General features: G+C 44.6%; 5 protein-coding genes and 1 long non-coding RNA gene across 12 annotated transcripts; 5 read left to right on the top strand and 1 right to left on the bottom strand.

The window, feature by feature from the left end:
• Positions 1-12,741: 12,741 nt before the first annotated feature.
• Positions 12,742-45,310, top strand: LOC115208684 (keratin, type I cytoskeletal 13). 6 transcript variants are annotated; one of them, XM_029776941.1, is made up of 8 exons: positions 12,742-12,900; positions 30,829-31,300; positions 31,828-31,910; positions 32,236-32,392; positions 32,630-32,791; positions 32,931-33,056; positions 33,381-33,601; positions 33,794-34,454. In XM_029776941.1, the coding sequence occupies exons 1-8, from the start codon at positions 12,827-12,829 to the stop codon at positions 33,996-33,998; spliced, it is 1,500 nt and encodes a 499-aa protein (XP_029632801.1). In that variant the 5' UTR covers positions 12,742-12,826; the 3' UTR covers positions 33,999-34,454. The 6 variants fall into 6 exon arrangements, with proteins under 6 accessions (XP_029632801.1, XP_029632799.1, XP_029632803.1 ...); XM_029776939.1 differs by having other exon boundaries at positions 12,743-12,968; positions 30,897-31,300; XM_029776943.1 differs by lacking the exon at positions 33,794-34,454 and adding an exon at positions 45,044-45,310 and having other exon boundaries at positions 12,749-12,968; positions 30,897-31,300.
• Positions 45,311-53,009: 7,699 nt separating this feature from the next.
• Positions 53,010-67,509, top strand: LOC115208681 (keratin, type I cytoskeletal 13-like). 2 transcript variants are annotated; one of them, XM_029776935.1, is made up of 7 exons: positions 53,010-53,702; positions 54,264-54,346; positions 54,670-54,826; positions 54,986-55,147; positions 55,287-55,412; positions 56,468-56,688; positions 56,883-57,521. In XM_029776935.1, exons 1-7 carry the CDS (start codon positions 53,091-53,093, stop codon positions 57,235-57,237), a joined length of 1,716 nt encoding a protein of 571 aa, XP_029632795.1. In that variant the 5' UTR covers positions 53,010-53,090; the 3' UTR covers positions 57,238-57,521. The 2 variants fall into 2 exon arrangements, with proteins under 2 accessions (XP_029632795.1, XP_029632796.1); XM_029776936.1 differs by lacking the exon at positions 56,883-57,521 and adding an exon at positions 67,243-67,509 and having other exon boundaries at positions 53,016-53,702.
• A 7,760-nt stretch (positions 67,510-75,269) lies between these two features.
• Positions 75,270-79,768, top strand: LOC115208682 (keratin, type I cytoskeletal 13-like). The gene is made up of 7 exons (XM_029776937.1): positions 75,270-75,961; positions 76,523-76,605; positions 76,929-77,085; positions 77,245-77,406; positions 77,546-77,671; positions 78,727-78,947; positions 79,142-79,768. The coding sequence occupies exons 1-7, from the start codon at positions 75,350-75,352 to the stop codon at positions 79,482-79,484; spliced, it is 1,704 nt and encodes a 567-aa protein (XP_029632797.1). The 5' UTR covers positions 75,270-75,349; the 3' UTR covers positions 79,485-79,768.
• A 19,395-nt stretch (positions 79,769-99,163) lies between these two features.
• Positions 99,164-102,828, top strand: LOC115208683 (keratin, type I cytoskeletal 13). The gene is made up of 7 exons (XM_029776938.1): positions 99,164-99,772; positions 100,211-100,293; positions 100,615-100,771; positions 101,009-101,170; positions 101,310-101,435; positions 101,754-101,974; positions 102,161-102,828. The coding sequence occupies exons 1-7, from the start codon at positions 99,233-99,235 to the stop codon at positions 102,375-102,377; spliced, it is 1,506 nt and encodes a 501-aa protein (XP_029632798.1). The 5' UTR covers positions 99,164-99,232; the 3' UTR covers positions 102,378-102,828.
• Positions 102,829-103,510: 682 nt separating this feature from the next.
• On the bottom strand, positions 103,511-106,098 carry LOC115147849 (keratin, type I cytoskeletal 17-like). The gene is made up of 5 exons (XM_029690120.1): positions 106,001-106,098; positions 105,312-105,536; positions 104,685-104,724; positions 104,124-104,355; positions 103,511-103,851 (listed from the first exon to the last, which is right to left on the bottom strand). The coding sequence occupies exons 1-5, from the start codon at positions 106,096-106,098 to the stop codon at positions 103,703-103,705; spliced, it is 744 nt and encodes a 247-aa protein (XP_029545980.1). The 3' UTR covers positions 103,511-103,702.
• Positions 106,099-120,833: 14,735 nt separating this feature from the next.
• LOC115208687 (uncharacterized) lies at positions 120,834-122,846 on the top strand. The gene is made up of 2 exons (XR_003881218.1): positions 120,834-121,325; positions 122,492-122,846. It is a non-coding gene; the product is annotated as an uncharacterized LOC115208687 (long non-coding RNA).
• The last annotated feature ends 1,413 nt before the right edge of the window (positions 122,847-124,259 follow it).

Genomic DNA, 124,259 nt, shown 5'->3' with positions numbered 1-124,259 from the left:
TGAGCCACTCACTGGACCTCTATGACCACTCGGCAACGCATGCCTCTCCCTAATGTCAATATGCCTTGTCCATTGCTGTTTTGGTTAGTAATTATTGCCTTATTTCACTGTAGAACCTCTAGCCCTGCTCAATACGCCTTAGTTAATCCTTTAGATCCACCTCCCTCACATGCGGTGACCTCACCTGGTTTAAATGATGTTTCTAGAGACAATATCTCGCTCATCGTCACTCAATGCAAAGGTTTACCTCAACTGTATTCACATCCTACCATACCTTTGTCTGTACGTTATGCCTTGAATCTATTCTACCGTGCCCAGAAACCTGCTCCTTTTACTCTCTGTTCTGAACATACTAGATGACCAGTTCTTATAGCCTTTAGCCGTACACTTATCCTACTCCTCCTCTGTTCCTCTGGTGATGTAGAGGTTAATCTAGGCCCTGCAGTGCCTAGCTCCACTCCCACTCCCCTGGCACTCTCATTTGTTAACTTCTGTAACTGCAATAGCCTTGGTTTCATGAATGTTAACATTAGAAGCCTCCTCCCTAAGTTTGTTTTATTCACTGCCTTAGCACACTCTGCCAACCCGGTTGTCCTAGCCGTGTCTGAATCCTGGCTTAGGAAGACCACCAAAAACCCTGAAATTTCCATCCCTAACTATAACATTTTCCAACAAGATAGAACTGTCAAAGGGGGCAAAGTTACAATCTACTGCAGAGATAGCCTGCAGAGCAATGTCTTACTATCCAGGTCTGTGTCCAAAAAATTTGAGCTTCTACTTTAAAAAATTCCCCTTTCCAGAAACAAGTCTCTCACCGTTGCCACTTGCTACAGACCACCTTCTGCCCCCAGCTAGTCCCTGGACATCAGATGTGAATTGATTGCCCCCCCATCTATCTTCAGATCTTGTGCTGTTAGGTGACCTAAACTGGGATATGCTTAACATCCCAGCCATTCTACAATCTAAGCTTGATGCCCTCAATCTCACACAAATTGCCTCAATGAACCTACCAGGTACAACCCCAAATCCGTAAATACGGGCACCCTCATAGATATCATCCTAACCAACCTGCCCTCCAAATACACCTCTGCTGTCTTCAACCAGGATCTCAGCGATCACTGCCTCATTGCCTGCGTCCGTAATGGGTTTACGGTCAAACGACCACCCCTCATCACTGTCAAACGCTCCCTAAAACACTTCAGCAAGCAGGCCTTTCTAATCGACCTGGCCTGGGTATCCTAGAAGGACATTGACCTCATTCCGTCAGTAGAGGATGCCTGGTTATTCTTTAAAAGTGCTTTCCTCACCATCTTAAATAAGCACACCCCATTGAAAAAATGTAGAACCTGGAACAGATATAGTCCTTGGTTCACTCCAGACCTGACTGCCCTTGACCAGCACAAAAACATTCTGTGGCGTACTGCATTAGCATTGAATAGCCCCCGCGATATGCAACTTTGAGGGAAGTTAGGAAAGCAAAGGCTAGCTTTTTCAAACAGAAATTTGCATCCTGTAGCACAAACTCCAAAAAGTTCTGGAACACTGTAAAGTTCATGGAGAATAAGAGCACCTCCTCCCAGCTGCCCACTGTACTGAGGCTAGGAAACACTGTGCACTGAGGCTAGGAAACACTGTCACCACCGATAAATCCGTGATAATTGAGAATTTCAAGAAGCATTGTTCTACGGCTGGCCATGCTTTCCACCTGGCTACCCCTACCACGGTCAACAGCCCTGCGCCCCCCACAGCAACTCGCCCAAGCCTACCCCATTTCTCCTTCACCCAAATTCAGATAGCTGATGTTCTGAAAGAACTGCAAAATCTGGCCCCTACATATCAGTCGGGCTAGACAATCTGGACCCTCTCTAAAATTATCCGGCGCAATTGTTGCAACCCCTATTACTAGCCTGTTCAACCTCTCTTTCCTATCATCTGAGATCCCCATAGATTGGACAGCTGCCACGGTCATCCCCCTCTTCAAAGGGGGAGACACCCTAGACCCAAACTGCTACAGACCTCTATCTATCCTACCCTGCCTTTCTAAAGTCTTCGAAAGCCAAGTTAACAAACAGATCACCGACCATTTCGAATCCCACCGTACCTTCTCTGCTATGCAATCTGGTTTCCGAGCTGGTCATGGGGGCACCTCAGCCACGCTCAAGGTTCTAAACGATATCATAACCGCCATCGATAAGAGACAATACTGTGCAGCTGTATTCATTGACCTGGCCAAGGCTTTCGACTCTGTCAATCACCACATTCTTATCGGCAGACTCAACAGCCTTGGTTTCTCAAATGACTGCCTCGCCTGATTCACCAACTACTTCTCAGACAGAGTTCAGTGTGTCAAATCGAAGGGACTGTTGTCCGGACCTCTGGGAGTCTCTATGGGGATGCCACAAGGTTCAATCTTTGGGCTGACTCTCTTCTCTGTATACATCAATGATGTCGCTCTTGCTGCTGGTGTTTCTCTGATCCACCTCTACGCAGACGACAACATTCTGCATACTTCTGGCCCTTCTTTGGACATTGTGTTAACTCACCTCCAGATGAGCTTCAATGCCAAACAACTCTCCTTCCGTGGCCTCCAACTACTCTTAAATGCAAGTAAAACTAAATGCAGGCTCTTCAACCGATCGCTGCACACACCTGCCCGCCCATCCAGCATCACTACACTGGACGGTTCTGACTTCGAATATGTGGACAACTACAAATACCTAGGTGTCTGGTTAGACTGTAAACTCTTCTTCCAGACTCACATTAAGCATCTCCAGTCCAGAAGTAAATCTAGAATCGGATTCCTATTTCGCAACAAAGCATCCTTCACTCAGGATGCAAAACATACCCTTGTAAAACGGACTATTCTTCTGATCCTTGACTTCAACGATGTCATTTACAAAATAGCCTCCAACACTCTACTCAGCAAATTGGATACAGTCTAACACAGTGCCATCCGTTTTGTAAACAAAGCCCCATATTCTACCCACCACTGCGACCTGTATGCTCCCGTTGGCTGGCCCTCGCTTCATATTCGTCGCCAAACCCACTGGCTCCAGGTCATCTATGTCTTTGCTAGGTAAAGCCCCGCCTTATCTCAGCTCACTGGTCACCATAGCAGCACCCAGCCGTAGCACGCACTCCAGCAGGTATATTTCACTGGTCACCCCCAAATCCAATTCCTCCTTCGGCCGCCTTTCCTTTCAGTTCTCTTCTGCCAATGACTGGAACGAACTGCAAAAATCACTGAAGCTGGAGACTCATATCTCACTCACTAGCTTTAAGCACCAGCTGTCATAGCAGCTCACAGATCACTGCACCTGTACATAGCTCATCTGTAAATAGCCCATCCAACTACCTCATCCCCATACTGTTATTTATTTGATTTATTTTCCTCCTTCGCACCCCAGTATCTCTACTTGCACACTCATCTTCTGCACATCTATCACTCCAGTGTTTAATTGCTATATTGTAATTATTTCGCCACTATGGCCTATTTATTGCCTTTACCTCCCTTGTCCTACCTCATTTGCACACATTGTATATAGACTTTTTTCTATTGTATTATTAACTGTATGTTTGCTTATTCCATGTGTAACTCTGTGTTGTTGTTTGTATCGCTTTGCTTTATCTTGGCCAGGTCGCAGTTGTAAATGAGAACTTCTTCTCAACTAGCCTACCTGTTTAAATAAAGGTGAAATAAAAAAATAAATAAAATGTAGCTTTCATCAACTGCATGTGTGTCACGATTCCCACCGACGGTGGCGCCCCCTCCTGCTCGGGTGGCGCTCGGCGGTCGTCGTCACCGGCCTATTAGCTGCCACTGATTCCCCTTTTTGGTTTTCCCTTTTTTTGGTTTTGTGCACCTGTGTTGAGTGTGGTTAATTAGCGGGGCTATTTATGTGAGCTGGTCCGCTTCCGTGTTGTGCGGGATTATTTCAATGTTAACGGTTCATGTTCGTGTCGGCGCTATTCTACGCCGTGTGTACTTTCTCCCCTGTGTTTGGGAATATTTTGTTTCAGTAGTGAGTCTACATTAAATACGCCACTACCCTGTGCTCGCTGCTTCCTGTGCCTCATTCCTTCACCACGACTGCCAATCCGTTACAATGTGTGTGATACCATGTACAAAATGATGAGGTACTGTAAGCAACACCATGATTGAAATACTAATAACTGTCAATAGTACCATTGTGTGTAATCAACCGCCCATGTATTACTTCAGAATGTGACTCAAATGTGACTCATCGCTATATAAGCTATAACATAACCCTGAATACAGTGATTAGTAGTAATGCCTTTGACAGTATTTGAATGAATTGAAATTGAACCTACAAACAGTACATAGATTAGGAACTATTACAGCTGAACTATAACTTAGACTCAGAGCAAACATTGTTACTCTTTCAAAACATGTATTCTATTTTACCTACATACAGTTGCAGAACAAAGGTGCCTCGTTAGGCTTATAGTCGGGTCCTTTCTGGGTCAGGTAGGGTGTGGCCAGGCAAGCCAATAGCTGTGGGGCATAAGCAGAAACAGCAGAAACCAGTCCTGACCATGTACACATAATACAATGGAACAGAGCCATGGCTGTGGAACCGATGCTGGCAGTGAGTCATAGGATCTTTGAACTCTATAGTGCCAGAGGGGGTAGAGTGTGAGAGTTACAGAATGTGGGAGAGAAACAGGGTTTAACTATACAATACAGCCCTGATGTCCCTCTGACCGACTGAATAAAAGGTGTGGTCCTACTAGGGCTATTCAACAGGGAGGACCAGGTTAATTTTGTTTAGTTAGACAATACACAACATCAGTAGGCGTTGGAGTTAGAGGATGGTACAGTTCGTTTTGCCAGATATGACTGTGGGAGAATTGAGAAACTCATACAAGACTTGAAAAGTAGAGTGCTCTACTCACAGTGGTGCACAGCCATAAATCAAGAGGCAGACCACATAGGGTGCCCTCGATAATTATTGGAACAGTGAAGCATTTTTTCTTCTTTTGGCTATTTACTCCAAAAGTTTGGATTTGAAATCAAACAATGACTATGAAGTTAAAGTACAGACTGTCAGCTTTAATTTGACAGTATTTTCATCCATATCGGACGAACCATTTAGAGCTTGTGACTCTAAAAATGTGTTGGATGCATTTACGTTTTGTTTTTATGGTTCAGATTATTTTGTGTCCAAGAGAAATGAATGGTGAATAATGTATTGTGTCATTTTGGAGTCACTTTTATTGTAAATAAGAGTATAATATGTTTCTACATTAATGTGGATGCTACCATGATTATGGATGTCAATGAATCGTGTAATGTTGAGTGAGAAGGTTAGACACACAAATATCATATCCCCCCACCAAAAAAGAAGTGCTAATCTTTCCTGTTTTTGTAATGGTGAGAGGTTAGAATGTCTTGGTGTCACGTCCTGACCAGGTAAAGAGGTCATTTGCCATAGTAAAATGGTCAGGGTGTGGCAGGGGGTTGTTTTGTGTGGGTTTTGGGTTTTTCTGTTTCTATGTGGGAGTGTTCTAGTTTTCTATTTCTATGTGTTGTTTTTCCATGTTTGGCCGGGTATGGTTTCCAATCAGAGGCAGGTATCTTTCGTTGTCTCTGATTGGAAGCCATATGTAGGCAGCCTGTTTTCCTTTGGGGTTTGTGGGTAGTTGTTTTCCATTTAGTCTAGAGTACCTGACAGGACTGTTGTTGGTCGTTTTGTTATTTTGTTGTTTAAGTGTATCCATTAAAGAATTAAGAATGAGTACTATCCACGCTGCGTCTTGGTCTCCATTCCACGACCCCTGTGACACTTGGGGATATGATATTTGTTTGTCTGTAACTCTCTCACTCATCAATCAAGCAAGTAAATGTATTCATATAGCCTTTTTTACATCAGCAGATGTCACAAAGTGCTTATACAGAAACCCAGCCTAAAACCCAAAACAGCAAGTAATGGAGCTGTAGAGGCAAGGTGGCTAGGAAATTTGTAGGCCGTCATAGTAACTAAAAATGTGTTCTTAACTGACTTGCCTAGTTAAATAAAATTTAAAAAAGGAAAAACTCCCTAGAAAGGCTGGAACCTAGGAAGGAACCTAGAGAGGATCCAGGCTCTGAGGGGTGACCAGTCCTCTTCTGGCTGTGCTGGGTGCAGATTATAAAGAGTACATGGCCATTAAGGCCAGATCGTTCTTAAAGATGTTCAAATGTTCATAGATGACGTTCATAGGGTCAAATAACAATCACAGGGGTTGTAGAGGGTTCGACAGGTCAGCACCTCAGGAGTAAATGTCAGTTGGCTTTTCATAACTAAGCATAGGTCGAGACAGCAGGTGCAGTATAGAGGGAGGGAGGGAGAGAGAGAGCAAGGGAGGAGAGTCGAAGGCAGCAGGTCTGGGACAAGGTAGTACATCCGGTGAACAGGTCAGTGTTCCAACTGTTCTGCCACAGGCAGAAGCAGCAGCACGACCAGCTGGACTGGGGACAGCCAGGAGTCATCAGGCCAGGTAGTCCTGAGGCATGGTCCTAGGGCTCAGGTCCTCCAGGAGGGGAGGGAGAGAGGGAGATAGAGAATTAGAGGGAACATATTTAAGTTCACAAAGGACAATAGATAAGACAGGAGAATTTCACCAGATAGGACAGACTGACCGTAGCCCCCCCGGTACTTAGACTATTGCAGCATAGATACTAGAGGCTGAAAAGGGGGGGGGGGTCAGAGGACACTGTGGCCCCATCCGACGATACCCCCGGTTAGGGCCAACCAGGCAAGATATAACCCCACCCACTTTGCCGAAGCACAGGCCCAACATCACTAAAGGGATATCAACAGACCACCAACTTACTAGCCTGAGACAAGTCTGAGTATAGCCCTCGAAGAGCTCCTCCACCGCACAAGCCCGAGGGAGTGCAAGACTGGACAGGAAGATCAAGTCAGTGACTCAACCCACTCAAGTTGAGTATACTGTAGCGCAAAGAAGCCTGTCACGACATGACACACACCTCCTAGTGACGGCACGGAAGAGCACTTGTAAGCCAGTGACTCAGCCCCCGTAATAGGGTCAGAGGCAGAGAATCCGAGTGGAGACAGGGGAGCCGGCCAGGCAGAAACAGCAAGGGTGGTTCGTCATTCCAGTGCCTTGCCGTTCACCTTCGCACCCTTGGGCCAGACTACACTGAATCATAGGACCTACTGAAGAGATGAGTCTTCAGTAAAGACAAATGTCAAGACATGGTCTGCATCTCTCACATGGATAGGCAGACCATTCCATCAAAATTGAGCTCTATAGAAGAATGCCCTGCCTCCAGTTGTTTGGTTAGAAATTCTAGAGACAATAAGGAGGCCTGCGTATTGTGACCGTAGCGTACGTATAGGTATGTACGGCAGGACCAAATCGGAGAGATAGGTAGGCGCAAGTCTATGTAATGTTTTGTAGGTTAGCAGTAAAACCTTGAAATCAGCCATAACCTTAATAAGAAGACAGTGTAAAGATGCTAACACTGGAGTAATATGATCCCATTCTTTGGTTCTAGTCAAGATTCCAGCAGCTATATTTAGCACTAACTGAAGTTTATTTAGTGCTTTATCCAGGTAGCCGGAGAGTAGATCATTGCAGCAGTTGAATCTAGAAGTGACAAAAGCATGGATTAGCTTTTCTGCATAATTTTGGGACAAAACCTTTCCGATTTTAGCAATGTTATGAAGACGGAACAATGTTGCCTTTGAAATATACACCGTCCACCGAGACAAAGTGATATCTTTCCGACAGATAAGATCTAAACCAGGCAAGAACTTGTCCGTGTAGACCAATTAGGGTTTCCAATGTATTTAAAAGAATGTGGTGATCGGTGTCAAAAGCGGCACTAAGGTCAAGGAGCACGAGGACAGATGCAGAGCCTTGGTCTGACACCATCAAAATATAATTTACCACCTTCATGAGTGCAGCCTCGGTACTATGATGGGGTCTAAAACCAGACTGGAGCGTTTTGTATAAATTATTTGTCTTCAGTAAGGCAGCAGCTTTTCAGATTTCTTTTTAGAGGAATGGGCAATTCGGCCGATAGTCTTTTACATTTTCTGTGTCATGGTTTGGCTTTTTCAGGAGAGGCTTTTTTACTGCCACTTTCAGTGAGTTTGGTACACATCCAGAGGATAGGGAGCCATTTATTATGTTCAAAATAGGACCAAGCACAGGAAGTAGCTCTTTCAGGAGTTTTGTTGGAATAGGGTCCAGTAGGCAGCTGGAAGTTGCCATGACTATTTTCGTGAACGTGTTGAGAGATACAGGATTAAAACACTTGAGTGTCTCCATTAATCCTAGGTCCTGGCAGTTTTGTGCAGACTCAGGACAACTGAGTTTTGGAGAAATATGCAGATTGTAATTTGCCTTCTAATGATCATGAAATCATGAACTACTTTTACGAAAATATCATCACTGCTGAACTGAAGGCCATCCTCTGTTGGGGAATGCTGCTTTTTAGTTAGCTTTGCGACAGCATCAAAATACATTTTGTATTGTTTTTAATTTTTAGCAGTTAGGTTGGAAAAGTAGGCTCATCGAGCAGCAGTGAGGGTTCTTTGATATTGTATGGTACTGTCTTTCCAAGCTAGTCGGAAGACTTCCAGTTTGGGGGAGCACCGTTTCCATTCCAATTTTCTGGAAGCTTGCTTCAGGGCTTGTTTCTCTTTGTTAATTTGAGCTGTTCTTGCCATAATATGGACTTGGTCTTCCATAGTACACTAGATTGTGTGGTCTGTCATCTTTTTGGAGGGGAGAAGACAGACAGAGGTCACTTTACATAGTTCACGCTTCATACGTTTTCTCCTTGGGGTTACTGCATGTTCATTCCTGTCAAACGTGCACATTCTTTGATAATTGCAGAGGAGGGACAGACAAATGAAATTGATAAATGCTGAAAATCATACATTGCAGTCATTGTCAGGGCATGAGAAAGACACTCCTGTGGTTTTATCTGGGTGTGGATCTCTCCTTTGAAGCGGAAAGCTGCAGGGCACACAAGAACATAAAGTCTCTCAATCTCTCTCACTCTCTCACACACTCTCTCTCACTCTCTCTCTCACTCTCTCTCACACTCTCTCTCACACTCTAAGTAACATGTGTGTACAAAAGAAAGTGTGGACTAGAGGGATGAGAGTGGGACATGGCTATGCCATTTACCCGCCCCCTTTCTCATTGGTCAGTAGCAGAATTAGGCTCAATGAGTTTCTATGTCTAAACCCTGAGTTGCGGTACAGACACACTGGTAATCCGTAGAGTACGTTGAGAAAAGGCTGAAGTTTTGTGAAGATGAGAGGAAATCAGTCATATGAGTGAGCGTGTGAGCAGGAGTACCAGGCAGATGACCTCAGCTAATTATTTTCTTACTCATTCGTTCACTTATAACTTACATATCAGAAACTTGGACTGATACATCTCACCGCAACTGCCACGTAACTAGTACCAGCCTATATGACACACAGAGCCCAGGGAAAGTCTACACACCCCATGCACAATCTGCACATTTTGCTGTCTTAAAATTACATCTAAAAGTGATTAAATTGGATTTCATTCCTACCGATCTACATACTGTAACCTACTCCACAAGTGAAAGAAAATGTATAGAACGTTTTGCGTCTTCACACCCCAGAGTTAATCCTGGTTGGAAGCACCTTTGGCAGCCATTACAGCTGTGAAAAATACAATTCTAAAAACTTTAGACAGCTGTAAGGGCTGTCGTCGTAATAAGACCAAGGTGCAGTGGAGGATGTGTATTCATTTTAAATATTTATTAAAAATGAACCACTACAAACAAAACACTCGATAGCAACGACAGCAAACAGTCCTGTCTGGTCCCAAATGAACAAAACAGAAAACACCAGACAGAAACAATCACCCACCAACCCCAAAGGAAAAAAACAGGCTACTTATGTGTGACTCCCAATCAGCAACAACAAACTACAGCTGTACCTGATTGGAAGTCACACGGCCAAAATCAACGAAACAAACCAACCTAGAAAAAAGAACATAGAACGCCCACCCAATGTAACACCCTGGCCTAACCAAAATAAAGAACAAAAACCCCTCTCTATGGCCAGGGCGTTAAAACAGCTCTTAGGGCAACATTTATCCATTGTTTTTGGACTGAGACTGGAGAACTCAGGAACACTCAACACCTATTGGAATGCCATTCTTAAGGATCTTTGGCTGAAAAATACACCTTTTTACCTGTGCTTTGCACCTTTCATATTAAATTTGATATTGACAAACCACACAGTCCCTGCCGGTAACAGGCACATCCATAAGGTGATTTTGCCATCACAAAGCTTGAAAATACATAGGGTTTCAACCTGCGTTGTGATGTCAGGATCAAAATAAATGTGAAAGGAGCAAAGCCCAGCTAAATAAAAACTCGCCTCAGTCTTCTGAAAACCTAACTCCAGGATAGTTTTATTTTCCAGCTGGACAATTGCAATTTTTCCTTCACTTTAAAATGACGATTAGGTTGTGTATATCCATATAAAAATATAGAATTTAATACATATTTAGAGTACATTTTAAAGCAGCAAAATGTGAAGACTGTGCAAGGGGTGTGAAGACTTTCACTAGGTACTGTAACTACAGTGGTTAAATGTCACTTTTTGATTTTGACATCTTCTAATAAGACCATGTTGACTGACAGCTAGCTAGCTATAGTGCTTTCCAACATCTTCACCAATGTCACACTATTGCATTCTACTGCAAATCATTAACATAACTTGCATTGGCTTGAACAAATGTAAATCAACTTTTCCATGTACAGCATGTGAGACTCAAATTGTAACCTGGAAGAAATTCTCTGGTTATATGGAAATATGCAAACAAGCAATAAATCAAATCAAATCAAATTTATTTATATAGCCCTTCGTACATCAGCTGATATCTCAAAGTGCTGTACAGAAACCCAGCCTAAAACCCCAAACAGCAAGCAATGCATGTGAAAGAGGCTAGGAAAAACTCCCTAGGAAAAATTCCCTAGAAAGGCCAAAAACCTAGGAAGAAACCTAGAGAGGAACCAGGCTATTAGGGGTGGCCAGTCCTCTTCTGGCTGTGCCAGGTGGATATTATAACAGAACATGGTCAAGATGTTAAAATGTTCATAAATGACCAGCATGGTCAAATAATAATAATCTTAGTAGTTGTCGAGGGTGCAACAAGCACGTCCGGTGAACAGGTCAGGGTTCCATAGCCGCAGGCAGAACAGTTGAAACTGAAATAGCTTGTTCTTGCACGCTGCAGATGTCAAGTACCCTGCCAAGGTGTTAAGGGAAAAGAACAGGGCCCACATTCACAAAACCTTCTTACTAAGAAATGTCTTCTTAACTGACATTTTTTCCTTAACTAGACTTAAGAAGAAAGTTAAGCAAAGTTCCTATTCCTCAAATGTTATTGGAAATGTTTCCAATTTCTCATGTTTCTCCTATTTCTTATGTTTCTCCTTAAGCAAGAAGTTAAGAAGAAATTAGATTCTTGAACATAAAGTTATTGGAAATGTTGTTAATTCCAAGATAGCCAAACTCTTGTCTTAAACTCAGGGCAGTGAGAGAAAAAGCTCATGAACGCAATTGAACATGTTTAATTCACTCACAAACTTCATCTGAAAGTTTCAGTATTGATTATTTAAATCCAAGAACATGTTTTAGAACAGTAATCTCAGTAAGAAATATGCTAACATGATTGCCATTGCCATTGCTAGCTAGATAGCTAGCTAGCTAAAATTGTCAACTAGAAACAAAAGTTTGTAAGAAAACAATTAAATCTTAAGATATTGTTGAGGAATTGCACTTACGAACTATCTTATAAACTTTTTGTTTTCTTAAGAAGCTTCTAGTGTTTTGTGAATCTGGGCCCAGTACTTTAATCCCATCTGGGGTGAGTTTTCCAGGGGTACAATGCCCGGAGTAATGACTCATCCCATGGGGGCTATAAAATGGTACTTTTGTCAGTCCTGCAGACTCCTACAGTAGATGGAACATGCATAAAGTTGAGTGAAACTTAATACAATGGTACCTGAGTATGTGCATAAAATCACAAACACTATGAAGGAACAATGGACTGTTGCGTTGAAGGAAAAGAAAAGGAGATTTTCTTGCGAGATATCAGTGTGTGAGTAAAAGACAGGTCTGTTTGGGGAGAATGTTGTCTGGGTGTCACGCGAAAGATCAAATTGTACCGTAAAGTTTCAATTAACTGCATGCATCTCTGCAACTTGTTTCTTGGTAAGATAACATGTACAGGTAAAGAGCCATTCAGTGTATGCTCAAGAAACATGGCAAAGCTCACCTGTCACAGCATGTCAAAGTTATACTGTGTGTGTTGACCTACCTGGGGCTAATAGAAGCAGGCGTGTCCATGCCTTCAAACAGACACTTTTACGGGAGAGGATTTCCAACTCTTTATGGGTGTGTGCACATTTATATGTCTGTGTGAGTTCCTGCAAGCACCCTGCAGGCAGAAGCCATATATAAAGTGAGATGGGGAGAGTGGAGTCACGCAACAATAGTATATTTTCAATATTTGCGTATCCACACATACAGTACATATCTATCCTCTTCCATCTCCTTCTGCATCCTAGCGTGTCAAAGTATGGGGGAGGATCCCCTGCCCTACATGTGGTAAATCCTCCCTGTATTCCTCCCTTCTCTACTCCTCCCTTCTACATCTCCCACCCATGTCCTCCTCCCACCCTCCCTCCCTCCTTCTGCCCTGTGCAGCATAAAAAGGGAACAGTGGCTGGGCAGTGCACCACATTCTCTCTCCTCTTCATCCCAGGCAGGCAGACTCCCTCTCAGCAGCCATGTCCTTCTCCAGATCTAGCATGTCCTACAGCAGCAGCGGCGGTGGAGGCGGAGGTGGCACCATGTCCATGAGGTCTGGAGGTGGAATGGGTATGGGCTCCTCCCGCTTCTCCTCGATGGGTGGTGGTGGCGGTGGAGGAGGCCGTGTCACTGCCATGAGGGCCGGCAGTGTGTATGGAGGTGCAGGAGGCTCTGGGGTGCGCATCTCTAGCTCCTCGTTCGGTTCCGGTGGCGGAGGTGGTGGTGGCGGTTATGGTTTCGGAATGGGAGGGGGTGGCGGCGGTGGCGGTTTTAGTTTCGGCATGGGAGGGGGTGGTGGTGGCGGTGGAGCCGACATTAATGTGTCGGTCAATGAGAAGGCCACAATGCAGAACCTGAACGACCGCCTGTCCACCTACTTGGAGAAGGTGCGCATGCTAGAGGCGGCCAACGCCGAGCTGGAGCTGAAGATCCGTCAGTTCATGGAGAGCAAGACGTCCCCCAGTGCTCGCGACTACTCTGGCTTCTACGCTACTATCGCCGACCTGCAGGACAAGGTACGTGACGTGTTTCCTAGATGGCAAGAGCACTCAATAACGACATCACAGCATGTCAAAACATGATAATGTCTGCAAAGTGACAATGTTATCCTTTGCTAGAGAGTAAAGGCGACATCGGCTTGTTTTTCCAACAAGTTAGTGAGAGTGATATATGAACATTGAAAAATGTGTTATAACTGATTCAAACAAGGCACCAAAGATAGATGCAAAGACAGTATCCATACTTGCAGCTGAAGCATTGAAAATTAAGCCGATCATTGAAGCTATTCCTTCCTCTCTTTTAAGAGCCCCTAGGCGATTGCAGAAGGAGGAAATTGTTTCTTTGATCCATGCTTTACAATGATCATAAAGACGGCAGGTTCCCTGTAATGCAATTATGAGCTAATATTTACAGTGCAACTGAAACTCAGAATTCAATGATTACAATGTGGGATCAAAGTTTGTGTGTACTGCATTAGTGTGAAATTACACGCATGCACCATCCAGAAATGTTTTGCCATCCTCCACCTCTCAGATCCAGGCTGCCACCCGCGTAAACGGAGGTATCTATCTCAGCATCGACAACGCAAAGCTCGCTGCAGATGACTTCAGAACGAAGTAAGTAGCCCCACACCATCCACAGATACAGTACACTGCTGGTGCATTACATTAACCACATGGAATAACCCCAAATCTGTAAAAACCCTCAAACAGTTTTTTTTATTACATTATGTGTTGAATCTATTAAAAAGGAAACCAAATTACGTTACCCTTCACTTCCACCATAACCACACCCACCCAACAGACATATCAGAAGCCTGGTGTAACTTTCTGTTATTTTCCCAAAACTTAATGAAATACTAGAATCTATAACCCCCCTGCTATTCTCACAGAGGAACACATTCCGGCAGTTCTTTGACCTAAGCTCTCTCCATCTCTCAGGTATGAGAACGAGCTGGCCATGCGTCAGTCGGTGGAGGCGGACATCGCCGGGCTGAAGAGGATGCTGGACGAGATGACCATGGCCAGATCTGACCTGGAGATGCAGATCGAGGGGCTGAAGGAGGAGCTCATCTATCTCAAGAAGAACCATGAGGAGGTGGGTGTGGGCTGATGGAACATATCCATACAGTCCCTTAATGTATTACATCTATTGACCATGTCAACCTGCTAAGGGTCTTCATTAGAACACCATTGCTTGATACAGATATGCTTGAAAGCCAGCAATGGTGTTCTAATGTATAATGAACAAAGAGGGCAGGTCAAGTTGTTACCATCAGGCAGTGGTCAGTCATGTCTTAATCCTTTAAACTCACCACTATGTTTTTCTCCAAAGGAGCTTCTGGCCATGAGGACGCAGATGACTGGACAAATCAACGTGGAGGTGGACGCAGCACCACAGGAGGACCTGTCCAGAATCATGGCTGAGATTCGTGAGCAGTACGAGGCCGTTAGTGCCAAGAACCAGCGCGACCTGGAGGCCTGGTTCCAGACCAAGGTAGAACTCCTAGAAGCCCTAAACTATGTCCATGGTGTAGATGTTTCTTTACTTCTAGTTGGTAACGTTGTGACATTCTATCATGAGCTGAAATGTTGGCTTGTTTCTGTGATGATTGACCACTTATTGTGTTTTACAGACAGAGACGTTGAACCAGGAGGTGGCGTCCAGCACAGAGGTTCTCCAGACCTCCAAGTCAGAGATCTCAGAGATCCGTCGCACACTGCAGGGCCTGGAAATTGAACTACAGTCACAGCTCAGCATGGTGAGGCATAATTACAAACATCTGACCAAGGACCACAGTTTAGGGCACATTATGTACCCAACTTTCTACAACTTTTAACAATAATCAACGTTTGACTCTTTCATCATTCTCAACCATCCCTCAAGTATCTCACTTTCACCTGGACTCTAACACTATCCCTCAAGTTGTTGTAGCCAGGCACCACTCCATTACTATAGCTAACCTCTACCTGCCTTCACATTCAATTACTAGTGCTAACTTTTTCAGTATGACAGTAAACATTCCAAATTCCAAACCTACTCCCACAGTTTTTGACCCATCATCTCTGTCTCTCTCGGCCAATAGAAAGGCTCCCTAGAGAACACGCTGGCGGAGACGGAGGGCCGTTACTCCATGCAGCTGGGACGCCTCCAGAACCAAGTGACCAGTCTGGAGGAGCAGCTAGTGTCCCTCCGCAGCGACATGGAACGCCAGGGCCAGGAGTACAAGATGCTGCTGGACATCAAGACACGCCTGGAGATGGAGATCGCTGAGTACAGGAGGCTGCTGGACGGAGAGGCTAGCGGGTAAGGCAGGAAGCGATTGGACAGAGGGGGGCCAATGAGACAGACAGGGATGTGGGAGGAGAGTGTTACATCTTTGTGGGATGGGAAGAGGGGTGACACTGGACCTTGAAACACTTGAAAATGAATTTATGTCTCCTTTAAAATTTGATTTTAAAAACAATGTTCATTTGAAGTTGACCTTACTGTGAGCCATGGTTACTTTTGACATGAATCTACTGCTATGTGACCTTTTATTAGATCCTTATTATGATCATAGATGCTAACTATGCTAACCATGAGTTTCCCTTCCTCACAGCCTCAGCTCCTCGAAATCCGGCCACGGCTCCTCCAGCTCGCACGTCAGCTCCTCTAGCTCCGGCCTCAGCTCTGCTGTCAGTTCCTCCAGCTCCGTCCCCAGCTCCTCCACCTCCACCACACGCAAGGTGGTGATCGTCACAGAGGAATTAGTGGATGGCAAGGTTGTCTCCACAAGTGAAACCAAACATACCTCTTAAGGTCCTAGACACACAGCGAGCACTGCAGCAAGCAATGGGTTAACCCCATAGAAATATAATCACTAGAATGGGTATAGGAAATGAAAGGCCAGCACATGGAATATTACTGCTCCACAGTGCTTTGTTCATGCAACCTAAAATACAACGTTACCACTTAAACAAAGTCTTCGTCAGATGAAAAATCCCTATTTTCGTTATCTGTCTTATTTTTTAAGGTCAGCATTGGTTAACTCTAGTTTAAGATGTGAATTCCATCCTCCTATTCTTTCTAGAATGGCTAAAGCCCCTCAGATACCCTTCATGGAACATTGACTAGAATGGGGATTTATTTTCTGGTAATTCTATTTCTATGGTTAACACCTCCAGAACAACATATTCTACTACATCTGGATGGGACACCAACAACAGACCCCATTGTGAATACAATAAAGATGCTCTGACTTGCTAACACCATCATTCTGTTTTCTGTGTCTTTCAACTTGATGTATCTGATCTGGCATGCTCCTATACATCTGACTATCATATAAGTTGTCATCTTTTGCACATGAGGCCAATTCTATGGTCTTGGGAAAGTATATGTTTCAGTATGATCTTGAATATATTTATGACATTCACTTGTACTGAGTTTAATACTAGGCAAAAACATTTAAATATTGATAGTAGAAACGTTGAAAGTTGTCAGCAAAATTATATAATTCTATCTCTATTAAGAAACATTCAGAGGTTTAGATTCAGAGTTTTATTCTGTATAGAGAGTGTTTGTGGAGTCAACTGTAGAGCTGGAAACCATGTTTTGGTGGAAAGATTTAGATTTGAAAACAATTCATTTGAAATTAGATGACAGAATGTATATGCTATGACATCCATTCTCCAAGATTCATATTTTCAGTCTATGATAAAGAATGAATATCTCTATAACAAGTGAAACCACACAGTCCATTCTCATTTAACCACATAATCTTTATTGATGGTTCTGTTGACAAAATATTACTTGATCTCATCCACATCCACATCGAGGTTCTGGGTGGTCTCCATCAGAACTACCATGTAGGTCTATGGAAGTAGGTCAGGTGCACAAGCCTCCTATTTTTTATATTGAAGTCAATGTAGCCAGAGGAGGATGGAAAATTGCTGTCCACTGGATACACGAGGGTGCTACCATAGAGAGTCCTGTTGAAACTTCTGTAGACCTTCATTGTGAAAGTGTTTTAGGCAATCAGGTATTTGCTGATGATTAGAATTTTTATTTTTTTATTTTTCTGAAAATCACTGAGTAGGCTGGTCCTCCTATTCCTCTGAGGAGCCTCCACAGTTCCACAACATCAGTAGTCATTGGAGTTAGATGATGGTACCGTTCGCTTTGACTGATATGACTGTGGGAGACTTAGGAGAATTGGGAAAATCTTGAAAAGTTGAGTGCTCTACTCAAAGTTGTGCACAGCCATAAACCAAAATGCAGACCACATAAACACTACATGGCCAAAAGTATGCGGACACCTGCTCGTCGAACACATCATTTCAAAGTCATGGGTATTAATATGGAGCTGGTCCACCTATGCTACTATAATAGCCTACACTATTCTGGGAAGGCTTGCCACTAGATGTTGGAACATTTGTTCCATTCAGCCACAAGAGCATTAGTGAGGTTGGGCACGTATATTGGGTGATTAGGCCCGCAGCTGGCGTTCCAATTCGTCCAAAAGATGTTCAATTGAATGTCATTGTATGCTGTGGCGTTAAGATATCCCTTCACTGGAACTAAGGGGCCTATCCCAAACCATGAAAACCAGCCCCAGACCACCAATATGCCGGTAGTGTTTTCCTGGCATCTTCCAAACCCAGATTAGTCTGTCGGACTGCCTGTTGGTGAAGCGTGATTCTTCACTCCAGAGAACACTTTTCCACTGCTCTGTAGTCCAATGGCGATGAGCTTTACACCACTCTATCAGATGCTTGACATTGCACATGGTGGCATTAGGCCTTTGCGCTGCTGCTCGGCCGTGGAAATCTATTTCATAATGCTCCCGACTAACTGTTTTTGTGCTGACATTGCTTCCAGAGGTAGTTTGGAACTCGGTAGTAAGTGTTGCAATAGAGGACAGACAATTTTTACATGCTTCAGCACTCGGCGGTGGCGTTCTGTGAACTTGTGGCCTACCACTTCGCGGCTGAGCCGTTGTTGCTCCTAGGGCTTTCGACTTCACAATAACAGCACTTACAGTTGACTGGGGCAGCAATAGCAGGGCAGACATTTGACAAACTGACCTGTTGGAAAGGTGGCATCATATGACGGTGCCACGTTGAAAGTCACTGAGCTCTTCATTAAAGCCATTCTACTGCCAATGTTAATTTATGGAGATTGCATAGCTGTGTGCTCGGTTTTATACACTTGTCAGCAATGGGTGTAGCTGAAATAGCCACATACTTTTGCCATGTAGTGTATGAAAGATGATATAGTGATTTATTCATTCAGATGAATTTATTTAATCTAAATTGTGTCAAAGCTCACTAGAGTGATGGGGTGAAGTCAGGCGCAGGAGACCAAAGATGCGTTAAGTCCAACAATACCATAACCAGGCTATGAACAAGGAAAAACGAACCAGACAAAAAATAATGTCCACCTCAACAGGGTCGGAACACAGTCCAGAAACAAAATAACGTTCTTCCACGAAAATATATCAGGAAAACAAAACAACCCCAAAACCCCACGACAGGTAACAACGAACCATCCCGCACAAAACCTAAACGTAGAAAGTAAGACTAAATACCCCACTAATTACCTAAACTCAAAACAGGTGTGACACAAAACAGACAAAACCAAACGAAAAGGAAAAGGGGATCGGTGGTAGCTAGTAGGCCGGCGACGACGACCGCCGAGAGGAGCCACCTTCGGTAGACTTCGTGACATTACCCCCCCCCCACCGGCAACCGCCGAGAGGAGCCACCTTCGGTAGACTTCGTGACATTACCCCCCCCCCCCCCCACCGGCCTCGAGGACGACCCGGAGGGCGAGGCGCAGGGCGATCTGGATGGAGGCTGTGGAACTCACGCCTACAGTGATGGATCCAGGATGTCCTCCACCGGTACCCAGCACCTCTCCTCCGGACCGTACCCCTCCCAATCCACGAGGTACTGCAGGCCCCCCACCCGACGCCTGGAGTCCAAGATGGAACGGACTGTGTACGCCGGGCCCCCCCCCCCCCCCCCCCGATGTCTGAGGGGGGCGGAGGGACCTCCTGCACCTCAACGTCCTGTAGTGGACCAGCTACCACCGGCCTGAGGAGAGACACATGAAACGAGGGGTTAATACGGTAGTAAGAGGGAAGCTGTAACCTATAACACACCTCGTTTATTCTCCTCAGGACTTTAAATGGCCCCACAAACCGTGGACCCAACTTCCGGCAGGGCAAGCGGAGGGGCAGGTTCCGGGTCGAGAGCCAGACCCGGTCCCCTGGTGTGAACACGGGGGCCTCACTGCGGTGGCGGTCAGCGCTCTCCTTCTGCCGTCCACCAGCCCGTTTAAGGGATTCCTGGACAGCTCTCCAGATCTCCTTTGAGACCTGGAGAGTCTCCACAGTCTTCCACTGCAGAAGCCTCAGTCTGGCTCTGATGCCAGGGTACCAGGACCGGCTAGTAATCCAACAAGCGCTGAAATGGCGACAGGTTGGTAGAAGAGTGGCGGAGAGAATTCTGAGCCATCTCGGCTCATGGCACGAACCTTGCCCACTCTCCCGGCTGGTCCTGGCAATAGGACCGCAGAAACCTGCCCACATCCTGATTTATTCTTTCCACCTGCCCATTACTCTTGGGGTGAAAACCTGAGGTCAAACTAACCGAGACCCCCAGACGCTCCATAAACGCCCTCCATACCCGGGACGTAAACTGGGGACCCCGATCAGATACTATGTCCTCAGGCACCACGTCGTGCCGGAAGATGTGAGTAAACAGGGCCTCCGCGGTCTGTAGGGCTGTAGGAAGACCGGGCAAAGGAAGGAGACGGTAGGACTTAGAGAACTGATCCACAACAACCAGGATCGTGGTGTTCCCCTGAGACGGAGGGAGATCGGTGAGGAAATCCACCGACAGGTGGGACCAAGGCCGCTCCGGAACGGGGAGGGGCTGTAATTTCCCTCTAGGCAGGTGTCTAGGAGCCTTACACTGAGCGCACACCAAACAGGAGGAGACATAGAACCTCACGTCCCTCGCCAATGTGGGCCACCAGTACTTCCCTCTAAGACCCCGCACCGTCCGCTCAATCCCCGGATGACCCGAGGAGGGTAGCGTGTGTGCCCACCTGATCAATCGATCACGATCACCAAGCGGAACTTACTTCCGACCCGCAGGACACTGTGGTGGAGTGGGTTCTGACCGTGACGCCCGCTCGATGTCCGTATCCACCTCCCAGACCACCGGTGCCACCAGACAAGAGGCCGGAAGTATGGGAGTGGGATCGATGGACCGTTCCTCGGTATCGTAGAGACGAGACAGTGCGTCAGCCTTAGCGTTACGGGAACCTGGTATATCCTCTCTAGGGTATGTGGGACGAAATCGTCCCACCTACTCAACAGCCAGTGGAATCCCGTGGCGCGTTATTCAAATACCTTAGAAATGCTATTACTTCAATTTCTCAAACACATGACTATTTTACACCATTTTAAAGACAAGACTCTCGTTAATCTAACCACACTGTCCGATTTCAAAAAGGCTTTACAACAAAAGCAAAACATTAGATTATGTCAGCAGAGTACCCAGCCAGAAATAATCAGACACCCATTTTTCAAGCTAGCATATAATGTCGCATAAACCCAAACCACAGCTAAATGCGGCACTAACCTTTGACGATCTTCATCAGATGACACTCCTAGGACATTATGTTATACAATACATGCATGTTTTGTTCAATCAAGTTCATATTTATATCAAAACCCAGCTTTTTACATTAGCATGTGACGTTCAGAACTAGCATATCCACCGCAAACTTCCGGTGAATTTACTAAATTACTCACGATAAACGTTCACAAAAAACATAACAATTATTTTAAGAATTATAGATACAGAACTCCTTTATGCAATCGCTATGTCCGATTTTAAAATAGCTTTTCGGCAAAAGCACATTTTGCAATATTCTGAGTAGATAGCTCGCCATCACGGGCTAGCTATTTTGAACCCCACCAAGTTTGGCCCTCACCAAACTCAGATTTACTATAATAAAAATTGGATTACCTTTGCTGTTCTTCGTCAGAATGCACTCCCAGGACTTCTCCTTCAATAACAAATGTTGGTTTGGTTCAAAATAATCCATAGTTATGTTCAAATATCCTCTGTTTTGTTCGTGCGTTCAAGACACTATCCGAAGGGTAACGAAGGGTGACGCGCCCGATGTGTTTCGTGACAAAAAAATTCTAAATATTCCATTACCGTACTTCGAAGCATGTCAACCGCTGTTTAAAATCAATTTTTATGCGATTTTTCTCGTAAAAAAGCGATAATATTCCGACCGGGAAACCCAGTTTTCGTTCAAAGACGAAAAAATAAAAACATGGTGTCGCCTCGTGCACTCGCCCCAGTCTCATTGTTCTCTGATCGACCACTATCCAAATGCGCTACTGTTTTTCAGCCAGGGCCTGCACAGGCATCATTCACCGTTTTGCCGCCTTCTGAGAGCCTATGGGAGCCGTAGGAAGTGTCACGTTACAGCAGAGATCCTCAGTTTTCAATAAAGAGAGTGTAGAAGCCCAAGAAATGGTCAGAGAGGGCACTTCCTGTAAGGAATCTTCTCAGGTTTTTGCCTGCCATATGAGTTCTGTTATACTCACAGACACCATTCAAACAGTTTTAGAAACTTTAGGGTGTTTTCTATCCAAAGCCAATAATGATATGCATATTCTAGTTTCTGGGCAGTAGTAATAACCAGATTAAATCGGGTACGTTTTTTTATCCGGCCATGCAAATACTGCCCCCTACCCTAGAGAGGATATACAAGATAGTAAAACGGAATCTGGTGAAAAACATCTCCCACCTAGCTTGACGAGGATTCAGTCTCCTCGCCGCCCGGATGTACTCCAGATTACGGTGGTCAGTCCAGATGAGAAAAGGGTGTTGCGCCCCCTCAAGCCAATGTCTACACACCTTCAGGGCCCTTACTACAGCCAGCAACTCCCTGTCCCCCACATCATAGTTACGCTCCGCCGGACTGAGCTTCCTTGAAAAGAAAGGACAGGGGCGAAGTTTCAGAGCGCTGCGACAGCACGGCTCCAACATCAGCCTCGGACGCGTCCACCTCCACTATGAATGGCAAAGAGGGCTCCGGATGCGCCAGCACCGGAGCATTAGTAAACAGAGTCTTCAGACGATCAAAAGCTCTGTCCGCCTTCGCCGACCACCGCAAATGCACCGGCCCCCCCTTCAACACTGAGGTAATGGGAGCCGCCACTTGCCCAAAGCCCCGGATAAACCTCCGGTAGTAATGGGCAAACCCTAAAAACCGCTGCACCTCCTTCACTGTGGTCGGAGTCGGCCAATTACGCATGGCCGAAATGCGGTCACACTCCATCACCACCCCAGATGTGGAAATGCGATACCCCAGAAAAGAGACGGCTTGTTTGGAGAACACACATTTCTCTGCCTTGACGTACAGGTCATGCTCCAACAGTCGCCCAAGCACTTTACGCACTGGAGACACTTGCGCGGAGTAGATCAGAATGTCATCGATGTATACCACCACACCACACCCTGCCCGTGCAGGTCCCGGAGAATCTCGTCTACAAAGGATTGGAAAACGGCTGGAGCATTCTTCAACCCAAACGGCATGACGAGGTTCTCATAATGGCCAGATGTGGTACTAAACGCGGTCTTCCACTCGTCTCCATCTCGGATACGGACCAAATTATACGCGCTCCTGAGATCCAGTTTTGTGAAGAAGCGTGCCCCATGAAATGACTTCACCGCCGTGGCGATGAGAGAAAGCGGGTAACTGAAACCCACTGTGATGGAATTTAGACCTCTAAAGTCAATGCACGGACGCAAACCTCCATCCTTCTTCTTCACAAAAAAGAAGCTTGAGGAGACGGGTGACATGGAGGGCCGAATGTATCCCTGCCTCAGCGATTCATTGACATATGTCTCCATAGCCACCGTTTCCTCCTGTGACAGGGGATACACGTGACTCTTGGGAAGTGCAGCGTTAACCTGGAGGTCTATCGCACAATCTCCTCGTTGATGAGGTGGTAATTGAGTCGCCTTCATTTTACTGAAGGCGATAGCCAAATCGGCATATTCTGAGGGAATGCGCACAGTAGAGACTTGGTCCGGACTCTCCACCGTAGTCGCACCGATGGAAACTCCCACACATCTACCCGAGCACTCCTCTGACCACCCCTGAAGAGCCCCCTCTCTCCATGAAATATTAGGATTGTGATCAGCTAACCAGGGAATCCCCAGCACCACCGGAAACGCAGGGGAATCAATGAGGAAGAGGCTAATCCGCTCCTCATGACCCCCCCGCGTTACCATGACCAGTGGAACTATGGCTTCCCTGACCAGCCCTGACCCAAGTGGTCGACTATCTAAGGCGTGCACCGGGAAGGGTGGTCCAGCTGAACCAAAGGAATCCCTAACTTACTCGCGACCCCACGGTCCATAAAACTCCCAGCTGCGCCTGAATCGACTAGCGCCTTATGCTGGGAATGAGGGGGAAACTCAGGGAAAGAAACCAATACATGCATATGGCCAACAGGGGGCTCTGGGTGAGCCTGGTGCTGACTCACCTGAGGTGTCTGAGTAGTGCTCTGCCTGACATCTCGACTCCCGGACGAGCTCCTCCAGTACCGGTCAGCAATGTGCCCTCTCCGACCACAGTTGGTGCAGGAGAAGACTCCCCCTCCTGTCTTCCTAGCTGCAACACCACCTATCTCCATAGGCGTTGGAGCAGGAGTGCTGGGAGGTGGAACGAAGAGGGCCTGATCGGGACGCCCGCGGGCAGCCTGCAAGTTGTCCAATCTTATGCACATGTCAATGAGTTGGTCCAGAGTCAGAGTGGAGTACCTACATGCCAGCTCCCTGCAGAGGTCCTCTCTAAGGCTACACCTATAATGGTCCATCAGGGCCCTCTCATTCCACCCGGCCAGGGTCCGGAACTCCAGCGCGAAGTTCTGAACACTTCTCGTCTCCTGTCTTAAATAGAACAGCTGCTCACCCACTGCTCTGCCCTCCGGTGGATGATCAACACAGCCCGGAAGCGATGGGTGAATTCTGGGTAATGGTCCCTAGCAGAATCCGGACCCTCCCAGACTGCGTTGGCCCATTCCAGGGCTTTAACAGTAAGACAGGAGACGAGAACGCTGACGCTCTCCTCTCCCGAGGGAGTCGGGTGAATGGTCGCCAGGTAAAGTTCCAACTGGAGCAGGAACCCCTTACACCCGGCAGCCGTCCCATCGTATTCCCTCTGGAGAGCGAGTTTAATCCCGCTGGGGCTGGACGCCGTCGGTGATGGTGGTGGCGCAGGTTGGAGAGCAGCTGAAGGTGGTGTAGGGAGAGCGCTTCTCTCCCAACTCTCCATTCTTGCTAATACTTGGTCCATGGCCGATCCCAGACGATGTAGGATGGTGGTGTTTTGCGCGACACGCTCCTCCATAGATGAGTGGGGCGCGTCCACTCCTGCTGACTCCATTATATTTGGTGCAGGATTCTGTCAAAGCTCACTAGAGTGATGGGGTGAAGTCAGGCGCAGGAGACCAAAGATGCGTTAAGTCCAACAATACCATAACCAGGCTATGAACAAGGAAAAAAGGAACCAGACAAAAAATAATGTCCACCTCAACAGGGTCGGAACACAGTCCAGAAATAAAATAACGTTCTTCCACAAAAATATATCAGGAAAACAAAACAACCCCAAAACCCCACGACAGGTAACAACGAACAATCCCGCACAAAACCTAAACGTAGAAAGCAAGACTAAATACCCCACTAATTACCTAAACTCAAAACAGGTGTGACACAAAACAGACAAAACCAAACGAAAAGAAAAGGGGATCGGTGACAGCTAGTAGGCCGGCGACGACGACCACCGAGCGCCGCCCGAACAGGGAGAGGAGATTTCGTGACAAATTGATTGCATTCGCCTGGCACCTTGTTTGTGTGAACATGCCAATATAAACTGACTGACTGACTGCACCCTTCTGACTTAGCATTGCTCAGAAAATACCATAATTTCACAATTGTAATAAGACACAGATGATACACTTTGGATTTGAATCCATTTCAACTAGATTGTGGTCTAGAAATTACTGCTTCAGGATGTCTTCTTTTAGACATACAGTTGAAGTCGGAAAATTGCATACACCTTAGCCAAATACATTTAAACTCAGTTTTTCACAATTCCTGACGTTTAATCCTAGTAAAAATTCCCTGTCTTAGGTCAGTTAGGATCACAACTTTATTTTAAGAATTTGATATGTCAGAATAATAGTAGGGAGAATGATTTATTTCAGCCTTTATTTCTTTCATCACATTCCCAGTGGGTCAGAAGTTTACATACACTCACTTAGTATTTGGTAGAATTGCCTTTAAATTGTTTAACTTGGGTCAAACGTTTCGGGTAGCCTTCCACAAGCTTCCAAAAATAAGTTGGGTGAATTATGGCCCATTCCTCCTGACAGAACTGGTGTAACTGATTCAGGTTTGTAGACCTACTTGCTCGCACACGCTTTTTCAGTTCTGCTGTCACGTCCTGACCAGCAGATGGAGCTGTTGTTTTAGTTTTGGTGTCAGGACGTGGCAGTTTTGTGTATGGGAATGTTTGTATTGTTGATTGGGACTTGCAATTGAAGGCAGGTGTGTTGAGTTGCCTTTGATTGGAAGTCCTATATAGGTGTGTGTGTTTTTCTTTGGGGTTGTGGGTGGTTGTTTTTGCACTGCGTTGGTGAGCCTGCAAAACTGTTTCGTGTCGTGTTTATCATTTATTGTTTTGTCAAGTGGATGCTTTACTCCTTTTTTGGTAATTAAAATATGAGTATCCACAATCCCGCTGCGCCTTGGTCCATTTCTGAAGACAGCTGTTACAGAACCACCAAAGGACCAAGCAGCAGAAGAGGAGGAAGCCACGGGAGAAAAAAATTGAGGAATGGACCTGGCAGGACGAAAGACAATTCTGGGAGGACAAGTTAAGGGAGCTAAGGGAACCCGAGAGGCAGCCCCAAGATTTTTTTTTGGGGGGGCACACAGGTAGTTTGGCCAGGCCAGGGAAGAGCCGTAAGCCAGCTACCCGTGACTACAGGGAGGTGCGTATGAGGTGGAGGGCGCCATGTTACGCTGAGGTACGCACCATCTCGCCTATACGGACGCACAGCCCAGTCCGCCCGGTACCAGCGCCCCGCAGGTGCCAGGGCAAGGTGAGCATCGTGCCGGAAGTGGTGAAGCCAACCCTGCACTCAAGACCGCCAGTGCGCCCTTTCGGTCCGGTGTTTCCCGCTAGACGCACTAGCATGGAGGTGCGTGTCTCCAGGATTGCACGTCCAGTACCAGCTCCACGCATCAGGAGTCTAGTGCGTCAGCCCAGCCTCGCCAGGCGTAAGTCGCCAGAGCTGCCCGCCAGTCAACAGTCACCAGAGCTGCCCGCCAGTCAACAGTCACCAGAGCTGCCCGCCAGTCAACAGTCGCCAGAGCTGCCCGCCAGTCAACAGTCACCAGAGCTGCCCGCCAGTCAACAGTCACCAGAGCAGCCCGCCAGTCGTAAGTCGCCAGAGCTGCCCGCCAGTCGTACGTCGCCAGAGCTGCCCGCCAGTCAGGAGTCGCCAGAGCCGCCCGCCAGTCAGGAGTCGCCAGAGCCGCCCGCTAGTCAGGAGCCGCCAGAGCCGCCCGCTAGTCAGAAGCCACCAGAGTGGCCCGACTGCCCAGAACCGCCAGAGTGGCCCGACTTCCCGGAACTGCCAGAGTGGCCCGACTGCCCAGTTCTGCCAGAGTGGCCCGACTGCCCGGTTCTGCCAGGGTGGCCCGACTGCCCGGTTCTGCCAGGGTGGCCCGACGGCCCGGTTCTTCCAGGGTGGGCCGACTGCCCGGTTCTGCCAGGGTGGCCAGACTGCCTGGTTCTGCCAGAGTGGCCAGACTGCCCGGTTCTGCCAGAGTGGCAGACTGCCCGGTTCTGCCAGAGTGGCCAGACTGCCCGGTTCTGCCAGAGTGGCCAGACTGCCCGGTTCTGCCAGAGTGGCCCGACTGCCCGGTTCTGCCAGAGTGGCCAGACTGCCCGGTTCTGCCAGAGTGGCCAGACTGCCCGGTTCTGCCAGAGTGGCCCGACTGCCCGGTTCTGCCAGAGGTGCCCGCCTGCCCGGATCTGCCAGAGGTGCCCTGCCTGCCCTCCGGCCCAGCCCGAGTGGCCCTCCTGCCCTCCGGCCCAGCCCGAGTGGCCCTCCTGCCCTCCGGCCCAGCCCGAGTGGCCCTCCTGCCCTCCGGCCCAGCCCGAGTGGCCCTCCTGCCCTCCGGCCCAGCCCGAGTGGCCCTCCTGCCCTCCGGTCCAGCCCGAGTGGCCCTCCTGCCCTCCGGTCCAGCCCGAGTGGCCCTCCTGCCCTCCGGTCCAGCCCGAGTGGCCCTCCTGCCCTCCGGTCCAGCCCGAGTGGCCCTCCTGCCCTCCGGTCCAGCCCGAGTGGCCCTCCTGCCCTCCGGCCCAGCCCGAGTGGCCCTCCTGTCCTCCGGCCCAGCCCGAGTGGCCCGCATGTCTTCCGACCCAGCCCGAGTGGTCCATCTGCCAGGGTCAGCCCGAGTGGCCCGTCTGCCCGGCGCAGCTATCGGCACCACCAAAGTGGGCGATGCCGAAGGTGGAGCGAGGTCCACGTCCTGCACCTGAGCCACCTCCAGGATAGGTGGGTTGGGGAGGGAGGGTGTAGCACAGTGCCGTCGGTGACGGCAGCCACCCTCCCTTCCCTCCCTTATTGTTTAGGGGTTATTGTTTATTAGTTTTTTGTTGGTGTTTTCTGTTGGTAGGTGCATTCCGGGGTCTGCACCTTGAGGGGGGGTACTGTCACGTCCTGACCAGCAGATGGAGCTATTGTTTTAGTTTTGGGGTCAGGACGTGGCAGTTTTGTGTATGGGAATGTTTGTATTGTTGATTGGGACTTCCAATTGAAGGCAGGTGTGTTGAGTTGCCTTTGATTGGAAGTCCTATATAGGTGTGTGTGTGCTTTTCTTTGGGGTTGTGGGTGGTTGTTTTTGCACTGCGTTGGTGAGCCTGCAAAACTGTTTCGTGTCGTGTGTATCATTTATTGTTTAGTCAAGTGGATGCTTTACTCCTTTTTTGGTAATTAAAATATGAGTATCCACAATCCCGCTGCGCCTTGGTCCTCTTCTCTACATGACAACTTCTGTGACATCTGCCCACAAATGTTCTGTAGGATTGAGGTCAGGGCTTTGTGATGGCCACTCCAATACATTGATTTTGTTGTCCTTAAGCCATTTTGTCACAACTTTGGAAGTATGCTTGGGGTCATTGTCTATTTGGAAGACCCATTTGCGACCAAGCTTTTACTTCCTGACTGATGTCTTGAGATGTTGCTTCAATATATCCACATACTTTTCCTCCCTCATGATGCCATCTATTTTGTGAAGTGCACCAGTCCCTCCTGCAGCAAAGCACCCCCACAACATGATGCTGCCACCCCCGTGCTTCACGGTTGGGATGGTGTTCTTCGGCTTGCAAGCCTCTCCTTTTCTCCTCCAAACATAACGATGGTCATTATGGCCAAACAGTTACATTTTTGTTTAATCAGACCAGAGGACATTTCTCCAAAAAGTATGATCTTTGTCCCCATGTGCAGTTGCAAACCGTAGTCAGGCTTTTTTATGGTGGTTTTGGAGCAGTGGCTTCTTCCTTGCTGAGCGGCCTTTCAGGTTATGTCGATATAGGACTCGTTTTACTGTGGATATAGATACTTTTGTACCTGTTTCCTCCAGCATCTTCACAAGGTCATTTTTTTGGGATTGATTTGCACTTTTTGCACCAAAGTACGTTCATCTCTAGGAGACAGAACGCGTCTCCTTCCTGAGCAGTATGATGGCTGCGTAGTCCTATGGTGTTTATACTTGCATACTATTGTTTGTACAGATGAACATGGTACCTTCAGGCATTTGGAAATTGCTCGCAAGGATGAACCAGACTTGTGGAGGTCTACAATTTTTTTTCTGAGGTCTTGGCTGATTTCTTTTGATTTTCCCATGATGTCAAGCAAAGAGGCACTGAGTTTTAAGGTAGGCCTTGAAATACATCCACAGGTACGCCTCCAAGTGAATCAAATGATGTCAATTAGCCTGTCAGAAGCTTCTAAAGCCATGACATCATTTTCTGGACTTTTCCAAGCTGTTTAAAGGCACAGTCAACTTAGTGTATGTAAACTTCTGACCCACTGGAATTGTGATACAGTGAATTATAAATGAAATAATCTGTCTGTAAACAATTGTTGGAAAAATTACTTGTGTCATGCACAAAGTAGATGTCCTAACTGACTTGCCAAAACTATAGTTTCTTAACAACAAATTTGTGGTATTAGTTGAAAAACAAGTTTTAATGACTCCAACCTAAGTGTATGTAAACTTCCGACTTCAACTGTATTTGTTCATGCGAAGGAGGTCTGTTTGTTCCTACGTTGGGGACATTGTGTGTGCGGAAGAACCAGCTACAGAATTCCAATGGACAGAGGTTGAATTCTGGGTGAATCTAGTGACTGTCAGTGGCTCTATGTGCTCTTGCGCTCGGCTCCGCTCTCTGTGACTTGGTTGTATGCAGCCACATACAACCAGGAAATTAGTTATGAGTAATTAAAAGGCAAAGTAAGGTAAGGAGGTATATTTTAGTTTTTACAAACTTTAAACAAGTCTTTGGGCAACATTTATCCATTGTTTTTGAACTGAGGCTAGACCACTCAGGAAAACTCAACACCTCTTGGAAAGCCTTTCTGGCATGTCTTTGGCATTAAAATATGTGTAATTCTCCCTTTGCTCCTTTCATATTTATTTTGATCCTGACAAATTCCCCAGTCCCTCTCTTGGTACATAACAGGTAGAGTTAAATAGCCATTCAGTGTTTAAAAAATATGCTCAGGAAACATGGCAAAGCTCACCTGTCACAGCATGTAAAAGTTATACTGTGTGTGTTGACCGATTGATTGACCTACCTGGGGCTAGTAGAAGCAGGTTTGTTTATGTTTTCAACCAGATGCTATTACGGGAGAGGAATTCCAACTATTTATAGGTGTGTGCACTTTTATATGTTTGTGCAGGCAGACGCCATATATAGAGTGAGATGGGGAGAGTGGAGTTGCACAACAATAGTATATTTTCAATATTTGCGTATCCACACATACAGTACATATCTATCCTCTTCCATCTCCTTCTGCATCCTAGCGTGTCAAAGTATGGGGGAGGATCCCCTGCCCTACATGTGGTAAATCCTCCCTGTATTCCTCCCTTCTCTACTCCTCCCTTCTGCCTCTCCCACCCATGTCCTTCTCCCACCCACCCTCCCTCATTCCGCCCTGTGCAGCATAAAAAGGGAACAGTGGCTGGGCAGTGCACCACATTCTCTCTCCTCTTCATCCCAGGCAGGCAGACTCCCTCTCAGCAGCCATGTCCTTCTCCAGATCTAGCATGTCCTACAGCAGCAGCGGCGGTGGAGGCGGAGGTGGCACCATGTCCATGAGGTCTGGAGGTGGAGGTGGAATGGGTATGGGCTCCTCCCGCTTCTCCTCGATGGGTGGTGGTGGAGGAGGCCGTGTCACTGCCATGAGGGCCGGCAGTGTGTATGGAGGTGCAGGAGGCTCTGGGGTGCGCATCTCTAGCTCCTCGTTCGGTTCCGGTGGCGGAGGTGGTGGTGGCGGTTATGGTTTCGGAATGGGAGGGGGTGGCGGCGGTGGCGGTTTTAGTTTTGGCATGGGAGGGGGTGGTGGTGGTGGTGGCGGTGGTGGAGCCGACCTCCATGTGTCGGTCAATGAGAAGGCCACAATGCAGAACCTGAACGACCGCCTGTCCACCTACTTGGAGAAGGTGCGCATGCTAGAGGCGGCCAACGCCGAGCTGGAGCTGAAGATCCGTCAGTTCATGGAGAGCAAGACGTCCCCCAGCGCTCGCGACTACTCTGGCTTCTATGCTACTATCGCCGACCTGCAGGACAAGGTACGTGACATGTTTCCTAGATGGCAAGAGCACTCAATAACGACATCACAGCATGCCAAAACATGATAATGTCTGCAAAGTGACAATGTTATGCTTTATTAGAGAGTATAGGTACATGGTGAACACATGTCAGTTACTGAGAGTGATATATGACTATAAGAAAATGCAAAATGATATACATTTGTTATAATTGAATAAACCAAGATATTGCACCAAAGATAAATGACAAGACAGTATGCATATTTGCAGCTGAAGCATTGAAAATAAAGCAGACAATTGAAGCCAATCCTTCCTCTCTTTTATGAGCCCCTAGGCGATTGCAAAAGGTGCAATTAGTTTCTTTGTGTAATGCTTTACAATGTTCACCAAAATAACAGGTTCCCTGTAATGCTTCTATTAGCTATAGTGCAGCTGAACCTCAGAACTCAGTGATAACAGTGTGATTTAACAGTTTGTGTGTACTGTATTACTGTGAAATTCCATGCATGCCCCATTCTGACATGTTTTTGCCATCCTCCACCTCTCAGATCCAGGCTGCCACCTGCTTGAACGGAAGCATCTATCTGAACATCGACAACGCAAAGCTCGCTGCAGACGACTTCAGAAACAAGTAAGTACACCCAACACCATCCACAGATACAGTACACTGCTGGTGCATTACATTAACCACATGGAATAACCCCAAATCTGTAAAAACCCTCAAACAGTTTTTTTTATTACATTATGTGTTGAATCTATTAAAAAGGAAACCAAATGACATTACCCTTCACTTCCACCATAACCACACCCACCCAACAGACATATCAGAAGCCTGGTGTAACTTTCTGTTATTTTCCCAAAACTTAATGGAATACTAGAATCTATAACCCCCCTGCTATTCTCACAGAGGAACACATTCCGGCAGTTCTTTGACCTAAGCTCTCTCCATCTCTCAGGTATGAGAACGAGCTGGCCATGCGTCAGTCGGTGGAGGCGGACATCGCCGGGCTGAAGAGGATGCTGGACGAGATGACCATGGCCAGATCTGACCTGGAGATGCAGATCGAGGGGCTGAAGGAGGAGCTCATCTATCTCAAGAAGAACCATGAGGAGGTGGGTGTGGGCTGATGGAACATATCCATACAGTCCCTTAATGTATTACATCTATTGACCATGTCAACCTGCTATGGGTCTTCACTAGAACACCATTGCTGGCTTTCAAGCACATCTGTATCAATCAATGCTGTTCAAATGTATAATGAAGATAGAGGGCAGGTCAAGTTGTTACCATCAGGCAGAGGTTAGTCACTTCTTAATCCTTTAAACTCACCACTATGTGTTTCTACACAGGAGCTTCTGGCCATGAGGACGCAGATGACTGGACAGATCAACGTGGAAGTGGACGCAGCACCACAGGAGGACCTGTCCAGAGTCATGGCTGAGATTCGTGAGCAGTATGAGGCCGGTAGTGCCAAAAACCAGCGTGACCTGGAGGCCTGGTTCCAGACCAAGGTAGAAACTCTAGAACCCCTAAACTATGTTTATGGTGTAGATGTTTCTTTACTTCTAGTTGGTAACGTTGTCACATTCTATCATGAGCTGAAATGTTGGTTTGTTTCTGTGATGATTGACCACTTATTGTGTTTAACAGACAGAGACGTTGAACCAGGAGGTGGCGTCCAGCACAGAGGTTCTCCAGACCTCCAAGTCAGAGATCTCAGAGATCCGTCGCACACTGCAGGGCCTGGAGATTGAACTGCAGTCACAGCTCAGCATGGTGAGATGTAATTACAAACATCTGACCAAAGACCACAGTTTAGGGCACATCATGTACACAACTTTCTGCAACTTTTATCAATAATCAACATTTGACTCTTTCATCATTCTCTACCATTCCTCAAGTATCTCACTTTCACCTAGACTCTAACACTATCCCTCAAGTTGTTGGGACCAGGCCCCACTCCATTACTATAGCTAACCTCTACCTGCCTTCACATTCAATTACTCAAGCTAACTTTTTCAGTATGGCAGTAAATATTCCAAATTCCAAACCTACTCCCACAGTTTTTGACCCATCATCTCTGTCTCTCTCGGCCAATAGAAAGGCTCCCTGGAGAACACGCTGGCGGAGACGGAGGGCCGTTACTCCATGCAGCTGGGACGCCTCCAGAACCAAGTGACCAGTCTGGAGGAGCAGCTAGTATCCCTCCGCAGCGACATGGAACGCCAGGGCCAGGAGTACAAGATGCTGCTGGACATCAAGACACGCCTGGAGATGGAGATCGCTGAGTACAGGAGGCTGCTGGACGGAGAGGCTAGCGGGTAAGGCAGAATTCGATGGGATGTCTCTTTCAACATTTGATTTTAAAAACAATGTTAGTTTGAAGTTGACCTTACTATGAGCCATGGTTACTTTTGACATTAATCTACAGCTACGTGACCTTTAATAGATATTTATTATGATCATAGATCATAGATGCTAACTGTGCTAACTATTGGTTTCCTTCCTAACAGCCTTGTTCACAGCTCCTCGAAATCTGGCCACAGCTCCTCCAGCTCCCACATCAGCTCCTCCAGCTCCGGCCTCAGCTCTGGCCCCACCTCCTCCAGCTCCGGCCCCAGCTCCTCCACCTCCACCACACGCAAGGTGGTGATTGTCACAGAGGAAATGGTGGATGGCAAGGTTGTCTCCTCAAGTGAAACCAAACACACCTCTTAAGGTCCTAGACACACAGCGAGCACTGCAGCAAGCAATGGGTTAACCACATAGAAATATAATTACTAGAATGGTTATAGTAAATGAGAGGCCAGAAAGTGGAATATTACGGTTCCCCAGTCCTTTATTCATGTAACCTAAAATACAACGTTCCAACTTATAAAAAGTATTTGTCAGATAAACAATCCCTTTTTTCGTTATCAGTGTTATCTGTTTAGGCCAGCTCTGGTTTACTCTAGTTTAAGATGTGCATAACGTCCTCCTATACTTTCTAGAATGGCTAAAGCCCCTCAGACACCCATCATGGAACATTGACTTGAATGGGGATTTATGTTCTGGTAATTCTATTTCTATGGTTAACACCTCCAGAAAAACATATTCTACCACATCTGGATGGAACACCAACAACAGACCCCATTGTGAATACAATAAAGATGCTCTGACTTGCTGACACCATCATTCTGTTGTCTGTGTCTTTCAACTTGATGTATCTGATCTGGCATGCTCATATACATCTGACTATCATATAAGTTGTCATCTTTTGCACATGAGGCCAATTCTATTGTCTTGAGAAAGTATATGTGTCAGTATGATCTTGAATATATTTAGGACATTCACTTGTACTGAGTTTAATACTTGCCAATATTTTTAGAAATGCTGATAGTAGAAACTTGAATGCAAGTTGTCAGCAAAATTATATAATTCTATCTCTATTAATCAAACTCAGTTTTTCAAGCATTAGATTCAGAGTTATATACTGTATGGAGAGTGTGTGTGGAGTCAACTCTAGTGCTGGACACAATGTTTTGGTGGAAAGATGTAAAATTGAAATCAAGTCATATGAAATGAGAGCACAAAATGTATCTGCTTTGACATCCATACTCACAGATTCATATAGTCAGTCTATGATAAAGCATTAATATCTCTGAAACAAGTGAGACCACACAGTGGAGTTAGAGGGTTAGTGTTGACACATGACTGTGAGAGATTTGAGAAACTCATACAAGGCTTGAAAAGTAGAGTGCTCTACTCACAGTGGTGCACAGCCATAAATCAAGATGCAGACCACATGTAAGGGAAAGGGAAAGGGGGATACCTAGTCAGTTGCACAATTGAATGCATTCAACTGAAATGTGTCTTCTGCCTTCATCCAATATAATAATTCATGCATTCAGATGAATTGCTTTTATCTAAACTGATTGCATTGCCCTGGCTCCTTCTTTGTGTGAACATGTCAATGCGGACTGACAAACTGACTGCAAATTTCTGATTTAGCATTGCGTGTAAAAGCCATAATATCACTAGATTGTGTTCTAGAGAATATTGCTATAGAATGTCTTCTTCATGACATATTTGTTCAAGAAAAGGGCGTCTGTTTGTTTCTACATTGGATGTCTGGAAGAACCAGTTACGTAATGCCAATGGACAGGGGTTGAGTTACAGGTGAATCTGGTGAGTGACAGTGGCGACAAAGTTGCACTGTGTCGTGGACGAATCAGAATTAGTTGGGTAACATAGATAATTAAGATGTTTTATTAGTATAATATGCTTATTTGAGGTACTTGTCATTAGAAAGTGTCCATTGGACTCTGGTGTCTTTTCCGTTGCACGTCTACCTTAGCTGGGGCTCAGACACTTGGGGCCCAGAGAGGGGAGAGGTCAGATTTGTCGTCATGGGAATGTGTCTTTACTTATTCTTAAACCATGTGAAGGGATGGCGTGATTAATGGGGAACTAATGACTTGTCTCCACAATGTCTGTGAGCAAGTCACTCCCTCCTTTTCTTTATTGTGGGGAGGATTATGGCAGTAAATGGACCCTTGTACGTCCTCTCTTAGATCTCACACTTATCCTGTGATAATATATGGCCTAGAGGCTCACTCTCAGTGTTTTACCGAGGATGGGCCACTATGAGATAGCACTGACAAAGGAGATTTATGATGTATTTTGATAAGAACGCCTAAAAAGCATTCCAGAGGACATGAGCTAATGGTTCTGTTCAATATCGTACTAGGGAGGGACAGTTCTAAGGGGACCAGATACTGGTCTATATAATGAACCCTGTTGACATAGCAGTTACTGTCTGCTGTGTTTTATGGATATCTGTCATATAAAACTTAACCTTTGTGAACTGTTACTAAGATCTGTGGTTTGTCAATGTACGTTGAAGGGGGTGTATCTTTGCTATAAAAGATCTCTGCAGCCATTGTGTAATTACCTCATTCAATGGTTCATTCGAGAGTACATTATTGGGGGTCAAGTACTTTTGCAAAAGTATCTTAAGTATTAAAGATGTAGTTTATCTCGGACTGGTGTGTTTGTAACTCTTCTCATTTGGTAATGCAGAAATTGGCCACCACAACTGCTGTACTCTGCTCCGTGTGACAGCCACAAACAAACAGATAATAAGTTATGAATTATAAAAGGTTGAGGCTAAATGAAGCGGTATACCTTAGTTTACACACAAACAAGCTATTGTATGCTCTACTTATATAAAGAATCAAACAAAAATCAAAGTAAAACATAACATAACACTTCATGCCACTAGCTGAATGTCAGTGTAAAGTACATTCTAGTAGGGGGAATAATAATAAAAGTATTCCTAAACTAAAGGGAGGGAAGGGAGGGTGGCTGCCGTCACCGACGGCTCCCGTGCTACACCCCCCCTCCCCAAACCTCCTACAGTAGAGGTGGCTCAGGCTCAGGCCTAAGTCCCCCACCTGACCAGTCCACCCCTACTGAATACCTCGGCCTGAAGCATGTCACTGTAGACCCTGGACTGTACTCTGGGAGCTCCAGACTGTAGGGCGATTCTGGGAGCTCCAGACTGTAGGGCGACTCTGGGAGCTCCGGACTGTAGGGCGACTCTGGGAGCTCCGGACTGTAGGGCGACTCTGGGAGCTCCGGACTGTCGGCCGTCTCACTCGGTTCCGGACTGTAGGCCGACTCACTCGGTTCCGGACTGTAGGCTGACTCACTCGGTTCCGGACTGTAGGCCGACTCACTCGGTTCCGGACAGTGGGCCGACTCACTCGGTTCCGGACTGTAGGCCGTCTCACCCGGTTCCGGACAGTGGGCCGTCTCACCCGGTTCCGGACAGTGGGCCGTCTCACCCGGTTCCGGACAGTGGGCCGTCTCACTCGGTTCCGGACAGTGGGCCGTCTCTCTCGGTTCCGGACAGTGGGCCGTCTCTCTTGGTTCCGGACAGTGGGCCGTCTCTCTTGGTTCCGGACAGTGGGCCGTCTCTCTTGGTTCCGGACAGTGGGCCGTCTTTCTTGGTTCCGGACAGTGGGCCATCTCTCTTGGTTCCGGACAGTGGGCCATCTCTCTACGGGGCACTGTCGCCGGAAGCTCTGGACGAGGCACTGTTGCCAGACACTCTGGACGAGGCACTGTTGCCGGAAATTCTGGACGAGGCACTGTTGCCGGAAGTTCTGGACGAAGCACTGTTGCCGGACACTCTGGACGAGGTAATGTTGTCGGAAGCTCGGGACTGGGCTGACGCACTGGAAGCCTGATGCGTGGGGCTGGTACTGGAGGTATCAGACTGGAGACACGTACCTCAAGGCTAGTGTGAGGAGCGGGAACAGGACGTACTGGACTGGGCTGACACACTGGAAGCCTGGTGCGTGGGGCTGGTACTGGAGGTATCAGACTGGAGACACGCACCCCAAGGCTAGTGCAAGGAGTGGGAACAGGACGTACTGGACTGGGCTGATGCACTGGAAGCCTGGTGCATGGTGCTGGTACTGGAGGTACCAGATTGGAGACACGCACCTCAGGGCTAGTGCGAGGAGCGGGAACAGGATACACTGGTCCGTGAAGCATTACTGCCGGTCTGGAGCATACAACCCCTAAGGCCTGAGTACTCGCTCGAGCATGGCACTTGAGAGGGGCTGAAATCATTTTCACCGGACTGTTCGTGCACATAGGCGAGATCGTGCGCACTTCCGCATAGTACGGTGCTCCTCTGATCCTCAGTTCCCCATAATAATCACGGATAGTTGGCTCAGGTCTACTGCCTGCCCTTGTCAAACTACCCGTGTGCCTACCCGCTGCCTCTCCTTCTTCCATATCTGTGCATATATAGCCTCATACCGGCACCGCTCTGCCTTGGCTGCCTCTATCTCCTCCGGTGGGCGACGGTATTCCCCAGCCTGGTGCCATGGTCCAGCCCCGTCCAGAATTTCCTCCCATGTCCAAAACTCCCGATAGTCCACCTGCTGCTCCTTTCTCCGCTGCTTGGTCCGTTGGAGGTGGGAGGTTCTGTCACGGTCGTCGTAGTGATTGGACCAAGGCGCAGCGGGTCGAGTGCTCATCTTAACTTTATTAGTGAACACTTAAATAAACAAAACAAGCAACGAACGAACTAACAGTCTTCCAGGCTAAATACAGCAGTGCTAAGAACAACCTCCCACAATACCCATAACAAACATACTCCTAAATATAGGACCTTCAATCAGAGGCAACGGTAACCAGCTGCCTCCAATTGAAGGCCCCAATCCCAATTACCTAAACATAGATCTAAATACCCTAGAACAGACAGAACTAAACCAAAAACCCCGGAATACATAAATGAAATGCCCCTCTACATAAACAGACACTCAAAACCATATAAAACAAATACCCCCTGCCACGTCCTGACCAAACTATAATAACAAATAACCCCTTTACTGGTCAGGACGTGACATTAAGATTAAGATTAAGAACTTTATTGGTCAGTTGCACACAAGGTCCAAACCGAAATGACTTCCTCTTTTTACCCGACCCACACAGACATACAGATTTTTTGGAGAGGTGTGGGGTGCTGCCACACTGGATGCCTGGGGAGCTTTTGTTGTGGGGGGTTAAGTGCCTTGCTCTAGGGCACAACAGCAGGCAATGATGTCTAAGATTTGATACCAGTAACCCTCCGGTTGCCAGCTCACTTCCCGACTGATTTTTCCCGTCGGACCCGGGATTCAATCTTGCAACCCGGTTGCTGGCTCCCCTCTCTAACTGCTACTCTACCTGCCACCCTTTATGGGTGATTGCACAGTAGGCACAAGCTGCAATCCAAACTTAGAGGTGGGTGTACACCATTGCTTTATTTAACCTTTATTCTACCAGGTGAATTGACTGAGAAGAGAACTCATTCTTATTTATAGCAACAACCTGGGAATAGCTGCAGGGGAGAGGTGAGGGGGTGAAAAAGTCCATTAGAAAGCTTGGGATGATTAGATGGTCATCACGGTTGGAGGGCCAGATTTGGGAATTTAGCTAGGACATATTCATGGCCCACTAGATTGTGCGGTCTGTCATCTTTTTGGAGGGGAGAGGACAGGCAGAGGTCACTTTACATAGTTCATGCTTCATACATTTTCTCCTGGGGGGGTTCTGCATGTTCATTCCTGTCAAACATGTACATTCTTTGCTTGTGTCTGATCAACAGAGTAGCAGCAGCGTATATGATGATTGTGTGTGTGAGTGTGTGTGCATGTGTGTAGAGTCAGCATGAATGTGTGTGTTCTGTGTGTGTGAGAAAATGAAGTGTGTGTGTGTGTGTGTGTTTGTGTGTGTCAAATCAAATCAAATTTTATTTGTCACACACACATGGTTAGCAGATGTGTGTGTGTGTGTGTGTGTGTGTGTGTGTGTGTGTGTGTGTGTGTGTGTGTGTGTGTTTGTTGGAGTATCAATGTGAGTGTGTAGAGTCCTGCGAGTGTGCATAAAGTAAGTGCAAAAATAAAGAAATCCATAAAAAGGGTCAGTACAGATAGACCGTTTAGTGATTTGGTTAGCTATTTAGTAATATCTCGTGGACAGATTTTTGTGGACAGATGAAACGGCGAGAATCTGTCAAGGCTCACGTAGAATAATGTGATTACCAGCGGCAGTGGTTCCTGGTTTTCCGTTTTCATCATTGATTATTTGGATGAATCAGAATTGGGGCGAAGGCGGTGCGTAAACTGGTACAGTGATTTTTAAGCCTGTGTGCGGATGATAAGCGGTTTCCACTAGATTCCACAGCCACAAAGTCAAGATAAATACTGGTGAAATTAATTAAAGGGAGGACTTTAGCCGAGAGTTTCCATGTGGCGAAGGAGGAAACTTCGCTTCCTTCCTTTGCACAAAGGTAATCATAATTGTTAAAGGCATTCCCTCCAAAAGTAAAACAGGAAATGGCAAAGTTTTATGAGAAGCTTCTGGGTAACTGAGATGAGCTATTTAGCCATTTTATGGCTGAGGACAGAAGCTGTTCAGGAATCCGTTGGTGTCACGTACTGGTACCACTTGCCGTGAGAACAGTTTATGGCTTGGGTGGCTGGAGTCTTTTCTGGGCCTTCCTTTCACACCACCTGATATAGAAGTCATGGATGGTAGGGAGCTTGGCCCCAGGGATGTACTGGGCTGTCCACCCCACCCTCTATGGCACCATGAAATCGAGGGTGGTGCAGTTGCCATACAAATCAGTGATGCAGCCAGTCATGATGCTCTCAATGGTGCAGCTATATAACCTTTTGAGGACTTGAGGGCCCATGCCAAATCTTTTCAACCTCCTGAGGAGGAAGACGCGCTGTCATGCCTTCTTCACGACTGTATGTGTGGGCTATTTTAAGTCCTTAGTGATTTGGACCCAATCCACTACATCCCCATCGATGTGGATGGGGGAGTCCTCACCCTCCTCTTTAATGTTGTCCACGATCAGCTCCTTGGCCTTACTGATGTTGAGGGAGAGGTTGTTGTCCTGGCACCACACTGTCAGATCACTGACCTTCCTGTAAGCGGCCTCATAGTCACCGGTGATCAGGCCTACCACCGTCGTGTCGTCAGCAAACTTGATGGTGTCAGAGTCGTGCGTGGCCAAGCAGTCGTGGGTGAACAGGGAGAACAACAAGGGACTAAGCACACACCCTTTGTGGCCGCCATGTTGATGGTCAGTGTGGCGGAGGTTATGTTGCCTACCCTCACCACCTTGGGTCAGCCTATCGGGATATTCAGGATCCAGTTGCAGAGGGAGGTGTCATTGAACAGCATTCTCACATAGGTATTCCTCTTCTCTTGGTGGGTGAGAGCAGTGTGGAGTGCAATTGAGTATGCGTCGATCTGTTGGGGCGGTATGCAAATTGGAGTGGGTCTAGGGTGTCTGGAATAATGGAGTTGATGTGTGCCATAACCAGCCTTTCAAAACACTTCATGATTACAGATGTGAGTCCTACAGGGCGGTAGTCATTGTGGCAGGTAGTCTTAGAGTTCTTGGTAACAGGAATGATGGGGGTCAGCTTGAGACGTGGGGATTAGAGACTGAGACAAGGAGAGGTTGTTAATGGCTGTTCTGCACACGCACTGAGAACGTGCCCTGGAATACTGACTGTTAACCTGATTAGCGAGATCCCCCAGGGCTCTGAATCGGTGGGTGCGCTCATGCACGGCTCGGTATTGTTTTTGTTGAAGCGTGCATTAAATGCATTGAGTTCTTCTAGTAGAGAGACATCATTGGGAAGATCATGGCTGGGCCTTCCTTTGTAATCCGTAATGGACTATAGCCCTTGCCACATGCGGCGGGTGTCAGAGTCTGTGTAATAGGATTCCAGCGTGTTCCTATATTGTCCTTTTGCTTGTTTGATGGCTGTCTGGAGATCGTAGCAGGACTTCTTGTACTTGTTTGTGTCCTTAGCCATAGCCTTGGAGTTGGCTGCGATATTCCTGTGTGCGCTAAACCTGTCCTTTAGCTTAGCACCAAACTCTGTGTTAAATCAGGGCTTTTGATTGGGGATGTATTTCCTAATAAAGCCGTTGATGGAGGTGGTTAGCTTGTCGATGATATCGGCTGAGTAACGTAAAATATTCCAGTCAGCGCTAGCACAGCAGTCTTGTAGCTTAGTCTCCGATTCGGGGGACCATTCCTCTATGGAGCGGGTATTTCCTGTTTGAACTTGTAGACAGGAAGTAGGAGAATAGAGTCATGATCTGATTTGCCGAAGTGGGGACGAGGAAGGGCCTTGTATGCTTGCTTGTGGATAGAGTAACAGTGGTCTAGGACTTTATCGCCCCTACTGGAGAAGGAGACGTGTTGATGGGAAAAAAAATCCCATATACAGGTTTCTGTGATTATATTAATTATCAATACCAATCATTAAAAACAACATATAGACAGAACATTTTATTTTTGAGGTTGCAAAGGCTAATGGTGAAGACATGGAAGTGTATAAAAGAAAAGGGCTATTATGGACCACATGAACCCCTTCCACCTCCCACAATACTCGATCCCACGCCAGTACCAAGATGCAGAGTGCAGGTATGGTCATGAGAGTACATTGCACACTGCCATGTCATAGCACATGTTATTCTATACAGTTGAGAGATGCATATATGCATGACACAAACCAGGAGAGTTTAGGAGATGTTATAGAGATAGAAATGTTTGACTAATGCAAATTTTTACTTTTGTGACCAGAGGCAAATACACTATTTGAATTTACTCCTCTTGGTTTGAGAGAAATGTGGGTACGAAAGAAAGTGGGGAATGGAGGGATAAGAGTGGGATATGGCTGTGCAATTTACTCTAGACTACATTTTATCATAATTATTATCATGAAATAGCATACCCAACAATAGATGTCATGCTAAACGAAGTAGTATTGCAGGAACTTAGCTTTAAAACAGAAATGCCAGGGCCACATTTCTGGTTCTAGTCCGCCCTTGCTTGCACCATGTACTTTTAACGCAAACTGCAATTCAGCTCAATTGGTTGTGCTATTAGATGAAGCACAGTGATAGCACATTGAGTTGTACAAACACACAACAATTCTGTCATTGTTTTGCCATTTGAACGTTGTGCTAAACGGTTGAAAGTGCAGATATAACACATTTAGGTGACAACTAAACGAAAAATCAGACAACGTTGTTCCATTGTTTTTGGATGGTTTAAAGCATAGTGATAACACATTGGGAATTCAACAAACTTTTGTCTGTCTTTTTGAATGGGTGAATATAGGTTATAATCTCATTGATCAACATCTCAACCAAATATCACCCAATTGTCCATGTTGAAATTGTAACGTCTGCTTCCAACTCACACTCTCAAACACATAGATCCCCTGCACGCAGCTCACTCTCCAGATCCCAATCACCCTAATTCTGATAACCTATTCACACACCTGTATGTCATTATCACACACTGTTTAGTTCAGTTCTTTGCACCTAATTGTTGTGAAGTATTGTTTGTTTTTGGACACACTTCTATTCGGAGCGCTGGTTTTCGCGTGATTTAATCCTCCTATGTATGATAGTTTTTGCCTGCCTCACTAACGACGCCTTTTGCCTGTACTTTAGCCTATCGGATTTCCTGTTATCTACCTATTTCCTGATCTCCCGGACTACGTTACTAGCCTTTTCCCTGCCTGTACTGTTGCCTTTTTGGACCTCTGTGTATGACCTGCTGCCTGCCCCTGGACCCAGCTACCTGCCTCCTCCTATGGTCCTTTACATTAAACACCTGCTGTGCCCTGCGCTTGAAACCAGCTCTCTGTCTCCCTCGTGTTCATTACAGAAATGACATGGTGAGCCCAGTGAGATGTCACTGCAACTTACGTGTTAATAATATGTCAGCTATGGTGACAATTTACCTACAAAGGTTAAATGTAACTTTTCTGTTACATATTCTAGTTAGACCGTGTTGACTTAAAGGCAATAGCTGTATATAGTGCAACATCTCCACCAATGTCACAATAATCCATTCTACTGCAAATCATTAACATGAGAACATAACTTCTGCAATGCTCATTGGCTTTAACCAAATGCAAATCAACTTTCACACATACAGAACATAGAACTCAAATGGCAACATCTGGAGCATGCTCTGGTTATATGGAAATATGCAAACAAGCAATAGCTTGTTCTTGCAAGCTGCAGATGCCAAATTCCTTGCCAAGGTGTTAAGGCAAAAGAACAGTACGTTCTATCATTAATCCCATCTGTGGTTATTTTCATGGGGTACGATGCCTGGAGTAATGGCTCATCCCATGGTGCTATAAAGTTGGAAAGGGAAGGAAAACTACTTTTGTTGGACCTGCAGACAACTACAGTGGATGGAAAATGCATAAAGTTGAGTGAAACTTTATATAATGGTACGTGAGTCTATGCATAAAATCACAAACACTATGAAGCAACAATGGACTGTTAAGTTTAAGGAAAAGGACAGGCGGTCATGACTGGTTGCATCACCGCCTGGTATGGCAACTGCTCAGCATCTGACCTTAAGGCGCTACAGAGGGTAGTGCGTACAGCCCAGTACATCACTGGGGCCAAGCTTCCTGACATCCAGGACCTACAGTATATACCAGGCGGTGTCAGAGGAAGGCCCCAAAATTGTCAAAGACTCCAGAAACTGAAGTCATAGACTGTTCTCTCGGCAAGCGACACCAGAGCGCCAAGTCTTGGACCAAAACATTTACATTTATGTCATTTAGCAGACGCCCTTATCCAGAGCAACTTACAGTAGTGAATGCATACATTTCATACATTATTTTTCTGTGCTGGCCCCCTGTGGGAATCGAACCCACAACCCTGGTGTTGCAAACACCATGCTCTACCAACTGAGCTACAGGGAAGGCTCCTTAACAGCTTCTACCCCATGCCATAAGACTGCTGAACAATTAATCACATGGCAACCCGGACTATTTACATTGACCCCCATCCCCCACTGCCTCCTACACCTTTGTTTTTATACTGCTGCTACTTGCTGTTTATTATATTTACATTTACATTTACGTCATTTAGCAGACGCTCTTATCCAGAGCGACTTACAAATTGGTGCATTCACCTTTACAAATTACCTTGACTAACCTGTGGTGGTGCGGTTAAGGTTTCGGCATGGGAAGGGGTGGCAGCGGTGGTGGCGGTTACGGTTTCGTCATGGGAGGGGGTGGTGGTGGCTTTCAAGCACATCTGTGTTAAGCAATGGTGTTCAAATTCATAATGAAGACAGAGGGCAGGTCAAGTTGTTACCATACTTATTATGATCATAGATACTAACTATGCTAACCATGAGTTTCCCTTCGTCACAGCCTCAGCTCCTCGAAATCCGGCCACGGCTCCTCCAGCTCGCACGTCAGCTCCTCTAGCTCCGGCCTCAGCTCTGCTGTCAGTTCCTCCAGCTCCGTCCCCAGCTCCTCCACCTCCACCACACGCAAGGTGGTGATCGTCACAGAGGAATTAGTGGATGGCAAGGTTGTCTCCACAAGTGAAACCAAACATACCTCTTAAGGTCCTAGACACACAGCGAGCACTGCAGCAAGCAATGGGTTAACCCCATAGAAATATAATCACTAGAATGGGTATAGGAAATGAAAGGCCAGCACATGGAATATTACTGCTCCACAGTGCTTTGTTCATGCAAACTAAAATACAACGTTACCACTTAAACAAAGTCTTCTTCAGATGAATAATCCCTATTTTCGCTATCTGTCTTATTTGTTAAGGGCAGCTCTGGTTAACTCTAGTTTAAGATGTGAATTCCATCCTCCTATTCTTTCTAGAATGGCTAAAGCCCCTCAGATACCCTTCATGGAACATTGACTTGAATGGGGATTTATTTTCTGGTAATTCTATTTCTATGGTTAACACCTCCAGAACAACATATTCTACTACATCTGGATGGGACACCAACAACAGACCCCATAGTGAATACAATAAAGATGCTCTGACTTGCTGACACCATCATTCTGTTTTCTGTGTCTTTCAACTTGATGTATCTGATCTGGCATGCTCCTATACATCTGACTATCATATAAGTTGTCATTATTTGCACATGAGGCCAAGTTGTCAGCAAAATTATATAATTCTATCTCTATTAAGAAACATTCAGAGGTTTAGATTCAGAGTTTTATTCTGTATAGAGAGTGTTTGTGGAGTCAACTGTAGAGCTGGAAACCATGTTTTGGTGGAAAGATTTAGATTTGAAAACAATTCATTTGAAATTAGATGACAGAATGTATATGCTATGACATCCATTCTCAAGATTCATATTGTTAGTCTATGATAAAGAATGAATATCTCTATAACAAGTAAAACCACACAGTCCATTCTCATTCAACCACATAATCTTTATTGATGGTTCTGTTGACAAATTATTACTTGATCTCATCCACATCCACATTGAGTTTCTGGGTGGTCTCCATCAGAACTACCATGTAGGTCTATGGAAGTAGGTCAGGAGCAAGAGTGTCCTAGGTTTTGCATTGAAAATCGATGTAGCCAGAGGAGGACGGAAAATTGCTGTCCTCTGGATACACGAGGGTGCTACCATAGAGGGTCCTGTTGAGACTTCTGTAGACCTTCATTGTGAAAGTGTGTTTTAGGAAATCAGGTATTTGGTGACGTGAGTATATTTAGTAGAGTTTTATCAAAAAAGCATCACTTTTTAATTTGTAAATATTTAGTATTTTTCAGAAATCACTGAGTAGGGTGGTCCTCATATTCCTCCTCTGAAGAGCCTCCACTGTTACACAACATCAGTAGGCATTGGAGGATGGTGCAGTCAGTTTTGCCAGATATGACTGTGGGAGAATTGGGAAACTTGTAAAAAGCTTGAAAAGTAGAGTGCTCTACTCACAGTGGTGCACAGCCATAAATCAAGATGCAGACCACTTAAACACTATATTTTTTTATTTTGAAATGTAACCTTTATTTAAGTAGGCAAGTCAGTTAAGAACAAATTCTTATTCTTATTGACGGCCTTCCGGGGAACAGTGGGTTAACTGCCTTGTTCAGGGGAAGAACGACAGATTTTACCTTATCAGCTCAGGGATTCAATTCAGCATCCTTTACGGTTACTGGCCCAATGCTCTAACCACTAGGCTACCTGCCACCCCACAACACATGGCCAAAAGTATGTAGACACCTGCTCGTCGAAAGCTAATTCCAAAATCATGGTTATTAATATGGAGTTGGTCCTCCCTTTGCTACTATAACAGCATCCACTCTTCTTAGAAGGCTTCCCACTAGATGTTGGAACATTGCTGCGGGTACTTGATTCCATTCAGCCACAAGAGCATTAGTGTGGTCGGGCACTGATGTTGGGCGATTAGGCTTGGTTCGCAGTCAGCTTTCCAATTCATCCCAAAGGTGTTCGATGGGATCCCAAAGGTCTTCGATAGAATGTCATTGTATGCTGTAGCGTTAAGATTTCCCTTCACTGGAACTAAGGGGCCTATCCTGAACCATGAAAACCAGCCCCAGACCATTATTCCTCCTCCACCAAACATTACAATTGGCACTATGCATTGGGGCCAGTAGCGTTTCTCCTGTCATCTTCCAAACCCAGATTGATCCGTCGGAATGCCAGATGGTGAAGCGTGATTCATCACTGCAGAGAACACGTTTCCACTGTTCCAGAGTCCAATGGAGGTGAGCTTTACACCACTCCAGCCGAAGCTTGGCATTGCACATGGTGATATTATTTTATTACGTTTGCAATCGCAACAAATAATCTGCTCAGACCCCAACCAAGGAGCATCAAAAGTCGTGCTATAAATTCTCAGACAACCCAAAGATTCCTTGATGCTCTTCCAGACTCCCTCTGCCTACCCAAGGACGTCAGAGGACAAAAATCAGTTAACCACCTAACTGAGGAACTCAATTTAACCTTGCGCAATACCCTAGATGCAGTTGCACCCCTAAAAACTAAAACATTTGTCATAAGAAACTAGCTCCCTGGTGTACAGAACATACCCGAGCTCTGAAGCAAGCTTCCAGAAAATTGGAACGGAAATGGCGCCACACCAAACTGGAAGTCTTCCGACTAGCTTGGAAAGACAGTACCGTGCAATATCGAAGAGCCCTCACTGCTGCTCGATCATTATATTTTTCCAACCTAATTGAAGAAAATAAGAACAATCCAAAATTCCTTTTTGATACTGACGCAAAGCTAACTAAAAAGCAGCATTCCCCAAGAAAGGATGGCTTTCACTTCAGCAGTAATAAATTTATGAACTTCTTTGAGGAAAAGATCATGATCATTAGAAAGCAAATTATGGACTCCTCTTTAAATCTGGGTATTCCTCCAAATCTCAGTTGTCCTGAGTCTGCACAACTCTGCCAGGACCTAGGATCAAGTGAGACACTAAAGTGTTTTAGTACTATATCTCTTGCCACAATGATGAAAATAATCATGGCCTCTAAACCTTCAACCTGCAAACTGGACCCTATTCCAATTAAACTACTGAAAGAGCTGCTTCCTGTGCTTGGCCCTCCGATGTTGAACATAACAAACGGCTCTCTATCCACCGGATGTGTACCAAACTCACTAAAAGTGGCAGTAATAATGCCTCTCTTGAAAAAGCCAAACCTTGACCCAGAAAATATAAAAGACTATCGGCCTATATCGAATCTCCCATTCCTCTCAAAATGTTTTGAAAAAGCTGTTGCGCGGCAACTCACTACCTTCCTGAAGACAAACAATGTATACGAAATGCTTCAGTCTGGTTTTAGACCCAATCATAGCACTGAGACTACACCTGTGAAGGTGGTAAATTACCTTTTAATAGCGTCAGACCGAGGCTCTGCATCTGTCCTCGTGCTCCTAGACCTTATTGCTGCTTTTTATACCATCGATCAACACATTCTGTTGGAGAGATTGGAAACCCAAATTGGTCTACATGGACAAGTTCAGGCCAGGTTTAGATCTTATCAATCGGAAAGATATCAGTTTGTCTCTGTGAATGGTTTGTCCTCTGACAAATCAACTGTAAAATTCGGTGTTCCTCAAGGTTCCGTTTTAGGACCACTATTGTTTTCACTTTATATTTTACCTCTTGGGGATGTCATTCAGAAACATAATGTTACCTTTCACTGCTATGCGGATGACACACAGCTGTACATTTCAATGAAACATGGTGAAGCCCCAAAATTGCCCTCGCTGGAAGCCTGTGTTTCAGACATAAGGAAGTGGATGGCTGCAAACTTTCTACTTTTAAACTCGGACAAAACAGAGATGCTTGTTCTAAGTCCCAAGAAACAAAGAGATCTTCTGTTGAATCTGACAATTAATCTTGATGGTTGTACAGTCGTCTCAAATAAAACTGTGAAGGACCTCGGCGTTACTCTGGACCCTGATCTCTGTTTTGACGAACATATCAAGACTGTTTCAAGGACAGCTTTTTTCCATCTACGTAACATTGCAAAAATCAGAAACTTTCTGTCTAAAATTGATGCAGAAAAATGTATTCATACTTCTGTTACTTCTAGGTTAGACTACTGCAATGCTCTACTTTCCGGCTACCTGGATAAAGCACAAAATAAACTTCAGTTAGTGCTAAATACGGCTGCTAGAATCCTGACTAGAACCCAAAAATGTGATCCTATTACTCCAGTGCTAGCCTCCCTACACTGGCTTCCTGTTAACCTCTTGAAGTTCGCCTAGGATAGGGGGCACTACAGCGATTTTTGAAAAAAATACATGCCCATTTTAAACGGCGTCCTACTCAAACTCAGAAGCTAGGATATGCATATAATTAATAGATGTGGATAGAAAACACACTAAAGGTTCTAAAACTGTTTGAATGGTGTCTGTGAGTATAACAGAACTCATATGGCAGTCAAAACCCCGAGACAGTTTCTAACTGGATGTGGAAATCTGATTTATGGACTCAACTTCAGCACTTTGCCTATAAATCACACCGTGAGTTATGGTTCATTGAGCACTTCCTATGGCTTCCACTAGATGTCCCCAGTCTTTACAAAGTAGTTTGAGTCTTTTACTGTGAAAACTGACCGAATGAGAGGCTGTTGATCTTGGTCACATGGGGAGGGCCATCACCATTATGACCCGGGCGCCCCTGGCTACCCTCCCCTTTCGAACGTTTTGAAAGACAATGCAACCGTCCCCATGGAATATTATTGAAGCTCTGGTTGAAAAAGGCCCTAAAGATTTATGTTAGACAACGTCCCGCGCACGACGGAACATTTTGAGGTGCCTTCGGAACGCACTAACAAGAAGAAACTATTGGGACATAAATTATGAACTTATTCGAACAAAACTACATTTGTTGGGGACCTGGGATTCCTGGAAGTTCCTTCTGATGAAGATAATCAAAGGTAAGGGAATATTTACAATAATATACAAGAGTAGATTTGATATTCGATTGTTCCAACATGGCGCAGACCTGTATTGCTAGCCTATTTTTCTGAGCATACCACGTCGTTTATTGCAAAGTGTGATTTCCCAGTAAAGTTATTTTTTAATCTGGCAATGCATTTGCTTTCACGAGATGTTCATCTATAATTCTTTGAATGACAATATTACATTTTAAAAATGTTTTCGAATAGTAATTTAGTAAATTGTAGCGCTGATTCACCGGATGCATTTGAGGGAAAATAGTTTCTCAACGTCACGTGCCGATGTGAAATGCTGTTTTTATATATAAATAGGAACTTTATCGAACAAAAGAATGCATGTATTGTGTAACATGATGTCCTAGGAGTGTCATCTGATGAAGATTGTCAAAGGTTAGTGCTGCATTTAGCTGTTTTTTGGTTATTTGTGATGCATGTGGTTGGTCGGAAAATGGCTATATGAATACTTTGACGATATACTCCTCTAACATTATCTAATGTTTTGCTTTTGCTGTAAAGCCTTTTTGAAATCGGACAACGTGGTTAGATTCAGGAGAGGTGTATCTATAAAACGATATAAAATTGTCCTATATTTGAAAAAAAAATGAAATTTTTCTATTGTTCGGTTATGAATATGGCGAAATGATTTTACACTGGATGTTGATCCCGCATACGGGACGGAGAACATCATTAAGGCAAGGGCTGATTTCAAGGTTTTACATCTAACCTACAAAGAATTACATGGGCTTGCTCCTACTTATCTTTCCGATTTGGTCTTGCCGTACATACCTACACGTACGCTACGGTCACAAGACGCAGGCCTCCTAATTGTCCCTAGAATTTCTAAGCAAACAGCTGGAGGCAGGGCTTTCTCCTATAGATCTCCATTTTTATGGAATGGTCTGCCTACCCATGTGAGAGACGTAGACTCGGTCTCAACCTTTAAGTCTTTATTGAGACTCATCTCTTCAGTAGGTCCTATGATTGAGTGTAGTCTGGCCCAGGATTGTGAAGGTGAACGGAAAGGCACTGGAGCAATGAACCACCCTTGCTGTCTCTGCCTAGCCGGTTCCCTTCTCTCCACTGGGATTCTCTGCCTTTAACCCTACTACAGGGGCTGAGTCACTGGCTTACTGGTGCTCTTCCTTGCCATCCCTAGGAGGGATGCGTCACTTGAGTGGGTTGAGTCACTGACATGGTCTTCCTGTCTGGGTTGGCGCCCCCCTTGGGCTGTGCCGTGGCGGAGATCTTTGTGGGCTATACTCGGCCTTGTCTCATGATGGTAAGTTGGTGGTTGAAGTTATCCCTCTAGTGGTGTGGGGGCTGTGCTTTGGCAAAGTGGGTGGAGTTATATCCTGCCTGTTTGGCCCTGTCCGGGGTTATCATCAGATGGGGCCACAGTGTCTCCTGACCCCTCCTGTCTCAACCTCCAGTATTTATGCTGCAGTAGTTTATGTGTCGGGGGGCTAGGGTCAGTCTGTTATATCTGGAGTATTTCTCCTGTCTTATCCGGTGTCCTGTTTGAATTTAAGAATACTCTCTCTAATTCTCTCTTTCTTTCTTTCTTTCTTTCTTTCTCTCTTTCTCTCTCTCGAGGACCTGAGCCCTAGGACCATGCCTCAGGACTACCTGGCATGATGACTCCTTGTTGTCCCCAGTCCACTTAGCCGTGCTGCTTCTCCAGTTTCAACTGTTCTGCCTGCGGCTATGGAACACTGACCTGTTTCCTATGACTACTATTATTTGACCATACTGGTCATTTATGAACATTTGAACATCTTGGCCATGTTCTGTTATAATCTCCAACCGGCACAGCAAGAAGAGGACTGGCCACTCCTTATAGCCTGGTTCCTATCTAGGTTTCTTCCTAGGTTTTGGCCTTTCTAGGGAAATTTTCCTAGCCACTGTGCTTCTACACCAGCATTGCCTGCTGTTTGGGGTTTTAGGCTGGGTTTCTATACAGCACTTTGATATATCAGCTGATGTAAGAAGGGCTATATAAGTACATTTGATTTGATTTGATCTTAGGCTTTTGTGCCGCAGCTCGGCCATGGAAACCTATTTCATTAAGCTCCAGACTGACTGTTTTTGTACTGACCTTGCTTCCAGAGGCAGTTTGGAACTCGGTAGTGAGTGTTGCAACCGAGGACAGACTATTTTTACGTGCTTCAGCACTCGGCGGTCCCGTTCTGTGAGCTTGTGTGGCCTACCACTTCGCGGCTGAGCTGGTGTTGCTCCTAGAGGTTTCATCTTCACAATAACAGCACTTACAGTTGACTGGGGCAGCACTAGCAGGGCAGAAATTTGACAAACTGACCTGTTGGAAAGGTGGCATCCTATGACGGTGCCACGTTGAAAGTCACTGAGCTCTTCATTAAAGCCATTCTACTGCCAATGTTAGTTTATGGAGATTACATAGCTGTGTGCTTGATTTTATACACTTGTCAGCAACGGGTTTGGCTGAAAGTGTCAAATCTACAAATTTGAAGGTGTGCCCACATACCTTTTGGCCATGTACCGTATGATAGATGATATAGTGATTAATGCGTTCAGATTAATTGCTTTTATCAAAATGAATTGCACTGGCCTGGCACCTTGTTTGTGTGAACACGCCAATGTACACTGACTGACTGACTGCACCCTTCTGATTTATGGCAACATTTATCCATTGTTTTTGGACAAAGACTGGACCACCATGGAATACTCAACACCTCTTGGAAAGCCCTTCTGGTGTGTCTTTGGCGCACCATCTCCTTCTGCATCCTCGCATTTGCCAGCAGGTTGTCAACATGGGTGGAGGAGCCCTGCCCTGCCCTACATGAGGTAATGACTCCCTGTATTCCTCCCTTCTCCTCCCTTCTGCATCTCCCACCGATGTCCTACTCCCAACCTCCCTCCCTCCTTCTGCCCTGTGCAGCATAAAAAGGGAACAGTGGCTGGGCAGTGCACCACATTCTCTCTCCTCTTCATCCCAGGCAGGCAGACTCCCTCTCAGCAGCCATGTCCTTCTCCAGATCTAGCATGTCCTACAGCAGCAGCGGCGGTGGAGGTGGAGGTGGCACCATGGCCATGAGGTCTGGAGGTGGAGGTGGAATGGGTATGGGCTCCTCCCGCTTCTCCTCGATGGGTGGTGGTGGCGGTGGAGGAGGCCGTGTCACTGCCATGAGGGCCGGCAGTGTGTATGGAGGTGCAGGAGGCTCTGGGGTGCGCATCTCTAGCTCCTCGTTCGGTTCCGGTGGCGGAGGTGGCGGTGGCGGTTATGGTTTCGGAATGGGAGGGGGTGGTGGCGGCGGTGGCGGTTATGGTTTAGGCATGGGAGGGGGTGGCGGCGGCATGGGAGCGGGTGGTGGAGGCAGTTATGGTTTTGGCATGGGTGGGGGTGGGGGTGGTGGCGGCGGTGGTGGAGCTGACCTCCATGTGTCGGTCAACGAGAAGGCCACAATGCAGAACCTGAACGACCGCCTGTCCACCTACTTGGAGAAGGTGCGCTCGCTGGAGGCAGCCAATGGTGAGCTGGAGTTGAAGATCCGTCAGTTTCTTGAGAACAAGACGTCCCCCAGCGCTCGCGACTACTCTGGCTTCCACGCTACTATCGCCGACCTTCAGGAAAAGGTATGTGACATGTCTTCTAGATGGCAAGAGCACTCAATGATGACATTACAGCATGTCAAAACATGATAATGTCTGCATTGTGAAAATATTATTCTTTGTTAGAGAGTACAGGTACATGGTGTACACGTCATCAGCTTGTTTTTCCAACAAGCTACTAATAGTGAAATTATTATGACTTTTAGAAAATGCTAAATTATATACATTTGTTATAATTGATTCAAACAAGAATTTGCACCAAAGATAGATGCAAAGACAGTATGCATATTTGCAGCTGAAGCATTGAAAATAAAGCAGATCATTGAAGTCAATCCTACCTCTCTCTTAATAGCCCCGATGCGAATGCAGAAGTTGCAAATTGTTTCTTTGTGTCATGTCATGCTTTACAATGATCATAATGACAACAGGTTCCCTGTAATGCTTCTATGGTCTATCATTTACAGTGCAGCTGAAACTCAGAACTCAATCATTACATTGTGGTATCACAGTTTGTGTGTACTGCATTTGTGTCAAATTCCATGAATACCCCATCCTGACATGTTTTTGCCATCCTCCACCTCTCAGATCCAGGCTGCCACCTGCTTGAACGGAAGCATCTATCTGAACATGGACAACGCAAAGCTCGCTGCAGACGACTTCAGAAACAAGTAAGTACACCCAACACCATGCACAGATACAGTACACTGCTGGTGCATTACATTAACCACATGGAATAACCCCAAATCTGTAAAAACCCTCATACTGTTTTTTGTGACATTTTGTGTTGAATCTATTAAAAAGGAAACCAAATGACATTACCCTTCACTTCCACCATAACCACACCCACCCAACAGACATATCAGAAGCCTGGTGTTACTTTCTGTTATTTTCCCCAAACTTAATGAAATACTAGAATCTATAACCCCCCTGCTATTCTCACAGAGGAACACATTCCGGCAGTTCTTTGACCTAAGCTCTCTCCATCTCTTAGGTATGAGAACGAGCTGGCCATGCGTCAGTCAGTGGAGGCGGACATCGCCGGGCTGAAGAGGATGCTGGACGAGATGACCATGGCCAGATCTGACCTGGAGATGCAGATCGAGGGGCTGAAGGAGGAGCTCATCTATCTCAAGAAGAACCATGAGGAGGTGGGTGTGGGCTGATGGAACATATCCATACAGTCCCTTAATGTATTACATCTATTGACCATGTCAATAGAAGACAGAGGGCAGGTCAAGTTGTTACCATCAGGCAGAGGTAAGTCACTTCTTAATCTGTTAAACTCACCACTATGTGTTTCTACACAGGAACTGCTTGCCATGAGAACGCAGATGACTGGACAAATTAACGTGGAGGTGGACGCAGCACCACAGGAGGACCTGACCAGAGTCATGTCAGAGATCCGTGAGCAGTACGAGTCTGTTAGTGCCAAGAACCAGCGCGACCTGGAGTCCTGGTTCCAGACCAAGGTAGAACCTCTAGAACCTATAAACTATGTTCATTGTGTAGATGTTGCTTTACTTCTAGTTGGTAACATTGTGACATTCTATCATGAGCTGAAATATTGGTTTGTCCTGTGATGATTGACCACTTATTGTTTTTTTACAGACAGAGACATTAAACCAGGAAGTGGCGTCCAGCACAGAGGTTCTCCAGACCTCCAAGTCAGAGATCTCAGAGATCCGTCGCACACTGCAGGGCCTGGAAGCCGAACTGCAGTCACAGCTCACCATGGTGAGATGTAATTACAAACATCTGACCAAGGACCACAGTTTAGGGCACATTACGTACACAACTTTCTACAACTTTCTGCAATAATCAACATTTGACTCTTTCATCATTCTCTACCATCCCTCAAGTATCTCATTTTCACCTGGACTCTGACACTATCCCTCAAGTTGTTATAGCCAGGCACCAAATCAAATCAAACTACACTCAATCATAGGACTTACTGAAGAGATGAGTCTCAATAAAGATTTAAAGGTTGAGACCGAGTCTGCATCTCTCACATGGGTAGGCAGACCATTCCATAAAAATGGAGCGCTATAGGAGAAAGCCCTGCCTCCAGCTGTTTGCTCAGAAATTCTAGGGACAATAAGGAGGCCTGCGTCTTGTGACAATAGCGTACGTGTAGGTATGTACGGCAGGACCAAATCGGAAAGATAGGTAGGAGCAAGCCCATGTAATTCTTTGTATGTTAGCAGTAAAACCTTGAAATCAGCCCTTGCCTTAACAGGAAGCCAGTGTGGAGAGGCTAGCAATGGACTAATATGATCAAATGTTTTATTTCTAGTCAGGATTCTAGCAGCCATGTTTAGCACTAACTGACGTTTATTTAGTGCTTTATCCAGGTAGCCGGAAAGTAGAGCATTGCAGTAGTCTAACCAAGAAGTGACAAAAGCATGGATACATTTTTCTGCATCATTTTTGGACAGAAAGTTTCTGATTTTTGCAATGTTACGTAGATGGAAAAAAGCTGTCCTTGAAACAGTCTTGATATGTTCGTCAAAACAGAGATCAGGGTCCAGAGTAACGCCGAGGTCCTTCACAGTTTTATTTGAGACGACTGTACAACCATCAAGATTAATTGTCAGATTCAACAGAAGATCTCTTTGTTTCTTGGGACCTAGGACAAGCATCTTTGTTTTGTCCATTACTATAGCTAACCTCTTCCTGCCTTCATATTCAATTACTCAAGCTAACTTTTTCAGTATGACAGTAAACATTCCAAATTCCAAACCTACTCCCACAGTTTTTGACCCATCATCTCTGTCTCTCTCGGCCAATAGAAAGGCTCCCTGGAGAACACGCTGGCGGAGACAGAGGGACGTTACTCCATGCAGCTGGGACGCCTCCAGAACCAAGTGACCAGTCTGGAGGAGCAGCTAGTGTCCCTCCGCAGCGACATGGAACGCCAGGGCCAGGAGTACAAGATGCTGCTGGACATCAAGACACGCCTGGAGATGGAGATCGCTGAGTACAGGAGGCTGCTGGACGGAGAGGCTAGCGGGTAAGGCAGGATGCGATTGGATGTCTCCCTCAATATTTGATTTTTAAAAACAATGTTCATTTGAATTTGACCTCAGTTTGAGCCATGGTTACTTTTGATATTAATCTACAGCTATGTAACCTTTAATAGATATTTTTTATGATCATAGATCATAGATGCTAACTATGCTAACCATTTGTTTCCCTTCCTAACAGCCTCGTTCACAGCTCCTCGAAATCTGGCCACAGCTCCTCCAGCTCCCACATCAGCTCCTCTAGCTCCGGCCTCAGCTCCGGCCTCAGCTCCGGCCTCAGCTCCGGCCTCAGCTCCGGCCTCAGCTCCGGCCTCAGCTCCGGCCTCAGCTCCGGCCTCAGCTCCTCCAGCTCTGGCCTCAGCTCTGGCCTCAACTCAGACCTCAGCTCCTCCAGCTCTGCCCTCAGCTCTGGCCCCACCTCCTCCAGCTCTGGCCCCAGCTCATCCACCTCCACCACACGCAAGGTGGTGATTGTCACAGAGGAAATGGTGGATGGCAAGGTTGTCTCCTCAAGTGAAACCAAACACACCTCTTAAGGTCCTAGACACACAGCGAGCACTGCAGCAAGCAATGGCTTAACCACATAGAAATATAATTACTAGAATGGTTATTGGAAATGAGAGGCCAGAAAGTGTAATATTACTGTTCCCCAGTCCTTTATTCATGTAACCTAAAATACAACGTTCCAACTTATAAAAAGTATTTCTATTTCTATGGTTAACACCTCCAGAACAACATATTCTACAACATCTGGATGGAACACCAACAACAGACCCCATTGTGAATGCAATAAAGATGCTCAGACTTACTGACACCATCATTCTGTTTTCTGTGTCTTTCAACTTGATGTATCTGATCTGGCATGCTCATATACATCTGACTATCATATAGGTTGTCATCTTTTGCACATGAGGCCAATTCTATTGTCTTGAGAAAGTATATGCGTCAGTGTGATCTTGAATATATTTAGGACATTCACTTGTACTGAGTTTAATACTTGCCAATATTTTTTAGAAATGGTGATAGTAGAAACTTGAATGCAGTTGTCAGCAAAATTATATAATTATATCTCTATTAATCAAACTCAGTTTTTCAAGCATTAGATTCAGAGTTATATGCTGTATGGAGAGTGTTTGTGGAGTCAACTCTAGTGCTGGACACAATGTTTTGGTGGAAAGATGTCAAATTGAAATCAAGTCATATGAAATGAGAGCACAAAATGTATCTGCTTTGACATCCATACTCACAGATTCATATAGTCAGTCTATGATAAAGCATTAATATCTCTGAAACAAGTGAGACCACACAGTGGAGTTAGAGGGTTAGTGTTGACAGATATGCCTGTGGGAGATTTGAGAAACTCATACAAGGCTTGAAAAGTAGAGTGCTCTACTCACAGTGGTGCACAGCCATAAATCAAGATGCAGACCACATGTAAGGGAAAGGGGGATACCTAGTCAGTTGCACAACTGAATGCATTCAACTCAAATGTGTCTTCTGCCTTCATCCAATATAGTAATACATGCATTCAGATGAATTGCTTTTATCTAAACTGATTGCATTGCCCTGGATCCTTCTTTGTGTGAACATGTCAATGCGGACTGACAAACTGACTGCACATTCTGATTTAGCATTGCTTGTAAAAGCCATAATATCACTAGATTGTGTTCTAGAGAATATTGCTATAGAATGTCTTCTTCATGACATATTTGTTCAAGAAAAGGGCGTCTGTTTGTTTCTACATTGGATGTCTGGAAGAACCAGTTACGTAATGCCAATGGACAGGGGTTGAGTTACAGGTGAATCTGGTGAGTGACAGTGGCGACAAAGTTGCACTGCTGTACTCTGCTCCGTGTGACAGCCACAAACAAACAGATAATAAGTTATGAATTACAAAAGGTTGAGGCTAAAATGAAGCGGTATACCTTAGTTTACACACAAACAAGCTTTTGCATGCTTTATTTATATAAAGAATCAAACTAAAATCAAACTAAAACGGAGCTTTTGTTGTGGGGGGTTAAGTGCCTTGCTCAAGGGCACAACAGCAGGCAATGATGTCTAAGATTTGATACCAGTAACCCTCCGGTTGCCAGCTCACTTCCCGACTGATTTTTCCCGTCGGACCCGGGATTCAATCTTGCAACCCGGTTGCTGGCTCCCCTCTCTAACTGCTAGCCTACCTGCCAACCTTTATGGGTGATTGCACAGTAGGCACAAGCTGCAATCCAAACTTAGAGGTGGGTGTACACCATTGCTTTATTTAACCTTTATTCTACCAGGTGAATTGACTGAGAAGAGAACTCATTCTTATTTATAGCAACAACCTGGGAATAGCTGCAGGGGAGAGGTGAGGGGGTGAAAAAGTCCATTAGAAAGCTTTGGATGATTAGATGGTCATCACGGTTGGAGGGCCAGATTTGGGAATTTAGCTAGGACATAATCATGGCCCACTAGATTGTGCGGTCTGTCATCTTTTTGGAGGGGAGAGGACAGGCAGAGGTCACTTTACATAGTACATGCTTCATACATTTTCTCCTGGGGGGGTTCTGCATTTTCATTCCTGTCAAACATGTACATTCTTTGCTTGTGTCTGATCAACAGAGTAGCAGCAGCGTATATGATGATTGTTTGTGTTTGTGTGTGTAGAGTCAGCATGAATGTGTGTGTGTGTTCTGTGTGTGTGAGAAAATTAAGTGTGTGTGTGTGTGTTTGTGTGTGTCAAATCAAATCAAATTTAATTTGTCACACACACATGGTTAGCAGATGTGTGTGTGTGTGTGTGTGTGTGTGTGTGTGTGTGTGTGTGTGTGTGTGTGTGTGTGTGTGTGTGTGTGTGTGGGAGTATCAATGTGAGTGTGTAGAGTCCTGTGAGTGTGCATAAAGTAAGTGCAAAAATAAAGAAATCCATAAAAAGGGTCAGTACAGAGAGACCGTGTAGTGATTTGGTTAGCTATTTAGTAATATCTCGTGGACAGATTTTTGTGGACAGATGAAACGGCGAGAATCTGTCAAGGCTCACGTAGAATAATGTGATTACCAGCGGCGGTGGTTCCTGGTTTTCCGTTTTCATCATTGATTATTTGGATGAATCAGAATTGGGGCGAAGGCGGTGCGTAAACTGGTACAGTGATTTTTAAGCCTGTGTGCGGATGATAAGCGGTTTCCACTAGATTCCACAGCCACAAAGTCAAGATAAATACTGGTGAAATTAATTAAAGGGAGGACTTTAGCTGAGAGTTTCCACGTGGCGAAGGAGGAAACTTCGCTTCCTTCCTTTGAACAAAGGTAATCATAATTGTTAAAGGCATTCCCTCCAAAAGTAAAAAAAAGAAATGTTCAAACTTTTACGAGAAGCTTCTGGGTAACTGAGATGAGCTATTTGGCCATTTTATGGCTGAGGACAGAAGCTGTTCAGGAGCCCGTTGGTGTCACGTACTGGTACCACTTGCCGTGAGAACAGTTTATGGCTTGGGTGGCTGGAGTCTTTTCTGGGCCTTCCTTTCACACCACCTGATATAGAAGTCATGGATGGTAGGGAGCTTGGCCCCAGGGATGTACTGGGCTGTCCACCCCACCCTCTGGGGCACCATGAAATCGAGGGTGGTGCAGTTGCCATACCAATCAGTGATGCAGCCAGTCATGATGCTCTCAATGGTGCAGCTATATACCTTTTTGAGGACTTGAGGGCCCATGCCAAATCTTTTCAATCTCCTGAGGAGGAAGACGCGCTGTCATGCCTTCTTCACGACTGTGTGTGTGGGCTATTTTAAGTCCTTAGTGATTTGGACACCGAGGAACTTGAAGCTCTCGGCCCACTCCACTACATCCCCATCGATGTGGATGGGGGAGTGCTCACCCTCCTCTTTAATGTTGTCCACGATCAGCTCCTTGGTCTTACTGATGTTGAGAGGGAGGTTGTTGTCCTGGCACCACTCTGTCAGATCACTGACCTCCTCCCTGTAAGCGGTCTCATAGTCACCGGTGATCAGGCCTACCACCGTCGTGTCGTCAGCAAATTTGATGGTGTCGGAGTCGTGCGTGGCCAAGCAGTCGTGGGTGAACAGGGAGAACAACAAGGGACTAAGCACACACCCTTTTGTGGCCGCCATGTTGATGGTCAGTGTGGCGGAGGTTATGTTGCCTACCCTCACCACCTTGGGTCGGCCTATCATGAAATTCAGGATCCAGTTGCAGAGGGAGGTGTCATTGAACAGCATTCTCACGTAGGTATTCCTCTTCTCTTGGTGGGTGAGAGCAGTGTGGAGTGCAATTGAGTATGCGTCGATCTGTTGGGGCGGTATGCAAATTGGAGTGGGTCTAGGGTGTCTGGAATAATGGAGTTGATGTGTGCCATAACCAGCCTTTCAAAACACTTCATGATTACAGATGTGAGTCCTACAGGGCGGTAGTCATTGTGGCAGGTAGTCTTAGAGTTCTTGGGAACAGGAATGATGGGGGTCAGCTTGAGACGTGGGGATTAGAGACAAGGAGAGGTTGTTAATGGCTGTTCTGCGCACGCACTGAGAACGTGCCCTGGAATACTGAGTGTTAACCTGATTAGCGAGATCCCCCAGGGCTCTGAATCGGCGGGTGCGCTCATGCTCGGCTCGGTGTTGTTTTTGTTGAAGCGTGCATTAAATGCATTGAGTTCTTCTAGTAGAGAGACATCATTGGGAAGATCATGGCTGGGCCTTCCTTTGTAATCCGTAATGGACTATAGCCCTTGCCACATGCGGCGGGGGTCAGAGTCTGTGTAATAGGATTCCAGCGTGTTCCTATATTGTCCTTTTGCTTGTTTGATGGCTGTCTGGAGATCGTAGCAGGACTTCTTGTACTTGTTTGTGTCCTTAGCCATAGCCTTGGAGTTGGCTGCGATATTCCTGTGTGCGCTAAACCTGTCCTTTAGCTTAGCACCAAACTCTGTGTTAAATCAGGGCTTTTGATTGGGGAAGCAGCGTCGCTGATGTATTTCCTAATAAAGCCGTTGACGGAGGTGGTTAGCTTGTCGATGATATCGGCTGAGTAACGTAAAATATTCCAGTCAGCGCTAGCACAGCAGTCTTGTAGCTTAGTCTCCGATTCGGGGGACCATTCCTCTATGGAGCGGGTATTTCCTGTTTGACCTTGTAGACAGGAAGTAGGAGTATATAGTCATGATCTGATTTGCCGAAGTGGGGACAAGGAAGGGCCTTGTATGCTTGCTTGTGGATAGAGTAACAGTGGTCTAGGACTTTATCGCCCCTAGTGTAGAAGGAGACGTGTTGATGGGAAAAAACATCCCATATACAGGTTTCTGTGATTATATTAATTATCAATACCAATCATTAAAAACAACATACAGACAGAACATTTTATTTTTGAGGTTGCAAAGGCTAATGGTGAAGACAAGGAATTGTATAAAAGAAAAGGTCTATTATGGACCACATGAACCCCTTCCACCTCCCACAATCCTCGATCCCACGCCAGCACCAAGATGCCAGTTTCTGAGGGTTTGTAAAAGCCTGCAGAGTGCAGGTATGGTCATGAGAGTACATTGCACACTGCCATGTCATAGCACATGTTATTCTATATAGTTGAGAGATGCATATATGCATGACACAAACCAGGAGAGTTTAGGAGACGTTATAGAGATAGAAATGTTTGACTAATGCTAATTTCAACTTTTGTGACCAGAGGCAAATACACTATTTTAATTTTACTCCTCTTGGTTTGAGAGAAATGTGGGTACGAAAGAAAGTGGGGAATGGAGGGATAAGAGTGGGATATGGCTGTGCAATTTACTCTAGACTACATTTTGTCATAATTATTATCATGAAATAGCATACCCAACAATAGATGTCATGCTAATCGAAGTAGTATTGCAGGAACTTAGCTTTAAAACAGAAATGCCAGGGCCACATTTCTGGTTCTAGTCCGCCCTTGCTTGCACCATGTACTTTTATTGAAAACTGCAATTCAGCTCATTTGGTTGTGCTATTAGATGAAGCACAGTGACATCACATTGAGTTGTACAAACACACAACATTTCTGTCATAGTTTTGCCATTTGAACGTTGTGCTAAACGGTTGAAAGTGCAGCTATAACACATTTAGGTGACAACTAAACGAAAAATCAGGCAACGTTGTTCCATTGTTTTTGGATGGTTTAAAGCAGGGGTGTCAAACGTCCGGCCCGCGGGCCGGATCAGGCCCGCAAAGGGGTTTAATCCGGCCCGCGAGATGATTTTGTAAAGTATAAAAATGAGCTGCAATTTCTCAAAATAAACTGCTGTTCCAATTGCATCCACTGGATGGCGCAATAGCAATTGTGTTAAGCAAGCAAACTGTTTATACCGGAGCAGAGCAAGTAGGTCAAGCAAGTGCAGCCAGTCAGGATGAGCTACTTTGTTTTGCCCGCGATATTTATTACGACTTCTACTTTCTAACATTATTTGCTTTGGCTCCATCATTGCCCCAATATGTCTCTGTCAAAAAAGATACAAGTGGACGCGGGTCTGGCGGGTCTGAAGAAACAGCAGTCTGTGTTTACTCACAGCCGAGACATCAGTGACGCTGCAGTGAAAGCTAGCTACCTCATTGCTAATGAAATCGCAGTGGCTTCAAAACCATTTAGTGAGGGTGAATTTGTAAAAACATGCATGATGAAGGCAGCGGAGATTGTGTGCCCTGAAAAGCGCCAGGCTTTTGCAAATATCAGCCTGACAAGAAACACAGTTGCAGTCAGGATTTCCGATCTTTCAGTGGATTTGGACAGCCAGTTGAAGCAAAAAGTAAAGTCATTTATTGGGTTTTCAGTTGCAATTGATGAAAGTACGGACATTACAGATGTTGCACAACTGGCCATTTTCATCCGCGGAGTTGATGACACATTGACCGTCACCGAGGAGTTCGTGGAGTTGGTGCCGATGACAGATACAACGACAGCAGCTGATATTTTCGGCGCGCTGGACAGGGTCGGAGTGGACTGGTCCCGCGCTGTCAGCCTGGCTACAGATGGTGCGCCCTCAATGATCGGGAAAAAAGCAGGCGTTGTGACAAAGTTCAGAGAGAAAGTGCAATCTGCAAATGGAGGACGTGATTTTTGGACTTTTCACTGTATTTTGCACCAGGAGGCTTTGTGTTGCAAGTCATTAAAGATGGATAACGTCATGAAGGTGGTCATCCAAACTGTTAATTTCATCCGATCCAGAAGCCTGAATCACCGTCAGTTTGACAGCCTTCTCAGAGAGAAAGACCACATCTATGGCCTGCCATACCACACTGAGGTAAGATGGTTAAGCCGAGGTGCTGTGCTTAGGCGTTTCTTTGATTTACGAGAAGAAATTGAACAGTTCATGGAAGAAAAGGGCAAACCAGTGTTAGAATTTCATTCCGCAGAATGGATGCAGGACCTTGCATTTATGGTGGATGTTACAGAGCACCTGAATAACTTGAACAAACAGCTGCAAGGGCGCAACAAAGTCGTCACGCAGTATTATGACAGCATACGTTCTTTCAAGTTGAAGCTGTCATTGTGGGAGACGCAACTCGCCGGTGGTGATGCAGCTCACTTCTCCTGTCTGAAAAATGTGTGCGCGACCCAACATGTGGCAGACATGAAGCGGTTCAAAGATAAAATAACGGGACTGTTACGGGAGTTTGAGCAACGCTTTCAGATTTTTGGTGAACTGGAGAAAGACTTCAACGTTTTTTGCCATTCACCGTGAATCCCTCTGATCTGCCCGTCAGCTTGAAATAATAGACTTGCAGTGTGACTCGGATATGAAGGGCAAATTTGCCGCAGCTGGCTTGGACACATTTTATCAGAATCTCTTGCCAGGTTACCCCAACTTGACAGCCCTCGCTGCAAAACTGTTGTGCATGTTTGGAACCACATGTCTTTGTGAGCAAGTTCTCTGTAATGAGCATAAATAAAACAAAGCTGTGCTCAAGGCTCACGCACAAGCACTTGAATCACATCCTGAAGTTGGCTGCCACTCAGGATGTGACGCCTGATATTGATGTGCTGGTGAAAGCTAAACGATGCCAGGTATCAGGAGTCAACTAAACTATGCAACCCCACTTAAAGTGCTGCATGAGACACCCTGATATAGTTCTGTGATCTGTGATATACTTCTGTGAATCACTGAGGCATTGTGTGTTTGTGTGTTCTTTTTCTTTAGAATTTTCAAATAAACTTGAGGTGTTTTATGATTAATAGTGATGTTGTGCTTGTACTATTGTGGACACACTGTCCTCAGGCTCCAGCTTTATGTTGATCGTATTAAAACAAAGAAAACAATCTGAAGTTGTTGTTTTTAAGTTATATATACCATGATTTTACCGGTCCGGCCCACTTGGGAATAGATTTTCCTCCATGTGGCCCCTGAGCTAAAATGAGTTTGACACCCCTGGTTTAAAGCATAGTGATAACACATTGGTAATTCAACAAACTTTTGTCTGTCTTTTTGAATGGGTGAATATAGGTTATGATCTCATTGATCAACATCTCAACCAAATATCACCCAATTGTCCATGTTGAAATTGTAACGTCTGCTTCCAAACCACACTCTCAAACGCATAGATCCCCTGCACTCAGCTCACTCTCCAGATCCCAATCACCCTAATTCTGATAACCTATTCACACAGCTGTATGTCATTATCACACACTGTTTAGTTCAGTTCTTTGCACCTAATCTTTGTGAAGTATTGTTTGATTTTGGACACACTTCTATTCGGAGCGCTGGTTTTCGCGTGATTTAATCCTCCTATGTATGATAGTTTTTGCCTGCCTCACTAACGACGCCTTTTGCCTGTACTTTAGCCTATCGGATTTCCTGTTATCTACCTATTTCCTGATCTCCCGGACTACGTTACTAGCCTTTTCCCTGCCTGTACTGTTGCCTTTTTGGACCTCTGTGTATGACCTGCTGCCTGCCCCTGGACCCAGCTACCTGCCTCCTCCTATGGTCCTTTACATTAAACACCTGCTGTGCCCTGCGCTTGAAACCAGCTCTCTGTCTCCCTCGTGTTCATTACAGAAATGACATGGTGAGCCCAGTGAGATGTCACTGCAACTTACGTGTTAATAATATGTCAGCTATGGTGACAATTTACCTACAAAGGTTAAATGTAACTTTTCTGTTACATATTCTAGTTAGACCGTGTTGACTTAAAGGCAATAGCTGTATATAGTGCAACATCTCCACCAATGTCACAATAATCCATTCTACTGCAAATCATTAACATGAGAACATAACTTCTGCAATGCTCATTGGCTTTAACCAAATGCAAATCAACTTTCACACATACAGAACATAGGACTCAAATGGCAACATCTGGAGCATGCTCTGGTTATATGGAAATATGCAAACAAGCAATAGCTTGTTCTTGCAAGCTGCAGATGCCAAATTCCTTGCCAAGGTGTTAAGGCAAAAGAACAGTACGTTCTATCATTAATCCCATCTGTGGTTATTTTTCATGGGGTACGATGCCTGGAGTAATGGCTCATCCCATGGTGCTATAAAGTTGGAAAGGGAAGGAAAACTACTTTTGTTGGACCTGCAGACAACTACAGTGGATGGAAAATGCATAAAGTTGAGTGAAACTTTATATAATGGTACGTGAGTCTATGCATAAAATCACAAACACTATGAAGCAACAATGGACTGTTAAGTTTAAGGAAAAGGACAGGCGGTCATGACTGGTTGCATCACCGCCTGGTATGGCAACTGCTCAGCATCTGACCGTAAGGCGCTACAGAGGGTAGTGCATACAGCCCAGTACATCACTGGGGCCAAGCTTCCTGACATCCAGGACCTACAGTATATACCAGGCGGTGTCAGAGGAAGGCCCCAAAATTGTCAAAGACTCCAGAAACTGAAGTCATAGACTGTTCTCTCGGCAAGCGACACCAGAGCGCCAAGTCTTGGACCAAAACATTTACATTTATGTCATTTAGCAGACGCCCTTATCCAGAGCAACTTACAGTAGTGAATGCATACATTTCATTTCATACATTATTTTTCTGTGCTGGCCCCCTGTGGGAATCGAACCCACAAACCTGGTGTTGCAAACACCATGCTCTACCAACTGAGCTACAGGGAAGGCTCCTTAACAGCTTCTACCCCATGCCATAAGACTGCTGAACAATTAATCACATGGCAACCCGGACTATTTACATTGACCCCCATCCCCCACTGCCTCCTACACCTTTGTTTTTATACTGCTGCTACTTGCTGTTTATTATATTTACATTTACATTTACGTCATTTAGCAGACGCTCTTATCCAGAGCGACTTACAAATTGGTGCATTCACCTTTACAAATTACCTTGACTAACCTGTGGTGGTGCGGTTAAGGTTTCGGCATGGGAAGGGGTGGCAGCGGTGGTGGCGGTTACGGTTTCGTCATGGGAGGGGGTGGTGGTGGCTTTCAAGCACATCTGTGTTAAGCAATGGTGTTCAAATTCATAATGAAGACAGAGGGCAGGTCAAGTTGTTACCATACTTATTATGATCATAGATACTAACTATGCTAACCATGAGTTTCCCTTCGTCACAGCCTCAGCTCCTCGAAATCCGGCCACGGCTCCTCCAGCTCGCACGTCAGCTCCTCTAGCTCCGGCCTCAGCTCTGCTGTCAGTTCCTCCAGCTCCGTCCCCAGCTCCTCCACCTCCACCACACGCAAGGTGGTGATCGTCACAGAGGAATTAGTGGATGGCAAGGTTGTCTCCACAAGTGAAACCAAACATACCTCTTAAGGTCCTAGACACACAGCGAGCACTGCAGCAAGCAATGGGTTAACCCCATAGAAATATAATCACTAGAATGGGTATAGGAAATGAAAGGCCAGCACATGGAATATTACTGCTCCACAGTGCTTTGTTCATGCAAACTAAAATACAACGTTACCACTTAAACAAAGTCTTCTTCAGATGAATAATCCCTATTTTCGCTATCTGTCTTATTTGTTAAGGGCAGCTCTGGTTAACTCTAGTTTAAGATGTGAATTCCATCCTCCTATTCTTTCTAGAATGGCTAAAGCCCCTCAGATACCCTTCATGGAACATTGACTTGAATGGGGATTTATTTTCTGGTAATTCTATTTCTATGGTTAACACCTCCAGAACAACATATTCTACTACATCTGGATGGGACACCAACAACAGACCCCATAGTGAATACAATAAAGATGCTCTGACTTGCTGACACCATCATTCTGTTTTCTGTGTCTTTCAACTTGATGTATCTGATCTGGCATGCTCCTATACATCTGACTATCATATAAGTTGTCATTATTTGCACATGAGGCCAAGTTGTCAGCAAAATTATATAATTCTATCTCTATTAAGAAACATTCAGAGGTTTAGATTCAGAGTTTTATTCTGTATAGAGAGTGTTTGTGGAGTCAACTGTAGAGCTGGAAACCATGTTTTGGTGGAAAGATTTAGATTTGAAAACAATTCATTTGAAATTAGATGACAGAATGTATATGCTATGACATCCATTCTCAAGATTCATATTGTTAGTCTATGATAAAGAATGAATATCTCTATAACAAGTAAAACCACACAGTCTATTCTCATTCAACCACATAATCTTTATTGATGGTTCTGTTGACAAATTATTACTTGATCTCATCCACATCCACATTGAGTTTCTGGGTGGTCTCCATCAGAACTACCATGTAGGTCTATGGAAGTAGGTCAGGAGCAAGAGTGTCCTAGGTTTTGCATTGAAAATCGATGTAGCCAGAGGAGGACGGAAAATTGCTGTCCTCTGGATACACGAGGGTGCTACCATAGAGGGTCCTGTTGAGACTTCTGTAGACCTTCATTGTGAAAGTGTGTTTTAGGAAATCAGGTATTTGGTGACGTGAGTATATTTAGTAGAGTTTTATCAAAAAAGCATCACTTTTTAATTTGTAAATATTTAGTATTTTTCAGAAATCACTGAGTAGGGTGGTCCTCATATTCCTCCTCTGAAGAGCCTCCACTGTTACACAACATCAGTAGGCATTGGAGGATGGTGCAGTCCGTTTTGCCAGATATGACTGTGGGAGAATTGGGAAACTTATAAAAAGCTTGAAAAGTAGAGTGCTCTACTCACAGTGGTGCACAGCCATAAATCAAGATGCAGACCACTTAAACACTATATTTTTTTATTTTGAAATGTAACCTTTATTTAAGTAGGCAAGTCAGTTAAGAACAAATTCTTATTCTTATTGACGGCCTTCCGGGGAACAGTGGGTTAACTGCTTTGTTCAGGGGAAGAACGACAGATTTTACCTTATCAGCTCAGGGATTCAATTCAGCATCCTTTACGGTTACTGGCCCAATGCTCTAACCACTAGGCTACCTGCCACCCCACAACACATGGCCAAAAGTATGTAGACACCTGCTCGTCGAAAGCTAATTCCAAAATCATGGGTATTAATATGGAGTTGGTCCTCCCTTTGCTACTATAACAGCATCCACTCTTCTTAGAAGGCTTCCCACTAGATGTTGGAACATTGCTGCGGGTACTTGATTCCATTCAGCCACAAGAGCATTAGTGTGGTCGGGCACTGATGTTGGGCGATTAGGCTTGGTTCGCAGTCAGCTTTCCAATTCATCCCAAAGGTGTTCGATGGGATCCCAAAGGTCTTCGATAGAATGTCATTGTATGCTGTAGCGTTAAGATTTCCCTTCACTGGAACTAAGGGGCCTATCCTGAACCATGAAAACCAGCCCCAGACCATTATTCCTCCTCCACCAAACATTACAATTGGCACTATGCATTGGGGCCAGTAGCGTTTCTCCTGTCATCTTCCAAACCCAGATTAATCCGTCGGAATGCCAGATGGTGAAGCGTGATTCATCACTGCAGAGAACACGTTTCCACTGTTCCAGAGTCCAATGGAGGTGAGCTTTACACCACTCCAGCCGAAGCTTGGCATTGCACATGGTGATATTATTTTATTACGTTTGCAATCGCAACAAATAATCTGCTCAGACCCCAACCAAGGAGCATCAAAAGTCGTGCTATAAATTCTCAGACAACCCAAAGATTCCTTGATGCTCTTCCAGACTCCCTCTGCCTACCCAAGGACGTCAGAGGACAAAAATCAGTTAACCACCTAACTGAGGAACTCAATTTAACCTTGCGCAATACCCTAGATGCAGTTGCACCCCTAAAAACTAAAAACATTTGTCATAAGAAACTAGCTCCCTGGTGTACAGAACATACCCGAGCTCTGAAGCAAGCTTCCAGAAAATTGGAACGGAAATGGCGCCACACCAAACTGGAAGTCTTCCGACTAGCTTGGAAAGACAGTACCGTGCAATATCGAAGAGCCCTCACTGCTGCTCGATCATTATATTTTTCCAACCTAATTGAAGAAAATAAGAACAATCCAAAATTCCTTTTTGATACTGACGCAAAGCTAACTAAAAAGCAGCATTCCCCAAGAAAGGATGGCTTTCACTTCAGCAGTAATACATTTATGAACTTCTTTGAGGAAAAGATCATGATCATTAGAAAGCAAATTATGGACTCCTCTTTAAATCTGGGTATTCCTCCAAATCTCAGTTGTCCTGAGTCTGCACAACTCTGCCAGGACCTAGGATCAAGTGAGACACTAAAGTGTTTTAGTACTATATCTCTTGCCACAATGATGAAAATAATCATGGCCTCTAAACCTTCAACCTGCAAACTGGACCCTATTCCAATTAAACTACTGAAAGAGCTGCTTCCTGTGCTTGGCCCTCCGATGTTGAACATAACAAACGGCTCTCTATCCACCGGATGTGTACCAAACTCACTAAAAGTGGCAGTAATAATGCCTCTCTTGAAAAAGCCAAACCTTGACCCAGAAAATATAAAAGACTATCGGCCTATATCGAATCTCCCATTCCTCTCAAAATGTTTTGAAAAAGCTGTTGCGCGGCAACTCACTACCTTCCTTTAGACAAACAATGAATACGAAATGCTTTAGTCTGGTTTTAGACCCTATCATAGCAATGAGACTACACCTGTGAACGTGGTAAATTACCTTTTAATAGCGTCAGACCGAGGCTCTGCATCTGTCCTCGTTCTCCTAGACCTTATTGCTGCTTTTTATACCATCGATCAACACATTCTGTTGGAGAGATTGGAAACCCAAATTGGTCTACATGGACAAGTTCAGGCCAGGTTTAGATCTTATCAGTCGGAAAGATATCAGTTTGTCTCTGTGAATGGTTTGTCCTCTGACAAATCAACTGTAAAATTCGGTGTTCCTCAAGGTTCCGTTTTAGGACCACTATTGTTTTCACTTTATATTTTACCTCTTGGGGATGTCATTCAGAAACATAATGTTACCTTTCACTGCTATGCGGATGACACACAGCTGTACATTTCAATGAAACATGGTGAAGCCCCAAAATTGCCCTCGCTGGAAGCCTGTGTTTCAGACATAAGGAAGTGGATGGCTGCAAACTTTCTACTTTTAAACTCGGACAAAACAGAGATGCTTGTTCTAAGTCCCAAGAAACAAAGAGATCTTCTGTTGAATCTGACAATTAATCTTGATGGTTGTACAGTCGTCTCAAATAAAACTGTGAAGGACCTCGGCGTTACTCTGGACCCTGATCTCTGTTTTGACGAACATATCAAGACTGTTTCAAGGACAGCTTTTTTCCATCTACGTAACATTGCAAAAATCAGAAACTTTCTGTCTAAAATTGATGCAGAAAAATGTATTCATACTTCTGTTACTTCTAGGTTAGACTACTGCAATGCTCTACTTTCCGGCTACCTGGATAAAGCACAAAATAAACTTCAGTTAGTGCTAAATACGGCTGCTAGAATCCTGACTAGAACCCAAAAATGTGATCCTATTACTCCAGTGCTAGCCTCCCTACACTGGCTTCCTGTTAACCTCTTGAAGTTCGCCTAGGATAGGGGGCACTACAGCGATTTTTGAAAAAAATACATGCCCATTTTAAACGGCGTCCTACTCAAACTCAGAAGCTAGGATATGCATATAATTAATAGATGTGGATAGAAAACACACTAAAGGTTCTAAAACTGTTTGAATGGTGTCTGTGAGTATAACAGAACTCATATGGCAGTCAAAACCCCGAGACAGTTTCTAACTGGATGTGGAAATCTGATTTATGGACTCAACTTCAGCACTTTGCCTATAAATCACACCGTGAGTTATGGTTCATTGAGCACTTCCTATGGCTTCCACTAGATGTCCCCAGTCTTTACAAAGTAGTTTGAGTCTTTTACTGTGAAAACTGACCGAATGAGAGGCTGTTGATCTTGGTCACATGGGGAGGGCCATCACCATTATGACCCGGGCGCCCCTGGCTACCCTCCCCTTTCGAACGTTTTGAAAGACAATGCAACCGTCCGCATGGAATATTATTGAAGCTCTGGTTGAAAAAGGCCCTAAAGATTTATGTTAGACAACGTTTGACATGTTTGAACAAACTTAAATATTTTTTGGGGGGGCTTTAGTGAGGAGAAGTCCCGCGCACGACGGAACATTTTGAGGTGCCTTCGGAACGCACTAACAAGAAGAAACTATTGGGACATAAATTATGAACTTATTCGAACAAAACTACATTTGTTGGGGACCTGGGATTCCTGGAAGTTCCTTCTGATGAAGATAATCAAAGGTAAGGGAATATTTACAATAATATACAAGAGTAGATTTGATATTCGATTGTTCCAACATGGCGCAGACCTGTATTGCTAGCCTATTTTTCTGAGCATACCACGTCGTTTATTGCAAAGTGTGATTTCCCAGTAAAGTTATTTTTTAATCTGGCAATGCATTTGCTTTCACGAGATGTTCATCTATAATTCTTTGAATGACAATATTACATTTTAAAAATGTTTTCGAATAGTAATTTAGTAAATTGTAGCGCTGATTCACCGGATGCATTTGAGGGAAAATAGTTTCTCAACGTCACGTGCCGATGTGAAATGCTGTTTTTATATATAAATAGGAACTTTATCGAACAAAAGAATGCATGTATTGTGTAACATGATGTCCTAGGAGTGTCATCTGATGAAGATTGTCAAAGGTTAGTGCTGCATTTAGCTGTTTTTTGGTTATTTGTGATGCATGTGGTTGGTCGGAAAATGGCTATATGAATACTTTGACGATATACTCCTCTAACATTATCTAATGTTTTGCTTTTGCTGTAAAGCCTTTTTGAAATCGGACAACGTGGTTAGATTCAGGAGAGGTGTATCTATAAAACGATATAAAATTGTCCTATATTTGAAAAAAAAATGAAATTTTTCTATTGTTCGGTTATGAATATGGCGAAATGATTTTACACTGGATGTTGATCCCGCATACGGGACGGAGAACATCATTAAGGCAAGGGCTGATTTCAAGGTTTTACATCTAACCTACAAAGAATTACATGGGCTTGCTCCTACTTATCTTTCCGATTTGGTCTTGCCGTACATACCTACACATACGCTACGGTCACAAGACGCAGGCCTCCTAATTGTCCCTAGAATTTCTAAGCAAACAGCTGGAGGCAGGGCTTTCTCCTATAGATCTCCATTTTTATGGAATGGTCTGCCTACCCATGTGAGAGACGTAGACTCGGTCTCAACCTTTAAGTCTTTATTGAGACTCATCTCTTCAGTAGGTCCTATGATTGAGTGTAGTCTGGCCCAGGATTGTGAAGGTGAACGGAAAGGCACTGGAGCAATGAACCACCCTTGCTGTCTCTGCCTAGCCGGTTCCCTTCTCTCCACTGGGATTCTCTGCCTTTAACCCTACTACAGGGGCTGAGTCACTGGCTTACTGGTGCTCTTCCTTGCCATCCCTAGGAGGGATGCGTCACTTGAGTGGGTTGAGTCACTGACATGGTCTTCCTGTCTGGGTTGGCGCCCCCCTTGGGCTGTGCCGTGGCGGAGATCTTTGTGGGCTATACTCGGCCTTGTCTCATGATGGTAAGTTGGTGGTTGAAGTTATCCCTCTAGTGGTGTGGGGGCTGTGCTTTGGCAAAGTGGGTGGAGTTATATCCTGCCTGTTTGGCCCTGTCCGGGGTTATCATCAGATGGGGCCACAGTGTCTCCTGACCCCTCCTGTCTCAACCTCCAGTATTTATGCTGCAGTAGTTTATGTGTCGGGGGCTAGGGTCAGTCTGTTATATCTGGAGTATTTCTCCTGTCTTATCCGGTGTCCTGTTTGAATTTAAGAATACTCTCTCTAATTCTCTCTTTCTTTCTTTCTTTCTTTCTTTCTTTCTCTCTTTCTCTCTCTCGAGGACCTGAGCCCTAGGACCATGCCTCAGGACTACCTGGCATGATGACTCCTTGTTGTCCCCAGTCCACTTAGCCGTGCTGCTTCTCCAGTTTCAACTGTTCTGCCTGCGGCTATGGAACACTGACCTGTTTCCTATGACTACTATTATTTGACCATGCTGGTCATTTATGAACATTTGAACATCTTGGCCATGTTCTGTTATAATCTCCAACCGGCACAGCAAGAAGAGGACTGGCCACTCCTTATAGCCTGGTTCCTATCTAGGTTTCTTCCTAGGTTTTGGCCTTTCTAGGGAAATTTTCCTAGCCACCGTGCTTCTACACCAGCATTGCCTGCTGTTTGGGGTTTTAGGCTGGGTTTCTATACAGCACTTTGATATATCAGCTGATGTAAGAAGGGCTATATAAGTACATTTGATTTGATTTGATCTTAGGCTTTTGTGCCGCAGCTCGGCCATGGAAACCTATTTCATTAAGCTCCAGACTGACTGTTTTTGTACTGACCTTGCTTCCAGAGGCAGTTTGGAACTCGGTAGTGAGTGTTGCAACCGAGGACAGACTATTTTTACGTGCTTCAGCACTCGGCGGTCCCGTTCTGTGAGCTTGTGTGGCCTACCACTTCGCGGCTGAGCTGGTGTTGCTCCTAGAGGTTTCATCTTCACAATAACAGCACTTACAGTTGACTGGGGCAGCACTAGCAGGGCAGAAATTTGACAAACTGACCTGTTGGAAAGGTGGCATCCTATGACGGTGCCACGTTGAAAGTCACTGAGCTCTTCATTAAAGCCATTCTACTGCCAATGTTAGTTTATGGAGATTACATAGCTGTGTGCTTGATTTTATACACTTGTCAGCAACGGGTTTGGCTGAAAGTGTCAAATCTACAAATTTGAAGGTGTGCCCACATACCTTTTGGCCATGTACCGTATGATAGATGATATAGTGATTAATGCGTTCAGATTAATTGCTTTTATCAAAATGAATTGCACTGGCCTGGCACCTTGTTTGTGTGAACACGCCAATGTACACTGACTGACTGACTGCACCCTTCTGATTTATGGCAACATTTATCCATTGTTTTTGGACAAAGACTGGACCACCATGGAATACTCAACACCTCTTGGAAAGCCCTTCTGGTGTGTCTTTGGCGCACCATCTCCTTCTGCATCCTCGCATTTGCCAGCAGGTTGTCAACATGGGTGGAGGAGCCCTGCCCTGCCCTACATGAGGTAATGACTCCCTGTATTCCTCCCTTCTCCTCCCTTCTGCATCTCCCACCGATGTCCTACTCCCAACCTCCCTCCCTCCTTCTGCCCTGTGCAGCATAAAAAGGGAACAGTGGCTGGGCAGTGCACCACATTCTCTCTCCTCTTCATCCCAGGCAGGCAGACTCCCTCTCAGCAGCCATGTCCTTCTCCAGATCTAGCATGTCCTACAGCAGCAGCGGCGGTGGAGGTGGAGGTGGCACCATGGCCATGAGGTCTGGAGGTGGAGGTGGAATGGGTATGGGCTCCTCCCGCTTCTCCTCGATGGGTGGTGGTGGCGGTGGAGGAGGCCGTGTCACTGCCATGAGGGCCGGCAGTGTGTATGGAGGTGCAGGAGGCTCTGGGGTGCGCATCTCTAGCTCCTCGTTCGGTTCCGGTGGCGGAGGTGGCGGTGGCGGTTATGGTTTCGGAATGGGAGGGGGTGGTGGCGGCGGTGGCGGTTATGGTTTAGGCATGGGAGGGGGTGGCGGCGGCATGGGAGCGGGTGGTGGAGGCAGTTATGGTTTTGGCATGGGTGGGGGTGGGGGTGGTGGTGGCGGTGGTGGAGCTGACCTCCATGTGTCGGTCAACGAGAAGGCCACAATGCAGAACCTGAACGACCGCCTGTCCACCTACTTGGAGAAGGTGCGCTCGCTGGAGGCAGCCAATGGTGAGCTGGAGTTGAAGATCCGTCAGTTCCTTGAGAACAAGACGTCCCCCAGCGCTCGCGACTACTCTGGCTTCCACGCTACTATCGCCGACCTTCAGGAAAAGGTATGTGACATGTCTTCTAGATGGCAAGAGCACTCAATGATGACATTACAGCATGTCAAAACATGATAATGTCTGCATTGTGAAAATATTATTCTTTGTTAGAGAGTACAGGTACATGGTGTACACGTCATCAGCTTGTTTTTCCAACAAGCTACTAATAGTGAAATTATTATGACTTTTAGAAAATGCTAAATTATATACATTTGTTATAATTGATTCAAACAAGAATTTGCACCAAAGATAGATGCAAAGACAGTATGCATATTTGCAGCTGAAGCATTGAAAATAAAGCAGATCATTGAAGCCAATCCTACCTCTCTCTTAATAGCCCCGATGCGAATGCAGAAGTTGCAAATTGTTTCTTTGTGTCATGTCATGCTTTACAATGATCATAATGACAACAGGTTCCCTGTAATGCTTCTATGGTCTATCATTTACAGTGCAGCTGAAACTCAGAACTCAATCATTACATTGTGGTATCACAGTTTGTGTGTACTGCATTTGTGTCAAATTCCATGAATACCCCATCCTGACATGTTTTTGCCATCCTCCACCTCTCAGATCCAGGCTGCCACCTGCTTGAACGGAAGCATCTATCTGAACATGGACAACGCAAAGCTCGCTGCAGACGACTTCAGAAACAAGTAAGTACACCCAACACCATGCACAGATACAGTACACTGCTGGTGCATTACATTAACCACATGGAATAACCCCAAATCTGTAAAAACCCTCATACTGTTTTTTATTACATTTTGTGTTGAATCTATTAAAAAGGAAACCAAATGACATTACCCTTCACTTCCACCATAACCACACCCACCCAACAGACATATCAGAAGCCTGGTGTTACTTTCTGTTATTTTCCCCAAACTTAATGAAATACTAGAATCTATAACCCCCCTGCTATTCTCACAGAGGAACACATTCCGGCAGTTCTTTGACCTAAGCTCTCTCCATCTCTTAGGTATGAGAACGAGCTGGCCATGCGTCAGTCAGTGGAGGCGGACATCGCCGGGCTGAAGAGGATGCTGGACGAGATGACCATGGCCAGATCTGACCTGGAGATGCAGATCGAGGGGCTGAAGGAGGAGCTCATCTATCTCAAGAAGAACCATGAGGAGGTGGGTGTGGGCTGATGGAACATATCCATACAGTCCCTTAATGTATTACATCTATTGACCATGTCAATAGAAGACAGAGGGCAGGTCAAGTTGTTACCATCAGGCAGAGGTAAGTCACTTCTTAATCTGTTAAACTCACCACTATGTGTTTCTACACAGGAACTGCTTGCCATGAGAACGCAGATGACTGGACAAATTAACGTGGAGGTGGACGCAGCACCACAGGAGGACCTGACCAGAGTCATGTCAGAGATCCGTGAGCAGTACGAGTCTGTTAGTGCCAAGAACCAGCGCGACCTGGAGTCCTGGTTCCAGACCAAGGTAGAACCTCTAGAACCTATAAACTATGTTCATTGTGTAGATGTTGCTTTACTTCTAGTTGGTAACATTGTGACATTCTATCATGAGCTGAAATATTGGTTTGTCCTGTGATGATTGACCACTTATTGTTTTTTTACAGACAGAGACATTAAACCAGGAAGTGGCGTCCAGCACAGAGGTTCTCCAGACCTCCAAGTCAGAGATCTCAGAGATCCGTCGCACACTGCAGGGCCTGGAAGCCGAACTGCAGTCACAGCTCACCATGGTGAGATGTAATTACAAACATCTGACCAAGGACCACAGTTTAGGGCACATTACGTACACAACTTTCTACAACTTTCTGCAATAATCAACATTTGACTCTTTCATCATTCTCTACCATCCCTCAAGTATCTCATTTTCACCTGGACTCTGACACTATCCCTCAAGTTGTTATAGCCAGGCACCAAATCAAATCAAACTACACTCAATCATAGGACTTACTGAAGAGATGAGTCTCAATAAAGATTTAAAGGTTGAGACCGAGTCTGCATCTCTCACATGGGTAGGCAGACCATTCCATAAAAATGGAGCGCTATAGGAGAAAGCCCTGCCTCCAGCTGTTTGCTCAGAAATTCTAGGGACAATAAGGAGGCCTGCGTCTTGTGACAATAGCGTACGTGTAGGTATGTACGGCAGGACCAAATCGGAAAGATAGGTAGGAGCAAGCCCATGTAATTCTTTGTATGTTAGCAGTAAAACCTTGAAATCAGCCCTTGCCTTAACAGGAAGCCAGTGTGGAGAGGCTAGCAATGGACTAATATGATCAAATGTTTTATTTCTAGTCAGGATTCTAGCAGCCATGTTTAGCACTAACTGACGTTTATTTAGTGCTTTATCCAGGTAGCCGGAAAGTAGAGCATTGCAGTAGTCTAACCAAGAAGTGACAAAAGCATGGATACATTTTTCTGCATCATTTTTGGACAGAAAGTTTCTGATTTTTGCAATGTTACGTAGATGGAAAAAAGCTGTCCTTGAAACAGTCTTGATATGTTCGTCAAAACAGAGATCAGGGTCCAGAGTAACGCCGAGGTCCTTCACAGTTTTATTTGAGACGACTGTACAACCATCAAGATTAATTGTCAGATTCAACAGAAGATCTCTTTGTTTCTTGGGACCTAGGACAAGCATCTTTGTTTTGTCCATTACTATAGCTAACCTCTTCCTGCCTTCATATTCAATTACTCAAGCTAACTTTTTCAGTATGACAGTAAACATTCCAAATTCCAAACCTACTCCCACAGTTTTTGACCCATCATCTCTGTCTCTCTCGGCCAATAGAAAGGCTCCCTGGAGAACACGCTGGCGGAGACAGAGGGACGTTACTCCATGCAGCTGGGACGCCTCCAGAACCAAGTGACCAGTCTGGAGGAGCAGCTAGTGTCCCTCCGCAGCGACATGGAACGCCAGGGCCAGGAGTACAAGATGCTGCTGGACATCAAGACACGCCTGGAGATGGAGATCGCTGAGTACAGGAGGCTGCTGGACGGAGAGGCTAGCGGGTAAGGCAGGATGCGATTGGATGTCTCCCTCAATATTTGATTTTTAAAAACAATGTTCATTTGAATTTGACCTCAGTTTGAGCCATGGTTACTTTTGATATTAATCTACAGCTATGTAACCTTTAATAGATATTTTTTATGATCATAGATCATAGATGCTAACTATGCTAACCATTTGTTTCCCTTCCTAACAGCCTCGTTCACAGCTCCTCGAAATCTGGCCACAGCTCCTCCAGCTCCCACATCAGCTCCTCTAGCTCCGGCCTCAGCTCCGGCCTCAGCTCCGGCCTCAGCTCCGGCCTCAGCTCCGGCCTCAGCTCCGGCCTCAGCTCCGGCCTCAGCTCCTCCAGCTCTGGCCTCAGCTCTGGCCTCAACTCAGACCTCAGCTCCTCCAGCTCTGCCCTCAGCTCTGGCCCCACCTCCTCCAGCTCTGGCCCCAGCTCATCCACCTCCACCACACGCAAGGTGGTGATTGTCACAGAGGAAATGGTGGATGGCAAGGTTGTCTCCTCAAGTGAAACCAAACACACCTCTTAAGGTCCTAGACACACAGCGAGCACTGCAGCAAGCAATGGCTTAACCACATAGAAATATAATTACTAGAATGGTTATTGGAAATGAGAGGCCAGAAAGTGTAATATTACTGTTCCCCAGTCCTTTATTCATGTAACCTAAAATACAACGTTCCAACTTATAAAAAGTATTTCTATTTCTATGGTTAACACCTCCAGAACAACATATTCTACAACATCTGGATGGAACACCAACAACAGACCCCATTGTGAATGCAATAAAGATGCTCAGACTTACTGACACCATCATTCTGTTTTCTGTGTCTTTCAACTTGATGTATCTGATCTGGCATGCTCATATACATCTGACTATCATATAGGTTGTCATCTTTTGCACATGAGGCCAATTCTATTGTCTTGAGAAAGTATATGCGTCAGTGTGATCTTGAATATATTTAGGACATTCACTTGTACTGAGTTTAATACTTGCCAATATTTTTTAGAAATGGTGATAGTAGAAACTTGAATGCAGTTGTCAGCAAAATTATATAATTATATCTCTATTAATCAAACTCAGTTTTTCAAGCATTAGATTCAGAGTTATATGCTGTATGGAGAGTGTTTGTGGAGTCAACTCTAGTGCTGGACACAATGTTTTGGTGGAAAGATGTCAAATTGAAATCAAGTCATATGAAATGAGAGCACAAAATGTATCTGCTTTGACATCCATACTCACAGATTCATATAGTCAGTCTATGATAAAGCATTAATATCTCTGAAACAAGTGAGACCACACAGTGGAGTTAGAGGGTTAGTGTTGACAGATATGCCTGTGGGAGATTTGAGAAACTCATACAAGGCTTGAAAAGTAGAGTGCTCTACTCACAGTGGTGCACAGCCATAAATCAAGATGCAGACCACATGTAAGGGAAAGGGGGATACCTAGTCAGTTGCACAACTGAATGCATTCAACTCAAATGTGTCTTCTGCCTTCATCCAATATAGTAATACATGCATTCAGATGAATTGCTTTTATCTAAACTGATTGCATTGCCCTGGATCCTTCTTTGTGTGAACATGTCAATGCGGACTGACAAACTGACTGCACATTCTGATTTAGCATTGCTTGTAAAAGCCATAATATCACTAGATTGTGTTCTAGAGAATATTGCTATAGAATGTCTTCTTCATGACATATTTGTTCAAGAAAAGGGCGTCTGTTTGTTTCTACATTGGATGTCTGGAAGAACCAGTTACGTAATGCCAATGGACAGGGGTTGAGTTACAGGTGAATCTGGTGAGTGACAGTGGCGACAAAGTTGCACTGCTGTACTCTGCTCCGTGTGACAGCCACAAACAAACAGATAATAAGTTATGAATTACAAAAGGTTGAGGCTAAAATGAAGCGGTATACCTTAGTTTACACACAAACAAGCTTTTGCATGCTTTATTTATATAAAGAATCAAACTAAAATCAAACTAAAACGGAGCTTTTGTTGTGGGGGGTTAAGTGCCTTGCTCAAGGGCACAACAGCAGGCAATGATGTCTAAGATTTGATACCAGTAACCCTCCGGTTGCCAGCTCACTTCCCGACTGATTTTTCCCGTCGGACCCGGGATTCAATCTTGCAACCCGGTTGCTGGCTCCCCTCTCTAACTGCTAGCCTACCTGCCAACCTTTATGGGTGATTGCACAGTAGGCACAAGCTGCAAACCAAACTTAGAGGTGGGTGTACACCATTGCTTTATTTAACCTTTATTCTACCAGGTGAATTGACTGAGAAGAGAACTCATTCTTATTTATAGCAACAACCTGGGAATAGCTGCAGGGGAGAGGTGAGGGGGTGAAAAAGTCCATTAGAAAGCTTTGGATGATTAGATGGTCATCACGGTTGGAGGGCCAGATTTGGGAATTTAGCTAGGACATAATCATGGCCCACTAGATTGTGCGGTCTGTCATCTTTTTGGAGGGGAGAGGACAGGCAGAGGTCACTTTACATAGTACATGCTTCATACATTTTCTCCTGGGGGGGTTCTGCATTTTCATTCCTGTCAAACATGTACATTCTTTGCTTGTGTCTGATCAACAGAGTAGCAGCAGCGTATATGATGATTGTTTGTGTTTGTGTGTGTAGAGTCAGCATGAATGTGTGTGTGTGTTCTGTGTGTGTGAGAAAATTAAGTGTGTGTGTGTGTTTGTGTGTGTCAAATCAAATCAAATTTTATTTGTCACACATGGTTAGCAGATGTTCATGCATGTGTGTGTGTGTGTGTGTGTGTGTGTGTGTGTGTGTGTGTGTGTGGGAGTATCAATGTGAGTGTGTAGAGTCCTGTGAGTGTGCATAAAGTAAGTGCAAAAATAAAGAAATCCATAAAAAGGGTCAGTACAGAGAGACCGTGTAGTGATTTGGTTAGCTATTTAGTAATATCTCGTGGACAGATTTTTGTGGACAGATGAAACGGCGAGAATCTGTCAAGGCTCACGTAGAATAATGTGATTACCAGCGGCGGTGGTTCCTGGTTTTCCGTTTTCATCATTGATTATTTGGATGAATCAGAATTGGGGCGAAGGCGGTGCGTAAACTGGTACAGTGATTTTTAAGCCTGTGTGCGGATGATAAGCGGTTTCCACTAGATTCCACAGCCACAAAGTCAAGATAAATACTGGTGAAATTAATTAAAGGGAGGACTTTAGCCGAGAGTTTCCACGTGGCGAAGGAGGAAACTTCGCTTCCTTCCTTTGAACAAAGGTAATCATAATTGTTAAAGGCATTCCCTCCAAAAGTAAAAAAAAGAAATGTTCAAACTTTTACGAGAAGCTTCTGGGTAACTGAGATGAGCTATTTGGCCATTTTATGGCTGAGGACAGAAGCTGTTCAGGAGCCCGTTGGTGTCACGTACTGGTACCACTTGCCATGAGAACAGTTTATGGCTTGGGTGGCTGGAGTCTTTTCTGGGCCTTCCTTTCACACCACCTGATATAGAAGTCATGGATGGTAGGGAGCTTGGCCCCAGGGATGTACTGGGCTGTCCACCCCACCCTCTGGGGCACCATGAAATCGAGGGTGGTGCAGTTGCCATACCAATCAGTGATGCAGCCAGTCATGATGCTCTCAATGGTGCAGCTATATAACTTTTTGAGGACTTGAGGGCCCATGCCAAATCTTTTCAATCTCCTGAGGAGGAAGACGCGCTGTCATGCCTTCTTCACGACTGTGTGTGTGGGCTATTTTAAGTCCTTAGTGATTTGGACACCGAGGAACTTGAAGCTCTCGGCCCACTCCACTACATCCCCATCGATGTGGATGGGGGAGTGCTCACCCTCCTCTTTAATGTTGTCCACGATCAGCTCCTTGGTCTTACTGATGTTGAGAGGGAGGTTGTTGTCCTGGCACCACTCTGTCAGATCACTGACCTCCTCCCTGTAAGCGGTCTCATAGTCACCGGTGATCAGGCCTACCACCGTCGTGTCGTCAGCAAACTTGATGGTGTCGGAGTCGTGCGTGGCCAAGCAGTCGTGGGTGAACAGGGAGAACAACAAGGGACTAAGCACACACCCTTTTGTGGCCGCCATGTTGATGGTCAGTGTGGCGGAGGTTATGTTGCCTACCCTCACCACCTTGGGTCGGCCTATCATGAAATTCAGGATCCAGTTGCAGAGGGAGGTGTCATTGAACAGCATTCTCACGTAGGTATTCCTCTTCTCTTGGTGGGTGAGAGCAGTGTGGAGTGCAATTGAGTATGCGTCGATCTGTTGGGGCGGTATGCAAATTGGAGTGGGTCTAGGGTGTCTGGAATAATGGAGTTGATGTGTGCCATAACCAGCCTTTCAAAACACTTCATGATTACAGATGTGAGTCCTACAGGGCGGTAGTCATTGTGGCAGGTAGTCTTAGAGTTCTTGGGAACAGGAATGATGGGGGTCAGCTTGAGACGTGGGGATTAGAGACAAGGAGAGGTTGTTAATGGCTGTTCTGCGCACGCACTGAGAACGTGCCCTGGAATACTGAGTGTTAACCTGATTAGCGAGATCCCCCAGGGCTCTGAATCGGCGGGTGCGCTCATGCTCGGCTCGGTGTTGTTTTTGTTGAAGCGTGCATTAAATGCATTGAGTTCTTCTAGTAGAGAGACATCATTGGGAAGATCATGGCTGGGCCTTCCTTTGTAATCCGTAATGGACTATAGCCCTTGCCACATGCGGCGGGGGTCAGAGTCTGTGTAATAGGATTCCAGCGTGTTCCTATATTGTCCTTTTGCTTGTTTGATGGCTGTCTGGAGATCGTAGCAGGACTTCTTGTACTTGTTTGTGTCCTTAGCCATAGCCTTGGAGTTGGCTGCGATATTCCTGTGTGCGCTAAACCTGTCCTTTAGCTTAGCACCAAACTCTGTGTTAAATCAGGGCTTTTGATTGGGGAAGCAGCGTCGCTGATGTATTTCCTAATAAAGCCGTTGACGGAGGTGGTTAGCTTGTCGATGATATCGGCTGAGTAACGTAAAATATTCCAGTCAGCGCTAGCACAGCAGTCTTGTAGCTTAGTCTCCGATTCGGGGGACCATTCCTCTATGGAGCGGGTATTTCCTGTTTGACCTTGTAGACAGGAAGTAGGAGTATATAGTCATGATCTGATTTGCCGAAGTGGGGACAAGGAAGGGCCTTGTATGCTTGCTTGTGGATAGAGTAACAGTGGTCTAGGACTTTATCGCCCCTAGTGTAGAAGGAGACGTGTTGATGGGAAAAAACATCCCATATACAGGTTTCTGTGATTATATTAATTATCAATACCAATCATTAAAAACAACATACAGACAGAACATTTTATTTTTGAGGTTGCAAAGGCTAATGGTGAAGACAAGGAATTGTATAAAAGAAAAGGTCTATTATGGACCACATGAACCCCTTCCACCTCCCACAATCCTCGATCCCACGCCAGCACCAAGATGCCAGTTTCTGAGGGTTTGTAAAAGCCTGCAGAGTGCAGGTATGGTCATGAGAGTACATTGCACACTGCCATGTCATAGCACATGTTATTCTATATAGTTGAGAGATGCATATATGCATGACACAAACCAGGAGAGTTTAGGAGACGTTATAGAGATAGAAATGTTTGACTAATGCTAATTTCAACTTTTGTGACCAGAGGCAAATACACTATTTTAATTTTACTCCTCTTGGTTTGAGAGAAATGTGGGTACGAAAGAAAGTGGGGAATGGAGGGATAAGAGTGGGATATGGCTGTGCAATTTACTCTAGACTACATTTTGTCATAATTATTATCATGAAATAGCATACCCAACAATAGATGTCATGCTAATCGAAGTAGTATTGCAGGAACTTAGCTTTAAAACAGAAATGCCAGGGCCACATTTCTGGTTCTAGTCCGCCCTTGCTTGCACCATGTACTTTTATTGAAAACTGCAATTCAGCTCATTTGGTTGTGCTATTAGATGAAGCACAGTGACATCACATTGAGTTGTACAAACACACAACATTTCTGTCATAGTTTTGCCATTTGAACGTTGTGCTAAACGGTTGAAAGTGCAGCTATAACACATTTAGGTGACAACTAAACGAAAAATCAGACAACGTTGTTCCATTGTTTTTGGATGGTTTAAAGCATAGTGATAACACATTGGGAATTCAACAAACTTTTGTCTGTCTTTTTGAATGGGTGAATATAGGTTATAATCTCATTGATCAACATCTCAACCAAATATCACCCAATTGTCCATGTTGAAATTGTAACGTCTGCTTCCAACCCACACTCTCAAACACATAGATCCCCTGCACGCAGCTCACTCTCCAGATCCCAATCACCCTAATTCTGATAACCTATTCACACACCTGTATGTCATTATCACACACTGTTTAGTTCAGTTCTTTGCACCTAATTGTTGTGAAGTATTGTTTGTTTTTGGACACACTTCTATTCGGAGCGCTGGTTTTCGCGTGATTTAATCCTCCTATGTATGATAGTTTTTGCCTGCCTCACTAACGACGCCTTTTGCCTGTACTTTAGCCTATCGGATTTCCTGTTATCTACCTATTTCCTGATCTCCCGGACTACGTTACTAGCCTTTTCCCTGCCTGTACTGTTGCCTTTTTGGACCTCTGTGTATGACCTGCTGCCTGCCCCTGGACCCAGCTACCTGCCTCCTCCTATGGTCCTTTACATTAAACACCTGCTGTGCCCTGCGCTTGAAACCAGCTCTCTGTCTCCCTCGTGTTCATTACAGAAATGACATGGTGAGCCCAGTGAGATGTCACTGCAACTTACGTGTTAATAATATGTCAGCTATGGTGACAATTTACCTACAAAGGTTAAATGTAACTTTTCTGTTACATATTCTAGTTAGACCGTGTTGACTTAAAGGCAACATAACTTCTGCAATGCTCATTGGCTTTAACCAAATGCAAATCAACTTTCCCACATACAGAACATAGGACTCAAAGGCAACATCTGGAGCATGCTCTGGTTATATGGAAATATGCAAACAAGCAATAGCTTGTTCTTGCACGCTGCAGATGCCAAATTCCTTACCAAGGTGTTAAGGCAAAAGAACAGTACGTTCTATCATTAATCCCATCTGTGGTTATTTTTCATGGGGTACGATGCCTGGAGTAATGGCTCATCCCATGGTGCTATAAAGTTGGAAAGGGAAGGAAAACTACTTTTGTTGGACCTGCAGACAACTACAGTGGATGGAAAATGCATAAAGTTGAGTGAAACTTAATATAATGGTACGTGAGGCTATGCATAAAATCACAAACACTATGAAGCAACAATGGACTGTTATGTTTAAGGAAAAGGACAGGCGGTGATGACTGGTTGCATCACCGCCTGGTATGGCAACTGCTCAGCATCTGACCGTAAGGTGCTACAGAGGGTAGTGCGTACAGCCCAGTACATCACTGGGGCCAAGCATGCTGACATCCAGGACCTACAGTATATACCAGGCGGTGTCAGAGGAAGGCCCCAAAATTGTCAAAGACTCCTGAAACCGAAGTCATAGACTGTTCTCTCGGCAAGCGACACCGGAGCGCCAAGTCTTGGACCAAAAGGCTCCTTAACAGCTTCTACCCCCAAGCCATAAGACTGCTGAACAATTAATCAAATGGCAACCCGGACTATTTACATTGACCCCCAACCCCCACTGCCTCCTACACCTTTGTTTTTATACTGCTGCTACTTGCTGTTTATTGTCTTTGCACAGTCACTTTGCAAATTACCTCGACTAACCTGTGGTGGTGCGGTTAAGGTTTCGGCATGGGAAGGGGTGGCAGCGGCGGTAGCACATCTATGTTAAGCAATGGTGTTCAAATTCATAATGAAGACAGAGGCAGGTCAAGTTGTTACCATCAGGCAGAGGTCAGTCATGTCTTAATCCTCTAAACTCACCACTATGTGTTTCTCCACAGGAGCTGCTGGCCATGAGGATGCAGATGACTGGACAGATCAATGTGGAAGTGGACGCAGCACCACAGGAGAACCTGACCAGAGTCATGGCTGAGATTCGTGAGCAGTACGAGGCCGTTAGTGCCAAGAACCAGCGTGACCTGGAGTCCTGGTTCCAGACCAAGGTAGAACCTCTAGAAGCCCTAAAATATGTTCATGGTGTAGATGTTCCTTTACTTCTAGTTAGTAACATTGTGACATTCCATCATGAGCTGAAATGTTGGTTTGATCCTGTGATGATTGACCACTTATTGTGTTTTACAGACAGAGACGTTGAACCAGGAGGTGGCGTCCAGCACAGAGGTTCTCCAGACCTCCAAGTCAGAGATCTCAGAGATCCGTCGCACACTGCAGGGCCTGGAGGCCGAACTGCAGTCACAGCTCAGCATGGTGAGGCATAATTACAAACATCTGACCAAGGACCACAGTTTAGGGCACATTACGTACACAACTTTCTACAACTTTTATCAATAATCAACATTTGACTCTTTCATCATTCTCTACCATCCCTCAAGTATCTCACTTTCACCTGGGCTCTAACACTATCCCTCAAGTTGTTGTAGCCAGGCACCACTCCATCAGCATGGTGAGCCGTAATTGTCTGCACGGACCACACATTAGGGGGCATTACTTACACAACTTTCTACAACTTTCACAGGTCCTGTGGGTTGTGGGTTTGATTCCCACGGGGGACCAGTATGGAGAAGAAAAAAAAAAAGAAATGTATGCATTCACTTCTGTAAGTCACTCTGGATAAGAGTGTCTGCTAAATGACTAAAATGTAGATGCTAATCATTGATCTCAGCTCCTCCAGCTCTGGCTGCAGCTCTGGCCCCAGCTCCTCCACCTCAGACAAAGTGGTGACTGTCACAGAGGAAATGGTGGGTGGCAAGGTGCAAGCAATTGGTTAACCCCATTGAAATATAATTAGTAGAATGGGTATAGGAAATGAGAGGCCAGCACATGGAGTATTGCTGTTCCCCAGTGCTTTATTCATGCAACCTAAAATACATTTCAACTTTTACAAAGGGAATATTCACTATCTTCATTATCTGTGTTTTCTGTTAAGGACAGCTCTGTTTAGCTCTAGTATGGGGTGTCCATACCATCTTCCTATTCTTTCTGGAATGGCTAAAGCCCCTCAGACACCCATCATGGAACATTGACTTCAATGGGTTTTCTTTTCTGGTAATTCTATTTCTAGTTAACACCTCCAGAACAACATATTCTACAACATCTGGATGGAACACCAACACCAGACCCCATTGTGAATGCAATAAAGATGCTCTGACTTGCTGACACCATAATTCTGTTTTCTGTATTTTTATTTTATTTATTATGGATTCCCATTAGCTGCAGCCAAGGCAGCAGCTACTCTTCCTGGGGTCCAAACACATTAAAGCACTTACATTACATTTAAAACGAAAGATTAATCAGTACATCATATAACATTATTACACCACTACATATCGACAATACAAAATGTACGATACAAAATGTAATATACCACCTGTCACGTCCTGACCATAGTAAGTTTTTATTTTCTATGGTAGAGTAGGTCAGGGCGTGACAGGGGGGGTTTCTAATTTAGTTTTTCTATATTGTTATGTTCTAGTTTTGTATTTCAATGTTGGGTTGTTCTAGTTTTGTATTTCTATGTTGGGCTGTGTTTGGGATGATCTCCAATTAGAGGCAGCTGGTCATCATTGTCTCTAATTGGAGGTCATATTTAAGTTGGTGTTTGTCCCACCTGGGTTTGTGAGAGATTCATTTTGAGTAGTGTATGTTTCACCTCTGAGTCACGGTTTGTTGTTTTGTTGTCATTCAGTTTATTTATGTATTGCATAGTTTCACAGTATAAATAAAATGTGGAACGACCCACACGCTGCACTTTGGTCCGCTTATTCCTACAACAACCGTGACACCACCATACAAAATTATTACGATGTATGCATGTGTGTGTCTGTTTACAATCCGCTATTCCATAAGATGCATTTTTACTTGTTTTTTCAAATCTGATTCTACTGCTTGCATCAGTTACCTGATGTGGAACAGAGTTCCATGTAGTCATGGCTCTATGTAGTATTGTCTGCCCCTCCTATAGTCTGTTCTGGACTTGGGGATTGTGAAGAGACCTGGTGGCATGGTGGCATGTCTTGTGGGGTATACATGGGTGTCTGAGCTGTGTGCTAGTAGTTTAAACAGATGGCTCGGTACATTCAGCTTGTCAACACTTCATACCAAAACAAGTAGTGATGACGTCAACTCGTTTGCTGGCTCGCTTCTCTAACCGTTAGGCTACCTGCCACCCTTAGGCACATCCTGCAATCTAAACTGAGAGGTGGGTGTACACCAGTGGTTTATTTAACTCTTATTCTACCAGGTGAATTGACTGAGAAGAGAACACATTCTTATTTATAGCAAACACCTACGAAAAGTTGCAGTGGAGAGGTGAGAGAATGAAAGATAGTCATCCCGGTAGGAGGGCCAGATTTGGGAATTTAGCTAGGACATAATCATGGCCCACTAGATTGTGCGGTCTGCCATCTTTTTGGAGGGGAGAGGACAGGCAGAGGTCACTTTACATAGTTCACGCTTCATACATTTTCTCCTGGGGGGGTTCTGCATGTTCATTCCTGTCAAACATGTACATTCTTTGCTTGTGTCTGAACAACAGAGTAGCAGCAGCGTATATGAGGATTGTGTGTGAGTGTGTGTGTATGTGTGTAGAGTCAGCATGAATGTGTGTGTGTGTTCTGTGTGTGTGAGAAAATTAAGTGTGTGTGTGTGTTTGTGTGTGTCAAATCAAATCAAATTTTATTTGTCACACATGGTTAGCAGATGTTCATGCATGTGTGTGTGTGTGTGTGTGTGTGTGTGTGTGTGTGTGTTTGTTGGAGTATCGATGTGAGTGTGTGTGAGTGAGTGTGTAGAGTCCTGTGAGTGTGCATAGAGTCAGTGTAGAAATAAAAAAGAAGGGTAATGCAGATTGTCTGTGTAGTGGTTAGCTTTTTAGTAAAATCTCATGGACAGATTTTCGTGGACAGATGAAACGGTGAAAATCTGTCAAGGCTCACATAGAATAATGTGATTACGAGCGACAGTAGTTCCTGGTTTTTAGTTTTCATAATTGATTATTTGGATGAATCAGAATTGGGGCGAAGGCGGTGCGTAAACTGGTGCAGTGATTTTCAAGCCTGTGTGCAGATGATAAATGGTTTCCACTAGATTCCACAGCCACAAAGTCAAACTTGGCTATATAATTTTCTTCTTCTTTTTGGCCATGATACACACTTGTAAAATTAGCGATAGGGAGGGCTTTGGCACGAGAGTTTCCATTTGCAAGGGAGGAGACTTCTCTTCCTTTCTTGGCACGAAGGTAATCATAATCCCTCCAAAAGTAAAAAAAGGAAATGGCAAACTTTTACGATAAACCTCTTGGTAACTGAGATGAGCTATTTAGCAGTTTTATGGCTGGGAAGCTGTTCAGGAGCCTGTTGGTGTGCGTAATGGTACCGCTTGCCATGCGGAAGCAGAGAGAACAGTTTATGGCTTGGGTGGCTGGAGTCTTCAACAATTTTCCGGGCCTTCCTTTCACACCGCCTGATATAGAAGTCATGGATGGTAGGGAACTCGGCCCCAGGGACGTACTGGGCTGTCCACCCCACCCTCTGTAGCACCATGCGATCGAGGGTGGTGCAGTTGCCATACCAAGCAGTGATGCAGCCAGTCATGATGCTCTCAATGGTGCAGCTATATAGCTTTTTGAGGATTTGAGGGCCCATGCTAAATCTTTTTAACCTCCTGAGGAGGAAGACGCGCTGTCATGCCTTCTTCACGGCTGTGTGGGCCATTTTTAGTCCTTACTGATTTAGACACAGAGCAACTTGAAGCTTTCGACCCACTCCACTACATCCCCGTCGATGTGGATGGGGGAGTGCTTACCCCCCTGTTTCATGTAGTCCATGATCAGCTTCTTGGTCTTTCTGATGTTGAGGGAGAGGTTGCTGTCCTGGCACCACACTGTCAGGTCATTGACCTCCACCCTGTAGGTGGTGTTATAGTCACCGGTGATCAGGCCTACCACCATTGTTTCATCAGCAAATTTGATGAGGGTGTCGGAGTCGTGCATGGCCACGCAGTCATGGGTGAACAGGGAGGACAAGAAGGGACTAAGCACACACCCCTGTGGGGCCCCCGTGTTGAGGATCAGTGTGGCGGAGGCTATGTTGCCTACCCTCACCACCTTGGGTCGGCCTATCAGGAAATCCAGGATCCAGTTGCAGAAGGAGGTGTTCAGTCACAGGTTCCTCGTGGTCTTGGAGGAGGCGATGGTGTTGAACGCTGAGCTGTAGTCAATGAACAGCATTTTCACATAGGTATTACTCTCATCTAGGTGGTTGAAATCAATGTGGAGTGCAATTGAGATTGCGTCGTCTATGGATATGTTGGGGCAGTATGCAAATTGGAGTGGGTCTAGGTTCTAGGGTGTCTGGAATAATGGAGTTGATGTGTGCCATAACCAGCCTTTCAAAACACTTCATGATTACAGATGTGAGTCCTACAGGGCGGTAGTCATTGTGGCAGGTAGTCTTAGAGTTCTTGGGAACAGGAATGATGGTGGTCAGCTTGAGACATGTGGGGATTAGAGACTGAGACAAGGTGAGGTTGTAAATGGCTGTTCTGCGCAAGCTCTGAGAACGTGCCCTGGAATGCTGTCCAGCCTCACGGCCTTGTGAGTGTTTACCTGATTAGCGAGATCCACCAGTCCTCCGGATATGGGGTGGCCCTCATTCAAGGGCTCGGTGTTGTTTTTGTCGAAGCGTACATCAAATTAATTGAGTTCTTCTGGTAGAGAGGCATCATTGGGAAGATCATGGCTGGGCCTTCTTTTGTAATCCGTAATGGACTATAGCCCCTACCACATGCGGCGGGCGGCGGAGTCTGTGTAATAGGATTCCAGTTTGTTCCTATATTGTCCATTTGCTTGTTTGATGGCTCAGTGGAGATCGTAGTGGGACTTTGTGTCCTCAGCCGTAGCCTCGGTGTTGGCTGCGATAGCCCTTTGTGCGGTATACCTGTCCTTTAGCTTACCTCTGAGTTAATCCAGGGCTTTTGATTGGGGAAGCAGTGAACCTTCACTGTGGGACAGCATCGCTGATGTATTTCCTAATGAAGCCGTTGATGGAGATGGTTAGCTTGTCGATGCTATCAGCGGAGTACCGGAACATATTCCAGTCAGTGCTAGCAAAGCAGTCCTGTAGCATAGCCTCCAAATCGGAGGACCATTTCTCTATGGAGAGCGTCACAGGTACTTCCTGGTTTACCGTGTAGATAGGAAGCAGGAGTATAGAGTCATGATCTGATTTTCCGAAGGGAGGATGTGGAAGTGCCTAGTATGCTTGCTTTTGGATAGAGTAACAGTGGTCTAGGACTTTATCGCCCCTAGTGGAGACGGAGACGTGGTGATGGAACGCACCAACACAGAGACAGGTTTCTGTGATTATATTAGTTATTAATTCTCTTCCCCTCCCACCTTCCACAATCCCAGATCCCCAGCCTGCACCCAGATGCCGGTTTCTGAGGGTTTGTAAAATTCTGCAGAATGCAAGTATAGTCATGAGAGTACATTGCACACTGCCATGTCATAGCACATGTTATTCTATATAGTTGAGAGATACACATATACACGACACAAACCAGGAGAGTTTAGGAGATGTTTCAGAGATAGAAATGTTTGACTAATGCAAACTTCAACTTTTGTGACCAGAAGCAAAAAACACTCCTCGCATAATTTTACACCTCCATGTTTGGGTAGGAAAGAAAGTGGGGAATGGAGGGATAAGAGTGGGGTATGGCTGTGCAACAGGAAAAGGAGGACCGAGCACTCCCCCATTCTCATTGACGGAGCTGTAGTGGAGCAGGTTGAGAGCCTCAAGACCCTTGGTGTCCACATCACCAACAAACTAGAATGGTCCAAACACACTAAGACAGTCGTGAAGAGGGCACCACAAAATCTATTCCCCCTCAGGAGACTGAAAAGATTCGGCATGGGTCCTCAGATCCTCAAAAGGTTCAACGGCTGCACCATTGAGAGCATCCTGACTGGTTGTATCACTGCCTGGTATGACAACTGCTCGGCCTCCGACTGCACGGCACTACAGAGAGTAGTGCGTACGGCCCAGTAGATCACTGGGGCCAATCCCTGCCATCCAGGACCTCTATGCCAGGAGGTGTCATAGGAAGGCCCTAAAAATTATCAAAGACTCCATCCACCCTAGTCATAGACTGTTCTCTTTGCTACAGCACGGCAAGCAGTACCGGATGCACCAATTCTAGGTCCAAACGGTATCTTAGCAGCTTCTACCCCCAAGCCATAAGACTCCTGAACAGCTAATCAAAGGGCTACCCACACCCCTCTTTTACGCTGCATCTACTCTGTTTATTATCTATGCAGGTCACTTTAACTCTACCTACTGTTATTTTACTGCTGCTGTTTAATTATTTTACTGCTGCTGTTTAATTATTTGTTACTTTATTTTTTATTTTCTATTTTTTATTAAAAACTAGATAGATTTGGCCTCCCGAGTGGCGCAGCTGTCTAAGACACTGCATCGCAGTGTTGAGGCGTCACTGCAGCCTGGGGTTAGATCCCAGGCTGTGTCACAGCCGGTCGTGACCAGGAGACCCATGGGGCGATGCACAATTGGCCCATTGTTGTCCGGGTTAGGGGAGGGTTTGACCGGCTGGGATATCCTTGTCCTATCATGCTCTAGCAACTCCTTGTGGTGGGCTAGGCGCCTGCAAGCTGATTTCGATTGTCAGTTTGACGGTGTTTCCTCCGACACATTGGTGTGGCTGTCTTCCCGGTTAAGCGAGCAGTGTGTCAAGAAGCAGTGAGGCTTGGCAGGGTTGTGTTTCGGAGGATGCATGACTTTCGACCTTCGCCTCTCCCGAGTCCGTTGGGGAGTTGCAGCGATGAGACAAGATCGTAACTACCAATTGGAGACCACGGGGAAAAAAATTATTAAAAAATAGATAGATTCACTGTTGCTATCAAAGTCATTTGAAAGCGTAGATTTAACATAGCAAATAAAACTTACCCATACTTTATCAATGTAATCATATTTCATCAACACTGCTAATTAGGCCTACAGCATTTGCAAAAAGTCATCAACAACTATTATTTAAATTTAACCCAGAATAAAAATGTAATTGATAATACTTACAGGCCTAGGGTTTCAAGCTTTTAATTCCAGTTTGTCGACAACTTAATAATGAATGTGTTGGATTCACATCTCCATCTCAACCAAAATAATAGGACTAAGCCATTGGAAAAGCTCTCCTTCAAATGTTGATATTTGGTTGCACTGACCAAATATAATTCAGTATCACTTTTGCACTACAGTAAATAGCCTAATAACTTGCCGACAACTAGCATGTTGGATTTACTTCTCCATCTCAACCAAAAATCTATAGGACTGAGACAGTGGCACAAATGAAACTAGCTAAGTGTGACGACCCTCCCACTCTGTCTGCCGAATTCTTTCTCTTTGCTCTTGTTTTCCTTAATAGGATATCGGTGGGCGGAGCCTGTAGGGTCGTCAGCAAAATTGGACACACCTGGGCTCGTGTGTGTCCCTGGGATAAATATACCTTTCCCCCCTACATCGAGGAGACTCTCTCTACACAGACACTGTTGGTTTTTGGTTGTGGCATTTTGTCTTGTTTGTGTTGGCACCTCTCAACACCCCTCATTATCACCATCTATGCATGCAACCACTCACTTACACTACTGATTACTGACTACACACACCATTGTTACTTGTTTATAGTTTACTTAAGTCAATAAATGTATTTTTGATATTCCTTGATCTCTGCGTTGGCTCCTTTTTTGTTACTGACTATGAGCTGGTTCCTGACATAAGCAGTAGATACATCTCCTTCAAACCAAACACAATTCAATGTTTTTGTAATACAATAGCCAAAAATGAAGGCTCTTACAAACTTTTGTAACAGTTCAACCTTAAAATGAGTAAAACATCCATAGCAGTTGTTTTGGCGCTGCCAGAAGTGGAACTGCGTTTGCGCTGTCAAAGCCAAAGTGGCTCTTGGCATTATACCTAAAGCAGACATTGACAATGGCTGCAGGGAGTCCCATTAATAGAAATCCCATGCAGCCATATTTACAAGTTCGAACACTGGAATATGAGCAGGGCCAGCTCCAGGCATAAGAGATGTAAGCCGTCATTTGGGGCCCCCTGAACCAGTTATGAATATTTTTATTTTTATTTTCACCCCATGGCTAAATGTGTTGAACTGCATGAAATGTTTAATAAAATTGCTAATTTTTCTCTTCACATGGCAAAATGTGTAGAACTGCAGAAAATGTACTTTAACGTATATGTTTCTCTCCGCTGTCAAGAAGGGGCCACTAAAACTATTTTGCCCACTTGATGGGGGTGGGGCCCCCCAACCAAATCTCGCTTAGAGTCAACCCTGAATGTGAGATGTAATCTACACCTTGGTTTGGATGATAAAAATCTTCATTTTGTTGAATGATTTTTCAATCTGAGCGTAATTATTTCTGTATAGCCTATACTTTCTCGTTCTGAACTTCTAACAAGAGTGGGGTGAGGCTTCGTGAAAATGACCGAAAGAGCAGCTGCTCACCGATTTGACAGCTCCAATGCAGTTCCACCTCCAACACTGCCAAAACATCTTCTGTGCGGATGTCTGTTATTGCCAGTTAATGCGATGCTTTAGGTTCTATGATATTCAGAGGCGAAGATTTCACAAGTCAGAAATCTTTTTTTGACTTTACTTTGAATGGGAAATCTGTCGCCATCAATTGAGCTATTCACTTACTGAAAACTGCACAAAAACCATAATGATTTGGGGTATTTTGATAGTCCCAGGTGTTCTGAATAAGAGATTATAATTGCTCCTTATACAATATTACAACACATTTGGTAGGAAGAATACAATCAAATATGGGTTGGACTAGATTTTTTTCATAATTATTATCATGAAATAGCATACCCAACAATAGATGTCGTGTTAAACTAAGTAGAATTGCAGGAACGTAGCTTTAAAACAGGAATGCCAGGGCCACATTCTGGTCCTAGTGTACTTTTAGTGAAATCTCAACTGCAATTCAGCTCATTTGGTTGTACTATTAATTAGATGAAGCACAGTGAAAACACATTCCGTTGTACAGATAAACAAAATATCTGTCATTGTTTTCTCATTTGAACATTGTGCTAAATGGTTGAAAGTGCAGTTATAACACATTTAGGTGACAACTAAATTCCATTGGAATTTGGTTGTGTTTTTGGATGGTTGAAAGCATAGTGATAACACATTTGGAATTCAACAAACTTTTGGCTGTCTTTTTGAATGAAGGTTAAATTCTCATTGATCAACATCTCAACCAAATATCCCCCATATGTCCATGTTGAAATGACGTGGTGTGCCCAGTGGGATGTCACTGCAACTTACATGTTAATAATATGTCAGCTATGGTGACAATTTACCAACAAAGGTTAAATGTAACTTTTTTGTTACATACTCTAGTTAGACCATGTTGACTTAAAGGCAATAGATACAGTTGAATAGCTACAATCATTAAAACTCATTTTTCAACGTCTCCACAAATGTATTGTTAACAAACTATAGTTTTGGCAAGTCGGTAAGGACATCTACTTTGTGCATGATACAAGTAATTTTTCCAACAAATTGTTTACAGACAGATTGTTTCACTTATAAGTCACTGTATCACAATTCCAGTGGGTCAGAAGTTTACATACACTAGGTTGACTGTGCCTTTAAACAGCTTGGAAAATTCCAGAAAATGATGTCATGGCTTTAGAATCTTCTGACAGGCTAATTGACATCATTTGAATCAATTGGAGGTGTACCTGTGGATGTATTTCAAGGCCTACCTTCAAACTCAGTGCCTCTTTGCTTGACATCATGGGAAAATCAAAAGAAATCAGCCAAGACCTCAGAAAAAAATTGTAGACCTCCGCAAGTCTGGTTCATCCTTGGGAGCAATTTCCAAACACCTGAAGGTTCCACGTTCATCTGTACAAACAATAGTACGCAAGTATAAACACCATGGGACCACGCAGCCGTCATACCGCTCAGGAAGGAGGTGCAAAAAGTGCAAATCAATCCCAGAACCTTGTGAAGATGCTGGAGGAAACAGGTACAAAAGTATCTATATCCACAGTAAAACGAGTCCTATATCGACATAACGTGAAAGGCCGCTCAGCAAGGAAGAAGCCACTGCTCCAAAACCGCCATAACAAAGCCAGACTACGGTTTGCAACTGCACATGGAAAAATGTCCTCTGGTCTGATGAAACAAAAATAGAACTGTTTGGCCATAATGACCATCGTTATGTTTGGATGAAAAAGGGGGAGGCTTGCAAGCCGAAGAACATCATCCCAACCGTGAAGCACGGGGGTGGCACCATCAATTTGTGGGGGTGCTTTGCTGCAGGAGGGACTGGTGCACTTTACAAAATAAATGGCATCATGAGGAGGAAAATGATATGGATATATTGAAGCAACGTCTCAAGACATCAGTCAGGAAGTTAAATCTTGTTCGCAAATGGGGTCTTCCAAATGGACAATGACCCCAAGCATACTTCCAAAGTTGTGGCAAAATGGCTTAAGGACAACAAAGTCAAGGTATTGGAGTGGCCATCACAAAGCCCTGACCTCAATCCTACAGAAAATGAGTGGGCAGAACTGAAAAAGTGTGTGCTAGCAAGGAGGCCTACAAACCGGACTCATTTACACCAGCTCTGTCAAGAGGAATGGGCCAATATTCACCCAACTTATTGTGGGAAACTTGTGGAAGGCTACCTGAAACATTTGACCCAAGTTAAACAATTTAAAGGCAATGCTTCCAAATACTAATTGAGTGTATGTAAACTTCTGACCGACTGGGAATGTGATGAAAGAAATAAAAGCTGAAATAAATTATTCTCTCTACTATTATTCTGACATTTCACATTCTTAAAATAAAGTGGGGATCCTAACTGACTAATTAAATGTCAGGAGTTTTGAAAAACTGAGTTTAAATGTATTTGGCTAAGTGTATGTAATCTTCCGACTTCAACTGTACACTGTGTATAGTGCAACATCTCCGCCAATGCCACTATAATCCATTCTACTGCAAATCATTAACATGAGGACATAAATGCTGCAATGCTCTTTGGCATTAACCAAATGCAAATCAACTTTTCCACATTCTAAATGTCAGACTCAAATGGTAACCTCTGGAGCATGATAAAAATACATCTGCAAGAAATGCTCTGGTTATATGGAAATATGCAAACAAGTGACAGCTTGTTCTTGCATGCTGCAGATGCCAAGTTCCCTTCCAAGGTGTTAAGGGAAAAGAACAGTACTTTAATCCCATCTGAGGTTTATTTTCCTGGGGTACGATGCCCGGAGTAATGACTCATCCCATGGGGGCTATATAGTGGTACTTTTGTCAGTCCTGCAGACTCCTACTGTTGATGGAAAATGCATGAAGTTGAGTGAAACTTAATACAATGGTAACTGAGTATGTGCATAAAAGGAACAATGGACTGTTGCGTTTAGGGAAAAGGGCAGGAGATTTTCTTGCAAGACATCAGTGTGTGAGACAAAGACAGGTCTGTTCGGGGAGAATGTTGTCTGGGTGTCAAGCGATAGATCATATTCTACCGTGAAGTTTCTTTGCAACTTGTTGTCTTAGTAACATAACAGGTACAGGTAAATAGCCATTCTGTGTGTCAATCTATATTCTCAGGAAACATGGAAAAGCTCACCTGTCAAAGTTAAACTGTGTGTGTTGACTGATTGACTGACCTACCTGGGGCTAATAGAAGCGGGTTTGTTTATGCTTTCAACCAGACGCTATTATGGGAGAGGAATTCCATCTGTTTACAGGGTGTGAACTTTTATATGTTTGTGCAGGCAGACACTATATATAGAGTGAGATGGGGGAGGGTGGAGTTGCACAGCAATAGTATATTTTCAATATCCACACATATAGCACATATCTATCTATCCTCCTCCATCTCCTTCTGCATCCTAGCGACTGCCCGCAGGGTGTCAAAGTGGGTGGAGGAGTCCTGCCCTGCCCTACATGAGGTAATGCTTACCTGTATTCCTCCCTTCTGCCTCTCCCACCCATGTCCACCTTCCACCCTCCCTCCCTCCTTCTGCCCTGTGCAGCATAAAAAGGGAACAGTGGCTGGGCAGTGCATCACATTCTCTCTCCTCTTCATCCCAGGCAGGCAGACTCCCTCTCAGCAGCCATGTCCTTCTCCAGATCTAGCATGTCCTACAGCAGCAGCGGCGGTGGAGGCGGAGGTGGCACCATGTCCATGAGGTCTGGAGGTGGAGGTGGAATGGGTATGGGCTCCTCCCGCTTCTCCTCGATGGGTGGTGGTGGAGGAGGCCGTGTCACTGCCATGAGGGCCGGCAGTGTGTATGGAGGTGCAGGAGGCTCTGGGGTGCGCATCTCTAGCTCCTCGTTCGGTTCCGGTGGTGGAGGTGGTGGTGGCGGTTATGGTTTCGGAATGGGAGGGGGTGGCGGCGGCGGCGGTTTTAGTTTCGGCATGGGAGGGGGTGGTGGTGGCGGTGGTGGAGCCGACCTTCATGTGTCGGTCAATGAGAAGGCCACAATGCAGAACCTGAACGACCGCCTGTCCACCTACTTGGAGAAAGTGCGCATGCTAGAGGCGGCCAACGCCGAGCTGGAGCTGAAGATCCGTCAGTTCCTTGAGAGCAAGACGTCCCCCAGCGCTCGCGACTACTCTGGCTTCTACGCAACTATCGCCGACCTGCAGGACAAGGTACGTGACGTGTTTCCTAGATGGAAAAAGCAGTCAATGATGAGTGTTATGACGATGAATTTTGGACAATGCAAAATTATACAAATTTGACATCATTGATTCAACCAAGATATTGCACCAAAGATAGATGCAAAGACAGTATGCATATTTTTAGCTGCAGCATTGAAATTTAAGCAGATCATTGAAGCTATTCCTTCCTCTCTCTTAAGAGCCCCTAAGCGATTGCGAAAGGTGCGATTTGTTTCTTTGTGCCATGCTTTACAATGACCATAACGACAACAGGTTCCCTGTAATGCTTCTATGAGCTATAATTTACAGTGCAGCTGAAACTCAGAAGTCAATGATTACAGTGTGGTATCACTGTTTGTGTGTACTGCATTTGTGGGAAATTTCATGCATGCCCCATCCTGACATGTTTTGCCATCCTCCACCTCTCAGATCCAGGCTGCCACCTGCTTGAATGGAAGCATCTATCTCAGCGTCGACAACTCAAAGCTCGCTGCAGACGACTTCAGAAACAAGTAAGTACACCCAACACCATCCACAGATACAGTACACTGCTGGTGCATTACATTAACCACATGGAATAACCCCAAATCTGTAAAAACCCTCATACTGTTTTTTATTACATTTTGTGTTGAATATATTAAAAAGGAAACCAAATGACATTACCCTTCACTTCCACCATAACCACACCCACCCAACAGACATATCAGAAGCCTGGTGTTACTTACTGTTATTTTCCCAAAACTTAATGCAATACTATAATCTATAACCCCTGCTATTCTCACAGAGGAACACATTCCGGCAGTTCTTTGACCTAAGTTCTCTCCATCTCTCAGGTATGAGAACGAGCTGGCCATGCGTCAGTCAGTGGAGGCGGACATCGCCGGGCTGAAGAGGATGCTGGACGAGATGACCATGGCCAGATCTGACCTGGAGATGCAGATCGAGGGGCTGAAGGAGGAGCTCATCTATCTCAAAAAGAACCATGAGGAGGTGGGTGTGGGCTGATGGAACATATCCATACAGTCCCTTAATGTATTACATCTATTGACCATGTCAACCTGCTATGGGTCTTCATTAGAACACCATTGCTGGCTTTCAAGCACATCTGTACTAAGCAATGGTGTTCAAATGTATAATGAAGATAGAGGGCAGGTCAAGTTGTTACCATCAGGCAGAGGTTAGTCACTTCTTAATCTGTTAAACTCACCACTATGTGTTTCTACACAGGAACTGCTTGCCATGAGGACGCAGATGACTGGACAAATCAACGTGGAGGTGGACGCAGCACCACAGGAGGACCTGTCCAGAGTCATGGCTGAGATTCGTGAGCAGTACGAGGCCGTTAGTGCCAAGAACCAGCGTGACCTGGAGGCCTGGTTCCAGACCAAGGTAGAACCTCTAGAACCCCTAAAATATGTTCATTTTGTAGATGTTTCTTTACTTCTAGTTGGTAACGTTGTCACATTCTATCATGAGCTGAAATGTTGGTTTGTTTCTGTGATGATTGACCACTTATTGTGTTTAACAGACAGAGACGTTGAACAAGGAGGTGGCGTCCAGCACAGAGGTTCTCCAGACCTCCAAGTCAGAGATCTCAGAGATCCGTCGCACACTGCAGGGCCTGGAAATTGAACTGCAGTCACAGCTCACCATGGTGAGCAGCAATTATTAACACAGACCACTGTTAAGGGGACATTACTTACACAACTTCCTACAACTTTCTTCAACAATCAGCATTTGACTCTTTCATCATTCTCTTTACCAAATCTCAAGTATCTCACTTTCACCTGGACTCTTCCACTATCCCTCAAGATGTTATAGCCAAGCACCTTTACATTACTATAGCTAACCTCTACCTGCCTTCACATTCAATTACCAGAGCTAACTTTTTCAGTATGACAGTAAACATTCCAAATTCCAAACTTACTCCCACCGTTTTTGACCCATCATCTCTATCTCTCCCGGCCAATAGAAAGGCTCCCTGGAGAACACGCTGGCGGAGACAGAGGGCCGTTACTCCATGCAGCTGGGACGCCTCCAGAACCAAGTGACCAGTCTGGAGGAGCAGCTAGTGTCCCTCCGCAGCGACATGGAACGCCAGGGCCAGGAGTACAAGATGCTGCTGGACATCAAGACACGCCTGGAGATGGAGATCGCTGAGTACAGGAGGCTGCTGGACGGAGAGGCTAGCGGGTAAGGCAGAATGCGATGGGATGTCTCCCTCAACATTTCACTTTAAAAACAAGTCTCTTTTGAAATTGACCTTAGTATGAGCCATGGTTACTTTTGACATGAATCATCAGCTATGTGACCTTTAACAGATATTTATTATGATCATAGATGCTAACTATGCTAACCATTGGTTTCCCTTCCTCACAGCCTCGGCCTCAGCTCCTCGAAATCCGGCCACAGCTCCTCCAGCTCCCACGTCAGCTCCTCCAGCTCTGGCCTCAGCTCCGGCGTCAGCTCCGGTGTCAGCTCCTCCAGCTCCGGCCCCAGCTCCTCCACCTCCACCACACGCAAGGTGGTGATCGTCACAGAGGAAATGGTGGACGGCAAGGTTGTCTCCTCAAGTGAAACCAAACACGCTTCTTAAGGTCCCACAAACACAGCGATCACTGCAGTAAGCAACGGGTTAACCCCATAGAAATATAATTGCTGGGTATAGGAAATGAGAGGCCATCACATGGAATATTGCTGCTCCCCAGTGCTTTATTCATGCAACCTAAAATTCAACGTTTGAACTTATACAATGTCTTCATAAGATGAAAAATCCCTGTCTTCCTTATCTCTATTATTTGTTTAAGCCAGCTCCGGTCAACTGTAGTTAAAGATGTGCATACCATCCTCCTATTCTTTCTAGAATGGCTAAAGCCCCTCAGATACCCATCATGGAACATTGACTTGAATGGGGATTTATTTTCTGGTAATTCTATTTCTATGGTTAACACCTCCAGAACAACATATTCTACTACATCTGGATGGAACACAAACAACAGACCCCATTGTGAATGCAATAAAGATGCTCTGCCTTGCTGACACCATCATTCTGTTTTCTGTGTCTTTCAACTTGATGTATCTGATCTGGCATGCTCCTATACATCTGACTATCATATAAGTTGTCATCTTTTGCACATGAGGCCAATTCTATTGTCTTGAGAAAGCATATGTGTCAGAACAATCTTGAATAGTGTAATTTATGACATTCACTTCTGCTGAGTTGAGTTTAATACTTGGCAATATAGAAATGTGAATAGAAGAAGTCTGATCGCTAGTGCCACGAACCTGCTCGTAGCCAGTTACGAAGAGGGAGACAACGTGGAGATAAGGAATAACAAAAATATATTTATTAACTAAATATTTATTAACTAAAACTATATACAAGTAACAATAGTGTGTGTAGTCAGTATTCAGTAGTGTAAGTGAGTGGTTGCATGCATAGATGGTGAAAATGAGGGGTGTTGAAAGGTGCCGAAACAAACAAACCACAAAATGCCACAACCAAAAATAACAGTGTGTCTGCGTGGAGAGAGTCTCCTCAATGAATGGGGAAAAGGTGTACTTATCCCCGGGACACACCCGAACCCAGGTGCGTCCCACCTCACTGACGACCCTCCCGGCTCCGCCCCCCGAACATCCCACCAAGGAAAACAAGAGCAAAGAGAAAAAATTCGGCAGAGTGGGAGGGCCGTCACACTGGCTGTCGGCAAAATGACATCATTCTATCTCTAATAATCAAACTCAGTTTTTCAAGCATTAGATTCAGAGTTATATACTGTATGGAGAGTGTTTGTGGAGTCAACTCTAGTGCTGGACACAATGTTTTGGTGGAAAGATGTCAAATTGAAATCAAGTCATATGAAATGAGAGCACAAAATGTATCTGCTATGACATCCATACTCACAGATTCATATAGTCAGTCTATGATAAAGCATTAATATCTCTGAAACAAGTGAAACCACACAGTCCACTCTCATTCAACCACATAATCTTTATTGATGTTTCTGTTGACAGAACCATCACCTTTCCATCCACAATGGTCTGGGTCACGGTGATCGTCTTGGTAACCACTGAGTCATAAATGGACATGGAGTAAATCTCATTGCAACACTCATACTGAGCACTTTAAAGCATACTTTTATAATAATTTTTGTTTCTTCATATCTTCTTCATTAGTCCACTTTTGATACAGTCCAAAATAATTGTCAACTTTCAAGTTTTGAAGATACAGTATTTTGCTTTCAGCTTAAAATCAAGCAAGACCAAGTCTCATCAGTCTCATGATGATGCGTTTGGCAAGAAGTCTACAAAGGCCTATTGCCCGCTGTATACAATGGCTTACCTGGGGTGGAGCTGTCGTCCTCTCCGTCCAGCAGCCTCCTGTACTCTGCAATCTCCAGCTCCAGCCGGGTCTTGAGGTTCAGCAACATGTCGTACTCCTGCTTGTTGTGGGCGATGTTGGCGTGGAGCTGGGAGAGCTGGAGCTCCAGGCTAGTCACCATGCTCTGGAGCTCTGCCAGCTGAGCAGAGTAGCGCTTCTGGGTGTCTGCCAGGGTGCCCTCCAGGGAGGATTTCTATCGGGGGAGGAGGGAGTGGATGGGATGAGTGGGTGAAGAGTGAAGTAGCACCAAGACATTGATCTTGTGTCAGTTTTGCATTTCTCCCCACTAATGGTTAAGTTTAGGATCGGGGGAGGGGAAGCTGATCCTAGATCTTTACTTAGGGAAAACTTCCCCCTGGAGCGGACTAGTTAGTATACTGGTGCCTTGTCCAATGATATGCTACCACAGTATGTGACACTGTTGCACAAGTTTTGCTTCTGTTCGCGGGGGATAGAGTGGGTGCCCTCTCCAATGCACTACACACATGGATAATATTCCATTATTGTATAACTCTGTTGCACAAAAGTGTGTGAGAGGTTGTGAATCTGGTGCTCCAATAGACTTCACACCCAGAAGAATGTTTGGTCAAGTCCAGACATGAGGTGGGCATGTTGCCAAGTTCAAAATGTCAGTAAGGTATTTATGGGTGTCAGAATAACGACATGCAGAGACCTGCATACATGCTATCATCCATGCCTGGGTTTTCACTTCCAATTCCAGTATGGTGCGCACACGTGTGTGTGTGTGTGTGTGTGTGTGTGTGTGTGTGTGTGTGTGTGTGTGTGTGTGTGTGTGTGTGTGTGTGTGTGTGTGTGTGTGTGTGTGTGTGTGTTTGTTGGAGTATCGATGTGAGTGTGTGTGAGTGAGTGTGTGTGTGTGTTTGTTGGAGTATCGATGTGAGTGTGTGTGAGTGAGTGTGTGTGTCCTTCGGACTCTGTGAGGCAGCTCACCAGCTGCTCATTGTTTGCCACGACTTCAATCTCCACTGTGGCCAGCTATACAGGTAAAAAAAATAGCATTAGTCAACACAGTTTACCTCAGAGCCAACTCATTCAGTCTCTAAATTGATTTCCAAAAAAACCTTTAGAGAATAACTCTTTTAGATAAATGACTTCATATAGTAAAGATATATTGTTCATTCAGCTCACCTTGACCTGGTACCAGGCTTCCAGCTCTTGCGGTTCTTGATGGCCACATACTCGTAGTGCTTCCTAATCTCGGTCATCGCTGCGTTCAGGTCCTGGGATAGGGCAGCATCCACTGATACATTCACCTGGCTGCCCACATGGGTCTTCACCAGGACAATCTCCTGTAGGTCAAAGGTCAGAGGGCGTAACCTCAGGTAGTAACCATAACAACCAACAGTAGCTTGACTGCGATTAAACAGGTCTCAATGTTTTAGATCTGAGTATTTACTATTACAGTGCAGCACCACACGTGTGATTACATGTTTTTCAACCAGAGGACTAACCTAAGGGACTAAGTTATTGTCAACTAATCTACTGTCTCCTACTGGTCAATATATTACCCATTATGCACCATACATGAACTGTTATGTGTGAGTTTGTGCATGTAAGATCACACAAAGGGTAATAGTGAGTTAATGGAAGAAAGTAAGAATACTAGGAAGTGTGAGGAGGGGGAGAGGAACTATGTTGAAAAAAACACCCATCCATCTGTGTAAAGGAAATCCTGGTGTGATATCAGCAGTGGTTAGGTAGATGTCATATTTGTGTACTGAACATTAACTGCTCCAATAACACCCCATACAAAACAGGGCTAAGAACTCCTTAGTGGCCAATGATATCCTTCCGCCTAGCAACTGTCATGTGGATGCCGACTGAAGTGAGTTTTTTGCATCTCCAGGTCAGAGCAGCCCAGGTTCATGTCATCCAGGACCCTCCTCAGACCACTGATGTCTGCCTCCACTGCCATCCTCATGGCCTACTCTTTCGCATACCTGAGCAGGGCAAAGGTCGAAGATCATGCTAAGGTCACACAGACTACCAATATGTTTTAAGATTGTAGTCTTTTGCTTTGTCTGTGGAGTAGGGATGGCTAGACACTGGCAGTGTCTGAATACCCATACTAGCGTACTAAATAGTGTGCGAAGTTTTATAGTATGTGAAATTTGAAAATAGTAATCCAAATGCATCATCTAATGCGCGAATGTATTGACTCCCACCACTCATTCATTTTGGTACAGCGTGTCAATTAATCTGTTGTCAAACACGTGAGTCGTAAAAAACAAGTGAATTCTACTACAGGTAGATCAAACGCCAAAATTAGTATGCAGTTTAAGTATGTAATACGCTAGTATGGGGATTCAGACTCGACCATTGATCAGTTTTGCATTTTCCTCACTAATAGTAATGGATAAGATTTAGCTTGGGTAGGCTGATTATGGTTCTGTTTCTAAAAGGGTAACTTCTACTCAGAGTGTGTTGTATAGAGCCTTGAGTGAAAGACAAATGTTTTATATGAATAGTGTGTCATGATTCATAGTCGTTAGTAGCCCCTTACTTCATCTTGAAGTCCTCAGCAGCAAGCTTGGCATTGTCAATGTCCAGCACAGTCTTGGCATTGGACCTGGATGCCAAATGGATCTGTGTAACTCACATTATTATACACACATTCTCAAGTGACTGTGACCTACAGCAGGAATTCCAAAAATGAGACTTGGGCTGTGTCCCTATTCCCTATATAGTGCATTACTTGTGACCAGGACCCATAGGGCTTTGGTCAAAAGTAGGGCACATTTTAGGTAATATCATGCCATTTCGGACTCAGATTTGGTTACATGAAGTTGTAGTTAATGACATTATTTTAGTACGTAACCTGCATTGGCCTTCAAAGAACAGAACAAAAACGTCTTCTGCCATAATTCCTTTTGGCTGAAACACCCCCATCCCATCTCACACACATTTCCCTCCTCACCCCCATAGAGAGGAACAGATGCAATAACTAACTGCCTGTACACAGAGGAGCCAGCAAATAAATCAACAGTGATGATGGAGTTAGTGCTAATGGGAATGAGTTAACATTGTCAGGTGTCAAACACCCCTAATTCTAACACACGGAGTATTGTGTTTGCAAAGCAAGAAATATGTATGTAATATGTTCTGTGTTAACCAGAAAAAACCTGTCTTGCAGGTGGTGCTATTTTAAATGAATCATAAAACAACCAAATAGTTGTTGCTGTTTGTAATGATATAATGATGTAATGATGTAATTATGTTACGTAATTATCAGGAAGCCTAATTAGCCTTTTATTCAACCACCACTTCAATCTAGATGTAATACTTATTTCCGTAGCCTAATTACTATTACAATATCCTATTTCTAAACAGGTTGAACTACACTTAAGCAATAAGGCCAGAGGGGTTTTGGTATATGGCCAATATGCCACGGATAAGGGCTGTTCTTACACACAACGCAAACCGGAGTGCCTAGATACAGCCCTTAGCCGTGGTACAGTATGCTGGTCATACAGTTGAAGTCAGAATTTTACATACACCTTAGCCAAATACATTTTTAAACTCAGTTTTTCACAATTCCTGACGTTTAATCCTAGTAAAAATTCCCTGTCTTAGGCCAGTTAGGATCACATCTTTATTTTAAGAATGTGAAATGTCAGAATAATAGTAGAGAGAATGATTTATTTCAGCTTTTATTTCTTTCATCACATTCCCAGTCGGTCAGAAGTTTACATACACTCAATTAGTATTTGGAAGCATTGCCTTTAAATTGTTAAACTTGGGTCAAATGTTCCGGGTAGCCTGCAACAAGCTTCCAATTTTGGCCCATTCCTCCTGACAGAGCTGGTGTAACTGAGTCAGGTTTGTAGGCCTCCTTGCTCGCACATGCTTTTTCAGTTCTGCCCACAAATCTTCTATGGGATTGAGGTCAGGGCTTTGTGATGGCCACTCCAATACCTTGACTTTGTTGTCCTTAAGCCATTTTGCCACAACTTTGGAAGTATGCTTGGGGTCATTGTCCATTTGGAAGACCTCATTTGCGACCAAGATTTAACTTCCTGACTGTCTTGAGATGGTGCTTCAATATATCCACATAATTTTCCTCCCTCATGATGCCATCTATTTTGTGAAGTGCACCAGTCCCTCCTGCAGCAAAGCACCCCCACAACATGATGCTGCCACCCCCGTGCTTCACGGTTGGGATGATGTTCTTCGGCTTGCAAACCTCCCATGGTGTTTATACTTGCGTACTATTGTTTGTACAGATGAACATGGTACCTTCAGGCATTTGGAAATTGCTCCCAAGGATGAACCAGACTTGTGGAGGTCTACAATTGTTTTCTGAGGTCTTGGCTGATTTCTTTTGATTTTCCCATGATGTTAAGCAGAGGCGCTGAGTTTGAAGGTAGGCCTAGAAATACATCCACAGTTACACCTCCAATTGACTCAAATGATGTCAATTAGCCTGTCAGAAGCTTCTAAAGCCATGACATCATTTTCTACATACATTAATTGCACTATAACGGTGCCCACAAACCTACATGAAGCTGTCCCAACAGCAGAGCTTTCTTTTCAGCACCATGGAGTGAATCCTGACCACTGCTACACCTGGCTATCAGCAGAGCCTTGTCTGGCAGCAAAACAGTTCATTCAGCCTCATTTACTGCCTTTTTAAAAAACATAGTTGATATGGCTGACTTGCTTAAACAAATGTGGTTTCTCCTGACAGCTGATATGTACAAGCTATGGCATAAGGGGACGGCGAGCGGATAAGAGGCAATCTGTAATTTTCAATAAGACATTAATGAGCGAGCTAGGACCAACGTAGTCAATATAACTATTTGCACCTTTGAAATGTACAGCGACAGAATTCAGAACATGGGCCATTCTTACAGTATTCTCCCTGACCACCAAGTCAGAACTGTAGGATAAATAAAGGGAGCATATAAGCAGACAATGAAAGCTCTAACAATATTCAATGTTTAGTTCTCTCACGTCACCCCGCTCCACCGCTCTCTCCACTGGCTTCCAGTTGAAGCTCGCATCCGCTACAAGACCATGGTGCTTGCCTACGGAGCCGTGAGGGGAACGGCACCTCCGTACCTTCAGGCTCTGATCAGTCCCTACACCCAAACGAGGGCACTGCGCTCATCCACCGCTGGCCTGCTGGCCCCCCTACCTCTGAGGAAGCACAGTTCCCGCTCAGCCCAGTCAAAACTGTTCGCTGCTCTGGCACCCCTATGGTGGAACAAGCTCCCTCACGACACCAGGACAGCGAAGTCAATCACCACCTTCCGAAGACACCTGAAACCCCACCTCTTTAAGGAATACCTAGGATAGGATAAAGTAATCCTTCTAATCCCCCCCCCAAAAGATTTAGATGCACTATTGTAAAGTGGTTGTTCCACTGGATATCATAAGGTGAATGCACCAATTTGTAAGTCGCTCTGGATAAGAGCGTCTGCTAAATGACTTAAATGTAAATGTAAATGTTTATAGGCTACATGTGCACCACCAAGTCAGAACAGTAGGCGAAATTATGAGGGGAAAGGGGATTGATTTATTAGGGTAATAACAGCTTACAACACAACATACACTTAGTATTACTTTCTTAACTACAGTATACATATTTCCCTGGCATAATACAAAATGTATGCAGCAGCATACAATACATTTTTTGACTCTGTGCTCACTGTGCTCTGTGCTCAAGTGCTTTGATCACTTGAACAGGAAGGTAGTGCGGAAGGTCCTTCTTGTGGGGATATTTTGTCATCAAACTTTGTCATCAAATTCTGTCATTCTCTGGATTTATGGTGCTTTCAAGACAACTGGGAACTCGGAAAAAAAGAAGGTTCAATCATGATGTCAGTGATCTTCAGGTCGGAGCTCTAGAAAGAGGCCAGAGTTCCCAACTTGGAATTCCAAGTTGGATGATCATTCAAAACATGTTTTTTCACTCTGAGCTTGTTTTTCCCCCAGTTCCGAGTTATTCAGTTGTTTTGAACGCGGCAGAAGCCATGCTGGTTTGACAGCATGGCCAATGTATTCAACCTTTTCTGACCCATGGCATGTGAATATTTATCCTTTTAAGCTTGGGAAAGAGACCCTTAAACCCAGACATGGACCACACACCCACTCCACTGAATAGCAGGCTAGCGGTTTCTTTTCAATGCTTGCCATTAGCCACTGATTCTTTCCAAACCACTCATTGTTGAATTTGCAAATTCCAACTTGTTGTGTAATGTTGATGTCAAATGACCGATGAGCACTGATACGTTTTATCTATAATTTCTATTGATATGACAAGGATTGAAAAGAAAAGGATTTGCTGGTAGAATGTCAACGTTATTCATGATGATGACTAGCTTAAACCTCTCTGGGACATGTGGGACGCTAGCAGGGCGGCAAATTCAAAACAACAAAAATCACATAATTCAAATTTCTCAAACACACAAGTATTACACACCATTTTAAAGATAAGATTCTCATTAATCCAACCACATTGTCCGATTTCAAAAAGGCTTTACGGCGAAAGCATAACATTAGATTATGTTAGCACATCACCTTGACAAGAAAAACCACACAGACATTTTCCAAGCAAGGAGAGGCGTCGCAAAAACCAGAAATACAGCTAAAATTAATCACTAACCTTTGATGATCTTCATCAGATGACACTCCCAGGACTCAATGTTACAAAATACATGTATGTTTTGTTCGATAAAGTTCATATTTATATCCATAAACCCCATTTTACATTGGCGCGTGATGTTCAGAAAATGTATTGCCTCCAAAACTTCCAGTGAATGAGCACATCAATTTACAAAAATACTCATCATAAACGTTGATAAAATTTACAACAGTCATTGAAAGAATTATAGATACACTTCTCCTTAATGCAACCGCTGTGTCAGATTTTAAAATAGCTTTACGGCGAAAGCACATTTTTCAATATTCTGAGTACAGAGCTCAGCCATCAAAGCAAGCTATACAGTTACCCGCCAAGTTCTGGAGTCAACTAAACTCAGAATTAGTATTATAAATCTTCCCTTACCTTTGCTGATCTTCGTCGGAATGCACTCCCAGGACTCCCACTTCCACAAGAAATGTTATTTTTGTTCGAAATACTCCATATTTATGTCCAATTACCTCCGTTTTGTTCGCGCGTTCAGATCACTAATCCAAAGGCATAAAGTGTGAGTGTAAAACCAGAGACAAAAAGTCAAGTAGTTCCATTACTGTTCGTAGAAACATGTCAAACGAGGTTTACAATCAATCCTTAGGGTCTTTTTAACATAAATATTTGATAATATTCCAACCGGACAATAGCGTATTCATTACGGAGGAAAAAGAAGGAGCGGCGCGCCAGTGTGCCCGCACAGTAAACAACTCATTGGTCCCAGGCAGTCCACTGATTGACTGAGCTCCTATTCTCTGCCCAGTAACAGTAGAAGGATGAAACAAGTTTATAAAGGCTGTTGACAGCCAATGGAAGCCTTAGGAAGTGCAAAATGACCCCACAGACACTGTAGTTTGAATAGGGATTAGATAGAAACACTACAAGTCACTTCCTGGTTGGATTTTTTCTCAGGTTTTTGCCTGCCATATGAGTTCTGTTGTACTCACAGACATCATTCAAATCGTTTCCGAAACTTCAGAGTGTTTTCTATCCAAATCTACTAATAATATGCATATCCTACCTTCTGGGCCCGAGAAGCAGGCAGTTTAATTTGGGCATGTATTCGTCTGAATTTATGAATACTGCCCCCATCCCCAAAAAGTTAATAGCTAAGATTTATTTTGAAAGTATGTTGACACGACCAGTCCAATCAAAGGTACGGTAGATATTTAATTATTATTATTTTGTATTTTATTTAACCTTTATTTAACTAGGCAAGTCAGTTAAGAAGAACTTCTTATTTACAATGACGGCCTACAGGGGAACAGTGGGTTAACGACAGATTTTTACCTTGTCAGCTCGGAGATTCGATCCCGCAACCTTTTGGTAACTGGCTCAACTCTCTAACCACTAGGCTACCTGCCGCCCCAATATATATATATATATATATAAGATATAAGATCATCAAGGACAACAACCAACCGAGCCACTGCCTGTTCACCCCGCTATCATCCAGAAGGTGAGGTCAGTACAGGTGCATCAAAGCTGGGACCGAGAGACTGAAAAACAGCTTTTATCTCAAGGCCATCAGACTGTTAAATAGCCATCACTAGCATATTAGAGGCTGCTGCCCTATATACATAGACTTGAAATCATTGGCCACTAATAATTGGAACATTAGTTACTTTAATAATGTTTACATATTTTGCATTACTCATCTCATATGTATATACTCTATTCTGTCCTATTCTACTGTATCTTAGTCTATGCCGCTCTGACATTGCTCGTCCAAATATTTATATATTCTTAATTCCATTCCTTTACTTTACTTTACTGTATTGTTAGATATTACTGCACTGTTGGAACTAGAAACACAAGCATTTCGCTACACCCGCAATAGCATCTGCTAAACACGTGTATGTGACAAATACAATTTGATTTGATTTGATTGTTAACGTCATTTTATCTGTGGCCAATGACCTTGAGCCTTCTTAGATGGGCACTTCTCATGTAACTCTATGGCAGCACACAAGGCAACGGCGGATTTAGGTATGGGTGACATGGGCAACCGCCCAGGGCGGCATCTCGGCGGGGGCGGCACGAGGCGCCCGCACCAAAAAATTCGGAATGGTGACATTTGTGCGACCGGTTTTCTGTCGCTCATTTGCACGTCACGTCAATGATATCATGTCATCCACGTCAATTAACCTTGTCGGAGTAGATGCCCTGATTCTAGTTTGTGAGCTAGTCAGGCTACTGCCTGGGAAGGTCTCCCGCTCAGAAGTACGTGATGGGGAGGGGGGCAGGGGTAGTTTGACCTCAGGTTTTCGTAATGGAAACCCGAGGTAGGGGGAGTGGTAGAATCTATCAAATAGGGCACCTCTAACTTTGTACAGTACTAATGCAATTAGTCAAATCAGTCACACTACGAAATGCTACCAAACAAACCACAATTCATTCATAATACTGTGAATATATAGTTTCACAAACATATTGTTGCATTTTTTCTGGTTTGTGCGAAATCATTAAGAATAGTATAAAACCAGTCTGCACACCACCAAGGTGAATTGGTTTAGTCTTGTCTCTTGGTTGACAGTGTTGGGGGATGGGTAATGTATTGATGCCAAATCAACACAAATCGATAAGAAAAGGTCTAAGCCATCACGTTCCCAGTTTAGGAAAAATAGGAAAGAAGATGTGGAGAAACAAGCAAAAGATAAAGGTATGCAGCTATGTCATGTCTTTATGAGTATACTATACTGCTCAAAAAAATAAAGGGAACACTTAAACAACACATCCTAGATCTGAATGAAAGAAATAATCTTATTAATTACATTTTTCTTTACATAGTTGAATGTGCTGACAACAAAATCACACAAAAATAATCAATGGAAATCCAATTTATCAACCAATGGAGGTCTGGATTCGGAGTCACACTCAAAATTAAAGTGGAAAACCACACTACAGGCTGATCCAACTTTGATGTAATGTCCTTAAAACAAGTCAAAATGAGGCTCAGCAGTGTGTGTGGCCTCCACGTGCCTGTATAACCTCCCTACAAAGCCTGGGCATGCTCCTGATGAGGTGGCGGATGGTCTCCTGAGGGATCTCCTCCCAGACCTGGACTAAAGCATCCGCCAACTCCTGGACAGTCTGTGATGCAACGTGGCGTTGGTGGATGGAGCGAGACATGATGTCCCAGATGTGCTCAATTGGATTCAGGTCTGGGGAACGGGCGGGCCAGTCCATAGCATCAATGCCTTCCTCTTCCAGGAACTGCTGACACACTCCAGCCACATGAGGTCTAGCATTGTCTTGCATTAGGAGGAACCCAGGGCCAACCGCACCAGCATATGGTCTCACAAGGGGTCTGAGGATCTCATCTCGGTACCTAATGGCAGTCAGGCTACCTCTGGCGAGCACATGGAGGGCTGTGCGGCCCCCCAAAGAAATGCCACCCCACACCATGACTGACCCACCGCCAAACCGGTCATGCTGGAGGATGTTGCAGTCAGCAGAACGTTCTCCACGGCATCTCCAGACTCTGTCACATCTGTCACATGTGCTCAGTGTGAACCTGCTTTCATCTGTGAAGAGCACAGGGCGCCAGTGGCGAATTTGCCAATCTTGGTGTTCTCTGGCAAATGCCAAAAGTCCTGCATGGTGTTGGGCTGTAAGCACAACCCCCACCTGTGGACGTCGGGCCCTCATACCACCCTCATGGAGTCTGTTTCTGACCGTTTGAGCAGACACATGCACATTTGTGGCCTGCTGGAGGTCATTTTGCAGGGCTCTGGCAGTGCTTCTCCTGCTCCTCCTTGCACAAAGGCGGAGGTAGCGGTCCTGCTGCTGGTCCTGCTGCTCCTACGGCCTCCTCCACGTCTCCTGATGTACTGGCCTGTCTCCTGGTAGCGCCTCCATGCTCTGGACACTACACTGACAGACACAGCAAAACTTCTTGCCACAGCTCGCATTGATGTGCCATCCTGGATGAGCTGCCCTACCTGAGCCACTTGTGTGGGTTGTAGACTCCGTCTCATGCTACCACTAAAGTGAAAGCACCGCCAGCATTCAAAAGTTACCAAAACATCAGCCAGGAAGCATAGGAACTGAGAAGTGGTCTGTGGTCCCCACCTGCAGAACCACTCCTTTATTGGGGGTGTCTTGCTAATTGCCTATAATTTCCACCTGTTGTCTATCCCATTTGCACAACAGCATGTGAAATTTATTGTCAATCAGTGTTGCTTCCTAAGTGGACAGTTTGATTTCACAGAAGTGTGATTGACTTGGAGTTACATTGTGTTGTTTAAGTGTTCCCTTTATTTTTTTGAGCAGTGTATTATGAATGTAATGAAATAGGCTAGTATAACACTTGTGTTTGTAAGCCTATGTTACTATGTTGCTTGCTATGCTATTACATATAGGGTGACAATATTCCATTTTCTGTCCAACTACCTTACATAACATTGGATATAATTTCACACAGTTTGATCATGATAATGTGTGTAGCCTGCAGCAAAACGACTACAGCCTAACTAGCACATTATTGATTTGGTTCTTTCATTGAGGTGACATCATAAAGGTTTTCTGTGACTGTATTGACTAGGTCCTGAGCACAGTAAGGGAAGTTCATTTGGTTCCTATTCTGAAAGTTTGATAAATTGTGCATAATGACATGTATATTTAATTGTGCAACAAATGTATTTAGGGTGTTAGACTCATATACTGTATTTCAATGCTATGCATGTGTATGTGCCAATGTTTCTGTTGCTTCACAGTCCCCGCTGTTCCATAAGATGTTTTTTATCTGTTTTTTAAATCTAATTTTACTGCTTGCGTCAGTTAATTGATGTGGAATAGAGTTCCATGTAGTCATGGCTCTATGTACTACTGTGTGCCTCCCATAGTTTATTCTGGACTTGGGGACTGTGAAGAGACCTCTTGTGGCATGTCTTGTGGGGTATGCATGAGTGTCCGAGCTGTGTGCCAGAAGTTTAGAAAGACAGCTCGGTGCATTCAACATGTCAAAACCTCTCATAAATAAAAGTAGTGATGAAGTCAATCTCTCCTCCACTTTCAGCCAAGAGAGATTGACATGCATATTATTAATATTAGCTCTCTTTGTACATTCAAGGGCCAGGCGTGCTGCCCTGTTCTGAGCCAATTGCAATTTTCCTAAGTCCTTTTTTGTGGCACCTGACCACACGACTGAACAGTAGTCCTGGTGCGACAAAACTAGGGCCTGTAGGACCTGCCTTGTTGATAGTGTTGTTAAGAAGGCAGAGCATTGCTTTATTATAGACAGACTTAGCTACTACTGCATCAATATGTTTTGACCATGACAGTTTACAATGTAGTGTTACTCCAAGCAGTTTAGTCATCTCAACTTGCTCAATTTCCACATTATTTAGTACAAGATTTAGTTGAGGTTTAGGGTTAAGTGAGTGTTTTGTTCCAAATACAATTATTTTAGTTTTAGAAATATTTAGGGCTAGCATATTCCTTGCCACCCACTCTGAAACTAACTGCATCTCTATGTTGAGTGTTGCAGTCATTTCAGTCACCGTAGTAGCTGACGTGTATAGTGTTGAGTCATACGCATACATAGAAACTCTGGCTTTACTCAAAGTCAGTGGCATGTCATTAGTAAAAAAAAATAAAAGCAAGGGGCCTAAACAGCTACCCTGGGGAATTCCTGATTCTAACTGGATTATATTTGATAGGCTTCCATTAAAGAACATCATCTGTGTTCTGTTAGACAAGTAACTCTTTATCCATATTATAACAGGGGGTGTAAAATCATAACACATACGTTTTTCCAGCAGCAGACTATAATCAATAATGTCAAAAGCTGTACTGAAGTCTAACAAGACAGCCCCCACAACTGTGTAAGTGCTGTGCTTGTTGAGTGTCCTTCCCTATAAGTATGCTGAAACTCTGTTGTCAGTTTGTTTACTGTAAAATAGCATTGTATCTGGTCAAACACAATTTTTTCCAGAAGTTTACTAAGGGTTGGTAACAGGCTGATTGGTTGGCTATTTGAGCCAGTAAAGGGGGCTTTACTATTCTTGGGTAGTGGAATGAATTTAGCTTCCCTCCAGGCCTGAGGGCACATACTCTCTAGTAGGCTTAAATTGAAGATGTGGCAAATAGGAGTATTATCCACAGTAATTTTCCATCTAGATTGTCTGACCCTGGTGGTTTGTCATTGTTGATAGACAACAATCATTTTTTCACCTCTTCCACACTGACTTTACGGAATTCAAAAGTACAGTTCTTGTCTTTCATAATTTGGTCCAATATACTTGGATGTGTAGTGTCAGCGTTTGTTGCTGGCATGTCATCCCTAAGTTTGCTTATCTTGCCAATGAAAAAAATCAAAAAGTAGTTTGCGATATCAGTGGGCTTTGTGATGAATGAGCCATATGATTCAATAAATGGAGCAGAGATGGCTTTTTTCCCCAAGATTTCATTTAACCTCTTGGGCTCACCCTAGGATAGGGGGCGCCACAGCGCATTTTGAAAGAATTCGTGCCCATTTTCAATGGCCTACTAATCAAACTCAGAAGCTAGGATATGCATATAATTAATACCTGTGGATAGAAAACACCCTAAAGTTTCTAAAACTGTTTGAATGGTGTCTGTGAGTATAACAGAACTCATATGGCAGTCAAAACCCCGAGACCGATTGAAACAGGAAGTGGAATTCTGAATTGTGGACTCAACTTCACATCTTTGCCTATTAATCACACCGTGAGCTATCGTCATTGAGCACTTTCTATTGCTTCCACTAGATGTCCCCAGTCTTTACAAAGTGTTTTGAGCCTTCTACTGTCGAAACTGAATGAATGAGACGCTGTGGAAATTGGTCACAGGAGGAGGGCCATCACCATTGTGACGTCGGCGGCCCTGTCTACCCCCTCCTTTCGAAACGTTTTGAAACACAATACAATCGTCCCCCTCAAATCTTATTGGCTCTCTTGTTGAAACAGGCCCTGAAGATTTATGTTATACAACGTTTGACATGTTTGAACGAACCTAAATGGGGGAAAAAAGTTATTTTTCGAAACCGCTGTCCCGCGCCCGACGGAGCAGTTGGATACAGCCTTCAGACGTGCTAACAACAGCAAGCTAATGGAACATAAAGGATGGACTTTTTCGACCGAAAATACATTTGTTGTGGACCTGGGATTTCTGGAAGTGCTTTCTGATGAAGACAACTAAAGGTAAGGGATTATTGACAATAGTATACAAGATTAGATGTGATATGCGATTGTTCCAAGATGGCGCCGAGCTAGGTTTACCAGCTAATTTTCTGTGTGATTACCCAGTAAAGTTATTTTTAAATCTGGTATGACAGGTGCTTTCAAGAGATATTCATCTATAAATCTTAGAATGACAATATTACATTTTAAAAATGTTTTCGAATAGTAATTTAGTAAATTGTAGCACTGTTTCCCGGGATGCATTTGAGGGAAAATAGTTAGTCAACGTCAGGTGCTGATGTAAAATGCTGTTTTTATATATAAATATGAACTTTATTGAACAAAAGAATGCATGCATTGTGTAACATGATGTCCTAGGTGTGTCATCTGATGAAGTTTGTAAAAGGTTAGTGCTGCATTTAGCTGTTTTTTGGTTATTTGTGATGCATGTGGTTGGTCGGAAAATTGCTATGTTGCTACTTTTACCATGTACTCCTCTTACATAATCTGTTTTGCTTTTCCTGTAAAACCTTTTTGAAATCGGACGACGTGGGTCGATTCAGGAGAGGTGTATCTATAAAACGATATGAGACAGTCCTATATTTGAAAAAAAAAAATATTATATTCCGTTATGCTAATGTCGCTAGGAGTTTTTCGCTGGATGTTGATCCCGCTTGCGGGACGAGACGCTCAAGAATTAAGGTGCCCCAAATCTTTTTATTATCATTCTTTATATAATTTTTCTTTCTTTCATAGTTTAGTTTATTTTTATTTAGTTTAGTCACATGATTTCTTAATTTGCAGTACGTTTGCCAATCAGTTGGGCTGCCAGACTTAATTGCCATACCTTTTTTCCTCATGCCTCTCAACCTTACAATATTTCAATTCCTCATCAATCCAAGGGGATTTAACAGTTTTTACAGTCATTTTTTAATGGGTGCGTGCTTATTAATAACTGGAATAAGTAGTTTCATAAATGCGTCAAGTGCTGCGTCTGGTTGCTCCTCATTACACACCACAGACCAGCAAATATTCTTTACATCATCAACATATGAATCACTACAAAATGTATTTTACACTATATTAGGCCCAGCCTTTGGAACTTTGGTTTTCCTAGATATGGTTATTATATTGTGATCACTACATCCTATGGATATTTTTACTGCTTTAAAGCAAATATCTGCAGCGTTAGTAAAAATGTGATCAATACATGTTGATTATTTAATTCCTGTGCTGTTTGTAACTACCCTGGTTGGTTGACTGACAACCTGATCCAGGTTGCAGGCACTGGTTACAGTTTGAAGTTGTTTCCTGAGTGGGCAGCTTGATGATAGACAGTCAATATTTAAATCACCCAGAAAATATATTTCTCTGTTGATAACGCAACCATTATCAAGCATTTCACACATATTATCCAGATACTGACTGTTAGCACTTGGTGGTCTATAGCAGCTTCCCACAAGAATGGGCTTTAGGTGAGGCAGATGAACCTGTAGCCATATTACTTCAACAGTATTTAACATGAGATTGTCTATAAGCTTTCAAGGAATGTGGTTCTGAATATAGACCGCAACACCGCCTCCGTTGGCATTTCTGTCTTTTCGGTAGATGTTATAACCATGTATTGCTACAACTGTATTATCAAATGTATTATCTAAGTGAGTTTCAGAGATAGTCAGAATATGAATGTCATCTGTTACAAGCAAGTTATTGACTTCATGGACCTTGTTTCTTAGGCTACATATGTTAATATGGGCTATTTTTAGCACTTTTCTGGGTTGCTTGATTGTTTTTAATGCTTTACTCGGAAGCTTATCAGAGGTAGACTTACTCATGTTATTTACATTGGAGCTGATGGTGCAGGTTGAGCTGCATAAAGTAGTCTTCCTACTATTGCACATCGCCTCAGTGCTAACAGTGTAACTCTGATTTATAGGCTCATGATTACTGCTTACAATAGCTGTAGGTTAAACAGATGTACTCGGTGCAATTATGGGTAGATAAATTAAATTACTTACATTGTGTTTGCCAATGCCCCTAGGATCATGTACATTTGACGCAGCATTATGATGACTCATTGTGTCATGACTTCCACCGAAGGTGATTCCTCTCCCTGTTCGGGCGGTGCTCGGCAGTCGGCGTCGACGGCCTACTAGCCATCACCAATCCATTTTTCTTTTTCTGTTTGTTTTGTCTGTGGTTCTTTCACACCTGGGTTCATTTGCTTTAATTTCTGTGTATAATTACCCCTGTTGCCTGCTTAGGTCTGTGCGGGATCATTCATGTTATGTTGCTCGTTGAGGTTGTGCCTCAGGTTTATTCACGTTTATACTGAGTGTGTATAAGTTTAGGAGCGTTGTTTTTCGTCCTTCCGTGAGTACTGTGTTCTCTTGTGTCGCGGGCGGTGTTTTGGGTTTGGTATTGTACCTGTCCTTTTTTGTGGACTTGCCTATTAAAGATGCTACTTGGACATCTCTGCTCTCCTGCGCTTGACTCCTTCACCTACCTCTAACACATATTGCAACAAAATCCTGCACCCGAATATGACGGAGTCAGCAGGAGCTGACGCGCTCCCGACATCTATGGAGGAGCGCATACAACACCACATGGCAGCATTACACCGTCTGGGGACCGCGATGGATCAGGTGATGGCGACGATGGAAAGATGGGAGAGAGGTGGCCTTCCTACACCTCCACCAGCCACACTCCAACCAGTCCCACAACCATCTCCTTCGTTGCCTGGTTCCAGTGGAATTCGGCTCGCGCTCCCGAGGGAGTACGATGGGACGGCTGCCGGGTGCCAGGGGTTCTTACTCCAGCTGGAGCTATACCTGGCAAAGCCCTGGAGTGGGCTAACGTGGTGTGGAACGAGCCAGACTCGGCGAGGGACCACTACCCAGAGTTCACCCGCCGTTTCCGGGCAGTGTTCGACCACCCACCTGAGGGCCGAGCGGCGGGTGAATGTTTGTTCCATCTAAGGCAGGAGACGAGGAGCGCACAGGACTTCGTCCTAGAGTTCTGGACTTTGGCCGACGGCGCGGGACGGAACGACAGGACCCTGATCGATCACTATAGGTGCAGTTTGCGCGAGGACGTCCGTTGGGAGCTAGCCTGTAGAGACACCACCCTCACCTTGGACCAGCTGGTGGACATGTCCATTCGGCTGGAGAACTTGCTGGCTACCCGCGGAGGTCCGGATCGGGCCCTGTCAGTTTCATCCCCCAGCCCCCCGGGGGGGATGAAATTCCACAAATTAACTTTTAACAAGGCACACCTGTTAATTAAAATGCATTCCAGGTGTCTACCTCATGAAGCTGGTTGAGAGAATGCCAAGAGTGTGCAAAGCTGTCATCAAGGCTAAAGGTGAATACTTTGTAGAATCTCAAATATAAAATATATTCTGATTTGTTTAACACTTTTTGGGTTACTACATGATTCCATATGTGTTATTCCATAGTTTTGATGTCTTCACTATTATTCTACAATGTAGAAAATAGTAAAAATAAAGAAAAACCCTTGAAGAGTAGGTGTGTCCAAACTTTTGACTGGTGCTGTATATATACGTATACATTTTTTTGCTAAACAGTTGGGGCTCAAAACAAGTGGGGCTCTGAATGAAGGATCGCCACTGTATACCACAAACCCCTGAGGTGACTTTTTGCTATTATAAACAGGTTACCAGCATAATTAGACCAGTAAACAAGAAGTTTTGCCTCAAACCCATAGTATATTGTCTCATATACCACAGCTTTCAGACAATCAGCATCCAGGAGCCAAACTACCTGGTTTATACCCTGTTGGTATTGTATTGTTGATCCAGGTACCAAAACAATGATGATCTAGGATCATGTCCTACTTGGCAAAATAAAAAAAGGATGTGCCTTGGATTATAGACTTCACTTCTGTCAATGATTATGCAACAGTTGTGATATGATCTGGAAGGTTCAGTGGTTTTGATGTCTCTCTCTGCTACCACTAGAGTGTGCACTATAACCACAGGTATTATGTCCACCAATCAGTTTGACTTGCAGTAGGGTGTGGCCATAGAGATGTATTGTATGGGTGTGGATAGGTGACGAAGGATGGCCACATAACACAGGCACTCTGTCTCTGTTGATACGTGCAATGAAAAGAACAGATCAAATTTTAATTAAACACCTCTTTATGCTTTCTGGCAATGTACTGTCTGTACTGTCTGTAGCCCTGGGATAACATTTTAGACATAGATATGTACACCCACATGATCGTATTATTCTACCACTATCACAGAGTAGCATATGTTCTGCAGTGAAAAACATTGGCTGTTTCACCCAGCACTATATTTTGTCTGCTTGCTCATAATCATACAAAAATATTTTATCATCATGTCTAATTGACGTTAAAAGATTTCCAAATTTAAGTTTGATAAAGATGAGGACCAGCCTTTTCAACATCATGTTGAATGCATTTTTACATCCAAAAGTACAATGATGTAGTGTAGGCCGATATACCAGTGAAATCGGCTTACAATAACCTTGTTTATATTGCAGGGTTTTACTCACAGGAGGCACAACACAATGGCGGATGTTTGGTATCTAAAGATGATGGTATGTGACTTAAAATTGAACTCATAAAAGAAACAATATAATTAATGAATACACATTGAATTCATGCTTAGCATTCATGACTATTAATGACAAGCACCTCAAGGTTGAGTAATTCAAATATTTCAATTATACACTCATACAGTGCACTGACTCTCACATAAAGTATACTGTATACTGTATTTCTGCTAGTTCCCAACACATATGATTACCATACTCACACCATTGTACTCGTCAACCTTTGTTGTTTACCATATTCACAGGTGATAAACAGCTGCAGACATAAAGACATAAACAACTACTTTGTTATCTTTAGTTTTTTTATGCATCTCAGTTTTTATGTTACAGTCCAATCACAAGCTACGTGAACGTTTATGTATGTGACAATAGACGCGCCATTGGGTTTCAATGCTGCAGTCCAAACATATTTAACAACTTCACCTGTCACCCAGAGATTAAGCAACAGGCAATTACAGGCTTGTGACAGGCATGGGAACGGTGTACCGGCCATCAGCTCTCACTGTGTCATTGGTTATTGTGGTTGATGACAACAACACTATGACACTGTATCCATCTGTACTCATGATAGTAATCCAGATGATCCAGACTTTAACAATAGACAAGGAGACATTCAAGAATGAGTAAGGAAAACACTCACACCCTATGATGATATATTCACCTTCTGGTACTATGTGATCAGGTGCAATCGCCATGGCAGCCATGTTGTAAATAAATAGTAACCAGGGCCCATATTCACAAAGCATCTCATATAATCATAGAATCCTATCGAATAATGATCTAAAAGGAAAAAACTGGTCCTAGATCAGCGTTCCTAATCCTACTACTCGTACTTCTAGTCTACATGTTTTGAATACAGGCCCCTGGTTTGGGCCATGCCATAGAGAGATACAGTACATACTAGAGATAGATGGGTAGGAGTGATATACAGAACAGTAAACTGTTTTATTTCCAGAAAAACAGTGGGTACCCTTCCAAGTTTTTTTTTTGTGTCAAACTTCCTGAAAATTTGTGGTAAATTTGCTGCAAACTAAAGTGTGCAAAAGAAATGTTGCCAGAAAGTTTACAAATATTTGCCACCAGTGGTGAATCTGCAGCAAACCTTTGGCAACAATAATATTTTTTTGCCACTAGTGGCAAACAGTTCACCAGAGGATTTTTTTCTAGAAAATAATTACCTCAAGATTCCACATAAGTGAATCTGTTGCAAACACGTGGCAAGAATATTTATTGCCACTAGTGGCAAACAGTTTACCAGAAGCTGTTTCTGGTGAAGACATGAGTTCCAAGATCAGTAACTGTTGACGACCAGTCAGTGGGAGAAGAAAATCTACTTGGAAAATGGAAACCAAGCTATAGCACAGATAGAACAATGAGACAGATATTTCACTGGATGTATAAATGTGAAGCATCCGTTTGGCGTTTCCACACACTACCAAATGGTGATGAGAGGAAGCCCAGTAGCTGGCAGTGGGAGAAGATGGAGAGAGGGGGATTTTGGCCAACATTCTGCTAATCTTCTCATCGATGAAACATTTTACCTCCATACAGTTTTCTGTTTCCAAAACTAGAATCTGTAACAAAGAATGGACTGCTTTTTGTAGACTTTATTTACCCTTTGCCAATGTTTCAAAAAAATGTGTTGTTTAGAAGGAATGCAAAGGCAAAATTTGTTATTGCACACGCACACTACACA

This window comes from Salmo trutta, chromosome 14, assembly GCF_901001165.1.
Source record: "Salmo trutta chromosome 14, fSalTru1.1, whole genome shotgun sequence".
NCBI classification, from domain to species: Eukaryota; Metazoa; Chordata; class Actinopteri; order Salmoniformes; family Salmonidae; genus Salmo; species Salmo trutta.
The sequence above is the reverse complement of the archived record's forward strand: the minus strand, read 5'-3'. Positions and strand labels throughout refer to the sequence as shown.

What these genes read in the sequence shown, in the direction of transcription:
- LOC115208684 (XM_029776941.1), top strand. Translation starts at nt 12,827, where the DNA reads ATGTCCTTCTCCAGATCTAGCATGTCCTACAGCAGCAGCGGCGGTGGA. An exon ending in TCGCCGACCTGCAGGACAAG is followed by an intron (nt 31,301 to 31,827) that starts GTACGTGACATG and finishes TCCACCTCTCAG; the next exon opens with ATCCAGGCTGCCACCTGCTT. An exon ending in TCAAGAAGAACCATGAGGAG is followed by an intron (nt 32,393 to 32,629) that starts GTGGGTGTGGGC and finishes GTTTCTACACAG; the next exon opens with GAGCTTCTGGCCATGAGGAC.
- LOC115208681 (XM_029776935.1), top strand. Translation starts at nt 53,091, where the DNA reads ATGTCCTTCTCCAGATCTAGCATGTCCTACAGCAGCAGCGGCGGTGGA. An exon ending in TGCAGTCACAGCTCACCATG is followed by an intron (nt 55,413 to 56,467) that starts GTGAGATGTAAT and finishes CTCGGCCAATAG; the next exon opens with AAAGGCTCCCTGGAGAACAC. An exon ending in CTGGACGGAGAGGCTAGCGG is followed by an intron (nt 56,689 to 56,882) that starts GTAAGGCAGGAT and finishes CCTTCCTAACAG; the next exon opens with CCTCGTTCACAGCTCCTCGA.
- LOC115208682 (XM_029776937.1), top strand. Translation starts at nt 75,350, where the DNA reads ATGTCCTTCTCCAGATCTAGCATGTCCTACAGCAGCAGCGGCGGTGGA. An exon ending in GCAGACGACTTCAGAAACAA is followed by an intron (nt 76,606 to 76,928) that starts GTAAGTACACCC and finishes TCCATCTCTTAG; the next exon opens with GTATGAGAACGAGCTGGCCA. An exon ending in TCAAGAAGAACCATGAGGAG is followed by an intron (nt 77,086 to 77,244) that starts GTGGGTGTGGGC and finishes GTTTCTACACAG; the next exon opens with GAACTGCTTGCCATGAGAAC.
- LOC115208683 (XM_029776938.1), top strand. Translation starts at nt 99,233, where the DNA reads ATGTCCTTCTCCAGATCTAGCATGTCCTACAGCAGCAGCGGCGGTGGA. An exon ending in TCGCCGACCTGCAGGACAAG is followed by an intron (nt 99,773 to 100,210) that starts GTACGTGACGTG and finishes TCCACCTCTCAG; the next exon opens with ATCCAGGCTGCCACCTGCTT. An exon ending in TCAAAAAGAACCATGAGGAG is followed by an intron (nt 100,772 to 101,008) that starts GTGGGTGTGGGC and finishes GTTTCTACACAG; the next exon opens with GAACTGCTTGCCATGAGGAC.
- LOC115147849 (XM_029690120.1), bottom strand. Translation starts at nt 106,098, where the DNA reads ATGGCAGTGGAGGCAGACATCAGTGGTCTGAGGAGGGTCCTGGATGAC. An exon ending in AAGCCTGGTACCAGGTCAAG is followed by an intron (nt 104,725 to 105,311) that starts GTGAGCTGAATG and finishes CTGGGTGTGAAG; the next exon opens with TCTATTGGAGCACCAGATTC. An exon ending in ACAACCTCTCACACACTTTT is followed by an intron (nt 104,356 to 104,684) that starts GTGCAACAGAGT and finishes CTCCCCCGATAG; the next exon opens with AAATCCTCCCTGGAGGGCAC.